Source organism: Vipera ursinii, assembly GCF_947247035.1.
Source record: "Vipera ursinii genome assembly, chromosome: 3".
NCBI lineage: Eukaryota > Metazoa > Chordata > Lepidosauria > Squamata > Viperidae > Vipera > Vipera ursinii.
In genome coordinates, this window is record NC_139516.1 from 119713802 (window position 1) to 119857980 (window position 144179).

Consider the following 144179-nt stretch of genomic DNA (forward strand, 5'->3'; position numbering starts at 1 on the left):
AGGAAGATCAAGGAAGCACTGGAAATAATAAAGCAGCAAATAACAGCTATAGCCAGGAAAATCAGTAGATACGAAGCTTGAATTGCAAATTATAGGCAGAATCTCCAATTTCAATCCAATCAGAAATGTTTCTACCAATCCATCAATGGAGAAACTGCAATGAATCAGTTAGTACCTGACAAAGAAGAAACAGTGCAGTTCTGGAAGCAGATATGGGATAACCCAAAGAAACACAACAAGGATGCAGCTTGGTTAAAAGAGGTGGATGCAAATAAAACAGAAGTTGAAATGAAAGAACTAGTAATAACAACAAAAATGGTAGAAAAAAGAGCAAGGAAGATCAAAAATTGGTCAGCACCAGGTGAAGATGAACTGCATGGGTTTGGGTTGAAACATCTAACTGTTATATACCCACTCATTGCCAAGCAGTTCAACAATATACTACAAGGAGGAGAAATTGAAAAATGGCTAACAACTGGGAAAACCTACCTAATACTGAAAAATCCAGCAAAAGGGGCAACACCAGGCAACTACAGGCCAATTACCTGCTTACCAACAACTTTCAAATTGCTAACTGGTGTGGTAATTGTTGCAGTACAACAGCATCTAGTTGAAAATAATCTCTTTCCACCCGAGCAGAAAGGAAACCGCCTCAATAGCAGAGGAACAAAAGATCAACTCCTAATAGACAAAATGATCTTGGAAAACTGCAAGAAAAGGAAGAACAACCTGAATGTGGCATGGATTGACTACAAAAAGGCATTTGATTCTCTACCACATGACTGGATAATCAAGTGCCTAGAAATAACAGGAGTCAGTAGAAACATCAGAAAATTTGTGCAAAGATCGATGGGACAATGGAAGACACAGTTGCAGGCCAATGGTGAAAGACTGGGAGAGGTTAATATCAAGAGAGGAATATTTCAAGGAGATTCATTATCACCACTACTACTGTTTCCTCTGTCAACAATACTGAATAACTCGGGACATGGCTATCAAACATCTGCCAGACTATCCCACCTCCTTTACGTGGATGATCTGAAGCTGTACGGAAAAACATCTTCTGAAATAGAATAGCTGCTGAACATTGTCCGTTTATATAGCCAAGATATTGCAATGGAGTTTGGCTTGGACAAATGTGCCACACTTACTCTCAAACAAGGAAAAATAGTGAAAACTGAAGGAATCAAGATGCCTCACAAAAATAACATTAAGAGTCTGGATGAGGAAGATTACTACAAATACTTGGGTATCCTTCAAGCTGACAACATCAAGCACACTGAAGTCAAGAAAAAGATTAGAGGTGAATACATCAAGAGAGTGAAGAAGATCTTAAAGTCCAAACTCAATGGAGGAAATACCATGAAGGCAATCAACACCTGGGCAATTCCAGTCATTAGATACACAGCTGGAATAGTGGACTGGACTCAAGCAGAACTAAAAGCAATGGATAGAAAGACCAGAAAAATAATGACAATGAATCACGTCCTTCATCCACACAGTGACATTGACAGCCTCTATCTACCAAGGCAAATAGGTGGATGTGGAATGTTGCAAGTACATCAGATGGCTGAAGAAGAAAAAATGGCTTTGGAAAAATATCTGAAGGACAATGATGAAGATGCACTGAAATTAGTATATCAGGAAGGCTTACTGAGTACTGGAGGGACCAAACTGGCCTACAAGAAAGACCAAATGAAGAACAGAATAGAGGCATGGGAAGAGAAAGCACTACATGGCCAGTACATTAAAAAAAATAGCTGGGAAAGCAGATAATAACAAGACCTGGCAATGGCTAAGAGCAGGAAAGTTGAAGAAAAAGACCGAGGGACTAATTCTGGCTGCACAAGACCAAGCCTTAAGGACAAATGCATACAAAGTCAAAATTGAGAAGACAGCAACAGACAGTAAGTGCCGCCTATGCAAAGAAGCTAAAGAAATGGTGGACCACCTGGTAAGCTGCTGCAAGAAGATCACACAGACTGACTACAAGCAGCAGCATGACAAAGTAGCAACAATGGTGCATTGGAAGATCTGCAAGAAATATCATTTGCCTGTAAGCAAGAACTGGTGGGATCATAAAATAGAGAAAGTCATAGAAAATGGTAAAGTTAAACTGCTCTGGGACTTCAGAATTCAAACAGACAAGCACCTGTAACATAACACCCCGGACTTAACAATTGTCGATAAGAAAGACAAAAAAGTCTGGACAGTGGACGTGGCAGTGCCTGGAGATAGCAGAATAGACGAGAAAGAACTGGAGAAGATAACAAAATACAAAGACCTACAAATAGAAATAGAAAGACTGTGGCAAAGGCAAGCAAGGGTAGTACCAATAGTAATAGGTGCCTTGGGTGCAATCCCAAAACAACTGGAGCACCACTTGAACACCATTGGCATTAACAAATTCGCCATTAGTCAATTGCAAAAAGCCAGCCTCACTGGGAACTGCTTCTATCCTGCAACAATATCTGAAATACCATCAAACATCCACATCTGCCTATCCCAGGTCCTTGATAAGGACTCGACAGGTAGACAAAAATGCCAAATCCAGTCTGAACATCTGGCTGACTGTGCGATGATCAATAATAATAAAATAATAATAATAATAATAATAATAATAATAATAATAATAATTAATAATAATAATAATAATAATAATAATAATAATAATAATAATAATAATAATAAGAAGAAGAAGAAGAAGAAGAAGAAGAAGAAGAAGAAGAAGAAGAAGTAGTAGTTGGAAGGGACCTTGGAGGTCTTCTAGTCCAACCCCTGCTCAGGCAGGAAACCCTATACAATTTCAGACAAATGGTTGTCCACTCTCTTCTTAAAAACCTCCAGTATACAAAACAAAGAAACCCTATTTTGATTTGAATCCTTGAGCAAAGCATCCAAAATATCTTTTGGTTAAAGCATGGACAATCTAACCATCCATTTCATGCACAAAGTATTTTGTAAATCCCTGAATTTATTACAATATTCAGCTTGTTTTTTTAATAAAAGTCATGTCAAAAGAGATAAAAATGACGAGATATGGCTCATAAACATGACAAAATATATTAACAAAACTGCACTGGAAAATAAGTTCAATATATTTATCTCCGCATTAAGAGAAGGCTACAAATACACAGGGAAAATTAGGACAAAAGCATATTTTAAAATTAGGTTACTTTTCTTTTGCAGTCTTCCAAGACTGCATTCATTTATTGCCCAGATAACTTAGTAGCTGCAAAGAGACACGCTTCGCGATGTTATACCAATATTGGGGGGCGACTAACTGAATATACGTTTTTGTATATGGGAACCATGAAGGAGCTGTTGTTTTGACAGAAAACAAAAAAACTTTTGTATTTTTATTGAAAACATTAAAATTGCCAACTGAACGATATAAGATAAATTTGCTGGTAAACAGGAGACAACCGAACTGCAACTTTCTGACCTAGCCGTCACCATAGTACGCATGACTCGACTCAGCAGGAACAAAGGACCGTTATGCTGTCCGTTAAAGCTGTTGCTTAATGCGCATGCGTAGCTGTTTTTGGAGTAGTTAAAATGGCGGCGCCGGTGGATCTTGAGTTGAAAAAGGTAAAGAAAATGAAAATGGGTCGGGAGTTGCCTGAAAGTAAGGGGGATTTGGAAGTCGAGTGCGATGCGTGATGATTTCCGAGAATATCAGCAAATTCTGCTTGGTGGGCTTATGTGATCCCTCTCCGCTTCCCAGATCTTCACGAATGGTCTCCACGAATTTTTCATATCTGTTTCCCCTCCCCCAGCAATATATATTTGGAAACATTTTATCTGTGAACCGAATTATGGCAACAATTTGTTTCTCATGTGATTCATTTTGTATTTAAACTAGTGTCGTTGCCTGCTGCTTTTATGAGAATGTTTTAAGAAGAATATTTTGGACGGAAATTATTTACATCTTTTGGCTATAAATTTCGATGTGTATCTAATTCTGAAAATAAAAGGAGGAAAGCATTTTTAATGATTCAATTCTGTTTCAAAGCTAGTCAGGTGACAGTCAAATTTAAATTAGGTTACTTTTTGATTTGTATCTGTATAGCAAACCTATAGCTGTAAACATTTTGGGGAGGTGTTGAGATATGTTTTGACATTCATATATTTAATCCTACAGAGATTGCATCAAAAATAAAATTAATAAAGTTTAAAATCTGTAGTATATGGAGTCAAACTAAGCTAACTTGTCCCAAAGTATAATTCTAACAGTTTCAATATCAAATCAGAACACATTGATGTTACTGGTGACCTAATGACTCTTTCATCCTGGATCTGTCACTCTTTTCTGTTTTTCTTTCCCTGCTGTTTTTTCCTAATTGTAATAATTTATAATATTTTATCACCTTTCTACAGGAAAAAAGGTGATTATACTTTTGATTTCATCTGTCATTTAGGCTGCATGGAAGATAAGCACATTAGTTAACTTTATTTGACTTACAAAACTTTTCATATCTCTTTACACTTTAAATTTTAATATATCACTCAATTTGAAACTTCAGGATCTGCTTTTTTATGTGGAAAAAATAAATTAAGCTATCATAAGGAAATAATCTCCACAGAATGATAAAGCTTACTGAGTCTACATATAGCTGGAGACTATAAAGCTGTTCATACATTGCACTAAGAAATAATATGGTTTTTGCTTGATATGAATGAATTAAGGAATTTGTAGAATGTAGAGCAAATGTACACTTACCTTGCAGAATTGTTTTTACAATTATATAATGCATGGTAAATATTTTTACCAGTAAACTGTGTCCTCAGAGCTGTGATGCAGGCCCCCTGTGGACAATTCTCATTTTTTCTCAACATTTTCTGAATTATTTAATTTGATTAAAAAAATGCTATACCAAATTACTTGTTTGATGTTTGGAACAGATTTGTGTCTTGCATGCATACTGGTTTTCACCCAGTGTTATTTCTTTTTTTCTTTAATATTTTTTTAAAGTTTTTTTTCCCCAACTCTCCCCCATACATATCAACAAATATACTGCAATACATACATACATGTAAATTTTGTTGTTGCTTGTCCATTTCTCCTTTCACTGTATCTACACTCCTCCTCTCTCTTCCCTCTTCTCTACCTTCTTTCTTCCTTCTCTTTCTTTCCTACTTCCCTCTTCTTCCTCTCTCCTTCACCACTCCCCTCCCATTTCTCCCCACTTATCCTCCTCTTTCCCTCCAACCTTCCTACTTCCTTCCCCCCTTTAATATTTTCTTTAATATTTTTGATGTTTGGTACATATTTTATATCTTTAATTTGTCTGATGTTTAAATATACAGTACATCCTGTTGGTAAGAGATTGCAGTAGGGGGAAATAGGAGTTCTGTTCTATTGCCATTTTAACCATGGTGTCAGCCACTACTCATTAGACTTTCTGAAGTTGTCCTGGCTTTTCTCTCTTAATAAATGGTTAGTTAGATATCTGCTAAAAAAATTAAAATGTGCATTACAGGTGGTCCTCGACTTACAACAGTTCAATTAGTGACTGTTCAAAGTTACAATGGCACTGAAAAAAGTGACTTATGACCATTTTTCACACCCAACCATTGCAGCATCCCTTTGGTCATGTGATCAAAATTCAGACTTTGGCAAGTGACTCATATTTATGACAGTTGCAGTGTCCCGAGGTCATGTGACCACCTTTTGCGATATATTCTGACAAGCAAAGTAAACGGGGAAGCCAGATTCACTTAACAACCGTGTTACTAACTTAACTGCAATGATTCACTTAACAACTGTGGTAAGCAAGGTTGTTAAAAGGGAAGAAAACTCACAACAGAAATGTTGGGCTCAATTGTGGTTGTAAGTCAAGGACAACCTAAATAAAAATCTCAGAGGTTTTTGTGAAGAGTGAAGACTGTTAACAGATTTTTTTTTAAAAAAAAATTACCTACATTTGTATTGTTCTCTATGTCAGGCATTTTCTGAACTTCAAGCTAAGGTCATTGAAACCCAACAAAAGGTGAAACTGGCAGATATACAAATAGATCAGCTGAATAGAACAAAAAAGCATGCACATCTTACAGACACAGAGATCATGACTTTAGCTGAAGAAACGAGAATGTATGAAGGCATAGGACGAATGTAAGTAATGGTTCTTGTTTGTCAGTTATCTTATTTACATTCAATTTTCTTATTTTCTCTTTTTTTCTGCAGCATTTATTTATACCAAATTTGTATGACGCAGCCATGTATATTGGAGTTGAGTTTAGCATATCATCTGTACAAAGACTAGAGTTTAAACAAAGATAATAATTTGTAGAATCATTTATCCTTGCTTTATTTAGTATAATCATGGTTTTGCATGTTGTATGAATCTAGCATGTTTGTGTCATGGTTAAACAGCTATTGGTCTGAATAGATAATGAGGTGGGATATCAGATTATCTTAAGTGCTTCAAGATTGTTTTAAGCAGAAATCATGGTTAGGCAAATAAAGTGGAGGGATTTGTTGTCTTTTTTCTTTTTTAATGTTATAAATCTTGATACATTGTGTTGTTTCATTACAGTGATGTTTATATGATATGGTTAAAATTTATTAACATTCTATTATTTAGATAGCTTAAAAGATTGGTTTTCTTGCCTCCCACATGTGATTACTTTGATCTTGATTGGTTACCATACACTTGTATTTTAAAAAAAGTAACAGCTGACCACTTGCAAAGGTGGTGCCAAGGTTCCGACTCAGAAACCCAATGAAGTAAGCATAGCTGAGACGATGCAATCTCTAATGCCAAACTTTATTGAGCACATAATTTTGGCACAGATGAAAGGAAAACCAGCTCTGGTTAATTGGTGCCAAAATCAATATATTAAAAGTATAGAATCTCCCTTCCCCCAAATAGTGCAGGTCACATTGTCCAATGAAGTAGACAATTATTATGAGAGAGGGTTTTAGTTCTCGGTAAACAGCTCTTGAGCGACCTTGGTTCTCACGGCATGGCAGTCTGATGTCTGAAGCCTGCATTCCATTCTTCCCTCCTGTCCCCCCCCCCCCCAATCTGCAGGCAAGCTAACAAGCAGTAATGGATGCTACAGCGTAGGTATTCTTCGCAGCTTGACAGGTGGAGTGAGTCTTTTAGAGGTGCAAAGTCTGCAAAGGTGGCTATAAATTAGGGACTTTTTTAGATAGTACCTGACGGCAATCAGCAGTACCTTCTGTAAGACACTTTCCCATGGTTAATGTTACATGTGCCTAATGCATGCAGCGTCTTTCTGATTTCTATCAGGAGGCATACCTATTAACTGCTAAGGCAAAGTTTGTTTGTTTTAACTTTGTTTCTAATAGTGATGGAAATTACTGTTTTGCTTTTATACACCTTCACATTACTTTTCCTCCAGTGTGTTAGCACTATCTGTCAGCAATATCCGTTGGATTCTACATAGGGCAAACCTTATGCAAAAGAATGGATGCAAATATGACATCCCTTGCAAAACTCAGCTTTAGCTTCCAGCCCTTGCCCATAGCTCCATGCCATGAAGTTGGCCTTCATGAATGCCAAAGAACAGTAGAATTATTTTGTTCTATGGATTTCTTATAATTGTCAAATCAGTGATAAATTCATTGAGCAAACCAAGCAGTTTAAATGTTTTCAGAATCATTTGCATTCATCTGCTTTCTGAAGTAACCAAATAAGTGACCTCTTTTCAAGAGCACAAGAAGCTGCCAGTGAGCGTACGAGATTTGCAAACTACAAAAGCAGTAATGCTTGTGATCCCTGTAGCCATCAGATATTTTAAACTGAATGTCTTACATTTGCTGCTTTGTGGTATGGAATTCTGTGCACATAAGGACCACTTCTACCCTGTAAGTAATTCAATCCAATTTTTTGAATTTTTGACACATTCCCTAATCCCAGGATCAGCTAGGAAAATGGCTGTCTCTCTCTTGAGGCTTGACTGAGACTTTGCCAACTTGCTATATACGTATGTTTGTTTATTAAATAAGCATAAATTAAAACTCAGCGAAGATAACTTGAATCACAAGTGAACTTAACCAGAATGTTTAGGTTACTGAAAGCACAGTCCCAAATATATAAATTTTCAAAAATATTTCTGGTTCGGTTTTCCTTCAAATAAACATTTTAAGTATTTTTTGCTCTGTAGTCACTTAGGAATTACAGAATCATAGAAATGGACTGGGCTCAAACTTAGTTCTGTGCAGGAATTTATAAATAAATACTCCTGCCTCTTCCTTTTTCCTTGCACAACAACCTGTATTGTGGATTGGGCTGAGAGGAAGTGACTGGCCCAAAGTCATCCAGCCAGCTTTCATGCTTAAAATGAGATTAGAACTCACAGTCTCTTGGTATCTAGCCTCAGACCTTAAACACTAGACCAGGGGTAGGCAGCCTTGGCTCTTTTATGACTTGTGGCTCAGGAATTCTGGGAGTTGAAGTCCACGAGTCATAAAAGAGCCAAGGTTACCTACCCCTGCACTAGACCAAACTAGTGGTCAAGTTTCGAAGCAGTGCTGGCGCAACAAATATTGCTTCTCAACTTGACAATGAACTTGGGGGGAGAGGAGAGGTTTGGAATGCAGACTTCAGATATTAAGAAGCCAGACTGTGAGACACAAGGACATTACATCAGGTGTCTGGCCAGACCTAGATAATGCTTTCTTTTAACAATATTTTTCTACTTGATTGGGCAATATGATCTGACCCAGAGGAAGGAGGGAGAATTCAAAACTTTTACTATATGGGTTTGGGAGGGGTCTTGCCAGAGCTGGCTTTGCTTTCATTAGTGCCAAAGTGATGTATTCAATAAAGGTTTTACATTAAGAGATTGGGAATGTCTCGAAGGTGTTTGCTTGGTTGGGTTCGTCATTCAGAACCTTGACACTAGTTCTATTAAAGCATCTCTGATTTGGCCTCTTCTCCCCAGGCAAGGGAAGTCTGCATTTCTGTAAGGAATTGGTTCTGTACCATTACCATTATGAAGTGTTGCCTAATATTCAAGTGGAATTTGTTTTCTTGTAATTCAAAACTATTGCTTTGTGTTTTGCTCTCTGGAATAATAGGGCAGGTAAGTCTTCCTCAATGTGATCTTTCCTCAGGTAGTAGAAGAATATTATCATAGACATTCCCTGTTATATTTTTAAAAAAACTACTCTGATTTTTTTTTTGTTATAAGATTTGGTTTCTAGTATTCTGTCATTCTGTTTATTTGCATCTGTTTGAATTTGTCTGAATCCCTTTTAACAGGTGGTGCTAAAACTAGATAGTACTTAATATAGGATCTGACTAGAGCAGAACAGAATGGAAATATTTACGTCCCTTACTTTGGGTAGTTTAATTTTATTGATGTGAGCCAATCCTGTATTTCATTTTTTTTTGCAGCCATGATTTATATTTCTCTTGTTCTTCCTTTGAGCTATCTTTCATTTTTTTAACCAAACCAAGTATTCCCCATTCTGTAATTGCAGATTTGGTTTATTTTATTTTTTAATATAGCATATGTTTATTAAATTTAATGTTATTTTCAGACAGAATCAAGTTTCTGTCTGCTAGATTAATTATTTCTTAACATTTGTTATATCCTGACTTTCAGGATAGCAATCTTTCTAAAGCAGCTTGCCAGTAATATAGTTTGTAAATAAATCTGCAATAAATATTATGCAAAGCCAAATAAATATTTCTAAAATCTTTTCTGTGAATAGCTGGTCCTAATAGCCTGTTGGTGTGTTAAAAGGTAAGGAAAGAATCCATTTGAGCAGACTTAATAGATGCTTGTCGCATATCACCCCTCTCTCTTCACAGCTAGTCTTTGCCAGGACTCTTACCTCTTGTTATTCTGTTGATAAGAAAGTCTTTTTTAAAAAATTATGTGTTTGGTTACCCTTTTCTTAAGTTTCCTTAAACATCAAGAATTGCTGCATGGTAACTTATTTATCCATTTCCTGCCTTTATTTTTTCATCAGTAACAGCTAATATATTTAATACTCCTTTATTCTCCTATTTTCCTCACACAACAGCAACCCTGTGAGGTGAGTTGGACTGATAATGACTGGCCCAAAGTTACCAAGCTGATTTTCCGGGCTAAAGTAGGATTAGAACTCACAATCTCCTGGTTTCTAGCCTGGTGCCTTAACCATTGTACTGAACTGACTCTCCTCCAAAGTGCCCACTATATGCCGACTGCCAGGAGTTCAATCCTCACCAGCTCAAGGTTACTCAGCCTTCCATCCTTCAGAGGTTGGTAAAATGAGGGTGCAGATTGTTAGGAGGGGCAATATGCTGACTCTGTAAACCGCTTAGAGCTGTAAAGCACTGTGAAGCGGTATATAAGTCTTTTTTTTTATTGAAAAGTTTTATCATACATTTTATCTTTAACAGTCCCCCCTACCCCTCCCCTATCCCTCCCTCCTTACCCCTCCCCCCTCCCCACCCCCCACCCCGACTTCCCAGAGCTAAGTACAAGGTATAAAAAACAAAACAAAAAAATCATAAACAACCACATGCTAATAACCGTAAACTCTAAAATCTATCGCTCTCTAGCTCATATAGGATAACTACAAACACTATTAATATAGAATATATATATATAAAAAAACAGAAAAAAAAAGGAAGACTTATTCAAATGCTACATGAAACTTCTTAATCCCATATTTGTTCTGGATATACTCAATCCATTTTCTCCACTCCATAATATAGCGTTCTTGCGGTATATAAGTCTAAGTGCTATTGCTATTTCCACTATATATAATTATTGTTCCATCATTGTTAATTGCTCCTTGTTCCATCATCTAAATGAGAAAATTTACAGCAAGCCAAGTCTGAAAGTTAGATACTAGGCTTGCAATATTTGTCTCCCAAAAGATGTCAGGATATTTCACTTGAACTGGATGTGTCTTTGAAAGATCTGCACTTTTCAAAATAACTTACCCCGTCCTGAATGAAGTTAGTCTTTGATGGACAATGAGCCTTGGTAATGGCTTTGTAACACTGCTAGCAGAATACTTTATACACAAGCTTATCTGGCCAGAGAGATCATATAGAATGCATTAGATTTCCACATAAGCATCTGAAACTCACTAGTGGGAACAACTTTTTGGCAGGTGAAAAAAGAACAGGTTGCTCTCTGTCTAACTGAAAGACAAATAGAAACACAGAAGTTGAGGTGGCCTAGATCTGAAAATGCACAAGACAGTTAAGATAAAATTTTATTTATTTAAAAGATTTGTGTAGTACCCATTTTATGTATCATAACTCTGGGCAGCTTACAATAGTAATAAAACAGTAACACATCTAAAAGCAACATAAACATTTTATTGTGTTTTCCAAAACACATATCCCTCATATCCAACAAGGACACATTATCCTAATTCTTCTGGGAAAATCCAGTACTTCAGGAGTTTTTGGAAGTACCAGACAAGTAGTAGTCTCTCAAATCTTGTGGAAGAATGTTACTTAGAAGGTGTGTTGGCTTGGCTTGTTAGATGGCAACATTTAAGAAAAAGGGCCTGGAGCATGCCCACTGTGTTGGACCTAGTAAAATATGTAGGTACCTTTATGAAAAGTCATTCTGGCCAATAACCTGGTCCTAGGCCATGTAAGATTTTAAAGATGATAACCAGCACCTTATATTGCACCTGTAAAAGAACTGGAAGCCAATGCACATGGCAAATCATGGGGAGCCCACAACTGTGCCACTCATTCTGGACCAATTATAATTTCTGGATAGTTTTCAAGAGCAGCCTCATGTAGAGCATATTGCAGTAATCCAACCAGGAAGTGACCAGGGCATGAGTGACTATGAACAAGGCCTCCCAGGCCAGGAACAACCACAATTGGTACACAAGATAAATCTATTCAAAGGCCCCTTGACACATCCAAATTTTGTGCCACTTCTGTCTGGGGCAAGAGTCAAAGATAATACTTCACCAGATTCATAGCACAGATGGGAACAATTCTTAAACATCCTTGTCATGACCTCTTCCTGAACAAATAGCCAAAACTAGCAAATAATTAGTTCAATTAGTACGGCTCATAGATAATACCAAGAATCCATTTCTCTAGCTCAGACTTGTCAAACTCGCAATGTCACGTGACGTCGCGCAACATATTGGGACAGTTTTGCCATTGCTGGCAATGGGGTGGGCGCGGCTTTCATGTGATGCGTCTAGCCCGCAGGCCGGCAGTTTGATACCTCTGCTCTAGGTGTTCAATTGAGGCTTTCTCCAAGTGCATAAGGTTGCTTCTACAATGCACATTTTGTGCACTTGGCAGTAACTTTGTAAAACTCAGCATCACCAGAATTCTAGAATTAGCTTCCCTTAACTGAACAATTAAATGAACCTTTAAAAAAAAGTTTAATTCTGAGCTTTAATTTTTTAACAATGTTTATTTCAGAAAACTCATATACTGTATTGCTGCATTCCAAAATTATTCTTCGTTATTTACAATAAGAATAAGAGTAACATACAAATTAAAAACTCTATTAAAAATCAAGAAATACAAACAGCAACTCCCACTTAATTACAAACTTCACTCACATTTCTCACACTCTTTTTGCAGCCTGTTCACATTCTGTAGGCCATAGGTATTTTCATTATTTGGATGAATTCAAATGAATTCTGTTCATTATCCACATATTCCAAGAGTGTACCAGAAACATCTGCAAGTATTCAGATAGGGCATTACACATTTTACACATTCATCATAGTACTCAAATTAAAATGCTGATGTCAGTCCACAAATAGTCCAAGTAGCAAAACTCGACTTTAGTGTATATGCTTATATCAGGCTACATAAGTCTTTCAAAAGAAATGAACTAACTGAATTAAAATGTACTGGCAAAAAGCCAAAATACTGGACTGTCTTCTGAGTAACAGATACTGCTTGCATACAACATAGACTAATTTATCATCTTCTACTTTGTATTTCTGGCTTTCCTTTTATGAAGCTGCAAATAGGTTTTGTTGAAAATATCCCTATTAAACTTAAATATTGGAAGATAGCAGACAAAATTATGTTACTATTAGATAGTGATTAGTGAATTGATGAAGAAATATCTGACAGGAGGATTTTAATGTACATAATTTCTCAGAATCTATTTCTGAAACTTGTATCAGATTCAGTTATAAACCTCATGTTACACTGGAAATGCTTTGTTCCTATGTAAGTATGTATCTAATTGCCCTGCATATTCTTTTTTTATGACGTTCAAAGAGTCTAATTGTACTAAACTTTTGCTGGAGATTGCTAATGCTGTGTGCTTTATTATGTGAACATCAGAAACATTTGTGCAGTTTAATTTCTCTATTTTTAAATTGAAAGACAAATCTTTATGCCTTAATATAATATATACCCCATTTCAAATTTGTGCTATAGGAATCTGGTACTTAAGCAATAGCTTTGCTGTACTCAGTGTTTCCTAAAATTTGACTTGATATAAAAAAAATCAATCTCTCTGTCTGTCCCTCACAATCACCCCCAAATATTGATTTGGAATGGAACTAAATATCTGACTAGAAAAACAGGAGAGCAACAACATAGCCAGTAAATGGTTTGTTATCGATGAGTTACAAAGGAGTAACAACAATTCTCCATGTTTACATTCAAAATGCCAATAAGATAGTCATTGTTTAGTGATCAGAACTGAGACTGGCAAAGACGTTGCTAAGTGAAACTGCAGGTTATGATTTTACTTCAGCTTTCCTTTGCTTTACAGACCTACAAAGATCATAGATGCAAAGAATGGGGTCATAAAGTTACTTTTCATGACTGTTGTAACTGAGAATGGTCATTATGGAAATGGAAATGGAGCCCCATTTCCATCTGTCCTGTTTGCCATCGTTCACTCCCTAGAGACTAAAATGGACAATGTGAAATTTGAGCGGGCCCCGAACAAGGAGTATATATCGGAGGTGGTGACCCTTTGAGAGCTGTATGCAACGAAATTTCATTTTGATGTATGCCGATTGGTGTACATTCAAAGTGACAATAAAGTTATCATCATCATCATAAATGAGGACTACCTATAAATGGAGGCTGGCATATTTTTCCTTAACAATAATTATGAATTTTTAGCTACACCTGAGTATTTTGAAGTTAACTGATGCCAATGTGAAAGAGATACTCAAAATCACAGCACTGAAAAGACCAATTACATCACTAATACAAACACCTTCTTGCATTAATCCAAATTAAAGCACCCATCAAAATTGTCCAGCCTCTAAATACCGTGGTACCTTAGTACTCAACTGCTTTGAAGCTCAACGCATTTGACACCAAAATGTTATCGTGGTACTCATTTGTTTGGTACTCAATGTACAAGTTAGAACTTGTTGGTGTCAGCTGCATTGTGACTTACTACATTATTCCTTATGAGAACACTTTGTTTGGTACTCCTCGTTTTTGGTACTCATCCCACCTCCTAGAATCAGTTAATAATGAATACCGAGATACCGGTGTATATTGAGTGACAGGAAGTATACTGAGTAATTTCTGGGTAATTGATATATTCAGATTGTTCTAACTTTCCATTAATGTCAGTAATTTACTAAGTTCAATGGACAGGTAGTCCTTAACAACAGATCATTTAGTGACCATTCGAAATTACAACGACACTGGAAAAAGTGACTTATCAACATTTTTCATACTTATGACCAATGCAGCATCCCTATAGTCACGTGATTAAAATTCAGATGCTTGGCAACTAGCACATATTTTTGACGGTTACAATGTCCTGGGACATGTGATTTGCGACCTTCTGACAAGCAAAGTCAATGGGAAAGCCAAATTCATTTAACAACTTACGTTATTGACTTAACAACTGCATTGATTTACTTAACTGTTGTAAAAGGTCATAGGACATAAAATGGCCGAAACTCACTTAATATTATGTCTTACTTAGCAACAGAAATGTTTGGCTCAATTGTGGTCATATGTCAAGGACTACCTGTACACGTTTATAGAAGTTTAATTATTATTAATAATAAATTGAAATCTGACTACTCAAGGCTTCTAGCCATTATTTCCTTAAATGTTGTGTAGGATGATAAAGAAATGCATCCTTGTGTGTGATGTCCTTAGAGGAATTGGAAGATGGTCTCATATCCTTCCTGTTTTATTTTTAAAATAATGATTTATGAACTTTTCTATCATTAATTAATAGCAAAGTTTAATAGTAAAATGTCTTTAAATTCCTGTCTGATTCTTTATTTATCAATGCCATTTTGTCTCAATTACTGTTTTAAAGCTATTCCACCATTTTTATAAAAGATTGCAGTACAACAGTGGTATAAATCTACCATCTAGTTAACCGTCTAGCTATGCAGAAATACTAATTTGGAAGCCATGTGGTTATTTTTGTTTTTTTAAGTCATGTAAATATTCTAGAGTTGTAAACAGCTCCCATTTCTCAAGCAGGCTGATTCAAATATTAGATATAGTAAGACAGATAGTATTATTAGGGTAAATAGTGCTGTTCTCTTTTTTGCTCTGTAAAAACTGTATCTCATCATCATTGCATCTTGCTAAGAATAAATTATAAATTCACTTGAAGAAGGCAAAGGATTGGATAAGTAAATAGCCACGCTAACGCAGATCACAAGAGGATTAACATTTATCAGAGAAAGTAAGTCTCCAAGAAGTAGATAATCAAAGAACCACAAAAACCTTTTGCTTCTCATCCAAGAAACTTCACTTGATAACAAGATCAAAGAGTAGTCACCTTGAACATAATGCAGTCATTATCAGAAATCAGCATAGATTTGTCATGAAGTATTGCCAGACCAACCTCATCTCATTTTTTAATTTATTTTCCTGCTAGATTTTGGGAATGCTGGATATATAAAATACCATGATTTCAATGCAGCGTTGACAATTACCCCTTAACTTTTTGATTAGCAAAATGATCAAATGTGAGCTGGATGATATGACAAACAAATTTAAGAGCTGGCTCCAAAGGTTAGTTGTTTCAGTTGAGAAGCCAATAATTTACTGAGTTTTAATAAAAATTCTATATCCAATGTATGAGAATGCAATTTCAATTTAGCAAACATATAGTTCCAAAGATGACCATGAATAAAGCAGCTTTGCTGTCCATTAAATTTAAATTCGTAGTGTCTATTTATACAGAAATAAAGCTTGTTTGATCTTCTTTATAAATGGTTCACATTAATACCATAAAAAGAACAAGATAAACTTGTACTAATTGGTAATATTAATACCATCAGATATTGTTCTAAGATTATTAATTGACTAAAATGTGAGGTTTGAAAAATAAGTCAAGAAAAATGTTTTTAAAAAGTATGTTCTAGTAATGAATTTAGTTTAAAACTATATTAAACTTCAGAACTGCAGTATTTTCGATGCACAGGAATTAAGATAGAAGGTATACATAGTGTCTCCCCAAAACTCCACAAGCTACACTAATTTTTAAGGCAGTCATTCTGGGAAGACCTCAAGAAACATCTGGCTTTGTGTAAACTAGAATAGATCATACAGTGGGAAGAGAAATATGTTTTTTTTTCAACAAAATATGTTTTCCCCCCGACAAAGAAATCTGTGCCCATTTTATATAATGGGCATTGATTCCCTAGTCCAGAGATCCCAACCTTTTGGGAACCAGGGACCGGTTTTTCCCATGGACCAGAGGGTGTGTGGTTTTGTGTGCTGCCTGCATCCTATGGATGAGGCTTTGTTTATTTGTGCGGACCGGTTGATGACATGCCGCAGCCCAGTACTGGTCCACAGACCGGGGTTGGGGACCCCACCCTAGTCCACCTTTTCTACCAATCATTACATAAGTCTTCCTTTTTTTTACTCTTGGCACTATCCATATCACCAAGATGGACAGTGATTTCAGCAGCAAGAATTTGTTTATAGATTTTGGAATGCTGGATTGTCCAATAAAACTATACAGGTAGTCCTCAACTTATGACCACAATTGAGCCCAACATTTCTGTTGCTAAGTGAGACATTTTTAAACGAGTTTTGTCCTATTTTACATCCTTTCTTACCGCAGCTGTTAAGAGAATCACTGTAATTCTTAAGTTAGTAACATGGTCGTTAAATGAATTTCACTTCCCTATTGACTTTAATTGTTAGAAGGTCGCAAAAGCTGATTGCATGGCCCGGGGACACTGCAACGGTCATAAATATGAATCTGAATTTTGATCACGTGACCAGGGGGATGCTACAATAGTTGCAAGTGTGAAAAACGGTCATAAGTCACTTTTTTCTGTTTCATTGTAACTCTGAACAGTCACTAAATGAACTATTGTAAGTTGAAGACTACCTGTAATGCACATTTTAATTTGTTTAGCAGATAGCCTCTTACAAAGTGAACCATGATGGCCAGGTTCTAAATCTTACTGATAAAATTTTCAAAGGTAATATCTAGTGATTCTAAAAGTTAAGATAAGGGTAAAATAAATAAATAAATAAATAAATAAATAAATAAAACATGAAGTCCGTGTTTCTCCCATTTTGTATTAATAGATCTGTTTCTACTTTTCTTTCTATTTTTATTTCTTTTTTTATTTTTTAAACAAATGGATATACTGCTAGGAATGATTAACATATACTGCCCGGAGAGGAAATTGATTGATTTGTACATTGCAAATTGCTCTTCTAAATGATTAAAAAAAACAACCAGAACCAAAAACATCCATTTACATGAGAATTGCTGCTTTATTTTTTTAAAAAAATAAAATCAGAAAGATAGCAATCACAGAAGCTTACAATAATTCTTAGTTGTAAAAATTGATAACTTTCCTCGGCATAATTGTTTTCAGAAAGTAAACGTTCATCCAGTTATCCCTGATATTGTTAATACATTGATACGATGAACTATGAAAACTGCAAAGTGGCTCAGCATTAATGTGTCCAGATATCAAACATCTCTTAGAAAATAGCCTGAGACTTCCAAGAAAAAAACAGTGCATATTACTTCATAAAGGGCCAAAAACTCTTGTAAATTGTTAAATTTTTAAAATCTCTGAATTCCCTTTCATAAGGAAAAATCATTTTCAATTTTTAAAATTTCTTTGAATTTTTAAATTCCTTATTACAATTTTAATCTTCATTTTTCCTTTTAAATATCATTTTTAATTTTAAATTCTTTCACTTAAATCTTTTTCAATTTTAAAATTCCTTTGTCGGCTGGGCGTGGCTGGGGTGGATGTGGCCACCTCAACGTTACTCATGTCGGGTGGCACCTGGGCGGGGCTGGAGGGGATCCATTGTCTCCAGCTGAGGAAGATGAGACCAGGGCAAGCGCTATACCCTTGTCCACCAGAGGTGCCTTGCTGTTCCCTCTCAGGCCATGCAGAGGTCCCCCAGTGATGCAGGATGACAACCTGTATTCAACAAATAGTCCTTAATGGTACTACATCTACATGGAGGGTAGGAGGACTCTTCAATATCTTCATAAATGACTTAGATGAGGGAATAGAAGGGGAACTCATCAAATTTGCAGATGACACTAAACTGGCAGGAATAGCCAACACCACAGAAGTCAAGCTCAGGATCCAAAGGGATGTTGACATCTTGAACAATGGGCCCTATCCAACAAAATAAAATCTAATGAGAAAAGCAAGGTTTTGCACTTAGGCAGGAAAAAAACAAAGATACAAATACAGATTAGGCAAAACCTGGCTCAAAAACAGTAACTGTAAGAGGGATCTTGGAATGCTAGTGGACGATCAATTGACTATGAGTCAGCAATGTGTGGCGGCAGCCAAAAAACTAAAATAATCCTTGGTTGTAGAAACAGGCACAGAATCAAAATCATATAAAGTATTAGTACCACTTAACGCTGGCTCTTCGGCTTTGAAATGGAGATGAGCACCGGCCCCTAGAGTCGGAAACGACTAGCACGCATGTGCGGGGGAACCTTTACCTTTACCTTTTATAAAGCCTTAATAAGACCACACCAGTAATACAGCATTCAGTTTTAGTCACCATATTCCAGTGTTGAGAGAAGAGCAACTAAGATGATTAAAGGCCTGGAGACTAAAACATGAGCAGTTGCAGGATTTGGGTTCGGCTAGTCTAGAAAAAAGAAGGACTGTGGGGGACATGTTAGTAATATTCCAGTATTTGAGAGGCTGCCATAAAGATGAGGGGGACAAGAAACAATGGATGGAAAATAAGGAGAGAAGTAACCTGGAATTAAGGAGAAACTTCCTAACAGTGAGGACAATTAACCAGTGGAACAGCTTGCCTTCAGATGTGAATGCTCCATTACTGGAGGTTTTTAAGAAGAGACTGGACAGTCACTAGTCTGAGATGGTATAGGTTCTCCTGCTTGAGCAGGGAGCTGGACTAGAAGACCGGGGGAAGTACCTGAGGATTAGAAAAGGGCTGATGTGGTTCCCATCTTCAAGAAAGGAAAAAAACCAGACCCAGGAAACTACAGACCAGTCAGTTTAACATTAATACTTGGGAAGATCCTAGAAAAGATAATCAGAAAACAAATTTGTGAACAACTAGAAGCAAAGTTATAACTGCTAGCCAGCACGGGTTTGTTAAAAATACATCATGCCAAACAAATCTTATTTCATTCTTCAACAAAGTGACTAAACTAATAGTCTAGTGAAATACTGTAGACCTACTATACTTCAGTAAGGCATTTGATGAGGAAGACTACAACCTACTCCTTGGTAAGCTAGAAAAAGGTGGAATAGACAACATCACCACCAGATGGATCTGTATCTGGCTGGCAAACCGTACTCAGCGAGTAGTCCTCAATGGCATTACATCCACATGAAGAGAAGTAAGCAGTGGGGTACCACAAGTTCCATCTTAAGCCCACTACTCTTCGATGTCTTCATCAATGGCTTAGATGAAGGAATAGAAGGGGAACTCATCAAATTTGCAGATGACACCAAACTGGCAGGAGTAGCCAACACCCCAGAAGACAAACTCAGGATCCAAAAAGATTTTGACAAACTTGAACAATGGGCCCTATCCAACAAAATGAGTTTCAATGTGGAGAAAAGCAAAGTTTTACATTTAGGTAGGAAAAATCAAAGGTACAAGTACAGATTGGGTGAGAGCTGGCTTAGAAACAGTAGTTGTGAGAGGGACTTTGGTGTCCTAGTGGACAATCACCTAACCATGAGCCAGCAGTGTGTGGCAGCAGCCAAAAAAGCCAATACATCCTGGGTTGTATAAACAGGTATAGAATCAAGATCACATGAGGTATTAGTACCGCTTTATAAAACCCTTGTAAGACCACACCTGGAATACTGCAGCCAATTTTGGTCACCATATCACAAAAAAGATGTTGAGAGTTTGGAAAGGATTCAGAGAAGAGCAGCTAAGATGATCAAAGGCCTGGAGACTAAAACATATGAATAACGGCTGCAGGACTTGGGTTTGGCTAGTCTAAAGAAAAGAAGAAATAGGGGAGACAAGATAGCAGTATTCTAATATTTGAGGGGCTGCTACAAAGAAGAGGTCACGTTATTCACCAGAGCACCAGAGGGCAGGATAAGAAAGAATGGTTGGAAACTGATCAGAGAGAGAGGCAACCTGGAATTAAGGAGAAACTTCCTGACAGTGAGGACAATTAACCAGTGGAACAGCTTGCCTCCAGAAATCGTGGGCGCTTCGTCACTGGAGATTTTAAAGAAGAGGCTAGACAGTCACTTGTCTGAGATGGTATAGGTTCTCCTGCTTGAGCGGTGGGCTGGACTAGAAGACCTCCAAGATTCCTTCCAGCTCTATTCTATTCACCTCCAAGTTCCTTTCCAGCTCTGCTCTACTCTGATATGATTCTGAGGTAGTAGGTGGCATGTTGAAATATTTGAAAAGAGCTGTATGGAAGGGCTTACTTCTCTCCACTTATATTATATGCAAATGAGACTTGGATATGTTAGGAGGGTCATAAAAATAATGAGTATAGTGAACATGAGTTACATAAGTTTGAGAAAATGAGGAGAGAGAGAATAATTAATTAATAATGAATACAAAAGCATAGATATCCCGAGGAGCTTACTGATTGCCTCAGATTGACAAAAGCAGCATTGCACTGTGGAGTCCTTGGGGCTATCTGAGCTTGGTTTGCGTGCAGATGTTTCATTACCCGACTAGGTAACATCTTCATTGCTTCAGAGTTTATATACTGCAGTTTGCACTGCCAGTGTTGTTTTCCCCTTGGTTGTTCCTTGAATAGGGTATTGTTCTCTGCTTGATTGATTGTTTGATGTTAATTACTGCTTATTTGGATGTTGGCTACTAAAGTGGATATGGTCTGGTCTTTTTGTTTCCTTCTTTTTTATTGTCTGTTTTAAATGGTATTGAAATGTGATTTATCTTAAGTATCTTGATAGCTGATGTGTCTTGAGTGCCAAGCTTCCAGGAATTCCCTGGCATTTTTGCATTGCACTGCAACCTTCACTGGTGAAAAAGGGCAAGGATTGTTTCCTAATGTGGTTTTCATTAGTCTCTCCTCCCCCTCCTCCCCCCACAGTTGCTCTGTCCATTTGTGGTTGCCACTGTATGAATGTGATTGACCAGCATAAAGGAAATACATTAGATCAGGGGTGTCAAGCTGCCAACCCGTGGGCTGGTTGTATAATACAAAGGCCGCACCCACCCAGCTCTGGCAATGCAAAAAAAGTCATGATATATCATTGAGGCGGTGAGTTTGACACCCGTGCATTAGATGGTTTGATCATGCAGAAAGAATGAGGAACAAATAAGAAAATAAATACCTGAAGGAACAAAGAATGTCTGAGATGAAAGGAAAGATGGAGAAAGTGATGACTGGGTGGAGCCGAGGGTAAAATCTTCAAAAAGAGAAATGTGAGAAGATTAAAAATCAAAGACCAGCAGGTGAACTGTTGTTTTAATGTAGGGAAAGCAAAGATGGCTTGTAAGGATAAAAGGATGAAACGTAGTCAGTTGAGCTGTGTTGGTATAAACGAAGTTTAGATCTGCTTTCTTTTTCTTACTATTTCTTTTGACTTACAAGTAGTCTTCAACTTACAGTTACAAAAGAAACCAATAAAGGACCCTGTACCCTGAACTACAAAAGGAACCGAAAAATCCAGTGTAAAGCAGTGCAGTCATTAAGTGAGGCCTCACATAGCCACATCAGATATTAGGACTTTTTTTGACATGGTCATTACATGAATCACCAAATTGTTAAGCAAGAAATCACACCGCTGTGACTTTGTCTACTATCTTCCCCATTGACTTTGTCAGAAGCTGGCTGAGAAGATAGCAAATGATGATCAAATGACTGCAGGACACGGCAACCGTTGTAAATGTGCAACTGTTGCTAAGCACCCATATCATGATCACATGGTCGTGGGAATGCTGCAACTGTTGTAAGTGTGAGGACCAATCGTAAGTCACTTTTTTCAGCACCATCATAACTGTGAATGGTTGCTAAACATGGCCGTAACTCGAGGACTACTTGTACTGTTTCTTACTTTTTTGTGTTTTGCGTAATATTGTTTTCCCTAAAAAGAAATAGTGATTGGTCTGTATGTATCTGTGGTGTATATATGTAATATGTATATTACGATGTTTTGATTATGATCCATGGTTCCCTGCCAGCTTAAAGCTTTATCTTGTATCCTTTGTCCTATTTAATGAGCAACAAGTAAACCCTTGGTATCATTCATAATTTATATTATTTATGTATGTAAAATCGAAGGGTAAAGAAGTCCCTTCTTCCATGCTAAAAGGCCAAATTTATTCATAGCCTGAAGAAATTTTAAAAGCTGAAACGAAATAAAGAAACAATTGAAGACAGAATAAAAAGAGTTGGAAGGGACCTTGGAGATCTTCTAGTCCAAAATCCTGGATCAGAAACCACCCAAATTAAAAGTTTTAGTTATAAATGTACATATGAAAAAAACATTTTAAAAATTATGATAAACGTGCTGCAGATTTGATACAGATATAGAACTGAGTATATTGAATATATTCGATATGAAATTATCTGTGTCCAGGATGTACTTCATAGAAATACAGTATGGTTTTTAAACATTCTTATTAAAACTGAGCAGACAATAGTTTTTTCCCTTTTTTAAAAAGAAATTAATATTCTGGATTTTGTTTAGATTCTGATATCGACAATGAATGTAAAGGTAATGATCTTTTCCAAATCTTTCTCCACATATAGTTAAAAACACAACATATTTAACAGGGGACTCATTTGCTGTAACATTGAAAAGGCATTTTTTTAGTGATTTTTTTTAATTTGTTTCTGAACTCTGGACTAAATGCTTTTTTTCATCATGGGGGCAACAGAAAAGTTCATTAATCTGGAATTTGCTGCAGATGTATTTTTAAATAACTGATATTTTTCATACTTTAATAAGAAAAATGGGACAACGTGGTTTCAAGTGAAGTTCTTGTATTGTGTTTTCAAAACCTCCTTTTTCTGTTTCCTTTATAAAGCTTTGATATTATTTTTGCTATATCCAATATTACTTTTGTTTTTACTAAATTTGTTTTTTCTTTTTCATTATTTATAGTTTTTCTTGTTTTCAGTTCTTTTTAAGTTTGTCTCAAATGAAATTTCTTTTCCCTTGACTTAAAGTTTTTTTTATATCCATGTTATCTTTAATTATTTCCTACCATGTAGAAGGCATTATGTCTTCTTTCAAAGGAAGACAAAATTTTACTAAATCAGGCAATTTAAAACATGTTTTTTTAAACATATTCTTTCAGATGAAAAAAACTTTTGGGAAGATGGGTAATCAAAAACATATCAGTTTAATGTCTGCTAGATGTGTTGTGAATTAAGTCTTCAAAATTTGTAGTGGAGAAAGTGATCCAGAAATATAATTTTAATTATGGTAGTTAAATTTCATATAACCACCTTGCATTTATTAGTTGTAGTAGCCTTGTTAAGGATCTTTTATATGTTGTACATACATGCTTTTCAGTATCTTTTTACTGAAAAGCAGTGAATTACTTAAATTTCAGATTGAAAATGTTGCTCAGGCTTTGAATTCGTACAGTACTATTAATAGCTCTTTAATTTTTTTTGTCCTGGAGACAGTCTTGACTCCTGAATGCTGTTTGGATAAGTCTGTGAAATTGTTTTTCATTGTTTTCTTCATGGAGCTGAGAGAGAGGATGAATAGCCCAAGTCACCCAGCTGACTTTGTGCCTAAGGCAAGATTAGAAGTCACTGTCACCTGGTTTGCAGCCTAGTGCCTTTAACCACTACACCATATTGGTTTTCAAGTCTTAAGTATTGATAGGTCTCATGAGGACAAACTTTTTTTCAGTTTGTTGCTGTAACTTGATGAAAACTATCTCGAATAGCTGGAAACCTTATGCAGTGAAACTCAGTAGCTTTACTGGTAGAGCAGTGGGCTAATGCCTCCTTAAGTAACACCAGCTGCCTGCAATTAGTGCAGGTTCTCATCCCACCAGGCTCAAGGTTGACTCAGCCTTCCATCCTTCCGAGGTAGGTAAAATGAGGACCCAGATTGTTGGGGGCAATTAAGCTGACTTTGTAATAATGCTGCTTGGGGTGTGTGTGAAAGCCCTAATAAGCAGGCATATACATAGAATGAAGGCTACTGCTAAGCTTGTAAGCCGCCCTGAGTCTTCGGAGAAGGGCGGGATATAAATGGAATTAAAATAAAAATAAATAATTAAAATCACTTCTGTTATTTTATGTGTTTTGCTGCAGGAGCCAATATACGCCACCCTGAACATTTTTGGTCATTTACAGGACTGGATCTGTGAATGTTTAATAAACTAGATTGTTTTGTTTTCTTCTCCCTTCATACTTTTGCAGGTTTATCCTTCATCCCAAAGAAGTAATTCACAACCAGCTCTTAGAAAAACAAAAAGTAGCGGAAGAAAAAATTAAGGAACTGGAGGTAAGTTTGAAATATCTAAAATGATTGTATGCATGTATATGCATGAATGTATGTATTTTGCATTTTTTATACTATATGGCTCATCTGTATAAAGTGCCTTTGCTGAGTGGAAATTTCAGTGTGGAATAGCTAGTAGTAATTCATGTCTTACAATTGTGTCTGAAAATTCCCTGTGAAGCCTGAGAGAAAACACAAAATATAAAAGAATAATTGGTTTGCTTTTAAAAAGAGAGAGGTTTGGTTTAGAGCAGAGGTCCTCAAATTTTTTAAACGGGTGGGCCCGGGCTGTTCATTGCCCCTCAGACTATTGGGGGAGGGGGCGGACTATAGTTTGAAAAAAAAATAATGATTATAGAAAAATGTAAAATCAAGTATTAAAATGAACAAAATGAAACAAGAAAAATGAATTGGTTAATCAATAAAGACTTATTAGAATTGGTTAATTATTTGAATGAGTTTTTAAGTGAAGAAAATATACATTTCCAATGAATCCACACTTTTGTTTGGGAATGCAACTGCTGGTTTTTCCACATAGTTGTTGAGTTGTGTGAAGATGGCAGAAGTTTTCCTCCCTCAGTTGTTTAATGAGTATGTCCCAATTTTACTTCAAATGCTTTCACATGTGAATGCATATCACAGATGAGCTTCCCCTTTCCTTGAAGTTGCACATTGAAACTGTTGAGTAGCTCTGTTACATCTGTCAGAAAGGCAAGGTGCCATTTCCACTCAGCATTTCTTGCAGACGTCTCATGACCCAAACTAGGTAACTTGTGATTCCTTGCCAGCCCATGGATCCGGCACCTGAGTCTGAGGACTCAGAGGAGGAGGAGGGGCCTAGAGTGACAACAGAGTCAAAGGGAGGCTCTGAGGAGCTCCAAGACTTACTGTCTGACAAGGAGCCTGGCCCCTCTACTAGTGCTCAGGCTGAGACACAGCTGTGCTGGGTATCTGAGGGGGACAGTTATGACTCACAGCTGGGTGATATCCAGGATGCTTGTAAATGCCGGCAAGCAGAGAGCAGGACAAAGGAATGTAATGGCGCAGCTCCAGAGGCAAAGGAGTAGGCATTAGGAAAGCCACACCTTGGCTGCATAATAAAAGGGAAGGTGTGGGAGGTGCTGGTTGCGGAAGGCAATTGTTTGGGCTAAGAATCAAGTTGTGATGAATTGTGTTTGTTTTTCCTCAAGTCTGTGAGTAATAAAAGGGGTTTGGGTTTTGTCCTGTGGTTTCTGCCTGCTTGATTTAAAGAGGGGTTTTCCCCTTGTGAACTTAACAAGGAGCTTGAGTAGGCTGGGACAGAACAGTAACATCAGCAATGCCAGAAGAGAGAGGGTTTGTGGAATGGAGGAGAAGAGGAGAGGGAGGGCGGTTGTGGAGTCCTTGCTGCTCTCTGAGCTTGGCTTTCTTGCAGACAGTGGCGTAGCGTGGGTTGTCAGCACCCGGGGCAAGGCAAGTAATTTGCGCCCCCTAACCCGTGGATTTTAGCACTCGAGTCTCTTCCACTAGCTCAGGAATTCTGGGAGTTGAAGTCCATGAGTCATAAAAGAGCCAAGGTTGCCTACCCTTGAGTTAGGTTCAAGGCAAAAAAGGGTCTCTGGAGAAGAGGGAAAATGCTAGTTTAAAACTGAAACAAGGCAACTTTAAGGTGCCTCAGCTGTGATTTAGGATGAGACAAAGAGAGGACATGGCGTTGAAAATGGTTAATGGGGCATGTTTGTTCCACTCTTAGTGGATGTCAAGATAAACCCCACGAGAGAATGACCTTACAACAGATGTGAATAGGCTTGGACTACGTTTGTAGATTGAGTGCATACATCACATGGAGCGATGATGGGCTTCATCAAGATTTATGATCCCACAATTGGCTAGTTTTCTCCATCTTGTCCTAAACCCTGGATACCAACCACGGTTTATGGCTTAGCATGTGGTGTGGGGTGACCCAACATGTTAGGCAACAAACAATGACTTCCAACTTACAATGCCTTCCAACTTACAATGCCTCAGCTTCCCAAGGTTATTCCAAAGCCGGAAAAGCCAACCAACCCACCCTGCAGCTTTGCCTGCTTAGGCTGAACCCCAGGAGTTCATACTTGCTGTGGCGCCTGACCTATTTTCTGCCCAGACGCTGCTTATCCAAGCCAAGCCGCCTCCTTTTCTTTGGCACCTCGCCCCAAAGATTCGCCGGACAGGCTGGAAACTCTCGCTGCTGGCGACGTGTGTCGGGGGGGGCGTCCCGATCGCCTCCTGCAGGGGGAACCGAGTGGCCACAGAGAGTCAATGCGGCAGGAGGAGAAGGAGGAGGAGGAGCAGCAAGCAGCCGCAGGTGCGGCGGCTGCAGTTGTTACCTTTACCTCAGGGAAAGGAGGAGACGGGGGCGGGAGCTGGGTCGGGGGGGCGGGCTTGCAGGTTGAGAGCCAAGCGGAGGAGAGCCGTGGCGGGAGAAAGAGAGGGAGGCGAGACGCCGCCAAGCCTCCCCACCCCCACCCGAGAAAGGAGGCGATCCGCAGCCGCGAGAGGACGGGATCCCGCTCTGGCTGGGCGCAGCGAATGCGGTTGCTTTCTACGCTCCGCCCACTCGCTTGCTCCTCCGACCCTCGGCGAAGCAGAATCATCCCCCTCCGGCGAGCTTAATGGGCGCCCCCCCAGATGTTGCGCCCGGTGCGGCCTGCACCCCCCACGCTACGCCACTGCTTGCAGACATTTCATGACCCAAACTAGGTAACATCAACAGTGCCAGAAGAGAATGGGGTTTGTGGAGTGGAGGAGAAGACAAGAAGAGGAGGAGGAGGGTGGTTGTTCCTTTGTCCTCTTTGAGCTTCGTGGCTTTCTTGTAGATGTCTCATGACCCAAACTAGGCAACATCATTACTTCACTTATTATCCCACTTTGGGTCCTGAAATGTCTACAAGAAAACCACCATACTCAGAGACACATCCCCCTCCCCCAGGACCCTTCACTTTAACCCTGAGCCAGAAATATTCTCCTTGATTGACATTCTCAAGGCAGAAAAACCTGCCTGGCATGACCTCATTCCTCTTTCCCATGGGGCACATCCCAATGCCCCCATCCTTCCTCCACCCTTTCCTGGACCCTAAAGGCCAATGAAGTTTCCCTCAATCACCAGCACCGGCACTCCCGGTTCCTCCAAGCTGCTCTACCACCTCTGGCTTTGCCTACTTCTCGGGGTTTCACCTGGACGCGGGAACCACCACCCCTGTTCATGGATCGGGATGCTCTTCCAAAGGCCAACGGCATCCTCCCTCCAAGTGGCTCCCCTGACCTTTCATCGTCTCAGCTCCACACAACCCCTCGCAACCCTGAAATAACCTTCCAGGAGCAAATTCTCCTCCTTTTTTTTGCTCACCCTGGCTGCCCCCCACAAATATCTCACCCTTTGCCCGCTCCCCTCAGATCCATAACCAGCGCCCCACTCCAGCAACCCCACTCCAACCACCAGTGGGGCTGGGTCACTCGATGATGGTGGGAGTGATATTGAGGGCCGGCAGCACCAGTTTCCTTTTTGGCTGGCATGGCGGTGGTGTCAGCAGTGGCAGAGGCTGGGGCTCAGGTTCCGTAGTGTCTAGCGAGGGACCCGCCTCAGAAGCAGCAGTGACATTGTCATCACCAGACATGGCTGCCTTAACCGAGGCCGAGGCTGCAAGCAAGGCCTAAACCTCTTAGCCTGGCCCTGAGGTAAAAACGCGAATAGGCGAGAGGAGGAGAGGAAGGGGGCATGGCCAAAGCAGGAGTGCGCCCTTGGGCGCGTGAGGGGGAAACTGGGGGAAAAAACATCTTCTCCCACCACCTTGCCATCCCGCCATTGGCTGGGGCTCTCACCATCATCCACCTACTCCTTGCGATTGGATGGCTTGCCCGGGAGGTTGAGGCGGGTTGGATAAAAAGACATAAAAAGGTCGGCTGCATATGGCCCGTGGGCCATAGTTTGAGGACCCCTGGTTTAGAGTGAGGCTGTATTTTGTTTGAATGCTTGCTTTATAACTTGGGAATATATTCAAGACCTGGTATCTGGAAATGTATAAATGATGGCTTTAGGCATGAGTATATTTTAACAACAATTATACCAGCTGCAATCTTATTTTGCTTTGTCATTTGTAACCTGATTGTATCCAGCTGGACTAATATAACATTCTCTAATTTTGAAGCTTTGCCTAGTCCTGTGCTTGCCTTGAGCTCAGAAGTGAAAGTTTCATTTTTTTACATTAAAAATTCTGAACCATTTGGATAACCTGTGTGCTAGTGTATTCTTTTTTTATTTTATTTTTTATAATTTATTAAGTTTATTATTTAAAACATTGGACACGGTACAAACGGACTGACATACCTTCTTGTCTACAATATTCATATATGTATATATCTGTGTGCTAGTGTATTCTGAATGCACTGAATTAAAATGCTAGAAGTCCACTGTTAAAAAAAATAAAAATGGTAATATGTATAAGTTACCAATCAAATCTTCATCTGACCAGTGGACTACAAACTTACCTTTTTTAAGCATAGGGGGCTGGAAAGAACTTGGAGCAAAACTAAGAGTGAAGACAATGCTTTTATTTTGAATTTATTTACCCTTTTTCACTACCGCTAAATATTTATTTAGATTTCTGTACCATCATACCAAACAACATTCATTCTGACACACATTTTCCCTCAGTGTTGTTAAAAAGGAAGCTATATGAACATTTTGCTTCCACGGCTGACTGTATTTTGATACTACAAATTTGAGGTGGCATCCATGCACTCTGGGCTTGTCACAAGTCCATTCGTCCCTTCTTTTTCATCCACGATGTTAGGAAACAGTAAGGTAGTTGTTTATGTGAATATTACCAACAAGCCCTTCCCCCTGAAAATATTTTAAAACTCCTAATAAACCATATGCGAGTAATTAATTTCATCCTGTTTTGGCACTCTTGTATCCTTGGGAGTAATTGAAGAAAATGTAGGAATTAAGTGGCATCATGTAGCCAGTTTTGGCTGATCTAAAAAATTAAGCAGTACAGGTAGTCCTCGAGTTACAAGTGTAATGGAGAACTGCCCATTCCACTCGTAACTCAAAAACCCGTAGAATGAATCTCATACTTCGAACGAGATCTCTCCCTTGATCTTTAAGACACATGTGGCTCGTTAAGTGCACATGAGGTATCTCAGGGTGGGGAAGGCCATGGAATTGAATAGGCCCCCAAGGCCTCCCAGACCCACTAAGATACCTCATGCTTCCCCCCTCCCTTCCTGCTGCGCCAGACTCACCTTGAAAAGATCCGATCGGGACTTCCGGTGGCTCCGCGGCGCCGGAGACAGCCTTCCCGGGCTGCCCGTGGCTCAGCTGTGTGATTTTTCGCCCGAAACAGCGCCGATCAGCTGTTCGGGCGAATTTGAAGCCCCCTCCTCGGGAGAAGAGGAGGGGGTGAGCCCCCAGGTAGGGGTCGAGTTCTCCGGGGCCGCCTGAGCTTGGAGCTTGGGCGGCTGAAGGATTGAACTCCCCCGTAGCCTGGGCTGCTCCCAGCTGGCTAGCGTCTCTGCTCCGGACTTCATGGAGCAGAGCCAGGCGTCTGCGACCATCCCTGCTTGAAGGAGAGACTATGAAAGGAAAAGAGCAGGCAGAGCAGTACAAGAGGGAAAGATGAAGAGATGAAGAGGATTATTTTATTTTACTCTCGAGCTTGATGGACTTTGCTTAAAATTTAAAGTGAAAGTGCGTCACAATTGTAAGTAAAAGATGGCGGCTAAACCTCCCCCTAGAACTTTTCGGAGTGCTGGAAATTCTCCGGTGCAACAACAATCATTACTGCAGGCGTTGCATTCTCCCGATGTATTGACATCGAAGGATCTTGAAAAACATACCCAGTTAATTTTGGAGTCAATGGGTGTTAAATTTGTACAGATGGAGGAGAAATTGGAGAAATTGGAGCAGAGAATGGAAGAAAGGATGGAACAGAAACTCAGAGAGATGAAGGTAGACATTTTGTCCTCAGTGCATAAAGTAGCTAAATGTGTGGAGGTGCTGGATGACAAAGTGGAAGATTTGACTCAAAAGAATGCTATATTAGAAGCAAAAGTATTGGAAATTGAAGATTTAAAAGACAAAATGGATAGCGAACTGAGTCTGGCTCAATTTTACCAGATGCAGTTTGCTGTTAGAATTAGAGGCCTAAAAGAGAATATTAAGGAAGATTTAAAGCAGCTGGTTCCTGAGGCTTTTGAGGTGGTATTGAACCATCCAGCATCTGAAATAAAACAAGGCATGGACAAAGTGTTTCGTGTGAACTCGTGGATTGCTAAACAGAGAAAGTTGCCTAGAGATGTGGTGGTTTATTTTGTAAAAAGGGAAATTAGAGATGAAGTTATACAAGCTGCCTATGATACTAAAGTTGTGATTGCTGGTCAAGAAGTTTTGGTTCTAAAAGAAATTCCTCCAAAGATTTTAAAGAGAAGGAAGGACTTTATATTTCTGGTGCAAGAGCTCAAGCAAAGAGATATAAGGTTTAGATGGGAGATCCCAGCTGGGTTGAGCTTCATGTATGATGGCAAAAGGTACTGTTTGGGTACTGTGAAGCAAGCGCATGATTTTTACAACAATGTCTTAAAAGCAACCCCATCAACACTTTTGGAAGCTGCAGAGGGATCTGGAGAAGGAGAACATCAAGAGGATGAAGATGGACAGATAGACGAGAATGGTACAGGAGGAGATCAAGCTGCAACTCTTTTGGATGATCCTAGAGAACAGAGGGTGACGCGTGCTGCCTTAAAACGCTCAAAAAAGATAAAAAAATAAGACCAGTAGAAATCTATGGAACTTCCACAATATACTTACAGTCAAGTGGTAATTGTGTTTTTAAGAGTTTTGGGATGATATGTATGGTAACAGAATCTTCAATTTGGAATTAATGGACAATTTACTACAGAGGAAGAGGAAGAAAGTTTTGTGGGTTAATGCGGGTTAATTTGTGTAAGAACTATCTATTATAGCCTATTTTGGCTAGAGAGGTTAATAGGGATAGGTGCTTGTGATGTGTAAATGAGAATATGTTTAGGTAATAGTGAATTGTGGAAGAACATAGATGGGAATGACGCTAGTTTTCTTTTATTTTAGTTCTTTATACATATCTAGTATTATTAAGGATTGGTTTACTCTATATAAGCTAGAGAGTGATGGATTTTAGAGTTTATAATTGTTAGTATATGATTGTTTATGATTGCTTTTTAGATATATACCTTGTATTTTGCTCTGGGAAGTCGGAGGGGGGGAGGAGGGGAAGTAGGGGGGGGAGGCAGGGGAGGGAGGAGGGAGAGGGGGAGGGGGGGAGATAGGGGGGAGGTAGGGAGGGGAGGAGGGAGGGGGAAGGGGGGTTTTCTAAAGGAAAACTGTATTTTAAAACTTTTCAATAAAAAAAAAATAAAAAAAAAAGAAAAGATCCGTCTCCTCTCTACTGCGGTTTCTGCCTTTGAGGGAGAGAAGAGTCAGTGGAAACGCCTGTAATATTCATCCTCTTTTGCAGAAAATGGGAGCCTGAACTCTTGCGGTCTTTGCTCCCACCCCCAACTTCTTTCCGCCACTTTCCGGAACAATTTTCACCAGGATGGAGACCTTGGGGAAACTGGAAGCTCCGTCTTGCATGCAAATGCATGCTTAGAAATGGAGCGCCTCGTTTTGTGGCTCTGTTTTTGCCGGAAAAAGCCATTTCTCGAGCCCCTTTCTGGCGAAAGCAAGCTCGCTCCGAAGGCTTGTTTTTGCAGGATTGCTCACAATAAGAGTGAGGCATGCTCACTGCAGAGGCTTATTTTTGCCAGGAAGGTGCTTGAGAAATGGCTTTTTCTGGTGAAAATGGAGCCACAGAGCAAGGCGCACTCGCTCTGGAGGCTTGTTTTTGCAGGATTGCTCTCAATAAGAGCGAGGCGCGCTTTCACTCTGTTTTTGCCAGGAAGAGGCTTGAGAAATGGCTTTTTCCTGGTGAAAACAAGCCTCTGGAGCGAGGCTTGCATTTCGCTCTGTGTCTGTTTTGATTGGGAAAAGCCATTTCTCAAGCCCCTTCCTAAAGAGCGAGATGCGCTCACTCTGGAGGCGTATTTTTGTCAGGAAGGGGCTTGAGAAATGGCCTTTTCCGGCGAAAACAAGCCTCCGAGCCCTGATGCTGGCGGAGTGAGGCAGTGGCAGCCAGAGCAGATCCTTCCCCGTCTCCCCTTGCTTCCCCAAAGCCTCCCTTCCTTTCCAGCTCCGTTCTCCATCACCACGTGTAGGGTAATAAAAGAAGACTGTGGGACTACCATAAAAAAAACAGACCTTCTAACTTTGCGAGATCTTTTTTTTCCCCACAAGAAGTTGGAAGGTCAAATTGATCTTTTTTTTTTTAAGTCCTGCAAACTTCTTTTGTTGCCCTGCACACGGAGAGTGGAGCTGGAAAGGAGGTTAGTGAAGGAATGTGGTTACCCTGGCGTGGGGATTAGGATTTGGCATTGTGGATGTCCTGGGGTGGGGTGGGGTGGGGGTTAGGATTTGGCATTGTGGATTGTTTGTGCTCTGGTGGGGCTATTCAAAATGCAGGGATTCCCTGCATTTTGAAGTACCTTCTGTGACTGCATGGAAAGGCGCGCTCTGTTTCTCAAGCACCCCATTCCAGGCAAACGGGGCTTGCAGTCTCTGCCAGATCTCTGTTGGGATAAAAAGTCTTTCAGTGCCTATAGAGCGCTTCCAAATACAGCGAGTCCCTGCATTTGGAAGCACTCCATAGGTGCTGAAACATTTTTTATCCCAATGGAGATCTGGCAGAGACTGTAAGCTCTGTATGCCTGGAATGGGGCGCTTGAGAAACGGAGCTTTCTGCCAGATCTCCATTGGGATAAAAAATGTTTCAGCACCTATGGAGCGCTTCCAAATGCAGGGACTAGCTGCGTTTGGAAGGTACAAGTACAGAAAGTGGAAAGGGGCACATAACTAAGTCAGAATATCAGCAAATAGCCCGTGCCTGCAAAGATGAAGTGAGGAAAGCTAAGGCTCCAAATGAACTAAGGCTTGCGACTAAAGTCAAAAATAACAAAAAAAGCTTCTCAACATGTAAGAAACAAGGAAAAAGTGAAGGGAATGATTGGTCCATTAGTGGGTAAAAGTGGCAAGAAAGTGACAAGCAACAGGGAGAAAGCAGAACTATTTAACTCTTTTTTTGCATCTGTATTTACATAAAGGGAAAAAACAGACCAACCGATCAAAAATAGTGCCATAAAAAAACAGAATAGAAACACAAGTTAAGATAGGCAAAAAAATGGTAAGTGAGCGCCTGTCCAGCCTAGACAAGTTGAAATCACCAGGACCAGACGGATTACACCCCAAGATTCTCAAGGAACTGGCAGATGTGATCTCAGAACCATTGAACTATATTTTTCAAAGATCCTGGAGCACTGGGGAACTACCAGAGGACTGGAAAAGAGTTAATGTAGTTCCCATCTTCAAAAAAGGGGAAGAAAAATGGGTCCAGGAAACTACAGACCTATCAGCCTGACCTCAATATCTGGGAAGATTCTGGAAAAGATAATCAAACAACGAATCAGTGAGCACCTAGAGGCAAACAAAGTCATTACTAAAAGCCAACATGGGTTTGTCAAAAACAGATCATGCCAGAAAAATCTTATTGCATTCTTTGACCAAGTGACAAAATTAGTGCATCAGAGGGATGCTGTGGTTATAATTTACTTGGACTTCAGTAAGGCATTTGATAAAGTAGATCACAATCTACTACTTGATAAGATAGAAAAATGTGGGTTAGACAGCATCACCACCAGATGGATTCGTAGCTGGCTGATTGGCCGTATTCAGCGTCTGGTCCTCAATGGAACTGCATCTACATGGAGGGAAGTGTGTAGTGGGGTGCCCCAGGGCTCTGTTGTGGGCCCAGGGCTCTTCAACATCTTCATCAACAATTTGGACGAGGGGATAGATGAGGAACTCATCTAATTTGCAGACGACACCAAGCTGCCAGGAATAGCCAATACTCCAGAAGATAGGCTTAAGATACAGGAGGATCTGAACAAAATGGAACACTGGGCGCTATCTAACAAAATGAAATTTAATGGTGAAAAAAGTAAGGTTCTACATTTAGGCAAGAAAAACCAAATGTACAGGTATAGTATAGGGGGTACCTTGCTCAGTAGTAGTAACTGTGAGAAGGATCTCGGAGTCCTAGTGGACAATCACGTAAATATGAGCCAGCAGTGTGCTGCATCTGCCAAAAAAGCCAACACAGTGCTAGGCTGCATTAACAGAGGGATAGAATCAAGATCACGTGAAGTACTAATACCACTTTACAATGCCTTGGTAAGGCCACACTTGGAATACTGCATCCAGTTTTGGTCACCACGATGTAAAAAAGAAGTTGAGACTAGAAAGAGTACAGAGAAGAGCAACAAAGATGATCAGGGGACTGGAGGCTAAAACGTATAAGGAACGGCTGCTGGAATTGGGTATGTCTGCACACCCAGGAATTTGTGCTGGTGAATCATTAATGCACAGAGAAGTGTGGCTGTGCCTGCCTTTTCTGTAATTGATAATAATCTCTCTGGTTTTTCCAATGTTTTAAACTAGGCTATTTTCCTTACATCCGTTTACCAAATCCTCAACCCCTTTGCAGTAAGCACCTTCATTGTCAACTTGAATAAAGCCCACTACTGTTGTATCTGCAAACTTCACAATATGGTTTGTGGCAGACCTAGCACAACAATCGTGGGTCAACAGGGTAAACAGCATCAGACTTAGGATGCAGCCCTGAGGAGAACCTGTGCTCAAGAAAATGGTGTTAGAAATATTTGTTCCACCTCGCACATACTGGGGCCTGTTAGTAAGAAAATCAAGAATCCAGCTGCACAAAGGAGTGTAAGTCTAAAGGGCCCAGTTTGTCTACTAGATGCTGGGGAATGATTGTGTTAAATGCTAAACTGAAGTCGACAAACAACAAATGCACGTGAGTATTTCTTTCCTCTAAATGCTCCAAGCTCAGATGGAGAACAGAAGAAATAGCATTCTCTGTAGAGCAGTTTGGTCAGTAAGCAAACTGAAGCGGGTCAAATGGTGGCAGTAGGCTAGACACAATAATGTCTTTTATCAGCTTCTCAAAGCATTTCATATTGATGGATATCAGTGCAATCGGACGGTAATCATTGAGGCCTGTAATTGTGAACTTTTTTGGCACTGGCAAAATGATGGCCATCTTAAAACATGATGGGACCACTGCCTGCTGCAATGAGAGATTGAAAATATCTCTAAGAACACAAGCCAGTTCATCTGCACATTCCCTAAGAACTTGCCCAGGGATATTAACTGGGCTAGCTGCCTTCCGAATGTTAACTTTCCACAGTGTTTTCCGGACAGAGGAGACATCAAAGCTAAGCACTTGCTTGTCAGGATGAGGCACAGCTTTCCTAGCAGGAGTGCCATTTGATGCCTCAAATCTTCCAAAAAATGTATTCAGCTTGTTTAGGAAGTCTGTGTCGTCCTTGCATCTTGATGGAGCCACTTTATAATCTGTAATGGCCTGGATTCCTTGGCACATGCATCTGGTGTTTGTTGGATCCTGAAAAAAGTTCTGAATTTTCTGGCAATGGGCTTGCTTTGCACCTTTAATAGCACTTTGAAAATTAGCTCTGGCTGTTCTAAGTGCCAGCATATTGCCGGATTTAAAATCCGCATTCCGTGCTTTCAGCATCTTGTGGACCTCATTAGTCATAATACGAAATGAAAATAAAAAATAGGGTATGTAGTACAGTGGAAGTACATCTTAGCGTTTTATTCGCAAAAACTGATTCAGATGTTCTTGCTTTTAACCTATTTCTTTTTGGAAGATTTTTATCCTTGTATTGTTTGCAGTGATGAAGGATTTTAAAACAGTTTAATGCACATATTCATAGAATTCCCCTATTCTGGGTAAAAACAACATCCTATTGCTGGATAGTTTTATTCCACCAGCATAACGTTGTACATGTGCATTGTTCTAATGTTCCCAGTGGTTAATGGAATTCTAAATCTTTTTATTTTTGTGGCTGCTATTATCTAGTTTTCTAACTCTTCACAATAAAAGAATGCCTATGAAGCCAGTAGTGCTGCTTAGATCCTTGTTCCCAATTTACTAATTTACAATTGTAAATTAAATTAAAATCTATGCATTATTACACTTTTCTCTGTTTTTAACTGGGGATTGTAGCAGTTGAACTCTAACCTATCTTGATACAGAATACCCGATGGTAGAGATTTGCTTTCGTATTGTAATCATGCTCTCAGAACCCATGGAGTGTATAATCGCTTATTCTAACTAATCTTTCCTTTTTCTCATCAACTGTTGCATAAAACAGAAAAATATTAGCAGATTATTATCTTAGCCCCACCCATACTTCTTGAACTGACTGAATAGTAGAACAGCTAAAGGTGACAAAGCTCTGAATCATAATTGATAATCATACCTCAACTTTCAGGTATGTGAATCATAAATTCCTGCATGATTCACACCTTGCTTTTTGATCTAGTTTACTCTGCTTGTAGTGATAAGAGGAAAAAACATATTTTAAGTCCTGAACAAGCAAAAACTATGTGGAAGAAGCTCAGATACTCACCTCCCTAATTTACATGAATAGTTCTATTGTTCCCTGCACATTTTCTCTTCTTTTATGTACAGTATTCTTTTTTTCAAGTAAAAATTCTCAATAAAAATTATTGTTAAACAACCTTTTTCCAGAGTTTAAAAAAGGGCACACTAAGCAAGTTAGTGTGCCATTCCAAATAGATTGGATCACTGGAGCATGTGAAGTATTAGCATTTATTATAGAGGTTATTCCGTTTGCCTTGCCTCTTAAAAAAAGGAGGCATGTATAATAATGGAAATATATTGTATGTTTTGCCTGAAAACCATTAGCTTAGTACATAGTAAATAAAATAGACTGAGCAGAAGATCCTCTGCTGGAACATATTAACATCTGAATTTCAAATATATATTCTAGTTTTATTTATCGTAATACTGTGATACTGTTGTTTGTGTTATGTCTCATCTTGACAACATTTCTTGTTTTATAGTCAGCATAGTATGGCTCTGAGAGCTAATTTCTGTCAGGATAAAAGAAAGCCAATGGGTTCAAACACTGAGAAGGTAAAGCCCAGCTATTCTGTTTGTATAATTTCAGTTCTGAAGCTTTGATTTAAAAATGGAAAAATATTTAGCCTTGCAGAAACCATGCTATAAGGCAAAACTGCATTGTGAGACATGAGTCTGAGGTCAAATCATATAGCCATTGTTTGGAGAAGAAGCTCCAATTTGAGGTCACAATAGCTATGGTTTCATTAATAGACTGGACACATAGTTACCTGTTGATAATCTGATATCTAATGATGTTTGTTTACTTCCATTCAAAATACTGTGACAATAAAATAACAAGAAATTGTATAAATTGCTTCTTCAGTGAGTTTGCTTAATGGGGCCAGAGCAGGTATGCAGATATGTTAAATAATCTTTCTTCAGTGTGATTTGTTGATGCAATTCAAGTCCATCATTATTTTACCAATCTTATAAAGAAAAGGTTTCACTATTATATTTGTTTTGTAAAAGATTGGGAGAAATTAAGAGTATGATAAATATAATGTAAAATGCAAGAAACACATCTGAATATTAGTGTTACTCTTTTAGGAACAACTGAGTAGTAGACCTTGTGTGCAAATTATCTCAGGACAAATCTGCACTGTTTAGTAAAATGGGCGCCCAGGCTAATTGCCATCCAGTTAGCAGATTTACAGTGGTTTTGGTGAAAACGTTGGTTCCAACTGCCCTGTCTTTAAATTTTCCCAGAACACGGAAATCCACTTAAAAGCCATCCCTGAAGATAACTGCCTTGACATAAATTAGCGAAGCCACTGGACAAATAAATAATTTGGTCATATCAGTCTATCTAAGATTACTTATTTATATGCCTTGTAATACAGACAACTTAGACAGAGTTTGGAGCATGAGGAAATGTGACTGGATTCTTCCCTGGTTTATTTTCATCTGATGTTTGTTAAATGTTCAGATCTTGGTTCATAGCCAGCCTTTCTCTGAAGAAGAACATGAAGCAATTGCAGCATATAAATAGCTTTAAAAGGAGAGAAATAGATATAAAGAAAGCTTAACATTACTGAGCATATTTGCTTATTTATTCCTTATTTATTAACATGTATAAATTTAGGTATGCAACAGCACACTTTGTATGCTCACTATTAACCTTGTAAGATAGTGCCATTTGAATTCAATTAAAAATAGCTTATGTAACCGATATTTATAGTTTTAATTTATGATGTGTAGATGTGTTGGATTTATTATTGTTGTAAATCTTTCGATTAAGTTTTGATTTTGAAGTAGATTATGCATTTTCTAAATACGTTAATTAAATTTCACAAGTCTTTGTTGTTAAAAAGTACTACTTTAAAAATGATTCTTTAGTTGCTCTGGGACCAAGGGGGCATTTAAAAATTCTAACGCTGACAGCAATTACAGCAACTCAGTTGAGACCACAGTAATCTCATGACTCCTATCTGATATCTCATTTTGGAACTCAAGTATTTTTCTCCTTCTTGAGGCCAAGGAGAGGCATTCAAATAAATGAGTATGCTAAGTCATAAGATGATCACTTTCCTGAAATGTTTCAGAGGAATGTAAAAAATGAGAAATGTTAACTTTAGAAATTTAGACATTGTAAGCAAGGTCTTTTTATTTGTTTATTTATTTTGAGGTAAAAGTCACAAGACATTACATCAGAGGATTTTATTCAAGGCATCTGTCTCATATCCAATTCTCCTTGCAGAAAGACATCTGTTTCCAACACTTCACATATAAATGAATCTGTTTGTGATTATATAAGTAGCTAATCCAGTAAGAGCATCCTTAGAGATGCTGTCATCTAACTATATAGGAAGCTTGTAGTCAGATCTGGCCCAGCTTGGTCCCTTAGGAAAGAAACTCTCTCAACTTCATTTGAAGCAAAAAGGCTACTTTTACTAAAAGCCAAGTGGTTACAGTGAGCAAAGCCAGACTTAACAGTTTGCATGCTAAGATTCCCTAGTTAAATTCCCCTTTTCCAGTCCACTCCCGTTATCTTGCCATTGTCCAGTCATATTTGAAGATGTTTTGGTAACTGTCCCTCCAAAGGTTGGATAGATGCAGAGGTGTTACATTCCATTCCCATGTCCTCAGCCTTGGGATGTCTCAGATGGCAGAAAGATTGCTTTCGATTTCCCCGTCTTCATTTCGGTCTGTCTCCTTGTCTCCCCACAGCTCCCTCCCCCCATGGCTTATGACAGACTGGCATCTAGCGAAGTATATGTGCTCTGGCTCCCAGAACTAAAATGCTTTGTAGTTCCAGATTCCAGACAGTTTAACTCAACAAAAATAATTTTAAAACAAATATTTATTGTCCAGGAACTTTAAGCAAAGACTTACATTTTGCAGTAAAGACATTCAGTTGTGGAAACATATTAATGTTCATATTTGTTCATTCTCAAAATGTAAAAAAGCAGTGGTTTGCTCCATCTCAGCTAAGCATTGCTGAGTATTGTTACGGATGCTATTCGAAGCGTGCATGATGGTTGATTAAAACAAAGGCTTTTACAACCTGGCACATAGCTAGGATGTCCTGCAATAAACTTTGAAGCTCTTCCCACTGACTAGATAAGATATAGGCCTAACTAACAACTAGACTACATTTCCCAGAAGCCATCTCTTAAGGAAACGGCATTTAACCTTTGAATGCTAAATGTTCTTACGTACAGTTCTCTTAAGGATACAGCATTAACCCTGAAAATGCTAATACTGCAACACAGTTCTTAATTCCTAAACTAGCTGTAATAATGGACCAGCTGACTATATACTGGTCCAGCACAATAGGTGTGAGCGAAGGATGGCAGCTCTGATACTTCTTTTGACAGTTTCATTCTGATGGACCTAATGGATCAAGCAATTAAAAGCAGCAGTTGGGAAGTTTGTTCTTTCAGACTTACAAGATTGTGTTGGCCCTCCTAGAGCTTCCCCTGCCAGACAGACCTATTGTTCAATCTGGAGTTTCTTCTAGATTCAGAATTCTTGTTCAAGGAACAGGTGGCAGTTGTGGCTTGGAGACCTTTGCACAGCTTCATCTAGTGCTCCAGTTGGGCCCATTCCTGGATCGGGAGGCTCTGCTCAGTCACTGATGTCCTAGTCATCTACATATTGGCCTATCTGTAATAAGCTCTACATGCAGCTGCTGTTGAAGAGTATCTGAAAACTTCAGCTGGTACGGAATGAAGCAGTATGGGCAATTTCCAGAAGAGCACATGAGCTGCATTGGCTGCCAGTCTGTTTCCAGGTCCAATTTAAGAGGAGTTTTTAACATTTAAAGCCCTTAATGGCACATGGGACTGGGTTCTTCTGAGGGACCATCTCTCCCCAATTACATCTGCCCATTCCATTAGATTGGGCAGAGAAAAGATACCAAGTCAGGTTAGTTCCATCTCTGTTAAATGTTCTAGCAGTTCCTCAAGACCTGATTATGTCACGTGGTCTGGGGGATGCCAGGGAACCAGAGACATTCTTGGATGACTCTTCTGTGGTTGATATATTTATTCTCTCCGTGTGGTTTGTATATTTAATTTTTTTTGTATTCTAATTTTTAATAATGTTTTTATATTTTTATAATGATTATTTTTACATATGGTTTTGTTCAATTGTTGTATGCTTCCCAGAGTTGCTTTTTGTGAGATGGGTGGCCATGTAAATTTGATTAATAAGTAAATAAATACAAAGGTGATATAATGGCAAAATTCCCAGTAACAAGGCTTATTTTATATTTAAACAGGTACCTGAGGTCCACTAGTCACCATCCTAACTAGTTTAGTATTTGGCATAATAAGCACATATCCAGGCAGTCCTTAAGTTAAAACTGGGTCCGGGACTGGGGTTTCTAAGTGACATGGTAGTAAAGTGGGATGTCATGCGATCACATCAAGTGGCAATCCAGGCAGTTCTGATTGCCTAATCCCAGGATATGCTGGGTCATTAAGAAAGGAGCAGAGGGACTCGGTAAGAAGTGCAGGAGTGAGGCAAAGATTTCGGGAGGGCCAGCATAGGCCATGCATGAGACGGAGGGGGTTCCCCCTGTGGTGCAAGCTTAGAAAGGCTGGGGGAATTTGGGTGCAGTGTGCATGTGATTGCAGGGAGATTGTGGTGTGCAAATGCAGGGAGGGTCATCTCCCTGTGTGTGAGGAACCATGGAAACGGCATGTGTGAGGCTTGTGCATGTGCAAGTGCAAGAAGGCCGTGGAAAGCGTGAATGTGTCTGTGCATGTGTGTGTGTCTTTATGTGTGCCTGTGATCACAGGGAGACCAAGGAAAGAGGGCATGGGGTGTGTGTGTGTGTGTGTGAGCACAGAGAAGCTGTGGAAAGAGTGCATGTATGTATCCAAATCAACCACCTAAGTGTTGGAGATGTAGTGAAGAGGCAACTTATTATCATATATGGTGGACATGTAAAAGTGTTAAAGCCTTTTGGATAAAAATATGGTGGATTTTTTAGAAAGTTTTTAAGAAAAAAATAAGATTTACTTCGCAGCTATTCTTATTGAGGATTATTTTGGATTGTACTGTTATAGAAACTAAATTAATGTTACACTTAATAACAGCAGCCAGATTGTTGGTGGCGCAACATTGGAAGAAAGAAGATTTACCTACAATAGAACAATGGATACTTAGAGTAATGGACGTAGCTGAAATGGCAAAAGTTTCAGCATATTTGAAAGAACAGTCACAAGAAAAATATATTTTGGAATGGAAAAGATGGATTGATTATATTCAAAACAAATATGGGACTAAAAAGTTTCAAATAGCATATGAATAATTCTTAACAATTATAGAAGTGTTATTATAATCGCTTTAGTTTTGTTATAAGGGAGTTAAAGGGTGGAAGGTTTGTTAACGTTGTAATAGATATTTAGCATATGTTTGCATAAGATTGCTATATGTAATACCCTGTATTCTGCTTTGGGAAGTCCGGTCGGGGGGAGGGAAGGGGGGAGGGTTGATGGGGAGGGGGGCGGTTTTATTATTAAAATTTTGTAAAACTTTTCAATAAAAAAAAGAAAGAGTGGGGGTTCATGTGTATTGCAATCACAGGGAAGCTGAGGGAAAAGGGCATGTAAATACAAGCTAGTTGCCTAGCACCTGAATGCAACATTGCAACACTCATAACATCCCTTCATCCCTTCAGTGGTATTAAACAATTGCTGAATGAATGATTGTAACTCAATGACTGCCTGGTAAGAGTCCTATTAAAAATTAGTTTTCAGAAATCTGACATTCTGAAGTCTGACTCATTGATACTTCCTGGGTGTGTGGAATTCCTGCAGAGTGACTTGTCTGAATTATTTCTTGTCCAAACTCAATTACTTATAGATTTTACTGTGTATTGAAATTAGATGTTCTTGTAGAAATGTACTGAAAGTGGCATGTTACCTGATTGAAGTTGTTAGCCACAAAACTAGCCATGTATTATGCCATGTCTACCCTGGATTCTTCTCTTAGCCAGTTTTATTGTATACTTTACATTAGTACTAAATTATGAGGATTTTTTCCCCCAAAGCCCCCTCTCCCACCAAAAAACCAGGAAAATAGCATTTTTGGCTATGTGCTGTGTACAGTGTTCCAGTTCCCAACACTGGAAGTTGGGAAAATTGATATGGGGAAAGGGGGAGGAAGGGTAACACAAAATATATTGTCAGTCTTTTAATTTGTCTAGTTTAATGAAGAGTCGGACTAGGGGCAACATGATAGCAGTGTTCCAATATCTCAGGGGCTGCCACAAAGAAGAGGGAGTCAAGCTATTCTCCAAAGGACCTGGGGGCAGGACAAGAAGTAACAAGATGGAAACTAATCAAGGAGAGAAGCAACCTAGAACTAAGGAGAAATTTCCTGACAGTTAGAACAATTAATCAGTGGAGCAAGCTGTGAATGCTTCAACACTGGAAGTTTTTAAGAAGAGACTGGACAGCCATTTGTCTGAAATGGTATAGGGTTTTCTGCCTGAGGGGGGGTTGGACTAGATGACCTCTAAGGTCCCTTCCAACTTTATTGTTGTTGTTATTTCCTAAACAAAATTTAGTGCAATCTTGCTGAAGAAAGAGTGTCTGTGCTTCTTGAATGTGTTCATTGATTTATATTCATTGCCTATTAACTTGCATAGAGTCATCATACACTATGGCCAGCTCAGTTTCTAGCTGAGATTATGTTCTCCCAAAAAGCTTATTTCATGAGGAATGATAACTGTGATCCTCTGACAAGAATAATGTCTCAGCACAATATTGTGCAGTATCTTTTAATAATGAATACTATTTCTTCATTCTTCTGTATTATAATGGTCATATTGAATTAATTCAAAATTGCCATGAGATTTATTTTTTGATTGAAGATTTCTAAAGACTTTTCATGCTTAGTTATGTGTATTCAGATGGAAATACTTGAAGCTAAAATTAGCAAATGTTACCTGCCTGATGATATGTCTAATATAGTCTTAATACAGGCAGTCCTCAACTTACAACCATAATTGAGCCCCAAATTTCTGTTGTAAAATGAGTTTTGCCCCATTTTACAACTTTTCTTGCCACAGTTGTTAAGTGAATCACTGCAGTTGGTAAGTTAGAATCACTGCAGTTGATAAGTTAGAAACCTGGTTGTTAAGTGAATCTGGCTTCTCCATTCATTTATCTTGTCAGAAGGTTGCAAAAAGTGATCACATGACCTTGGAACACAGCAAAGGTCATAAATATGAGCCAGTTGCCAAGCATCTGAATTTTGATCACCTGGTCGTGGGGATGCTGCAAAGGTTGCAACTATGAAAAATGGTCATAAGTCACATTTTTCAGTACCGCTGTAACTTTGAACGGTCACTATGTTGTAAGTCGAGGACTACCTATATTAAAGAGGAAATTGTGAAAGTGGCTTTATAGGTAAAGTCAGAATTCACAGCTGGAGACAGAATAGCTTCAAGAGGCAGTCAGTTCAAGATTATCATGGTATTCCAAATAAGAGAAGAAAGAGAAATGAAAGAAGAAGAAATATGGAGGGGTGAAGGGCTGCAAGATTGCTCTTAGGAAAAAGGGGATAGTCTCTCTCTCTCTCTCTCTCTCTCTCTCTCTCTCTCTCTCTCTCTCTCTCTCTCTCTCTCTCTCTCTCTCTCTCGTTTTCTCTTTCCCTCTCTCCTTCCCTTCCTCTCTCTTCCCCCCCCTCCTCTCTGAGTAGGATAGTTGTGATAGCACCTGAGTTTGGATGTGGTTCAGCAGTGCCCTCTAAAGGGTTTGGGAAGTGAGCCTCACACCGGGAAGTCTGAAAAAAGGTTGTGCAAAATAGTTTGAGTATGAAGTGCTTGAAGCAAGACATGATTTGAGCAAAATATACCTCTTCTATGTGGTGCTATTTTAGAATCTTCCACGTGGCTCTAGGTCAGTGATGGTGAACCTTTTAGAGACCAAGTGCCCAAACTGCAACCCAAAACCCACTTATGTATCGTCAAGTGCCGGGTGGGCGTGGCCCATTGGGTAGGTGTGGCCAATTGGGTGGGCATGGCTGCGGGACTGGGTGGGACTAAAAATTCAGTCAATTCCAACTTTGTGAGATCTTTTTTTTTCCCCGTGAGAAGTTGAAATTGATTGATAGAACCTTTTTTTTTTTTGCACACAGCGGCGGAGGCCTAAAGCGAAAAGGTTTTATAAAACCCAGCTGAAAGGCCAAGGACTGGGGCGATGATGCGCGTGTCCACAGAGAGGGCTCTGCATGCCACCTGTGGCATGCGTGCCATAAGTTCGCCACCACAGCTCTAGGTGAATGGAGTCCTAGCTTGCTTCTATGCATCAGTTATCCTTAGATATATTTTTTTCCTACTTGGGCTGCTAAGCAGCATTCACATCCCTGCTGTTCCTGACTTAGGCTTAGTGGATAAATACTGAGCTTTGGTGGAGTTTTGGAGCGAATCATAAGGCATTTTAGCAGTACGTAGCACATTCTGCATCTGATTACTTTTGAAGAAGGATAAGAGAGGGAGACTAGGATTGCTAAAGAACTGGCTTGGTTGGACTGACTTTATTTGGAATTTAATCTACAATATGAAAAAGAATAAGCACTTTGTCTGCCAAGTATAAGTAAAGCGAGGAGCAGCTAAGTACCCTTTTGATTTTTTTAAAAAAATTAAATCATAGCAAAAAGAGGAAAATGTTTGTACTCCATAACCAGGCTTCAAAATAATTTGCAAGCGTCACCTACTCCTTAGGATAGGCTGAAGTCTTTACAGCTTTCATTTCTTAAGATGAGAGAGCGAGCTTTTTCTTTTTCTCTTTTTCTTAATTGTTTCTGTTTTTATATTTCTTTATACATTTAATAAAGTTATAAAATATAATTATTTCTTGAGTATTTGGGGGTCATTATAAAATACTGTATATATTTTTCTTTACATATTGATGATATGTATATTTTAGATACTTCTGTGTCTGAAGAATAGTTTAGTCTTTAATGTGACTTTGTCAAATGCATGGAAAAACATTTTATTAAATATAATTTTTGACAATTCTCATTTACCAGTGTGGAAGGTTCAGGGCAGAGTTTGATTTGCAGTGCTTAAAAAGATTTTGCTAAGTGAATCTTAAAATGTTTTTTTTTCTGTGTCGTGGAAATAGTCTGTTTTCTTGCTGATTCCAATGCTTGCTGGCCTATCTCTCCCTATCTTATATGCTCTTGTTACTATTACCACTATTGCATTATTATTATTTTTTTGTCTTTCAGCAAAGAAAATCGTATTTGGAACGGAGTGTAAAAGAAGCTGAAGATAATATCCGGGAGATGCTCACGGCTAGAAGAGCACAATAAGCTCCTTGTGCTTGGACTGAATAGTTGAAAGCAGAGATTTCGAACCCCTACTGTTAAACATTCAGAGATGCGTAAGATACGAAAAACCTGGTTTATGTAACTGGCTGCATCATGTCAACCCACCTTGGTATTTTGATGCACTAATAAACTACTGAATTTGTATACCAGGACCGCTAAATCTGGCCTGAATTTGTTTCTTGAAAACAGAATAGAACAGAATTGAAAACAATTCTTCAGTGAGAGTGGAGCTCTAGATTAGTGTTTTGCTTTTCTTCAGAAAGACATGCAAAAACCAGTAAGATTTGGATTACTCAATCATATTTGTTCTGTTGGAAAAAAAGATTATGAGACAGGTAAAGCAGTACATTTCTTGCTTTCATTTTGCTGCTTTCAGGGACTGAAAAGCTTGTAAAAAATGATGGAAAAATACAGGAAAAAATGCAAAGAATTAGGAAAATCCTCTGAACAGATACTGTTTTCTAAGACAGCTAGGTTTTGAGATGGCAATGGTTGGGGCATGGATGATTTTTACAATCTAAGCAATTAGGAACGGTCAGAAAGGTTCAAAGCTGGCAGAGAACAGGTAAGCGTGGCTTTTCAGTAAGGGAATATTTGTGTTTAAATCTCCCTATAGCTTTCTGCCAGATGTAAGTATCCAATGCTATTATATTGATAGCAGTCTTAAAAATAAATGTAATAGCATTATAAGGTTGCTGCCATCTTGTGGCTGAGAGTTTTGTCGCTCATTTCTGTGACTAGATTCATAGATCATGCTAAGTCAGAGATAGGCAATCTGTAAATGTTCCAGCTGTTCCTGAATTATGTAATTCCTGGCATCCCTGATCATAATGTAATCCCATTGTCCTGGGAGTTGCATGCTTTGGCAACAGCTGGGGTCCCACAGCTTATGATGTATGAGCCTGGTCATCTCATATTTTCTGTAAGCTCAGAATAGTGCTTTTGGGTTAGGGTTAGGGTTACATAATAACGTAAGTACAAAACTAATTTCAAAGTAACAGTGTGAGAAAAAAAGTGATTTAGGGTTCTTGATTGGTTCTTTTGGTTATTTTTCTGCAGAATTTGGAATATCTTCTACAGTATAAACTTCTGCTATAAAGGATGGTGTACAACCGGTCAATATGTAGTTCTGCTACCTGCTGTGAGATGCATTTTATTTTTAATATAGTTGTGAGATGTTTGGTTATTCTGGCTATACTGCCTAAATATGTACTGTGTATGTGCATGAATATTGAGCATATTTAGGCAATCCAAGCAAGGGTTTAGAGGACTAGATGAAAACAAAAGCAGTTAAGCTTTTATGCTGCTTTCCTTTCCACTAGTATATGGAAAAAGGAAAGCATAAAGCTTTTTAATTTTGGGCAAGCCAGTTTGTTACATCTGCATGTGGAAAAATGTGACTACATTTTCCCTTTATTATGCTAAACATATCAATTAAAGAAAACTGTGAAGTATATGCGTTATGTGGGTGAACAGAGCAAGGCATACCCATGTTGTTTTGTCCTTATGTAAAAATCTGTTGAAATTATCTCAGTGGGAGGTCACTAAACTTGAGAGATTGTTAGCAGACTCTTGCTGTCTAAGGATGGTTGCTAAGATGAAGCTGTGCAATGACTCACTTAGCTACATCTGCTACTTGCCAGAGGTATTTAGGCTCTAAGAGGACCCCCAGTTTGAACATCATCTGCAGCATGGGGATACCTTCCTGTTCAGAGCCAAACATGACAGGTCCCCAGCTTCGAGAGCTCCCAGAATCCGTAAGTCATTCCCCTTCCAGGCTCTTGCAGCCTCCAGACACTGGAAAAGTATATTGACTGCACCACTTGGCCAGCCAGAGGTAGAGATGTTAAGTTCATTCTCTTATTTATCTGAAACACACACACACACACACAAACAAACACACGAGACATATAAATATAACCCTCAACAAACTGGATCATCTTGCAGTGGAATATTATCTATATACTTAACAAAACTCTCATGTCTTTTCAATTGGGTAAAAGTTATAGGGCAACAATTTTTTAATCGGGTAGTTGAAATGGACTTACAAGTGGGAGAGGGAGTTAGGGAGGGCACAGGGGGCAGGGAAGGCACAGTGTGGGTCAGGGAGGCTGTGAGAGGCCAAACGCAGGTTAAGAAAGGCAGGAGTGAAGCACAGCAAGGGTCGGGGAGGGCATGTGACAGTGTGCAGGAATGAGAGGCCCTGTATGGGTTGGGAAGGATGAGATGAACCATATGGATTGGAAGGATGTGAGAGTTGTGCCAGTCAGGGAGGTTGCATGGGACGCATGTGGGTCAGGAAGTCTGCGCAGGAGTGAGGTGCGGGTTGGCGGGGTTAGGGTTAGAACTGCAGTGCGAATTGTGTCTGTGCAAAAGGTGTAATGTGTGAGAGTTGGGGAGGGTGTCTGTGCAAAAGGTGTAATGTGTGAGAGTCGGGGAGGGTGTGCAAGGGTCCACTAGTGGTAGGTAAGTAAGTATCTTTGAAAGGATGACCCACCAAGTCATGGATTTCCTAGTTATCTCTCTCTCTCTCTCTCTCTCTCTCCTCTCTCTCTCTCTCTCTCTCTGTGTGTGTGTGTCTGTGTGTCTGTGTGTGTCTGTCTGTCTATCTATCTATCTATCTATCTTTGATCTATATAATCTGCCTTTTCCCCTCAAAACCAATAACAACATTTCAAGTCCATGATCAGAAATTGTGACTGCACCATTTTTTGTCAGTTAAGTTAACCTTACATCAAGATACTAAGAGGCTTTGTAATCCTGAACATGAACTATGTGGACAAATAGGAAAGTATGTCCCTGCTTGCTTAAAATTAATGTAATGAATTACAAATGATATACAGAATACAGAATAATAGAGTTGGAGGGGACCTTAGAGGTCTTCTAATCCAACTGTAGTGGTACTTATTTATGTACTTTCATTTGCGTGCTTTTGAACTGCTGGGCTGCTGGCATTCCGCCTGACAAGCCCAATGTCTTAAGTACTAAACCACCTTGCCACCTTCCTCCCCTCTATGACAGCCCCTCAAATAATGGAAGACTGCTATCATGTCACCCCTAGTCCTCTTGGTTGGACTAGAAATTCTAAGTTCCTGCAACCATTCATTGTATGGTTTGGCCTCTAGTCCCCAAATTATCTTTGTTGCTCTTCTTTGCACTCTTTCTGGAGTCTCAACATCTTTTTTTTATTGTGGTGACCAAAATTGGACACACTACTCCAAGTGTGGTCTTAACCAGTGCAGTATAAAGTGATACTAACACTCCATGTGATCTTGATACTATCCCTCTGTTGATGCAGCCTAGGACTGAATTGGCTTTTTACGCAGCTGCAGCACACTGCTGGCTCATACTTAAGTGGTTGTCCACCAGGACATCTAAATCCCTCTCACAGTTACTGTTGTTGAGCCAGTTACCACCTATTCTATACCTGTGCATTTGGTTTTTCTTGCCTAAGTGTAAAACTTGACTTTTCTTTCCACTGAATCGGATTTTGTTAGATAGGGCCCAGTGTTCAAGTCTATCACGATCCTTTTCATCATGAATCTGTCTTGGTGTCATCTGCAAATTTAATGGTTCCACTTCTATCTCCTCATCTAAATAGTTTGGGAAGATGTACAACAGTACTGGGCCAAAGACAGAAGCCTGGAGCACTGCATGCCACCCTCCTTATAGATGTAGTTCCATTGAGGGCTACACATTAAGTGCAATTGGTCAGGCAATTACAGATCCATCTGGTGGTGATGCTGTCCAATTCATATTTTTCTATCTTAAGAGAAGTAGGTTGTGATCTACTTTGTGAACTGCCTTTCTGAATGAAAGCCAAGTGTACTATGTCCACAGCATTTTGCTGCCCCACTAATTTACTCACTTTGTCAAAGAATGCAATAAGGTTGGTCTGGCATGATCTGTTTTTGACCAACCCATGTTGGCTTGTTTCTGGGTATTCGCAGATCTGTTACTTGATTATCTTTTCCAGGTTCTTCCAAGGCTGATTGGTCTGTAGTTTCCTGGTTCCATTTTTTTTCTTTTTTGAAGATTGGAACCACATCATCTCTTTTCCAGTCCTCTGGTAATCCAGGATTTTTGCAAGTAGTAAGAATTGTCCAGCACAGCTGAACCCTCCTCTACCTTTTGGATGATATAGTTGTCTGCTAGGTTCATCACGAACCTGTTTGATCTTCCATTTGGTGCAGTTTGTCTCACAGTTGATGTCAGGGTAGTTACACCCCCATTACTACCATAGTGTGCTTCCTGTACACCTGAGCTAGCTGATTAGCAAAATGTTTGTCTATTTCCTGTGGTTGGTGGGTTGGTTTGTAGTACAGGTAGTCCTTGACGTTCGACCATCATTGACCCCATTTCTGTTGTTAAGCATAAGTGAGTTTGACCCCATTTTATCACCTTTCTTGCCACAGTTGTTAAGTGAATTATTGCAGTTTTTAGTAAAAAGGCTGTTAAGTGAATCTGGCTTCCCCATTGACTTTGCTTATTAGAAGGTTGCACAAGGTGGTCACATGAACCGGGGACACTGCAACTGTCATGAATATGAACCAGTGGCCAAGCGTCTCAATTTTGTTCACATGACCACAGGGATACTGCTAAGGTGGTGAGTTGAAAAACAGTCATAAATCACTTTTTCCATTGACATTGTAACTTTGAACGGTCAATTACCTGTATACACCTATGGCAATGTCATTCCTTTTTCTTTTATGTTAAGCCACATGCATTCAGGGAGGTTTTCATCCCCCCCCCTTTTTTTTTTGCATTACTATAGCGATGTAGTTATTTCTTATATGTAAATGTAACTTCATCTTCTCTTGATTATTAGGTCTGCATTTTTTAACAATTTAAATTTCTCTAGCCGTATGTTCCTAGCATAGGTTTCATCTCCACCAAATTTCGATAATGGCAATGTCATATTTGCCCTCATGTATTAGGGACGCGGTGGCTCAGTGGCTTAGGATGCTGAGCTTGTCGATCAGAAGGTCGGCAGTTTGGCGGGTCAAATCCCGAGTGCCGCGTAACAGAGTGAGCACCTGATACTCATCCCAGCTTCTGCCAACCTAGCAGTCTGAAAGCACGTAAAAATGCAAGTAGAAAAATAGGGACCACTAGGCTGGGAAGGTAACAGCGTCCATGCGCCTTTGGTGTCTAGTCATGCCGGCCACATGACCACGAAGATGTCCTCGGACAAGCGCTGGCTCTTCGGCTTTGAAACGGAGATGAGCACCAGCCCCTAGAGTTGGAAACGACTAGCACGCATGTGCGAGGGAACTTTTACCTTTTACCTTTTATTAGGACTTAAAGTTCAGCCTGTTTGTTTCTCATACTTTGAGCATTAGTGTATATAGTCATCTGAGTCCTTTCAGACTGACCTTGTGTTTACTTCCTACATCTCCTGTTTTGTATCTGAATTCCCCTTCTTTCTTACCACTTGGTTGATTGAAGAATAGAAAACATTTGAACTAAGTTTGGCTCCCATCGTGTTGCAGATATACCAGGAATCTTTTATAAAGAGGCCTTACTAGCTTAATATTCTAAAGTTTATATAGTATAACAACTATTTTAAAAGTTACTGAGAAGCCTTGAATTATGTGAGCTATTGTTCAATTTCTTGGTTAAATACTGATGCCAAGATTTTACAATTATTATTTGTTTCAGAAAGTATTATCTGCAATAAGTCACGCCACATAGTTTAGTTTTATGAAATGTCAAGTCTTTAACAACATGGGAATTGAGATTTATTATCATTGCCTCCTGAGAAAAATGAAACCATTGTTTTGACATCACTAGATGCAAAAAAATATTTGACATATTACAAATCAAGTTTCCTGGTAATGGGAAAATTAGGTTTCCATTAGCACGTATTTCTTGGCTACATTATTGGATAAAAATTGCTCTTGAAATCTCTCTGCTTAAGTGATTACAAATCACTTTCTATATAGTAATCAATATGCAATAGGGCACATGCCAGGGATTTCATTTAATATTTAATTTAGTATTGGAACCTTAGGTGTATCTTGAATGAAAATGTGATTTCATGTACAGTATGAAACAGAATATAACTTCTTGTATAGAGATGACATTTAGAGTTTTTTTCAATGTTTTAATTTTTTTTACAATTTTATAGAAATTCTACAGTATTATGTCATATAATCTAGGTATATAATAATTTGGGGTAATTTTAATCCAATGAATAACAAGATTCCTATTGATTACAAAAAGGGCTTTTTATTCTTTTCATTTAAATATCTACAGATAATTTAGTTTACACCAATGGCTTCCGGTTTGTGTTCTTGGCGCTGGTGGATGTGCACGGAGAGTTCTCCTCCCCACCGCCCGATTTTCCTCTGTTGGGAGATCCTGAAAAGGGTCAAAAGTTGCCCTGGAGGGGCAACGACCATGAGGAGGCCCTCTGATTGATTGTGGAGAGGCAGCAGCCCCTTCATTTGATCCGGAGCAGCTCCTCTGGACCGACAAAGAAAAGATCGGCCAACAACATGGCCGACCATCAAGCCATACCATCCGAAAGCCAAAAGCACTAACAAGCACGACAAAAGCAATGCAGAGGAACTGGGTGAGACCCTATCTTTCATTTTTTCCACAACTACCTTCCTGTGGGAGCTTTTTGAAAATCTCCCCCCCTCCGTTGGAACAGTGGCATCTGCCTAATTGGGGATTTAAAGTTCTGAAAGGAAAAGAAAAATGCAACTAAATTAAACAACTAAAAATTGGACTTGCACTTTTTGGATATTTGAGGTCCCAAAAAGTTTTTATGCCTATGGGGACCTAATACCCTATTTGTTTGTTAAGCTGGAAGATTTTATATGCTACTAAGGACATCTTGTGGTGAAGCCTGGTATAGCAAAGAAATTTACTTTTACTGTGATACCTAACTACAGTCTAGCTGTCCTTGACATTATCTAAAAGATAAGAATTTGAAACAGCTGGTGAAGAAAACAACTCCCAGGAATAGTGGAGGTGGACATTTACTGACTTCTATTAAAAATAACCTCCACTAAAGATCTATCTCTAAACACCTTAGAAATGGAGGAATACTGTCCACAATTTAACTATAAACTCATACTTGAAAAAATCATTGCATTTACTGAGCTCACAAAATCCAGACTCAAAAGACAAAGGTGCCAGCCTTAATTTACAAAATGAAGTCGTGATTTCAACCAATGAATCTACAATCCAAAAAGCAACAGAAGAGGAAGAAATTAATACTAAGACAGAGGATTCTAAAGAACAAGTACAACCTATTGAGAACTTCGATAGCCAAACCTTGATCTCAACTACAGAACTGCAATTCAAAAAACAACACAAACTGAAGAAAACAACACCAAGATGGAGGGTTCTAATGACTTACAACTACAACGTATTGAAAATCTAGAGAACCATACAACTACAACACTAGACATGACCTCTCACCCAAGCCAGATGAAACCAGAAGAAGACGACCAGACTGAAGAAGACCAGACTGAACTGATGACAAACACTGATTCAAACACAGAGATTTGAATTATTAGAGCAACAATTTAATGACTACAAAAGGGGGCAGTTCCTTTGAAAAATTGACAACTGGATGGTCTCCCTTGATTCAAATAATATGTGTAGGAAGGAGGGGAGATACAGTTGAGGATTTAAAGGCACTGCTATGGAAGCCTGTTTGGCACAAAAAGAAAGCCAGAGTAGTTTTGTTTTTTCTTTCTTTTATCTATAATGGAAGAGCCTAAAATTTTACTTAATGGGTCAAGGGGAGACTTTAAAAGATATTATTTGATTTAATATTTAGGATTTAGAGTTCTAAGGGAAATTAAAATTATCTATTAGAATATAGTTCTGATGGAAGTTGGATTGTGCTAATAAAGGATATTTTATTAGTAAGTGATGATAATAAAGTGATATTTTATTAGGATGATAAACAGAATATAATTGTGAAATATATTTGTGAAATAAAATAATGTAATTATGCAATATGTATATCTTAGATATGACAATTATTATGTAATGAAACGGGAAATTTGGGCTACCCGAAACTTAAATATTATGGATCTTAAAGGCTAAATTGGAGCACTGTAATTGAAAATGGGTAAAATCTTAAAAACAGGACATGATAACTATTACTAAAAATATATTGATAAATACCTTAACTGAATTTGTTATAACTATTAATGTATTAACTTGATTGTGATATAGTAACTATGGGAAACAGAGAGGGAATTTTTAGATTATTTAACCTGAGATAGGCACAAATGATTTTGTTACTGGACTATTGTTTACCCAATCACCACGTTGCTTTTCTAAACACTTTGATATTTTGATGTAAAATTGGAAAATTAATAAAACTTGTTTTTTTTTAAAAAAAATTATTATAGTACACAAATAAAACATAGTAAGAGATGGATGAAAGTATCCCTGAATTTGTGGGGAATAAATGAGGTAAAACAAGTAATATGCATGTTGAGAGTAAAAGCTGTTGATTCCCTGTAAATATTTCTTTAAAAAGTTTAGTTTTCATATTCAGTTATGGGCTTAGTTTCAAAGTTCTTACTGAAAGCTTGGATATCCTGGCATTTTCTTGATGCTAACTGTAACATATTATAATTTTTCATAAGCTGGTAGGACTTTTTTCAGTTTTACTGGAAAAACTGACACTTTGAAATAATTTTTATTGTAAATATGGAGGAAAAAACTTAGAGGGGAATCATGGGCTAAATGAATTTGAATTTACAAAAGCTAGCTGAATTGCTATATAATCAAAAATTGATTAATACTTTAGCCCTGAAGTTTTCACAGCCTTTAGAATTTTTAAATGTATTGGAAGTTTCTACATGTATTAAAAATGACAAACATATATTTGAATAAATTGCAGGGAATTTGTATTGGAAAAATTATATCTTATAACATTGGTGGTTTTAGGTTTCAAAAAAGGTGTATTTCTGATAATTTAAAAATCAAGTTAGTTCAGCAAATACTTATTTGTAGGTTTCTTGGACTCCCCAGTAAATTTTTAAGAATTGTTGACCATCATTTTTATATTCATGATGTATTAAATTGAAGGAATGTTATTACACATGTTTTAGAGACATATTTTGCTATTTGATTAGATACTGTCATGGTAAACCTGCTCTTTGCATGGACATTAAGGTTAAGAATGTTAATGAGTTATTAAATTCAAGTTTGGAATTTGTCTATGAAGTTTTTGATATATTGAGCTTGGAGTGTTGAAGGGAAAAAGTGATTTTGTACTTTTGGAAGAAGGCTTTTGAATATGTGTCAAAACTGATTTGCACTTTCACCTATATTCCGTTTTGCTTGCAGCTTCACAAAGAAAAAGGAGGTGTGATGGAATGCAAAGATGGGAGCAGTTGCATCTGAGCATCATCTGTTCCCATGAGAGTGCTCCAACCCAAGGACACATTGAGCAGGTGGACTAGTGTGGTTTGCTAGTTCCCATAACAAAATGCACAGAAGTGATTGGTGGACATAATGAAGGGTGGTCCATAGGGAAAGGGAATTAGCTATACTAGCTTTTGCCCAGGAAACCCACAGCTGGTTTCGCTTAATCTGTGCCAATATGGCTTATTCAGTAAAGTTTATACTCTTGGTAAAATAATGTCACAGGAGTTTCTTTTTCTGGATACACCAACTGGACAGTTGACATTAAACCAGTTAAGTAGCCGCCTACCTGGACCCCACCAGAAGGTTGGCAGCCTCGAGATATCGGCAACCAACAAAGGAACGGAAGGGGGGGGGGGCAAAGCCAAGGGAAGTCTCCTCTTGAGAGACCCCAGCAACAGCCCAAGCTGAAGCTGGGATGCAAGCAGCCAGCACACACTCCAAACAGAGGGCTGAGAAGCTGAAGCAGCAGCCCACTCTCAAAGGGGAGAGAGCAACGGAAGGAGCTTATCCAGGCCCTACGGGCTACTGGGGAAGGCAGCGGAAGCAGAGGATCAACTGATCCCCTTGGGGTCACAGTGACTTGGAGGATCAAATGGAAGGCTAGGCAAACAGCTGAGTGGTATGACCCAGCCAAGTGGAAGTTCCCAACCACAATTTGCAGTCCATCAATGGAGCAGCTGAGGGAGCAGTTCAGTGGGCTGGAGATCCAGGGAGCCACCTCACTGAGGGTCACGATCACACGAGTTGGGACAGGGGTCATGAAACAGTTGCCCACCCACCTTCCTCCCATCCTGCAGCCAATAGTGCCAACCTCACCAGGTGAGTAATACCTCCAGTCGCTGCCCCAGTGAGGAAGCAGGCACCAACAGACGCAACCCCAGCAGCAGCTGGGGTCTCCGCTCAGGTACCCTTGGCAACAGTGGACTTGCTGCCTGGATACATCGGTGAGAGTGAACCAACCACCACCTCCCCTAGCAATCTGGTTCGATGGGCGACCCAGCAATGTGGTCTACTTCATGACCCAGGTGTGGAACTACATGGAGCACCATAGGGCAATGTATCTGGATGAGCGTGCCTGGGTCAATGCCATTACATCCAACCTGGAAGGGAATGCAGTGGGATGGCTGGTGTCTCTCCACAAGGGGGCTCTTGTTTTCATGCAGGCATTGTGGGACAGATTCAAGGACCCCACAGTACCCCAGAGTGCAGAGACCTGCATCTACTCCCTACGGCAGGCAAACGGCCAATGGCAGAGTACATCCAAGATTTATGTAGCCTGGCAGCTCACCTAAGAAACTGGACTGAGCGCATGCTGGTCAGGCACATTTGCAGGAGGGCCTGAACAAGGAGCTGTATCACAACTGCTTCCCCGGGGAGTGCGCCCCTGACCTTCGAGCATAGTACTAGTTAGCCACAAATGTGGAGCTCAACCTTATGGAGTATTGGGAGCATGTTGTGCATGAGAACTGGCCTCCCAAATCCCCAAGAGGTGTCCAGTGCCCCAGGGAGGAAGAGGGGGAGCGTCCCCTGCCAGGGGAGAGAAGTCCCACAGGCCCAGGAGCATGTTTCCGATGCAGGAAGCAAGGCCACCAAGCGGCCAACTGCCTCACATCACAGCTGGCATCTGCATCACAAGCCCCAGTCCAACCAAAGCCGAAAAACCATCTGCGAAGCCAAAGGAGAAAATGTGGGCAGCTCAACAAGACGTGGAGGGAAGGCAACTCCGACCCACAAGCCTGGCTTGATCTTTTATTAAAGTGGCAGTGAGGGGGAAGCCAACCTAATGGCATCATCCCTATGACCTGGGTGGAGATTTTGGTGCCCTCCTCAGGAATAAGGCTTTGCTGGACTCGGTGCCTAGAGGCTTAGAGGGTTCCCTTATTTGGTGGGGGGGGGGGGCATCAGCAACTTGCCTAACAGCCAGTGAGGTTCAGGGCTGAGACCCACATAGAGGCTATCTGTTTTATTGTGGCTCCTGGAATGACCAAGACCATGGTCCTAGGACTAGCCTGGTTGAAGAAATGGAATCTGTCAGTAGATTTGGACAGCAACAAGTGGGTGAATGAGGAGGAACGCGGCTAGCCAGAAGCCAGACACGAGCTGGCAAATTAGGAAAATGAAAGCAGAATAAGCAAATACACTAAAGGAAAGTGAAGTGTTAGAGCCACTCGTTCCTTTTGAATACCATGACCTAGCAGAGGCATTCAGTGAGAAGGAATCAGATGTACACCCGCCCCACCGATTATGCTATTGAGATCTTCCCAGAGGCTAAATTACTAAAGCTAAAGATGTATTCCATGACACTGAGGGAGATGGAGGAACTTTGGGGGTTTATAGACAAGAACTTGGCCAGCCAGCAAAGTCAAGGATGGCTGCCCCTGTACTGTTCAAAGAGAAGAAAGACGTGTCTATCAGATTATGCATAGATTACAGATGATTAAATTGCATCTGCATGGCGAATATGTATCCCCTCCCCCTGAGGGACATGCTGGGCTACCTAACCAAGGGGAAGATCTTTACTAAGCTGGACTTGAGGGGAGCCTATTGCCGAGTGAGGATTAAAAAGGGGAATGAGTAGAAAATTGCATTTGACTGCCCTCTGGGTTGCTACCAATTTTGAGTGATGCCAGTCCGGCTGCAAGGGGCACCAGCAGTATTTCATGCAGTTAATAAACAAGGTCCTGCATGAACACCTGTACAAAGGGGTGCTTGTGTACCTGGATGACATTCTAATTTATACCAAGACCATGGAAGAGCATGTGAGGCTAGTGAGGGTAGTACTTGAGAAGTTGTGCAAAGCTCAGCTGTATACAAAGCTGTCTAAATGTGACTTTCATAAGACCAGCCTACAGCCTTGGCCTTTAAGACATATGATTTTGATTCTGGAGGTAATACAGACCCATCAACCTCAAGAGTAATTATTATTCTTCATGAATTTGACTATCCTAATAAAAGCAATGACTATCACTTCCTTGACAGAAGTTAGTCCAATAATGTTATCTTTTTCCACTTTTCTTGCAAGTATACTTGTGAGACAACCTAGGCTGAGAGAGATTAACTGGCCAAAAATCACCCAGTGAACTACTTTGGCTGAAGGTAGACTTAGAACTGGATCTCCCTCTTTATAATCTAATAGTTTAACCATCGCACCCCACTGATTCTTCTCATATTTAGATAATAATGGATGACACAAAAAGAATAGTCTTTTATCCTATCTTTGAGAGCCAGTATGCAAATACCTGGCATTTTGTGTGTTCTAAATATTTTCAGGAAAAAAACTGATCAGTACCATACCAATTTCTGGATCACATTTTATTGGACAAAGTTTATTAAAACAGAAAATAAGCAAGTAAAGAAAACAAAAAATGCCTTAAATTATTGCATATTACTCCATTTCTAAGTATGTGTAAATTATGAATACATAATTTATAGTAAAAGCATTCTGATGAACAGAATATAGTACATTATGCAAGGAACAATCATAAGAAGAGGGGAGTGGGATTCTCCACTCAAATCAAAAAGGATGTATTCAGCTTCATGCATCCAACTCTGGCAAGCATGTTATCCTCGGACAAAGCATCTCATTTATTACAGTACTAAAAAGCTGCTGAAAAGAAGAGACGAAGAGGAGCAGAAGGAGGAGGAAGAGACTGCATAGCACTCCAAGAGAGAGGTATTAAAAGGCTTTGCTTCTCAGGGATCTCAGGTCAGCATGTCCCAAAGGCAGCAGCAGCACAATGCAGTCCAACATGCTGTCAGGCAGGTACTTTCACCAGAGGTATCTCTTTGCCGTTCTTCCACAACGTACACTGAGAAAAGAAAATACACATCATCAAAGCATGAGGAACCATGTCTTAATTCCAATCTTTTATGCAAATGCAGGGAACTGAATAATAGCTTAGGCCTCATGTGCTCAACTGTTGCTACACTACATTCTGAGTAGCACCTTCTGGCTCAGGATAGCCAACTAGTACAGAGGTCCGCACTCTTTTGGGCACCAGGGACTGGTTACGTAGAGAGAGGTTTTTCTGCAGACCGGAGGGTGTGTGGTTTTGTGTGCTGCCTGCATCCCATGGATGGGGCTTGTGCTTGTTTGTGTGGACCAGTTGCTGGCATGCCATGGACCGGTACTGGTCCATGGACCCCTGGACTAGTACACTTACATTCATTGTAAGCTTGACACAAGTACTTTTGACTAAAAAGTCCTGGAAGTGAGGATACACATCCAAAGAACTGTAGACTCATCATTTCCATAGCCCCAGATACATATTGTGATTCCTTACCAGCCAGTGGATCTGGCAGCTGGGTCTGAGGAATTAGATGAGGAGGAGGGGCCTGGAGTGACATTAGAGTCAGAGGAAGGCTCTGAGGAGCTCCAAGACTTAAAGTTGGATGAGGAGCCAGGCCCCTCTACTCACGCTCAGGCTGAGACACAGCTGTGCTGGGAGTCTGAGTTGGACAGTGATGAAGAACAGTTGGGACAAATCCAGGATGCACGAAAGCGCAGGCAAGAGAAGTGAGTAGGACAGAGGAATGCAGTGGGGTGGCTCCAAAGGCAAAGGAGAAGGCATTAGGAAGCCACGCCTTGGCTGAATTATAAAAGGGAAAGTGTGGGAGGTGCTGGTTGCCAAAGGCAACCGTTGTGTTGAAGATCGAGTTTCTGTGGACTGGGTTTGCTTGCCTTGGACATTGACTCAGGTCTGTGAGAATAAAAGGGGTTGTTTTTTTCTTGCGGTTCCTGCCTGTTTCTTGGAAGAGGTTTTCTCCTTGTGAGCATAACAAGGACTCACGTAGGCTGGGACAGAACAAAACATATCTGCCATTGTATAGATCTTCTTGTCCCTGCCATTTTAAATGGCTCTTTAAAGCTAAATTTTGTGCGCAAAATGTAAACTACAATTATCTATTTGAAGTACTGTAACCTATTTTTCAAAGAGGAAAAATATCCAAATGGCTTTTGGATTACCATGACAGCAACAAAAACAGGATGGGAGCTTTGAACAGAAGCAATGCACAACAGGAACACAAATTTTTATAGTACATTATTTAAGGACAAGGAAAGATATTTAATTCAGAAATTTAATAGAGGAAAATAATGAGAACATAAATGAAAATAAAAGACACTTTAAAGAGGATCAAAGAAATCACTAAAAAAATTTCAGATAAGCTAGGAAAACTCAAAAGTTATCATTAATAGAAAATGGAAGACTGCATCCAAGCACTTTACAAATGGGTCTGCAAATGAAACTCTGGTAAATAACACAATTCAAAAGAATCTACTAGAAATTGAGATATCGGAACCAATAATCCAACTGTTGGATAAAAAAGCACTAAACAGGTCAGTCTTAATTACTTCCTGCAACATTTTGAACAACACAGTTGCCACTGTGGTTGTATTTTGTCCAAGGAAATATTTCCAAGTTTCAATTGTGCAATATTGGAGAAGGTATTTCTTTAAAGGATTTTCCTACTAGAATGCACCCAGTGTAAGATGACACTCTGTATCTGTAGTCTCTTTTGGCCTTCAAGGAAATAAAAATAGCTTTAAAGTTTGACCTCCAACTAGTTCCACAATTAGAGACAACCCTATTTGGAAACAAGGAAGCATTCCAGATTGGAGAAAAATGCTGCAGCATTTTGGTCCTTATAGAGTAAGAAAGAAGGGGGAAATGGTATTCAGGAGATGAAAACATGTAGGCATGATATTAAGGACAGCTTAGGCAACAGTGAGTAAACAATAATTACTAACAAAAGGAGGACATTCTTAAGCCTTTACTATAAGCTTTACTAAGCTAATGGTCAGTGGACTGACTGACATTTCAGATGACCTCTCCTCCTGGCTGAAGGCGGAGGACTAATATGGAAATTCCAGTTTTTCTTCTCGTAACATTTTTAAAAATGTTTTTGCCTTTTACGTTATTTGTAACTTAATATTTAGGCAACTTACTTTTTAAATGGCATCCAGGAAAAGGGAAACATATCTGATTTGTTTAGTAAATGCTAAAGTTAATTGTAATTTGAAAAGATTTCAAGATACGAAAATTTATTACACTCAAAATATTAAAAGTCCAAACTAACTGGGAGACCCATTGCTGGATTTCTGGTTCTGCTTCGTGACAAATGAAAGTGACCCATCAGTCACCCTGCAGACTGCAGAGGGCTGCATGGGAAACCCATACGGTTCAAGTACGCAAGAGAGTTCATTGTGGAGGAAGCAGCGGGAAGAGGGAGATTAGCCCCAACCCACTCTTTTCCCAGCCTACAAGATGGTATCCACATTCTCAAGTTGTTATTTATCTCATGCTGTGGGAAAAGAAGGGAACGGAAGCATTTATAAACAGCTCTTTGAAAACAAATTGGAAATGTTGAGAGATCAGCAGCAAGGTAATCGAATCCTGAATAAAATACACATTTTTTTTATTTCCTATTTAGAGCTCTTCATCCAAAATGTCTCAAGGGGGCCAGGTGAGCAAGAGTGCTTTAGGCAAATTTTGCCAAACGAATGAAAGCTTTGTGCTGCAGCTTTCATAATATGTAGCACTCCTTGATTGATTGATTTAATGGAGAATGAATGGGACGTAGCTTTGTGCTGCAGCTTTCATAATATGCAGCATTTCTCTCTCTCTCTCTCTCTTTTATGGATAATGAATGGGACGTATTCCCCAAACAAAATTACCTGCGGATTATATCACTCCACAAAATATTTATAGATGCAACAGCACAGTTTACACAAACAGATACCTGAACCTGCTGTCAGCTGGTTTATACATTCCAAAACAAAAACAATCCACTACCCCCTTCCAGAGGCAGTCTCTTGAACGAGCTAGTTTCTGAACGCCTTTTTGCAAAATAAAATGACATTTCATGCCAAAAATCATCACAGCGAGACCTGCACTTCACACACTCCAATGCAATCTGACTATATTCTGACAGAGACGCCAATAGGAAAAGAAAATGGTAGAGCACGAACAGTACAAATGAACCATAATTTCAGGAAATGGTAGTCAGAGAATTAGTCAAACATAGCAAAATTTAATTAGAAAAGTATCTTGTAATGTTTGGTCAATTTTGCACTCATAAACAGAGGCTATTAGCAATCAAGCAATGAGACCAATGTGAAAAATATGTATTACACTATTTCTGATAATATTAAATCAATACAAAATACAATATTGAATAATAAAATGGAAGACCTCCGACTTGTATCTTCCCAGAGTTTCTATTCCTCTTTGCAACAGTGCCATACTCACAAGTTGCCAAAGAGCATTTTTTCTTACTAGTCATGAAATCAGAAAATTGAGAGTTTCCTTAAACACCTGGAAAACCTGGAATTTGTGGTTATCAGGCTGCAATGGATGCCTCTATAGAATAAGGCACAACTAAAAAAGCTGGATCAGGGTGTTTCTACCATTTGTTTCCCACACGAGCAAGGTATTGCATCACATGAAGCATTCTTACACCTAATGTTGAGAATGTCCGCAGGGAGAATGTTAAAATGTATAAAGATGAAGTGTAAATTGTTTCAGATATTGTGCTGCTTAGGGATTTGTAGTTGAGGCCCATCCTACACAGCCTGGTAGAGTTGGTACGCTGCATGTCCCATTGATTAAATAATGCCATCTGATGAGTTCCAGAAAGAAGACCACCTTTGTGATAGCACCTTCCCTCTGGAGCAGGGGTGTCAAACTCAATTTCATTGAGGGCCGCATCAGCACTGCGGTTGCCCTCAGGGGGGTGGGTGGGTGTGGCCTGGGGGGCGTGGCCTACTGGGTGGGCGTGGCTAAAGTGCGTATGGCCTACTGGGTGGGCATGGCCAGCTCTACATCATTCGCATCAAGGGTGCCTATGGGGGCCTGGGCAGGAGTGGGACAGATCTGAGGGTCTCTGGCAGAAGGAGGGTCTCTGGGCCAGGGCCAAGGCAGTGAGGGCCATTCCCTCACTGTTTCCAGGATGGCTTCGCGGGCCACATGAAACCACTTTGCGGGCCGGATCCAGTCCCCGGGCCTTGTGTTTGACATGTCTGCTCTGGAGTGACAATCTCCCAAAAGATTCATATGGTTGCCATCCTGACTTTGTTTAAAAAGTCTTTAGAACCTGGCTCTTCTCTCAAGCCTTGACTCAAGAGGAAGTGGCAGAACTCTTGTGGGGATAATTGGTTTGGGAGACCTTTTTTACAATTTCCCCACATACCTGCTTCTTGTACTGCGTATATTTTACTTTTTGAAATGTATATACTGTGTGCTGCCCAAGTCACGAGGGAGCTGGGAAATCTGGAAACCAGCTACCCTACTTGCAAAGATTGTGCCTTGAGCTTTCTGAGCCTCCGGCATCCGTTAAATCTCTGCTTGAGCATCTCTCCTACTTGTGCCATGTGCACAGCCCATCCCCACCAACATTTTGGGAGACAGCTCAGTCTGCAGCATTTTTCGTTCTACCTTCAGTTTCCGTGATTCACAAAAAGGCATCTACTCGTATTATTTTATTTTTAATTCCATTTCTATCCCGCCCTTCTCCGAAGACTCAGGGCGGCTTACAAGCTTAGCAGTAGCCTTCATTCTATGTATATGCCTGCTTATTAGGGCCCCAAGCGGCATTATTACAAAGTCAGCTTAATTGCCCCCAACAATCTGGGTCCTTATTTTACCTACCTCGGAAGGATGGAAGGCTGAGTCAACCTTGAGCCTGGTGGGATGCGAACCTGCACTAATTGCAGGCAGCTGGTGTTACTTAAGGAGGCATTAGCCCACTGCTCCACCAAGGCTCTTCTATTAGAAGATCATGCTTGTCTGTGATAAGAAATTTGGCTTTAATTGAAAGTTACATATCACCCATAGTCGAGTTTCAAATCTGAGACCCATCTCTAAGCAAAATATTGTGTCTGGAATGGAATATGTCATTTGGGGCAGGTAGGAAGGTGTCCAAGCGGCATGTTGCATTCTGAAAACAGCAATGCAGAAACTCTCTCAGATAGAGATGACTTACTCTCCTAAATCTAATTCCACTCCATAGAGAAGTTATGCTAGGGCCTTAGACACAAAAAGCTTCATAGCAAATGGAACTTATTGATCTCCCTTTCCATAGAAGAGAAAATAGTTGCAGTGCATTCTGGACTATATAAACCATGCCCTTTTCAATTTTCAGAGGAATGGAAAAAAATCATCCCTGCCTAGATAGTTAAATCAGCTTCTGCTCATTTATGACTCAGGTCACGTTTCTCTGTTTGCAAATACCGTGATCTTAATTCTCTTGCAATTGAATAGCAGCTGTTGCTCTGTACAGAAGGATAATGAGTGAGGTCTTTTAGCTCCATCAGTGAGTGGATCCCTCTATCATCCGCATGTAGTAACGTTGCCATGTGCTGCCTCCAGCAGTCAGTGGATGAAATTCTGTTTCTGTTACAGAGAGGGAAAAGCTGCCTGCTGCTGACAGACAGACAGCCTTGGCTGAACATACAAAAATAAAAGAGATCCCAGCTGAGATTCTTTTACAAGCTCTTTCCTATTCTGCTTGATTGAATGTATTCCAGATAAAATTGTTAAGAGAAATAGGTCATTTATTGCAGAAATAATTTACATTTTTAAATATTCCATTTATCAGAGCCTTAGCAGCTTTTAGCAAAAAAAGAATATCAAATTTTAACAGTGCAGTAGGAGTCTTAAGTATATATTCAGGAGACCCATTCAGCTCAAAAGTGTAATCCCTTGTTGTAGGTACTTAAAATCTATTATATGGGACCATATTCTGCATTTGTCATGGTAGTTGGGACCCCATGAATGGAAAGATGAGCTTGACTTTTCCGCGTCTCTCTTTACAGAAGCAACTCAGTAAAGCTTCTCTGACAGCTAAGCGAAAAGGGATCAATTCCTTCCTTTTTCCAGCATTTTTGCTTATTTGTTCCTGGATACTGCTTATGACCGAATTGCTGGGTGGGAATTTAATTGTTGCAGGAGCACCTGAATTTAAAAAAGTATGAGATTCTATAATCTCTTTTTACTTCTTCCACTCTGAAAGGAGACGAGCTATGTCCCACTTGGAAGTCTTAGATTATTATTTTACTTTTAAGTTTTTGATATACCTACAGATACCTATAACACATATGGCTTTCGTTTGCTGTTTTCTCTTTTTAACTTTTAAAAACTTTTCCTGTAACTTTCCTATTTTTTACAGTTTTCCAAAAGCGTGTATTAGCCAATTTTTAATCCAACATGACTACAAATTTTATGGAAAATAAGAGATTGTACATCAGAGGTCACCAACCTTTTTGGTTTGGCGGCCGGGAAAGGGAGGCAGGCACCATTATGCACGTGCATGCACACACAAATGGGCCACACACAAGTGTACAAACAGGCCACACACGAGTGCATATGCACATGCAAACAGGGCTGCACAAGCGCGAGTGCTGCAAATGGGGTGGCAGTAGCACCAGCGGGATTGCTCAGGGCGACACTAGTGCTGGCGTGACGCTTGGGGGTGGGGCAGTGCTAGGATGCTCGGGCAGTACTAGCATAAGTGTGCGGGGTGAGTGCATGCACACTGGCCATCCCTTCTGGTGGCCAAGAGGCCACGGCCCGGTAGAGGGCCGCGGCCCACAGGTTGGGGACCCCTATTGTAGATGACTCCAAGAGAAGCCAGATATTTACATTAGGTAACATAAAATTTGAAGATGAATTTTTATACAAGAGCAGTATCTCCTATCTAGGGGATAGTTTTACCAAGTACTATGTAGTCAGTGGAAATTCAAAATCTGCTACAATTGTAGCAATTTCTATTACCAAGTGCTCCATATTTGTGGTCAGCAAGAAATACAGTAGTTAAATCCTACAAGAAAGGATTTTTTTAGTATTAAGGGCTGCTGTAATACATATTTTACATTTCTCAAATATTATGGATCATTATACATTTTGAATCTAGACTGTTACTTTTTAAAAATTAAATTATCTTTTTTATAAGACCCAAGCACTCAATTTCATGGGGGTGGTGGAATGATTATAACTTCCAAGGATGGGTTGTAAGACACTTTTTCTGAGGCTGCTGTAACTTTGAATTACTGTTAAAAGAAACCATTGTAAATTGAGGACTACTTTTATGTTAATCAATTCTTCAAAGCCCTGAACAGGAGCCACCCTTTTTGTCTTTCCAATGCTGAATAGTAAGTGTCAAAACAAGGGAACCAGAATGACACCCTGACCTGATCAGAGAAGTTTCTTTACTGCTATTTACCTATCTACAAGAATCTCATCAGACTAACTGAACTCTCTTTAGAACAACCAAATAAACACTTCAGGAATTTGGAGGAGGGGGGTCAGGTCTGGGTCACTTCATGCGAAGCAAGATGGGGAGCCATAGAGAAAGAAACTCCTTTAAGTCCTTCTCCTTTAAACATTCTGGAGCAAATCTAGTCTTCCACCTTTGCCCTTACTAATATAGAGACTGTAATGTAGATACTGGTCCTCCTACACTTATAGAGAGTAATGCAGTAATTATACAGCAATGTTTCACAGCTCTCTCTGTTTGTGACAGCCGAAGTTAAAAAACAGGCTGCACTTCCTGTTATGATGTTGCTCATATTTCTGTACAGGTTGTCCTCAACTTACAACTATAATTGAGCCCAAAATCTCTGTTGCTAAATGAGACATATGCTAAGTGAATTTTGGCCAATTTTACAATCTTTCTTGCCACAAAAGGGGTTGGGAGTGGGAGGCACTGTTTTGCAGTGGTTCTCCTATCTCCTGGGCCGTTCACAATGGTTGACGGGAGGGCAGAGGTCTGCCCTGAGTCCCTCAGGGGTCGGTTCTCTCTCCCCTCCTGTTCAACATCTATATGAAGCCGCTGGGCGAGATCATTCGTGGTTTCGGGGTGGGGTATCATCAGTACGCTGATGATACCCAACTTTTTCTTTCTACCCCGAACCAACCCAGTGATGCCCTCGCCTGATGTCCCGTTGCCAGGTCTGGATGGAGAGAAACAGGCTTCGTCTCAATCCTGCCAAGACTGAGTGGCTGTGCATACCGGCATCTCGGACTAACCAGTCTATTCCACCTTTAGTGATGGGGGGTGAGGTGTTACCCCCCGTCGATAGGGCTCGCAACTTGGGCATCCTCCTGGACTCACGGCTCAGTTTTGAAGACCATATAGGAGCCGTGACCAGGGGGGCCTTTGCCCAGGTTCGCCTGGTGTGCCAGTTGCAGCCCTACCTGGACCGAGATGCCCTGCGCACAGTCACTCATGCACTCGTGACCTCCTGATTGGACTACTGCAACGCTCTCTACATGGGGCTGCCCTTGGGGACCACCCGGAGGCTTCAGCTGGTGCAGAATGCAGCCGTGCGGGTTGTGATGGGGGTTTCCCGATACTCCCATGTAACACCTCTGCTCCACAAACTGCATTGGCTTCCGGTTGCCCTCCGGGTGAGATTCAAGGTGCTGGTGATGACCTATAAAGCCCTAAATGGCTTGGGTCCGGGATATCTGAAGGAGCACCTGCTGCCGGCATCAAGCTCCCTTCATCCTGTGCGCTCCCACAGGGAGGGTCTTCTCAGGGTACCGCCGGTAAAAGAATACCCAGGGGGAGGGCCTTCTCTGTGGGTGCGCCGGCCCTCTGGAATCAGCTGCCTGTAGAGCTTAGGACTGCCCCTGACCTTCGCTCATTCCGCCGGGACCTGAAGACCTGGCTCTTTGAGCTCTCTGGCCTGGTCTGAGCATATTAATTGGGATTTTAACTGTTTTTTTAACTCGGGTTTTATTGCAAGGTTTATATAATTCTTTTAATTGATTTTAAGTTTTGTAACTGTTGTATCTGTTTTTTAAATAACCTTGTGAACCGCCCTGAGTCCTACGGGAGAAGGGCGGTATATAAATTAAATAAATAAATAAATAAATAAATAAATAAATAAATAAATAAATAAATAAATAAATAAATAACAATCATTAAGTGAATCACTGCAGCTAAGTTAGTAACCCAGTTGGTAAGTGAATCTGGCTTCCCCATTGACTTTGCTTATCAGAAGGTCGCAAAAGGGGATCATGTGGTATGAACCAATTGCCAAGCATCTGAACTTTGATCATATAGTCATGGGGATGCTGCAAAACTGGGGATGCTGCATTTTTTTTATAACTCTGAAAAATGTTTGTAAGTCACTTTTTTCAATGCTGTTGTAATTCTGAACAATCGCTAAAGGAATGGTTGTATCTCGAGGGCTGCTTGCATTATTATTTTTCCATATTTTTCTCCTTTTTTCCCTCCAGAACATTTGTTGCTGTTAATAGTAAAAGAAAGCCTTCACACACATTTCTGAAATAATCATTACTCAATAGATCTATTTTTAGAAGCCGTGTTCTTTACAATGATAGAGGCTGGTTAAAGTGAGAAAGATGTGTAGGTCAGACTTCATATCACCAGGACCACATGGATTTACACCCTAAGGTTCTGAAGGAACTGGCAGACGTGATCTCAGAACCATTGAACCATATCTTTCAAAGATTCTGGAGCACTGGGGAACTACCAGAGGACTGGAAATGAGCTGATGTGGTTCAGCTCGACATGGAGGAAAACTTGCAGTGGGCTACTTTGTAAACTATTTAAATGAAGGAATACATGGGGAACTCATCAAATTTGCAAATGACACCAAGCTGTGGGAAATAGCCTTAGAAAATAGGCTTAAGATCAAGGAATTGACCAACTTCAACACTGGGCCCAACAAAATGCAACTCGGTGATGAGAAAACCAAAGTCTTACAGTTGGGCAAGAAAAACTATATGCACAGATATAGAATAAAATCAGATCAGCAGCAGTAACTGAGAGGGATCTAGATGTCCTGATGCATAACTAGTTAAGTATGAGCTAGCAGTTTGTTGCAGCTGCCTAAAAAACCACTGCAGTTGTAGGTGGCATCAACAGAGAATCAAGGTCATGTGAAATACTAGTACCATTTTACACTGCACTGGTAAGACTACACTTGGAATACTGTGTCCAGTTTCGGTTACAATAAAAAAAAACATTTGAGACCCTAGAAAGTTTAGAGAAAAGCAATAAAGATGATTGGGGGACTGGAGTCTAAACCTTATAATGAACAGTTGTGGGAACTGGGTATGCTTAGTTTAATGAAAAGAAGGACTAATGGTGACATGATAGCAGTATTCTAATATAGGAGGGGTTGTCACAGAGAAGAGGGGCTCTAAAGCACTTGAGAGCAGGACCAGACACAACAGTGGAAGCTTAACAGAGAGATCAAACCTAGAGTTAAGGAACAATTTCTAATCAGTGATAACAGTCAGAGGAATGGCTTGCGGCTGGATGTTGCGGGTGTTCCATCACTGGAGGTTTTTAAGAGATTTGTTCAGAACAGTACAGTGACTTGTGACCATTTCTCACACTTATAACCTTTGCATCCCCATGATCACGTGATCCAAAATCAGATGCTGAGCAAGCGGTTCATACCATTGCTGTGTCCCAAGGTCATCTGATCAGCTTTTGTGACCTTCTGACAACCAAAGACAATGGGCAAAGCCAGTCTCACTTAACAGTCAAAGTTACTAACTTATCAAGTGCAGTGATTCACTTCCCAACTGAGGCAAAAAAAGGTTGTAAAATTAACAAATGTCCTACTTAACCACAAAAATTTTGGCTCAGTTATGGTTATAAGTCAAGGACTGCCTGATTTCCTTTTAGCCACTTGTTTATGAACTATCAAATGCAAAGCAGCCACGTTTTATGTCGTCACTCAGTATCTTGACTATATGCCAAACAGCCATCGCTAATCTCTCTCTCAAGCAGAAAGAAATGATGTTCGTGAATTTAAATTTGAACAAGGAGCAGTAGCTAACGGGGGGGGGGGGGGAATCGAAACTGAATTTCACCTTACAGCTTGGCTATTAAAAGTAATGCATGTTCTTTTCTTACGATAACAGCGAGAACAAGGATACTGTGAAGAATGGGAAGGGCTCTTTTCTGAAAACATTAGCCAATCGGAATTCTCTTATCCTGATTTTTGACAGTGGTAGGAACATCACTTAAGAAAAACCGAGCCTCCCTTCAGCTGATTCCAGAGATAGCACCACCAACTTTCTGTAACTGAACTAGACTAAAATGGACATTTTGTATCAAACTCTTCTGGTCCCAATAAAAATGAAGGCCAAAGTCTCCTCTGCCCCACCCAGTTTTGCCGTATCTGCATTGATTTTGAAATCTTAAACGCACAGGCACACATATAAAACCCTTTGACTGAAAACGAACTACCAGCCTCCTCAGCAACTTGTTATCTAATCGGCTGTAGGTCAGAGTTAATCTTAATTTTTTTTATCTGTAGGCTTTGACGTTTTATGACAAGTACCACTTTACTCGATGCAAACAGTTTGCGTGGTTTTATTTTAAAATGGGGCGCCTTGCCTTTGGTTCTATCATGAGTGCGTGTGTTTGGTTTCCACCTATACAGATTATTAGTTACTGATTAAGCACAGAAGAAACAAGGATTGTTAATAACTCCTCTGAAGGGTGGCCTGTAAAAGAAAGGATCACCTAACTTAACATTGGTAGCAAAACAATGTTTTTAAAACAAAATCAGCTGTACAACAGTAAACAGAAAATGGCCATTAATGAGAATTTATTATTCATTTTAAATTATTATCTAAGCATAGGATTAGCTTGAATGTGTTTTTGTCAAGCTGCATTAAGAATGAAGGCAGAACCTTTTCAGAGGTAGTCCCTCAGGCCGGACAAGACCAAAAAAAAAAAGGTATGCAACATGGAGGGAAGTATTCCTTAGGTATCAGACATTTTGGGGAAACAAAAAACTTGTTAAGACACATTCAGAACAAGGAGCTAAAGGGGGAAGACGAGAGGAAAAGAGGCAGAGAGCATGAAGCTATCTACAAGTTAATTTGGTAAAACAAAATCCACAAGTAAACGGTCAGATAAGACTTACAGTAATCAAGTTCGCAATAATCAAGATGTCTACTTTGTTTATTCCTGATCACCACCCATTAAGAAACTTCAGCCTACTGGTATACCGACTAGTCTTGAGCCTTGGTGGAGCAGTGGGCTAATGCCTCCTTAAGTAACACCAGCTGCCTGCAATTAGTGCAGGTTCGCATCCCACCAGGCTCAAGGTTGACTCAGCCTTCCATCCTTCCGAGGTAGGTAAAATGAGGACCCAGATTGTTGGGGGCAATTAAGCTGACTTTGTAATAATGCCGCTTGGGGTGTGTGTGAAAGCCCTAATAAGCAGGCATATACATAGAATGAAGGCTATTGCTAAGCACATTGTGCTCTAGATTGTAAGCCGCCCTGAGTCTTCGGAGAAGGGCGGGATATAAATGGGATTAAAATAAATAAAAAATAAATAAATAAATAGTCTTGGTAACCCTCCTCTATGGCTTTATGAATATTTTCATATCTACTGATGCCCAGAATTCTCTTTAATTCCTGTGCAAGAATTGTGCAATCTGTAATCCAATCACTACCTTAACAATTGACTTAATGTCAGGCAGTTTCAACAAATAAAATAGGAAAAAACACTTAAATAAAGATTAGTATTAGAGTGGCTATATGCTTCATTCCTGGAATTCATTCTCCTACTAAGAATGCCATCTGAACTGTCAGAACATCAGGTGTTCATCTGTCTGCACGTGGAAAGGAAAATGTAATCTCATCAGCTACTACAGAGCCTTAGCTCAGAGTCATAACTTCCAATTTCTCAACGGATGGAGATTAAGGATTCTACTTGGGATATCAACATACGTATGAAGCAGCTCTCTAGGAAAACGAAACTCATGTTTTATGGGCAGCATACAAAACAGGTCTACATACCACGCAAGAAAAAGTCACACAATATTTTCTCACAATAAGAAACTGCATTCTTCTCCTTTCTCCTCGGTTTATTATTGTAGTAGTTTCACACTAATTCACTTCCAATTCCAATTTGTAGCAAATACATGCAGTAAAAAATTCCTTGATTACATTATATTTGAAAAAAATAACCTGTTTATATAAGAAGTGTATTATCTGGTTAAGGACCGCAGTACTCCTAATAATAATAAAAGTATATGCAGATCAAACTATGTCATTGCTTCTTATCATATAGCAAATTGCAATTATTTTTCCTTGAAGCTGCCTAATCAATATCACCTACTCTATACAATTCCCTGGTAGACTCCTGTTCAGATACTGATAAGGTCCAACCCTGCTTGACTTTGGAGTCCAGTGGATCAAGCCTAACCACTATCAGAGAAGAAATAAGAGTAAATGTAACAGATAAAGCAAAGGTAACAGACAGAAATACTTTCTTCTTTTCAAAGAATTGCCAAGTTGGATAAAAGTTTAGCAATAACAAGAAACACCCTTTGAACGCCATGTTCTCATTAACATGCTTTCACTATTAGATCTGTAATGAATCATGCAATCTGTACAATTTGTATTACCTGTATTTTTAGGTCCATCTGCATAGACTGGCCCTGGAGGTGGAGCATTCTGCCATCCGTATGGTGGGTAACCATTGTAGCCTGGTTGACCAGCTGGATATGGGCCTGTAGGACCTGGCTGATAGGCAGGATATGGACCAGGGCCTGATGGCTGTTGAGTATATGGTGGGTAAGGGGCAGTTGGGCCTGGGCCAGGATATGGTGGAGGATTTTCGTAATTCATGTAGGATACTTATGTGTTCCCTAAAAAATACAGAAACAGATTTTATTTTCAATTGTTTTCTTTAAACAAGGAACATAACTTTGAAATGTCTCATAAGCAACTTGCTTAATTCTATATTTCATTTACAGCTAGGGAGCCACAGACTAATCTTCAACAGAATTATTCTTTCTAAATCTCAAAGTACCTTTTTCCCTTTACAAAGAAATGATCACACCTATCATCAAGCAGAGCCCCAGCAGATGCAACGGACTTCTTAGAGCAAGGGGAAGCAATAGGCAGTTCTCTGGCACTCCGTTTTCAGCCCTTGAGAACCTCAGAATGGGTGGGTTGAAATGTTCAGACCTGATTTACTGAGAGGAACTGAAAGTTGGTAGTTAAGAGGCAAAATAGACAGTACTGGATGGTGGAGTTCTAAACTATCTATTGTATCTCTTTAAACTTCTGAATACTCTCCTCCAAAACACTGGGTCAATTTTTACTACTGAGGGAGAATTAATTATGAAAATGCTGAAGGCAACCATTTTGTCCCTTAGTGACGCTTGATGTCATAAAACCAGGGCTTTTTTCCTCATAGAACGCTCAGAACGGAGTTCCGGCGCCTTTTTTGGATGGAACCTTGTAGGGTAGGCAAGGCGGGTTGTATGACATGTGTGAGTTCTGGCACCTTTTCCTTTTACAAAAAAAGCACTGCATAAAACAATATTTGCAGGCGAATATTCCCCAGGCAAAGCACAAAGTGTGGTTGTTAGAGCAAAAAACATTTATGCTTCCCTTCAAGGGAAGCTTGAAAGTAACTGCATTTAACCTAGTAAGCCCTAAATGTCTTATTGCTGCTGGTAAGCAATAATAGTAAATGTGAGCTTTTGTTTACACACTTTACATTATTATCTCAAGAGGAAGAAACCTGAGTCATTCCCAAGGTACAGCATTTATTCCTCTGCTTATTAAAAAAAAAACACCACCTTGGTTAGATATTCATTAATAGGAGGCAATTTTCCATGTACTGTTGATGTTGCTAGAGCAGCTTTGTTTTTCCACAGCTTCTCCAATTGACTCAAAATCCTAGAAGCAGCTGCCATACCCAAGAAGTTTAGTAAACGGTAGCACAGAAAAATTTTCATTAAGTGCTTCTCAAGGGAAAAGTAGTTCATCCATACAACAGCAACAATAGAGAAACAGCCATATTTTAGAAGCCACAACTCTGGCAGGCCAATGAAGAAGACTGACTGGTGATATATTAAACAATAAAAAGTTGAAATAAAAAGATGAAATGTCTTATTAGGGGGGAAAAAACCAAAATTTTACCCAGTTCAAGCACTGTTTACCCATTACATAACACTGAATAAGAGAAATGAGCATAGGAGTCCCAAATGAAGACTTAAATCGAATTCTATAATTCTGTCAACTTGATAAGATTTATGGTGCAGTTTTCACCATTACAGCAGTTGTTTGACCAATGGTGACCTAACAAGTCAGACTACATTTGAATTACATCTACTGAGCTATGCATGAAATTGTTTCCGGTGATAATTATTTACTTATGGGCCCTAATTGTACTGTATGTTGAAATTGAAACCTTTGGGTGTTTGAAGGATAAATATAAAAGTGAATACAAGATTTGAGTATTTGAAACTCCAAAAACATGTTTTTCATGAATCTGTCTTAGTTCATGGATTGTCATAAGGAGAATAAAACAATTCAAAAGTGATTTGAACTCATCTAGGGTGGATAGGAGTTTTCTTTCCATTTTCTTATCTATTTTAACTTGTATTCCTAATCTGTCTTTTATGGTTCTGCTTTTGGTAGGTTGGGCTATTTTTTTCCTTTTTCATGAAGACAAATGCAAAGAATGAATTAAGCAGCTCTCCTGTCCGCCCCCCCCCCGCCTGTCACTTCCTTCCCAACCTCTCCCATTAGTGGACTGATCATTTCCTTGACTTTTTTCTTGTTTTTTTACACGTTGAAAGAAACTTTTTAAATTACTTTTGACATTTGTTGCAAAACTTACGTCGTTCTGAGACTTAAGTTTTCCTGACTTCATCTTTGCAGACACAACTGCACTGAAAAAGGTGGCTTAGGACACTTATGACCATTGCAGCATCCCCATGGTCATGTGAACAAAATTTGGACACTTGACAAACCGGCATGTATTTGTAACAATTGCTCTGTCCTGGAGTCATGTGATCACTATTTGCAACCTTCCCAGCTGGCTTCTGAGAAGCAAAGTTAATGGCAGAAGCCAGATTCACTTAAGAACCACAGGATTCACTTAACAACTGCAGCAAAAAAGGTGGTAAAATGGGACACGACTCACTTAACAAGTGTCTGACTTAGGAACAGAAATTCTGGTTCCACTGTGGTCGTAAATTGAGGACTAACTATATTTTAACCTTGTTCAGCTAAATCCACTTTATATTCCTTCCCTTTTCTTTTAATAATCTTTGATCTTTAATCCCTTCAAATGTCCTCGAATTTCAACTTCTCAAAAAATCCTTCAGAACTTTATCAGATCTCTTTTCTTAATCCAAGATAAGAAAGTTATCTAATTCACTCTTTTGGTTTGCCACTTGCATATCCCTTTTCATTATTAAGGCATCAGTTGATTTAATTTTTATATCCAGTGTAAAATCTTCCATATCACTATTTCAACCTATCATTTTCAAATCCACTTTTCAATCAGTCCTATTCCTGTCTAGCAAAATCTGTTCCTGTTCCACAATATATCTTAAAAGTCATTTATCTATAATGGCATACACTTTTAAGATTAACTTCTGAATGCATTGCTTACAAATATTCTCAGAAATGTTCAGCATAATGTGTTTTGCTCCATCCTGTGTTAGTAGTCAAATTTAAAATTTATCTTTAAGTTAGCAATATCCTTAAACTTCTCTTTAAAACTTTTGTTAAGGATTAATGGAAACTAATCCAGTGCATCCTCTAAAACTTGTCAATTGAAAGGATCTCACTAGTTGAAAAATAACTGGCAATTTCCAAAAGTGATTAAGAAATGACATTCAGCAGAACTTTGCAGCTGTAAACTTGATAGAATCCCTTCCTTGATTTCCAGCTACCTCATGAATCCATTGTGGAAAGCTCAGTTCCTGCAGCTGTCCATAATGCAAGAGGGCAATCTCATAATCTCTCCTTTATCCATAGAGGTCTGTCTGGTCACCAATCTTGCCATAAATGAGGTTTCTGCTCCCTCAGAGACACCTAGTTCGCCATGAGTCCTCACCAGAAGTCTTTTCTCCATGTACCTACTATGTGTTTGGGTCAGAAAAAGTCCTTGCAGAACTTATGGTCCTTCCTCCATGGACTCCTCAGCATTTTCTGTTGCATATGAAAGCCAAAGGATACTCTGCTTCATAATTATTTAATTATTCCTGTCCTGCTATTCTTCTAAGGCAGGGGTGTTAAACTGCCGGCTCAGAGGCCGGACGCGTCAAGAGGAAACCGCACTCACCCCATTGCCGGCAATGGGGAAAAAGCTCCGATACATCACGTCGGTGACATCACGAGTTTGACATGTCTGTTCTAAGAAGTGCCAGGTAGCTCACATGGAATCATTTAATCCTCACAACAGAAACCTAATGATGAAGGTTGTACTAGGAGAAACAGATGATTCCAGTAGTTCAAATTGTCTCACCCCCTCATTTCCTAACCAGTGAGCTATTATTTCAACTGTGATGTAGCTTGGCCATGCATTTGATGAACCAGTTTCCTAAGACCAATGGTTTATAGCAAATTTACAGTAAGCAAAGTCTGTCTTTTTAGACTCCAATATTATCCCATCAAAGAGACATAAATATTGTAATAGGTTTGGGCTCAATAGGCTCATACACATTCGTATATCATAACAGATCTTTTAGCTGCCCCCAATATTTATCATAAATGAAGGGTGGCAATGTTTGTGTCTTCACATTCTCCAAAACCAAACGTTCCCCATAAGAAGTTGTCCACAGTGACCCTCAAACACGAAAAGATACTAGTATCTTTAGAATAAAGTCAGGAATCACAAAGCCACACAATATTGCTTTCATAAATGACTATGCCATTCCAGAAAATCATGAGGACCGAGGAGGGAAAGTCAAATATCTCTGCCTCTTAAGTCTTTTTTTTACTTTTATGAACAATGACTTTACTTTTTCTTTGCTATCTTTTATATATTCTTGCATTTTATACTATTTTATCTGTTGTTCAAGTGATGACTTTTATTCAGTCTTATAGTAATTAAATTTAACTTTACATGTTATTCAGTTATTTTAATCTGATCATTTATCAAATTGAAAACATACTTTGGTAATAAATGTGAAGCACTTGAAATGAATACAGGTAGCACAGGAATGAGGAAGATAAAAAAGAAACCCAATGGTTGTGACAGACCATAAATGCAACATTTCTACTGAACTACAGCAGTAAAACAGTAGAACAGTTTCCTGTAAAGCTGCAACTAAATTAGGGAACTGGATCCAGCATATGACCCACACAGTAACAGCAATTAATACACACAGAGACTGTAATTAACAAATGAGCATCTTGACCAAAAATCAATTTGGATAATTTGTTTTCGAAACAATATAGTGCAGGGGTGTCAAACTCAATTTCATTGAGGGCCGCATCAGCATTGCAGTTGCCCTCAGGGGGCCGGGTGGGTATGGCCAGGGTGGGTGTGGCCTACTGGGTGGGCGTGGCTAGAGTGCGTATGGCCTACTGGGTGGGCATCGTTCGCATCAAGGGTGCCTATGAGGGCCTGGGCAGAAGTGGGACAGATCTGAGGGTCTCTGGCAGAAGGAGGGTCTCTGGGCCAGAGCCAAGGCAGTGGGGGCCGTTCCCTCACTGTTTCCAGGATGGCTTCGCGGGCCACATAAAACCACTTCGCGGGCCGGATCTGGCCCCCGGGCCTTGTGTTTGACATGTCTGATATAGTGGAAAGGTAGACAGATATTCATCTCAATCTTAAAGAAAATCAGGAAAGACATTCAAAAGGAGTTTGGGAAGTGGTCTTGCCCAAAAATTCAGTCCCAAGTACCGGAAAGCCTCAGAAAAGAAAAAGCAAACAGCGTAATTTTACTTCTTACTCAAAGGGGAGAAAAATAAAGAGTCACAAGATGAGGAATGGAGACAGAAAAAATTACATAAAGAGATAAAATCACAAGTACTGAGTTGCATTCTGCAGGTCAGTCTTCTCCAAGGCCGTTATTAAGGAAAGGCTGCGTGGTAATACAAGCTTGCCAATGAAATGAGATCAGCATTAGCAAGGGCATTATGGTAAATTTTACCCATACGTTGACATTTTCAATAAACTATAAAACAATAACAATAAAATTATATATCCCACGCTTGTTCCAGACATCCAATACTAATATGGATGTCTGAAAACAGTTTTATCCCTCTTAAAGAACTTTTTGCACTTTTTTTTTAACCCCCCCCATCCTCCCCTTGGATTTTTATCTTCAAGGCCACCCTGTAAAATAATTGAAGCCAAAGAGGGCTTGATTGGGCCCTAGCCAGACTGCACTTTACAGTACTACATTAAGAACAGAATACACAGCCCTAGTTATTTAGCCTCCTCCTCCCGTCCTTCTCAAAGAACAACAGTTGCCCCGCCCCAGCCACCACCAACGAACTGTTATTGCCCATCCTTCTGCTAGTTAAGATTCAACTTTTGCCCAGAGGCCTCTTCCTCCTGGCCCCCAAACAAAGAGGCTTTGGTCAAGTCACAAGGAGCCAGCTCAGCAGCAGCCTTGTTAGTTAATGTCGCTCTTCCCAGAAATGCTGGAAGGGCAGAACCGCACTTTTGACATTTATTTATTTTATTTTATTTTATTGCATTTATATATATTTATATATATTTGAGGGTTAACAGCCACATCATCCTGCTGCTGCTGCTAAGGCCAGGAGGGCTGGGGCATCCCCTTTTCAGAGGTTACACACACACACACACACACACACACACACACGAAGTACGGTGCGGGCACAGCAAACCTGTTGGCCTTTCTCCTCCTCCTCCTCCACGATTTCCTCGGCCCCGCGATGTGACTTACTAGCAGACCACAACCTCGCTCGCCTCTCTTAAGCCTCCCTTCCGGGGGGAAAAAGGACCCGAGTGGGGTGAAGAAGCAGAAAGGCAGCCTCCCCCACTCCCTCCTTCCTCCGACAGACCACCAGCACAGCAGCAGCCGCAAAGAGCTGGAGCCGTCGAGTGGCCTTCACACTCCGGATAAGGGACCGAAGCTGGCTTACCCGATCCCCGGCGTCTAAAAAAGCCGACTAGGCTCGACGGGCACGTACCCACAAACCCTGAGCTTGCCAGGGGTCTTCTCCAGCGGCGATGCCGAAGCTCCGTCCCAAACCCTCGCGTCGTCCCCAGCAGCAGCAGCAGCAGCAGCAGCAGGATCGGGATCAAGATCAGGATCAGGATCAGGATCAGCCGCGCCTACCTGCTTCACTCCGGCTCGCCTCCGCCGTCCACCCTTCCCGCGATCTCTCGGCTCGCTCCTTCTTCCTTCCTTCCCACCCGGTTTCAACAGCACAACCGCAAAGTGCGCACGGCCGTGACGTCACTCCAGGAGCTCCAGTCACCGGGCGGCCAGCGAGGGTGGGCGCTGCCGCTGGGCCACCGCAACCAGCCCTGCAAGCATGCGCGGACCCGCGGCTGCACCCGGGACGCGCGTTACGGCTCTCGCCTTCTTTCCATCCGCGTTTCCGGTTGGGGGGGTGGGTGGATGTTAAGGTCCCTTTATGGAAGGGCCCTCCATCTTTCTACGCCTAATCTCCCATCTTTTGGGTCCCGCGGCGAAAGAAGGGACGGGAGTGGGGGTAGGCAGCTCACGCATGCAGGCATCGCCCCCCCCCCGCCCCTCTCTCCCAGTTCTTTTAGCTCAGCGTTTCCCAACCTTAGGAACTTGAAGATGCGTGGACTTCAACTCCCAGAATTCCCCAGCCAGCATAGCTGGCTGGGGAATTCTGGGAGTTGAAGTCCACGCATCTTCAAGTTCCTAAGGTTGGGAAACGCTGTTTTAGCTGTCTGGCTGCGTTCTCGGCAACGCGCTTCTTTCTTGTACTGATCGCATTTATAGCCTGCTGCGTTCACAAGCGGAATTTATTTATTTATTTTTATTTTTATTTTTATTCCATTTATATCCCGCCTTTCTCCGAAGACTCAGGGCGGCTTACAAGCTTAGCAGTAGCCTTCGTTCTATGTATATGCCTGCTTGTTAGGGCTTTCACACACACACCCCAAGCGGCATTATTACAAAGTCAGCTTAATTGCCCCCAACAATCTGGGTCCTCATTTTACCTACCTGGGAAGAATCTCGGCTGTTCGCTAAATGATAAAAGAGCAAATATTTTTTTTTAAAAAAAAATATCTTAACTAACCCAGGGAGAGTCTGGCATCAACCCACAAACTTCCTCCGGGGAAAAAAATCTTTTTCAGTAGCTTTCGGCAGGCGGTTAGAATTGGGGTGACATACCAATAACAGTGCTGGCTAGTTTGCCGTCGAACTCCAAAACCGCTTTGATCTATGCCTAAGATGGCAGTTAGGGATCTGGGAATTTTTTTTTTTGGGGGGGGGGGAAGGGTAATAAAATACTATATATACCCGCATCCATTTCCTAACGTAAGCTCAAAAACCCAGCGCAGGAAGGAAAATTGCCGCGCTATGAACTGAAAGGTTATTACCGTTAACTAGATGACAGACTTTCTGTCAAACCCTTGATAAGGAGCAGTCCGTGAGGTGCTGTGAATGCTATAAAAATATTGAATTTTGCACTGTTTTTTTTTTACTGGTTTCAGCTGAGGAAAGAGCAGAGACTGGACAACCGTTTGTCTGAAATGTATTGGGTTTCCTGCCTGAGCAGAGGGTTGGACTTGAAGATCTCCAAGGTCCCTTTCAACTCATCATCATCATCACCATCGTCGTCGTTGTTGTTGTTTTATTATTATTATTATTAGCCACAAGATGTCAGCTTGTCTCGTAATTCCACAGTAGTGGTCCAGTGACCCCTGGTGGTTCGTGAAGATAAAGGATTTGGGCCCAGTGGTGTCCAAGCCTTGTTAGCAGTCCTGGCAGAGGTCTTTCGAAAGAATGGAATGGAATTGGGAGTTGGAATAGAACAAGAATAGGTTACTTTATTGGCCAAGTGTGATTAAACACACAAGGAATTTGGCTCTGGTGCAGAAGCTTTAGAAGATAATGTCCACAGAACATAAAAACGTGGGAATGCTTGATTAGAATCTGGCCAAGAAAAGCTGCCATAGAGTTAATGTTCATATTCAGTTGTGGATTAAATTCTCAAAACATTTTTTTAAAATATCACTAAATTTTGGGTGAAAGCAACTGGCTTAATAGGAACGATTGCCTTGTTGGATGCACCAACATGTAAGCAGTTTGCCTGTGGTGATGACTATTATCAATTTAATATTTTCTTTGCTCTCTGATTCTCTTAGTCCTAATATCCATCATTTTGGAAACAATCTCTAGTTGTTTCATATGGTTTTTAATTGACAGCTGTTGACAGAGAATGCCAATTTTCACTGAGGGTTACACATGCAGTCCTTATGCATTGAGAAAATTCACATATATTATCAATTTTTCAGTATATAGGGCCATTTGCAATTACGTAAACAATGCAATATATAGTATTTTAACCTGCAAAACTGCACAATAATACAACAAAGCTGAGGCTCTGTTACTAAGACTGAAAGCAACATATTATTTCTCAGCCTTCCCCATTATTGTGCCTTTATAAAATCTTCAGTAATGAGGAAAGGACCAAGATATAACAGCTAAGTTTTATAACTGTAGCTGAATAAAAGGCTGAACTGCTAAGTAAAATACTGGTATGAAATATAGACTTGTGTTGGCTTTTGGATTTAAAAGAAATTGTTGTCTTTTGTCCTAAAAACTTACTCTTCTTATAAAAAATAGAGCTGCATGATTGTTTGATCAATTCAATGTTGACAAATTTTTCATCTGCATGCTTCATTAGAAATCTAGTAGTATGACAGTTTTAAGCCAAACATTTAGCTCTGCTGTTATTTTTCTTAATATTATAGATGATATTTTTCTGCAATATTAACAAATTCCAGTTTAAGAAATTGCTTACATAAAACTGAAAAAATATGGCTGTTACAGTACAATTTAAAATTGCCAAATAAAATATTAATTTTGTTTTTAAAACACCCTTTTAATATTTTCTAATACATTGTTGCCCCTGTATGAGAAGATTAACTGGGGAAGAAAGAGGAGAAAATGATGCTAAAAAACCAAGGGATAAAATAAATTCCAAGTATTCCTTTTTGTTTCTTCTAGGCATTTCTTTGAAGAACATTACGATGACATACCAATTGTGCTACTATTTGATGTTTACCTGAATACACTTAAGATATCAAAGATTACAATGGCCAGAAGTATTTTATGAGTGTTAAATATCTTGAAACAATTAGATATTGGAGAATTCCTATGGTACTATTAAGTGCCAATAGAGGGCACTTTTGACCATGCTGTGGAATAAAGTTTCTACCTATGCAAGTTCCAGAAAAATGGTCCCCAAATTCTCAAGCTTGACTCTTTGTTGGCACTACTGAATATAGGGAAACTGTGTAAATGGGAATTCACTTGCAAAATTTAAACTATTATTTTAAAATTCTCCCCCCCCCTCCACCCCAAAATGGCCATACTGCATTGAGTTCTCTCACTTTTTAACTCCTAGTGTATTGGACAACTTCCAGCATTTCCAATAGCAATGGAACATTTCTGGGGATGCCTAGAGTTTTAATCAAACCTATCCAGGCAGTAGGTTTGGGATTGCTGCCATAGCTGAGAAGGAAGTTGTTGTTGTTAGTTGCGAAGTCGTGTCCGACCCATCATGACCCCATGGATAACGTTCCTCCAGGCCTTCCTTTTCCTCTACCATCTTCTGGAGTCCACTTAAGCTCACGCCTACTGCTTCAGTGACTCCATCCAGCCACCTCATTCTCTGTCGTCCCCTTCTTCTCTTGCCCTCAATCTTTCCCAGCATTAGGCTCTTCTCCAGTGAGTCCTTCCTTCTCATCAGGTGGCCAAAGTATTTGAGTTTCAACTTCAGGATCTGGCCTTCTAAAGAGCAGTCAGGGTTGATCTCCTCTAGGACTGACCGGTTTGATCGCCTTGCGGTCCAAGGGACTTGCAGGAGTCTTCTCCAGCACCATAGTTCAAAGGCCTCAATTCTTTGGTGGAAGGAAGTTGAGAGGTACATAAATGAAAACATTGTTGATGTTTTGTTGATGTTTCTGATACTCTAATAATCTGCATAGGCAGAAAATTAATTCTTGAGTTTGATTTATCTCTTGTGGCAAATGTGGCATCTTCCACATCTGCCAATATATTTACTTCACACAGAGAAGTACTGAGGTTTGTCTTAACAATGTCAACCTGAATTGTAGAGGATGCCTAAGATACAAAGTATTCTGAAATGTTACAGTTGAAATTAAAATAAATTTAAAAGAATGTTTTGCTGAGCAGAGGATATCAAGCAGCCACCCAACAAATCTGTCTACGGACCATATGGATATGAGAGCTGAATAGTTAGGCGGACATGTATTGGAAATTTGTTTAATTACCAAAGAAGTATAGCAGAAAAGTTAAGCTAGGATAGTAATGACAGATGATGGGAGAAAGCAAAAATTTTCTACTGTGCTTTAGCTTTCTCCCATGTCATATAAGCACAAAGATGGAATGGCACCCCAAGTAAGATATTAAATCTCCAGATCAGGCCATTTGTATCTGAGTGTCCTGAAGAAACCTGTGGACATTAGCTCAAAGCCCCTTTCTGTATCTTTGCTAAATCATAGAGGATTGATATAGAGCATGAGGATTGAAGAAAGGCTCCAGGACAACAAAGATTTTGTTTCCTGAATGCTTTTGGGTATATCTTACAGATTTTTGGCTGCTAATCATGAAAATAACCTGTAACTTAATCCATCATGTACCATTGTACTGTATAGAAATCTTCCTTTTTTGCAGTGTACACTCTTCAGTACCTCTTGGCTGTGAAAGAAACATGGAAACATGGAAGTGTTATTGAAGCAAATCTAGCTATAGCAAGTACAACTGGAATATCTATGAAGATCTAAAAGTAGTGGCTCTGCTGCTTGGCATGTAGCTCAGATATAGCAAGTACCGTTGTTACAAATGCGAATGGGACAGATGTGCAAGAGAGTCGCATTACATTAAAAAGAAATGGCCACTCTGAAAGAATTTGGTTCCAGGACAGAAAACATGATGCATGAACCATTTGTTGACCCAACAAAGATATTTGTGCTTCTACTTCACATAAAAATGAAAAAAATATGAAAGTGATAAACAAGGAAGGTGAATGATTTTGTTACTTGAGACCGATGTTTCGAAGAATAACTGATGCCATAAGTAAAGGAGACATTTTTGTTGGTCCACTGATCAGATACATCTTCAATGACAAAGTGTTCAAAGATCTGTTAGTGAGGCCAGAGGAGATCACCTGGAAAGCATTCGGGGATGTTGCTGAGAATTTTCTTGGCAATTGCAGAACACCAAACTACATTCAGCTGGTTGATATAAAAATCAAAGGTATAAGTATAGGATAGGGGATATCGTATTAGACAGCAGCAGCAGTGAAAACAATATGTGTGTCTTGATGGATCACAAGCTGAACACGAACCAATAGTGTGATACAGTTTTAATCCATCCACCTTATCCTTCCATCTACCTCCCTCATTCTTGTCAAACACAATATTTTTTTCTAGTGAATAATCCGTTCACATCACATACCCAAAAATCTGGTGATAATCACCTAAAGAAAGCAGTCATTATTTATTTGTTTCACAATATGTTGATGGATTGCTTCTTTTGCAGTCACAGTACTTAATAACCATTGTTAGGTGTATAATTTGAAGATATTGTTTTTCTCCTTCCTAAATGTCAGTGTTTATCTTCTTTCTCTTTCTAATGTCTACCTTTCAGCTTATTGTACAAACACAATTATGATCTATTATGATCAACTATTCTGATATTTGTTGTCATTAAAATATCCTTTTCCTTCCAGATTTGGCTAACATTGTTCTGCTTTCATCCCAATAATTGGCATCTCCTTTACTGCTCCAGCCCACTATTTGTCTTTATTCTTGAATTTCAGGAAACAGAACAATGTATCACCTTCACTTTTGGCCCATCAGTAGGGAGTTCAAGGAGCATTCTGGTTGGTATTACATTTGTTTTCTTAAACAGAAACTCAGATTGTTTAGTTTCTAGTTTTATTTTCATAATAGGTCAAGCCATTTCAGAGGCATCTTACTAACTGCCAAGTGAATATGGGTGTATATAAGAACCCCAAGGTGAAATTTCTTCTGAACAAGAGACTGTTCTCAGATACTCCATCTTGCAGGCTTCCTCTTGAGGTCACCTGGGCTACCAAATCCCCTACTGTAACAAGGTTTGATTTTAGAATGCCAATATCTGCTTATTAGCTCATGATATTGTTATTGTATTGATACTGATCTTTCTGTGCAGGTGTTAAAGTAATGTTTTCCCTCCTTATTCAAGCATAAACACATACATGTATGCAATAATAATAATAATAATAATAATAATAATAATAATAATAATAATAATAATAATAATAATAATAATAATAATAATAAGTTGGAAGGGACCTTGGAGGTCATCTAGTCCAACCCCCTGCTCAGGCAGGAAACCCTATACCATTTCAGGCAAATGGCTGTCCAGTGTCTTCTTAAAAACCTCCAGTGTTGGAGCATTCACCACTTCTGGAGGCAGGTTGTTCCACTGGTTAGTTGTTCTAACTGTCAGGAAGTTTCTCCTTAGTTCTAGGTTGCTTCTCTCCTTGACTAGTTTCCATCCGTTGCTTCTTGCCCTGCTTTCAGGTGCTTTGGAGAATAGCTTGACTCCCTCTTCTTTGTGGTGGCCCCTGAGTTATTGGAACACTGCTATCATGTCCCTCCTCGTCCTTCTCTTTATTAAACTACACATACCCAATTCCAGCAGCCGTTCCCTATATGTTTTAGCCTCCAGTCCCCCAATCATCTTTGTTGCTCTTCTCTGTACCCTTTCTAGAGTCTCGACATCTTTTTTACATCGTGGTGACCAAAACTGGATGCAGTATTCCAGGTGTGGCCTTACCAAAGCATTGTAAAGTGGTATTAGTACTTCACTTGATCTTGATTCTATCCCTCTGTTAATTTTCCATCTGAAGTATTTTTTAGGATAGTTCACGTTGAAGTGGTTAAAAAGATTGCAACAAACGTTAAAACAGTAAAAACTAAAATGCATAAAACAGCAGTATGAAAATAATCTCATGGGAAGATGATTAGAAGAAACCAAGTGGGCACTGTGGCATATACGGAATGCCACAATGGGGAAGTCTTTCATGCAATTGCCAGCAGCTTTCTCTCAATGAAAGTGCCCAGTGTTTGTCTTGAGAGCAGTGGCAGGCTCACAACAGGTGCCTTTGTGGGGCTGGTCATTCTAAACTCTGTTTTTCAAAAAGAGAGCATGGAAACGAATATGGAGAAAACAGAGTGAAAGCTTTTAATTCAGAAAAAGGGATGATTTGAAGGCGTGATAAGCTTACAAAATATTGAGTGATGGAGAGAAAGCAGACAAATGTGCCCTCTTCCCTTATTGTCATATTAAATTTCAGGTTTATTCAAGTGATCAGTAATTAACTGAATGATAATATTTTTATGTATTTGTTTATCAAAATAAGTCTAATTTTATTAAATTTAAATTGATATAGCCACTCGTTTCCATATCACTGGCAGCAGTCCTTTAACTGTGGAAATGAAATATGATCAAATTCTTGCCCTGAAATGTAAGGATATATATTCTCAGCCACTGGTTCTATTCAGCTGGATTATTAAACTTTTTGAAAACTCTTCAAAGACAGTGCATCAACAAGATATTACTATGCTCCAATGTGGAGTTTACCAATCTAACTAATCATAGCCAAACTGCAGTTATTTTATTGGAAGCCTTGGCTGGTGCATGATTCTTAGAAGATGGCAGAAGATGGCATCCACTATGGAAGACACTTGGGCTTCCAATGACTGCTAGAACCTCATAATTTACTTTGAGGGAAGGCAGCCTTTTTAAACCTGAATATTTAATATGGCTGGGATGGCATGTCAGGGGCTAATGTTTAGAATAAAATTTAACATTTAAATTGAATTGAGTTAAATTAAATACTGTGTGTGTGTGTGTGTGTGTGTGTGTGTGTGTGTGTGAATTTTTTTTTTATTGCTAACAATTAAATAAGATTTGTCCCGTGTTTGGGGCCTAGCAAGGTATTCTAAAATACTTAACAGACACTTAACATACACACACACACACACACTAGAAATCATGCTTTATAAGAAACTTATAAGAGACTGTAGAGGTCACACTCTAGAGCAGACATTTCAAACTTGCGAAATCACATGACGTCGCGCAACGTATCAGGACAGTTTTGTCATTGCCGGCAATGGGGAGGGCACGGCTTTTGACACCCCTGCTCTAGAGCAGGGGTGTCAAACTCAATTTCATTGAGGGCCGCATCAGCATTGCGGTTGCCCTCAGGGGGCCGGGTGGGTGTGGCCTGGGTAGGTGTGGCCTACTCTGTGGCCGTGGCTAGAGTGCGTATGGCCTACTGGGTGGGCATGGCCAGCTCTACATCGGTCGCATCAAGGGTGCCTATGGGGGCCTGGGCAGGAGTGGGACAGATCTGAGGGTCTCTGGCAGAAGGAGGGTCTCTGGGCCAGGGCCAGGATGGCTTCACGGGCCGCATGAAACCACTTCGCGGGCCGGATCTGGCCCCCGGGCCTTGTGTTTGACATGTCTGCTCTAGAGGCTCAGAATGAACAAAAACTTATCTTTGCATCAGTCTTCACACAAAAAGAAACTATAGCTCAGCTTACCAAAAACATAGCCGTAAAAGACAGACTAGAAACAAAAATTGACGTATGACCATTTTTCACACTTATGACTGCTGCAGCATCCCCATGGTTATGTGATTTACATTCAGATGCTTGACAACTAGTTCATATTTATGATGGTTGCAGTGTCCCGAGGTCATGTGCAACCTTTTGCAACCTTCTGCAACTTCCTGGCAAGCGAAGTCAATGGGAAAGCCAGATTCACTTAACAACCATGTTACTAATTTAACAACTGCAGTTGGGCCAAAACTCATGAGTAACTGTGAGCAAAGGTGAAGAAACGATGGACCTATTTAAGGAATTGGTTCTAAGAGAAACAATCAAGCCTCTCATTTATCTGAGTCTTGGGACAGAACCTTCTCCTATGTCATTCCTTCCCTACCTTCTTAGGAGCTTTGTGTGTCCAGCAATGTCTTTAGAAAAAAACTATAAAGTTGTGTATTTTTGCAAGACTTTTTCATGTTGATTAATTTTACTTTTGATTTTAAATTAATTGTGAACTTCTAATATTTTAATTATTGTTTGTTATTATAAGCATAATCTGAAGAGAACAACAAAGTCTTCTTCAAGTTGATTTACGGTAATTCTGGGTGATTTTATGGATATGTCCAAGTATGTCTCAAAAGTGTTGTTTTTTTTGAAAGGCAAGAGGACTGTTTTTTCCTTGAGGAAGAAAAACAAAACATTTTATTTCTCATCAAGAAACTTTCTTAGTTGTGATGGCAGGGGGAGGGGAAGGAGGGAAGGAAGGATAGGTACTAATAGCACTTTTGAGAGAACTATGACCTGGGTGACTAAGAATGTCCAAGTAGTTTTTCATTTTCTTTCTCTTCAACAGATTTTTTCCTACTGTCCAAAAGCAAAGTAAAAAGAGTCCAGTCCATCATCACTCATTTTATAACATTACATATTTGGTTCAACATGAGAATAAAGTTTCAAAAAACTTTCAAGGGTTTAATTATTTGTTAGATTTATATCCTGATGTTTTTCCAGCTGCTCCAAGCAGATGTAGTATTTGTAGTATTCCCAAAATCAGTTTGAAATGTGATTGTGGTTGAAGCACGTGGTAACAAGTTCCTGTTTGTATATGAAATAGTAACAATATGTATCATGTAAACCAGAGGTCCCCAGTGGTTTTGTGTACTGCCTGCATCCCGCGGATGGGGCTTTGCTTGTTTGTGTGGACCGTTTGCTGGCATGCTGCAGCCCAGTACTGGTCCACAGACCGGGGGTTGGGGACTCCTGATGTAAACTACAAAAGGGGGAGAGGCAAAACAAACATTTTTGCATTATCTTTTGCTGGCAGAAAACAGATGAAGAAATTACAAAAAGCTAGATGGGAGAATTGTCTATCATGGGATACTTCACTTATATGTGAACTTCACTGAGTAATCTTGGTTTTACATATATACTGTACATATTTATCAGTTTGTATGCTGCTTTTAAGTTTCATTATATTGTTTCTCTTCATAATTTTAAAGTTGCCATATATTCTTGTTAAGATAGACAAGAATATATATATATATATATATATATATATATATATATATATATATATATATATATATATATATATATATATATATATATATATATATATATACACACACACACACACACACACACACACATATACATACATGCATACAATGGCCTTATGTTTTTTTCCCAATTTTGGTCACTTTCTTAATAACGTTCTACTTTGTTTTTTTGTTCTTATACCTTTATATTCTCTCTCAGTTTTCTGAAGAGACCTAACAGACTTTTTCAGTAGCATATAATCTAAATTAAAAGGACTATTTTTTTTTTTGAGAGAGAGAAAATAAGCATAAAAATGATTAACTTTATATGCCTAATCCTGGTGGCAATGTTGGTCCATGTTAAAGAAGAAATATGGAGGGGGGGGAATAAAACAATTTCAAACATGTTAGACAAGTTCCTGGTCACTGAACTCAATATACATATACCTGCAAAAAGAAAAGAGAGACCAGTTGGCAAAGAAGTCAATTAGTCTACATTTGCAAATATAGTATGCTCATTTCTATAGAGTGAAATGTAATAAACAGAGTCTTCATCAATCCAGGTTTCTGCCTCAAATGGGTATCCTTCTGCTTTGTAATACTGCAGCTTCAAAAAACAAAACAACTTAAAGGAAAGCATATTTTCAGGGCTCCAGTATCTCATGCAGATCTGGCATTAAAAATTTAGAATCTACATGTTCTGCAAAGATTTGTCTGTCTCCTAGCATCCATTTGCTGAAATAGCAGCCTATAAATAAATTCAAAGCATATAGGTCCAAGTCATAATATAACCATTCAGAACAGGAAAAAATACAGTAATTGCAACTGCATATACCAGGTTTCATATACTTGTCTCTGGTCCAATATGTCATTCTACACAGATATATAATTTCATTAAAATGCAAAAGATCTACTTGAGAATTAAAGCTGAATGGTATAAATTAAATTCTGTACTCAGAATTTCAATTCTGTTAATATAAAATAGCAAAAATGGCACTGAATAGATATACAATAATAAGAGAACCTCTTCAACATAATATCTCCCATATTCTGTATTGTGAAGTGGCATAATGGAAGAAACACAAACATAAGCAAATGTCAGAATAAAATTAATGGTTTTCATGATGCCAAATAAATTCATGTATGCTTTTATTGAGTATTCTAGGGATCAACACTTGACGGCAATGTACTGCTTGCCATTGCACCTGCCTTTAGTACAACACTGGATGCCAGCTTTACAAGAGATTACAAAGAAAGATAGAATTGCTGTCTTTTATTGGCATGCCTCTGATCAGGCCCAATACTATTCAACATTTTCATAAACAATTTAGGTTAGGAGATAAGAAGGGGAACATCAAATTTGGAAATGACAACAATCTGGGAATAATTTTAGAAGTTAGGCACAAGATCAAAAAGGATTTTGACAGATTTGAATACTAAGCCCTATCCAACAAAATGCAATTCAATGTAAAGAGAAAAAAACCCAAATGCATAGGTATAGAATAGGTGACACCTAGCTCAACAGCAGTAACTGAGAGGGATTTAAGAGTCCTAGTGGACAACCACTTAAGTATGAGCCAGCAGTGTGCTGCAGCTGCGTAAAAAGCCAATTCAGTACTAGGCTGCATCAACAGAGGAATAGTCTCAAGCTCACATGAAGTGTTAAGTACCACTTTATACTACACTGTTAAGATCACACTGGGAATATTGCATCCAGTTTGAGTTACCATGATACAAAAATATATGTTGAGACTCTAGAAAGAGTGCAGAGAAGAACGACAAAGATGATTAGGGGACTGGAGGATAAAACAGGATGAACGATTGCAGGAATTGGGTGTGTCTAGTTTAAAGAAGAGAAGGACTAGGAGTGATTTGATAGCAGTCTTCCAATATTTGAAGGGTTGTCATAGAGAGAAGTGTGTTGTCTCATTGTCCAAAGCATCTGAGGGCAGGACAAGAAGTAACAGCTGGAAACTTATCGAAGAGACATCCAACTAAGAACTAGAAATTAGAAATTTCCTGATGGTAAGAACAATTAACGGCGGAATGGCTTTGTCCAGAATGTTATAGGGTCTCCTGCTCAAGCAGAGGGTTGGACTAGAAGATCTCCAAAGTCCCTTCCAACTCTGTCATACTGTTCCTGTTGCCATTCCTTGCTGGAATTCAATAGCAACTAGCAAATACCAAAATCCTACCAGACACAAAAGACCCTCTCAAAACAGTAAACATTCTCCCATTTTTGTTTTGTTTCGTTTTCTTAAGATATGCACCCTTTTAAATGAGGGGAAAAACTTGTCTTCCTACATTATTGTACTCTTAGTAAACCTACATTACATTCCTATTTGGGGTGGGGAACTAGCCTTCCTTTCACCTTTTATTATTAAGAACTAGCCTTTTTCTACAGTATAGTCAAGTAAAGTGAGTTAAAGCCCAAATTAGCAGAATAACAATAGCAACTACATATTCTGCTTTGACCGTTTGGAGGACTGTATAATTTCAATTACTTGCACTGTTTCTTAAATACAGCTATTATTTGAAATAACATATTGTGTACTTTTAGATGACCACCCACCCCTTGTGAGCCAGGAGAATTTTTTCTGTTTTTACACAGTTTATGCCCTTTCTGGCGTTTTTACTTTTACTGACTGCCATAGATTTTTCTATGGAATTCAAGCCCTCTACTAGAATTGAACTTGTGGGGCACTGCACTTTAGATAAGTATATGCAGTGAATTAGGATTAGGAGCTACCCAGGGCCCAAAGCTTAGTAGCATTGAGGGAAGGAATATAAAGAGTCTGTTTTCAGAATGATACATACAATCCACCTTCCTTTTCTTAAGCTCCCAACCCAAAGAGGTAGGGATCCTATATTATATAATGCCCTCTTGTATGAGCTTTACTAGAAAATCAGAGAATACCAAAGACTCCACTAAAAATAAAATGCAAAGATAACTTCTGATTAAAATCCAAGTCCAAATGAAAATTCAGAGATCATCTTTGATTGATATGTTAACTTAATATTAACAGCTGCTTTCACAATAACATATTCTCAAGTTTAGTATATGGTCTCAGCATAGGAATCTCAGAATCTAAGAAAGTCTGAGGAACACTCAGAGGGGGGTTACGTAATATCAAAAAACAAAGCAGGTGTTTTAAAAATATTTGAAATTAGGTTGCTTTATGTACTATTCAGTTAAATTTAAAACTATATTGTTGTTGTTGTTGTTAGCTGCGAAGTCGTGTCCGACTCATCGCGACCCTATGGACAACATTCCTCCAGGCCTTCCTGTCTTCCACCATCTTCTGGAGTCCATTTAAGCTCACTATATTACAAAACCATAAATTGTCCTTCAGTTGCTATCTGATGATCCAGCAAGAAGTACAGAAGTATTTCTTTTCAGTTACAGGCTTCAGCATGTCATAAATTACATTAATCAGAAGGTCTAAAATTTAAAAAAAAACAGTCAAAAGCCTTATCCTTAAAAATACAATTAACAATATGTCAGAAATGTAGTGTAGAAAAAATATTTTTTTAATTAGAAGTGACATAATACACAGGTCTCCAAAATTGTGTTAATGGATAATATTAAGAACATATACTACTCTGGATTTATTTATTTATTTATTTATTTATTGTTGGTTTTTTTCTTAAGAAGAGAAGAAAAGGGAATCATTTTAATTTAGGAATGTATGTGCTAATTCATGATGCAAACAAGTTCAAGAACATTAAAAACAGTTTAAATATTAATAAACAACCATGGAAGATTATAATAATAAGAGAAGCTTTTTTGGGGGGTTTCCGGTGACATTGCTGCAAGATGGGCACTGGGGAATGAATCTCCTTTCCCCAAGCCTGATTTCTACCATCTGGGGAGTCCAATAGGACCAAAATTCTCCCCATAGAGGCGACTGGCCAAAGGGTGAAACTTTGCAGATCGCGGGCCAGCAGTAGCTGGCCCGCTTGATCCAAAGGAAACCTCAGGACCGGCAGGAAGAAAGACTGACCGCACTCATGCAATCTGCCAGAAGCAGCTGATCGTTGGAGACAACGAATTTTAAAGCAGAAGGCAAAACAGCTGATCTGGGTGAGACTACTTTCCTTATCTCTCTACAAGTGGAAATACAGGTTCTGGGAAACAACATTCAAAAGCAAATCCCCAAGCTCCAGGGAGCAGGGATTTTTTCTTTACCCTTCACTCCTGAACTATAAGCAGCAGTTTAAGCTTTGGGGAAATTAAAACTGACATAACAATACTGTGAAGATGACTGAGGCATAAAAGAAGGATAACTTGGAAAACTTTTGGTTTTATAAATCTTTTTTGTTTATTTCGTGTTTGGAAACCATCGGGTTTTTAACTTCTTAAACTTTTTCAAAGTATGGTAAGAATCGACATCTAATGACATCTAGTGGCAAAACTGAGAACTACATGCAGTTTTGCTTTTTTGCTTTTTGTCTTTATTTTACTGAGTTGCTCTGATTGGAGTAAAACTTGGCTGTATGCCCAGACATTGCTTATAGTTTAAACATTTTGGTGTCCTTGGAATTTAAAGTCCTGAAGATTGTGGCTAGAAAAGAAAAACTCTTTTTGGATAGCCCTGTCTTACAGGATGGATTACAATTATAAACAAAAACTGTGTTTGAAGTCATCGGACTTCCCTGGATTACAAATACAGCTTGATCTGGAATATTTACAAGCTGTTTTGAAAGAGTGAATAACAAGAAATCCCTCCAAACAGAATACTTTGGATTACAAATTTGGGTATTTTCTTTTCTTTCTTTTCTTTTTTCTTTTTTCCTCTTTTGTTCTTTTTTTACTATTTACTATTTTTATTGTTTACCTCTCCTATTTGTTAGGAGCCTATTGGATTATAAATTTTGACTTACTTGGAAGGTTTCAACATATGATTTAAAGATAAAGATGAGTGCTCCTGACTTATCTAAAGTTGGAAAAAAAGGATCTTCTGCTCCCTCTTCGGCTTCTGCAAGTCCAGTCTATCAGAGATCAATTGATACAATGCTTCAACAAAAAAGGCTAATACCTTCCAAAAGGACACTCAAGCAACCTTACAAGCAATTCAAGAGGCAATCGCTACTCACATGGTGGCCACATCAAGAAACCTTGAGGAGTTGAAAAGTGATTTTGATAAAATGAATCAAAAAATTAACAATATGGATTCTCAATTTGAAAATTTTAAACAGATGATCACAGATAATCAACAAAGAATTCAAAAAATAGAAGATAAATCAACTGAGGTTGACCAGAAACTAGAAGTTTTAAAAGATGAAAATCAGAATTTGATCCAAATAAATAAAGAACTAGAAGACTCAATATCTGGGATGGAGATGGAAAGAGCCTCATACTTTTTTAAGATTTCAAAATATAATGGAAGATAAGGAAGAGGATCTCCTAGGCTTGATAACCGAATTATTGGCAGACACATAATTTGCTGGAAAACAGCAAATGAAAGGAGAATTAGACCAGATCTATTGAGTCAACTCAAACTATGCTAGAAGAAACAAAATCCCCAGGGAAGTACATGTTAGATTTCTTAAAAGACCTGCAAGAGATGAGATTTTGAGAAGAGTAAGAGATGAACCTTTGAAATACAAAGAAAAAGAAATTGTAGTCCTCAAACAAATTCCTAGGAGAATAAGAGAATCCCAAAGAGAATACCAGTTTCTAACTAGGAAATTAATTGAAAAAGGAGTGAATTTCAGATGGCTGATTCCAGAAGGGATTTTAATTTATTGGGATACGAAAAGATATAGACTGGACATGCCACTTAAAGCAATGGAATTGTGCTGCCACCACGTGGCTGTTTTAGGAAATTATACATTATGCTAATTTGGTCAGCCAAACCCCTCCTACCCTATGACATATTTCCTCCTTCTCCTGATCATGTGCCTTACACCCCGCCCCTTTCTGGGATGGACTTCCTCCTTCTTCCTCCTTCTTCCTCCTTCTTCTCCCTGGGGACTCTCCTCCTCCATAACCGGCAGACACACATGCTCCTCCATGACCAGCAGACACCCGTGCAGACACTGAGTCGTTACTGTCTTTTGACCTTGAAATATCATCCATACATCATCTGTCTACACCTTGTCTGCTGTAAACTCATCTGCATGCAAATAAAGGTATTCCTGGATGATCAAGGTATTTCATGAGTTCTGCTATCTGGAAAGAATTGTTAATAGTGATAACACCTGCTTATATAGACCAGCACAGGGGTCTTAACAAAGGGATCAATCACAATACAGCAGTTTGATCCAGAATAGTCAAAAGACAGTTTGAACTCCTTGCCTGCCTGTAATAGAAAAGGAGATGATTTAATTTGCCATTCTTCAGCTGATTCTGCAAGAGACAGAGTCATGTTTCTAGGATTTGTGCTTCTGTGAACTGTTGTCTCTTCCTGTCTTCCTGAGGAAACCAGCCAAAAGGCCTGCTAAAATCTTACTGCCTTTTTTGCCATCGAATTTCTAGCCAGCGTCTTAAAGTAATTTGGGGAGACTTTGAAATGCAAATGAATTTCTGCTCAGATCTACTTTGAATGTTTACAAATGTTCCTAATTGCAAAGAGAGACTGTTTGTTTGTAATCTCCAAGCTTTTGTGAAATCAAATGCAGGATCAAAATTTCCCTGTCTGTCTTCTCCAAATTGCCTTTCACCCATTTTTTTCTGGGAAGATCAGAGATATCTTGTGTTGCAAACCCAATTTGTGTTCAGAGCTGAATTTTACTCAAAAGGGGAGAAAAGTTTGTCAGTTTGCTAAACTCCCTTTGTTTAAAAGACCCTGAGAGCAGCCATAAAAGGGCCATAAAACAATTAGTTACCTTGGTAACTAAGACCCTGGTTTACTGCTGAGTGAAAGAGGCCCCTACCCTTGGAATGCAGGAAGTAAATAGCAAGCTTGGATTTATGTTAAAGCAGGCAGCGACCTCTGGTGGCCAAACTGAAACACTTATACTTTCTGCAAATTTAAACTGCATGTGAAGCCTGTATAGACAGAGAAAGATATTGATTCACACTTATAACAAGCCATGAAAGCTAACAGTCCTAAAATATATGTTTTGAATCTCCAGAAGGGAGATTATTGAGCAAGCCTACAGTTAAGTTACCTGCAACTGAAGGCCTAAAGCAAAGCAATCCTACCCAGTCCCGCTAGCTCTAAACAAAGGAACAAGGAGCAAATTAACAAAAAACGACCTCTAGTGGTCAAAGGGTGAACTTCATTGAAGTACCCACTTACGCAAGCAGCACCCCGGTGGCTGCTCTGCAAATAAAAGGCTTGTTCCCAGGCACGTGTAGAGTGCCCCCTAGAGGTCAAGGGGTGAACTTCGCTGAAGTACTCACTCACGCAAGCAGCACCCAGGTGGCTGTGTAAAGCTGAAAACTGTTTGTACATTGAATCTTGTTATAAACCCTATCTAAGATACAGTTTGTCTGCTTAAAGAGACAGTACCTATTTTTTGCAAAACTTGAAAAATGTCTAGAGAAGACTCAGAACACTCTTTTAGCGTTGAATCAACACAGATGCAGCGTGGTTCCGACCACATAGATATTCAGGGAGCTGAGTGTGCTGATTCTGCTGTAAAATCCAAGCGTACAGTAAGACCAACCCAGAACTGCAAAGGCCTGCACCTCTTCAACACCACAACACAAGTGCACCATCTTCTGTACTTCCTATGAACAACGCTGTCCTGACTCACCACACAGAGACCCCAAGCCTGCAAAAGCCTGTACCTCTTCAACGCCACAACACAGGTGCGCCAACACTTCAAACTGCATCACCTACTGCCAATGACAACGTAACTTCCAGCAATGAACAACGGTTGAATCGACAGCCAGCACAAGCCTAAGGGACTACACCACAGCTAGACGCTCTTTCAACAGCATTCTATCCTGGCATACCTCTCCCTTATTCACCAGAGAACTTTCACGCCCAAGGGGTACCACAAGTTTCTTTGGCATCAAGGAGTGAGAGATCAGACAACTTGGAATATGCTACAGGTGCTGTGCTTCATATGACCATTTTGCTAAAGATTGCAAACAGAATGCAATAGCGACAAGCACGTTACAGCTATGCATCTTACTCCACTTCTAGGCAATCCACAGCAACCACCTGCATCGAACCCTGCTTCAAATTATGATGGGGAGCAGCATGGCGGGGAGCAACAAAGTCATGCTCCAGTCACAAATGTCTCATCTTCACCCCAATCTCCAACTTAGAGACCTTGTTCTGTTCAAGGACCAAAAAGCTCAAGAATTGAAAGGCACCAAAAACTTTCATCAGACCCATCACAGAACTTGTCTTGCCTTTGCCCCTTGAAGACTGAACTCGTCGCCTTACCTGGTTGGATTCTGACTCCAAGAAGAAAAGTGATTTGAACCTTAATCTAGAATATTTTAGTCTTGTAATGGCAGTTCTTATTATTGCAATATGTATGCATGTTTATTTCTTATATCTCTCAGGTGTTTTATGACAACAAGCAATTCACAAACGTGTATTTGCATTTGAATAACTACCATATGATTTTCTATAGTGGTATTATGAAATACCAGATGGGGAGTGTGCTGCCACCACATGGCTGTTTTGGGAAATTATACATTATGCTAATTTTGGTCAGCCAAACCCCTCCTACCCTATGACATATTTCCTCCTTCTCCTGATTATGTGCCTTACACCCCGCCCCTTTCTGGGATGGACTTCCTCCTTCTTCCTCCTTCTTCTCCCTGGGGATTCTCCTCCTCCATAACCGGCAGACACACGTGCTCCTCCATGACCAGCAGACACCCGTGCAGACACTGAGTCGTTACTGTCTTTTGACCTTGAAATATCGTCCATACATCATCTGTCTACACCTTGTCTGCTGTAATCTCATCTGCATGCAAATAAAGGTATTCCTGGATGATCAAGGTATTTCATGAGTTTTGCTATCTGGAAAGAATTGTTAATAGTGATAACACCTGCTTATATAGACCAGCACAGGGGGCTTAACAAAGGGATCAATCACAATACAGCAGTTTGATCCAGAATAGGAATTTTTTTGGCAACCATAGAGCATTTTTGGAAAGAGGTGACCCTGAATCCTCTACAAAGAGAGAAACAAAGAAACAGGAAGAAATGGCAGTAGAAGGAGCAATCAAACCAGACAGGAGGAAGAAATTAAAAATACATCTGCAGAAGAAGGAGCAAGACCAAGAGATCAGAGACAGATAAGATTGACTAGAAAATTAAGACCTAGATATAATTGAAAGAGATGGAGGAGAGTGGGATTTTGTCAATGAATATAAATGGACTAAATTCTCCTTCAAAAAGGAAAAAAATCTTTACACGATTACAAAAATTAAAATGGATATAATTTTTCTTCAAGAAACACACATTGTAAGTTGTTAGAACAACCTAAAATTGGTAAACTTCACTTTGCATTAGCATTTCAAAAGAAAAGAGGAATAGCTTCATACATTAAAGAAACAATGAACCCCAAACAAATTTACGTGGATGAAGAGGGGAGAATATTAATGGTGGAAATAATGATGGATCAAAAACAGATACTGATGGTAGCAATATATGCACCAAATGATAAACAAGAACAATTTTACCAAAAACTATATAAAAAATATTAGATTTTAAACTATCAAAATCTTTGTATAATGGGACACTTTAATGCAATAACATGAAACTTTGGACTACAAAAGCGCCAAACAAGAGAGAAAAGGAGGAAATATATTACCTAAAGCATTTTTTTAAATGACAGAAAAATCCTGTATCCAAGATATATAGAGAGAAAAAATCCAAAGAAATTACAATATAAATTTTACTCAAATAGACATAAATCATGGTCTAGAATTGATATGATATAGACATCTTTGGAACTTAATACAATGATACAAGAAATTGAGATAGAAACTAATGTTTGGGCAGATCATAACCCAATAAAGAGGAACTAAGAAAAAATTAAGATGGTCCTTGAATAAATCTATATTGAAAGAAAAAGAATTTATACAACTAGCAACAAAGGAAATTGATTTTTTTCTTCAAAATAAACAAGAAAGAAGAAACATTGCTTCAAAATGTTCAAGGTTTTGGTTACGATCTTTAAGTCCTTACATGGCATGGGTCCGGGATACCTCAGGGACCACCTGCTGCCGGCATCAACTCCCCTCCGCCCTGTGCGTTCCCACAGAGAGGGCCTCCTCAGGGTGCCGCCAGTCAGGGAATGCCGACTGGTGGCCCCCAGGGGGAGGGCCTTCTCTGTGGGCGCTCCGGCATTATGGAACCAACTGCCGGTGGAGCTCCGGATGGCATCAGACCTCCGAACTTTCCGTCGTGGCCTGAAGACCCATCTATTTGAAATAGCTGGTCTGGCCTGACGGGGGATTATGGGTTTTAATCGTTGTTTTAGATTTGTATTACTGTTTTTAACTGGGCATGGGTTTAATCTTTTTTAATTTTTGTATTGTCTTTTTTATATATTCCCTGTGAACCGCCCTGAGTCCCTACCAAGGAGAAGGGCGGTATATAAATTAAATAAAACTATAAAACTATAAACTATAAAATGTGTGGGATGCGGCTAAAGTATATTTCAGAGGGTTGGCTATAACTTATATCGCTAAAAAGAATAAAGAAAAGAAACAACAACAGTTAAAGTTGAAGAAAGAATTCAGAAAGTTAGAATCAGAATTACAAAAGAATCCACAAAAGAAAATATTTAAGAAACAAATGGAGATAATAAAACATAAATTAAATTTAGCCAAGATAGAAATAATGGCTCAACAGATTAAAAGGGCTAAACAGAACTTTGAAAATGCCAACAAGCCGGGGAGATGGTTAGCATATAGACTGAAAAAAGAAAAAGAGAAAAAAATTGATAAACAAGCTGCAAGATCCAAAAGGTGAATTACAGTTTCAAAATGATACAATTAAAAAAAATATTAAAGATTATTACTAGATACTTTACAAGGCAGAGGAAATTCCAAAACAAAAAATACAGCAGTACTTAAAAAAGCAGACTTACCAAAAATTCCAGAGAATATTCACAACATATTAAGTGGAAAAATATTAATGATGGAGATTATAGAGGCTATAAAAAGGCAAAAAAAGGATAAGACTTGTGGCCCAGATGGATTACCTGCAGAGTTTTATAAATCACTACAAGATGTATTAAGTCTGATCCTGAAAGAACTGTGTAATGAAATTATCCTGAAGGCTAAAATACCAAATACATGGACTGAAGCCAATATTACTTTAATACCCAAACAAGATTCTGATTTAACGCAATAAAAATTATAGACCAATATCACTATTAAATGTAGATTACAAAATCTTTGCCTCAATAATGGCAGAAAGACTAAAGAAATTTTTGATCAAATTTATACTTAGAGACCAAAATGGTTTCATACCTAAAAGACAGATAAAAAATAATTTAGGGATGATTCTTGATGTGTTAGAGTACTATGAAATTCATTCAGGGAAAAAGATGGCTTTAATATTCCTTGATGTACAGAAAGCCGTAAACTGGCAATTTATGTTCCAGCAATTTGCAGAAATGGACTTTGGAAAAAACTTTATAAATGTAATCAAAACAATTTATTGTAAACAAACAGCTGAAATAATTGTAAATGGAGATCTTACAGAAAACTTCAATATTAAAAAGGCCACAAGACAGGGATGCCCACTATCTTCATTACTATTTATACTAACATTGGAAGTACTGAATAGAAATATTAGACAAGATATAGAAATTAAAGGACTGGAGATAAAAGATGAAAAATATAAACTACAAGCATTTGCAGATAATTTGGTTTTTATATTGGAAGATCCATTTCAAACAAGCACCAAGCTTCTGGAGAAAATAGAAAAATTTGGAGAAGTGGCAGGGTTGACAATAAACAGAGAAAAGACTAAAGTGCTAACAAAGAATCTAACAAAAACAAAAAATCAACTAACAAAAAAACCAAATCTTCAAATAGTTAAAAAAGTTAAATATTTGGGAATTTATCTAACAGCAAGATGTGTAACAATAAAAGAAGATAACTATGTAAGACTGCTAAAACAAATAAAATTGGATTTGGAAAAGTGGAAAATCTTTCAACTTTCATTGTTGGGGAGAATAGCAACAGTGAAAATGAATATCTTACCAGAGACTTCCTGTTTGGCAGCTGTCGGGACAAGTTGGAAAAGCTGGTGCTTGGCTTTCCAGCTTGGTTTTTCTTCATCTAGCAACCCTTAAAGGATCGGAAGGTTGCCCTGGAGGGGCAATGAAGGAGGAGAGATACTTCAGGAGCTCAGATTAGGGGGCACCCGATCGGAGCGAACTGTAGGACCCTCTGGAAAAGCGAAGGAAAAGGCTGTTAAAATCTTTCAGCCATAGCCATCTCCGGCAGGAAGCAGGAGCATAAATCAGCTGAATTTCAACTGCGTGCTGAAGCTGGGTGAGCAAGATTTTCTCTTTTCTTCTCTTTGAGGATTATAAATGTTGAGCCCTGGAAAGTAAAGACCCCCAGAAGATTTAAGAGCAGTGAGGAAATATAAAAGGGGGAAAAGACTCTTTGTTAAAAATATTGGACATTGATAAATAAGCCAAGGAGGACATCTCTGTGGGCGTGCCGACCCTCTGGAATGAGTTTCCTCTGGAGCTGCGGATGGCCCCCGACCTTCGGTCCTTTTGCCGTGACCTGAAGACATGGATGTTTCAACAATCGGGCCTGGACTGACTATGGTTTTAAATTTGGTTTTATGGGGTTAAATTACTATGTATTGAACATATCTACTGTTTAATTCTTTTTTAAATTTTGTATTTTCATGTTCTTTTTTAGTTTTTATTGTTGTGAGCCGCCCTGAGTCGTTAGGGAGAAGGGCAGCATATAAATATAATAAATCAAATCAAATCAAATCTAGTGGTGAAAGTAGAACGAAATTTCTGATATACTGTTGTTGACTGAAGTTAACCTTGAAGGAAAACATCTGCAGACGATAAGACTGCTTTGTTGTGAGATTGAAATTCAAAGCTACTTCTATTGAATTTGGCTAAATTTAAACAGACTTTTTTTGGCTATAGACTGTAAGCTGTAAAATGACTTCATCGAATATTACTAGACTTATGAAGAAAACTTCTGCACCCTCAGTAGGACAATCTAGTCCTACAACACAGGGATCTATTGAAGCAAAGTTGCAAAGGGAAAAGATAAATACTGCTCAAAGTTAAACAGACTTCATTAAAATTTCTTCAAGATCTTATGTTAAAGAATCAAGAGACTTTGGAGAGGAATCATTTAGAGATGCAAGAGAATCATAAAAGCTCACAAACCAAACTGGAGAAGTTAAATGAAGAGATTTTGGATATAAAGGGAAAATTTGAAACTCAAAATCAAATAATAAAAAAAATCAACAAGATACACAAAATTGAAGAAAAAACGGATGAGAATGATAAAAAAGATAGAAATGTTACTACAAGAAAATGAGAAATTAGAGAACGCAATTAAGACTTTAGAGATGGAAAAAGTGGAATTTTATTTAAGATTTCAAAATATTCCTGAAGATAGAGAGGAAAGTATAGAGGAGGTGATTATTGACATCTTGGATGAGACTCTGAAGGCAGATAGAGGAGAAATTCAACTCGAATTAGATGACACATTTTGTTTTAATTCATGCTATGCAAGAAGAAATAAGCTGCCAAGAGAAATACATGTACGGTTTACAAAGAAGACAACAAGAGATGAAATACTACGGAAAGTTAGAGATGAACCAATACAATATAAAAATAAAGAAATTGTGGTCTTAAAACAGATACCTAAGAGAGTTAGAGATTCACGAAGACAGTACCATTTTTTGACTACGAAACTGATTGCCAATAGCATAAACTTTAGATGGTTGATGCCAGAAGGTATCTTAATAAACTGGAACAATACAAGGTATAGACTGGACTCAACTTGGAAAGCAGAAGATTTTGAAGTGAAGAATAGGTCAATTTTAGATGAAGGAGTAAAAAGAGGTCAAGGGGAGAGTAAGGAGCAGAAACAAACAGAAGAGAGGACTCAAGGAGCAACTGCACAAACAAAAGAACAGAAAGAGGAAGATGACCAAAAGGGTGAGGATGAAGGACTTGCCAGAGAACAAAGGACTACTAGATCTACTAGACCGAAATATAAATAAATGGAAATGGATAAAGAAAATGGAATCTTCTCAGTAAACATAAATGGACTAAATTCTCCAATTAAAAGAAATAAGATTTTAGGAAATTACGGAAATTGAATTTGGATATAATTTGTTTGCAAGAAACACATATAAAAGTACAGCATCATAAACTATTGGAATATCCAAAAATTGGAAAACTCATCAGCACAACAGAAAAAAGCGGAGTAGCTTTATATATTAAAGAGACAATAGATTCAAAAATGGTATATTCAGATGAAGAAGGAAGAATTTTAATGGTAGAAATTTATCTGCATCAAAAGCAAATATTATTAGTGGCAATTTATGCACCGAATAATCATCAAGAAAATTTTTACAAAAACTTACATAGAAAGATAATAGAAATGGAGTATCAAAATGTTTGCTTACTAGGGGATTTCAATGCAATAACAGATGGAAAAATTGATTATAAAAGTAACAAAACAGGGAAAAATGGTAGAGGAAGATTACCTAAGACATTCTTTGATATGGTGGAGGAAATTGGAATTCAAGATGTTTGGAGGGAAGTAAATCCACAAAAATTGCAATATACTTTTTACTCAAATAGCCAGAAATCTGGGTCAAGAATTGATATGATTTGGATGACTGCCGATATGAGAATGAATGTTCAGGATATTGAAATAGAAATAGGTATATGGGCAGATCATAATCCCTTGAAAATGATGTGGAAAGGAATACAAAAAAGGCTAAGATGGACTTTAAATCGTTCCATATTAAAGGAAAAAAGAATTTATAGAGTTAACAAAAAAAGAAATGGAATTCTTCTTCAAAGAAAATAAAAAAGAAGAGACTACGATACAAAATCTATGGGATACAGCTAAAGCGTATTTCAGAAGTATAGCTTTATCGTATATGGTAAGGAAAAATAAATAGAGAAAACAGCAATATGTATTATTAAAAGAAGAATTTGGAAAGTTAGAATCAGAACTGCAAAGAAATCCACAAAATAGACTTTAAAAAGAGATATGGATATAATAAAACATAAATTAAATCTGTTAGATTCAGAAAAAGTGGCAGAACACATAAAAAGAGCGAAGCAATTTTTTTTTAAAATGCCAATAAACTGGGAAGATGGTTAGCTTGTAAACTCAAAAAACAGAAAGAAAAAGATATATAATTTACTTCATGGGAAAGGTTATTTACAATATAAAAATGAAGAAATAAAAAAGATAAAGATTTTTATAAGGAATTGTATGATAAAGAGGAGACTTCAAGAGAGAAAACTGTAAAATACTTGGAAGAAAGTAATCTTCCAAAGATTTCAGAGACATTTAAAAATACGTTAGACGAAGGAGTTACAATGATGGAAATAACAGAGGCCATAAAGAGACAAAAAATGGGAAAACTCCTGGTCCAGATGGACTTCTGGCAGAGTTATATAAGAACTTACAAGAGATATTAAGTGAACCGTTGAAAGATGTTTGTAATGGACTTTTATTAGAAGCTAAAATGCCGATGACGTGGATTGAAGCAAATATTATCTTAATACCAAAAGATGATTTGGATTTGACCCGGATTAAGAATTATAGACCAATTTCATTGCTCAATGTGGATTACAAAATTTTTACTTCAATAATGGCGGAGAGATTGAAAAAATATTTGGTTGAATTTATACACCTGGATCAAAATGGCTTTTTACCAAAGAGACAAATTAAAAATAATTTAAGAGTGATAATAGATGTATTGGAATACTATGAGCTACATCCAGGGAAACAAATGGCATTAATATTTTTAGATGCTCAAAAGGCATTTGATAATCTTTCATGGCAATTTATGATTCATCAATTACAAACAATGGACTTTGGACAGAACTTTATAAATATGGTAAAAACAATATACAATAAAGAAACAGCCAAAGTGATTGTGAATGGAGATTGTACTGAGAGCTTTGAAATAAGGAAAGGCACAAGGCAAGGATGCCCTCTATCCCCTCTGTTATTCATTTTCACTTTGGAAGTTTTAAATCAAAATATAAGACAAGATACAGAAATTAGAGGGTTGGGGATAAAGGGTGAAACATATAAATTACAAGCATTTGCTGATGATTTAGTATTTATTTTGAAAGATCCCTTGGAGATGATTCCAAAATTGTGGGGGAAACTAGAACAATATGATGAAATAGGGGGACTAAAAATTAATAAAGAAAAAAACTAATAGTTAAGAGTCTTACGGTTAAGCAAGAAAGCTGAATGTCAGAAGTGACAGAGGTACAGATAGTGAAAAAGGTAAAATATTTGGGTATATATTTATCAGCTAAGTGCTCAACATTAAAAGAAGATAACTACACAAGGTTATTGAAACAAATAAAGCTAGACCTGGAAAAGTGGAAGAACTTAAAACTGTCATTATTAGGAAGAATAGCTACAGTTAAAATGAATATATTGCCTAAGATTTTATTTCTTTTTCAGACAATTCCGATAAAACTTGGAGAAGTTTTTTTTTAAGAGTTGAATTCATTAGTTTTGATGAAAACCTTGCAAGATACTAAGGAAAATGGAGGCTTTGGCCTACCTGAGTGGGCTTTGTATTATCAAGCATCTGTATTAACATGGGTGAAAGAATGGATAATGCTTAGGAATAAAAGGTTGTTATATTTGGAGGGACATGACCTATAGCTGGGGTGGCACGCTTTTTTGTGGTATGGGAAAAAAATCCATGGATATTTTCAAAATCACTGTATTAGAAAAGCTTTGATAACACTATGGGAAAAAATTAAAATGAAAATATATGTAAAAATTCCAGGGTGGTTATCAACAATTGAAGCTTTTTCACATACAAATTTGTTAGATTTTGAAAAAACTTGGACATATAGAAATATTTTAAATATTGACGGGACATTAAAATCGAAACAAGAGCTGGAACATCAGGGCATCAACATGTCATGATGGGTACACTTACAAATACAAAATAGATATGAAAAAGGTATGAAATTGTATGGATTTTATAAAGAACAAAATGTATTTGATAAGATATTAACTTCTGATGAGAAATTAATTAAGAAAATTTATAATTTTTTGTTAACTTTAGAGATGGAAAGTGAACAAATTAAAGGGACAATGATAAGGTGGGCGGAAAACTTTGGTTATAATACAGAATTAGAAAAATGGCAAAAATTGTGGGAGAGAAATCATAAATTGACAATGTCAACTGCGTATAAAGAAAATTTGTATAAAATGTTTTATAGATGGCACTTACCTCCAGCTAGACTAGCAAAAATGTTTAAAAATGTATCAGGTAAATGTTGGAAATGAAAACATAACTTAGGTACATATTATCATATCTGGTGGACATGTCACAAAGTAAAGGCCTATTGGGAAAAAATACATGCTTGGCTAGAAAAAATATTAGGAGAACATGTAGTATTTAATGCTGATTTTTTTTTATTAGGTATAGTACCAGAAAAGATTAATAAGCAAAATTTATACTTGGTTTTACATATTGTAACTGCAGCAAGAATAAGCTATGCGCAATGTTGGAAAAATGAACAAATACCTTCAGAAGAAGAGGTAATAAAAAAGATACTGGAATGCGCAGAGATGGACAGACTAACTATGAGGCTGAAAGATAAAGAAGAATATTACCAAAGCTGGAATTTATTCTACAAATGGTTAGAAGAGAGAACCAAAGAATAGGACTTGATTATGTATTTATGTTATATGAATCCAGATCGCACGCTGTTTGAAAAACTAACATATATATGTAGAGGTTAAAAAAAAACTTATTAAAAAAAAGAAAAGAAAATGAATATCTTACCAAAAATACTCTTTTTGTTTCAAACGATTCCTGTAACGCTGGGTAAAGCCTTTTTTGACGGTTGGAGAAAATGACTAAAAAACAAATTGACTTTAAACCAGAATTATTTTTGTTAGGAATAATAGGAGCTAATTATGAGAAAGATTGAAATTATTTAATACTACACGTACTAATGGCAGCAAGAATTGTATTTGCCCAACGTTGGAAAAATGAAAACTTACCAGCTGAAGAAGTACTAATTAAGAAAATTCTAGAGTGTGCCGAAATGGATAGATTGACTTTAAAGATAAAAGAGAAAGAAGACTCAGTGTACTTTAAAGCATGGGATAATTTCTATCAATGGCTAGAAAAACGAGTTAGAGAGAAAGGAATGTGATATGTAATTTTGAATTTATATTAGCAAGAAGAAGGCTATTGAGTGATTAATTTATTGTTTATGATAATTATGTAATTTTGAATATATATTTTGCAAGAAGGCTATTGAGTGATTAATTAATATATTGTTTATGATAATTAACTATTATCTCTTATTGTTTGTTAAATACATGAACCCAGACATTATGCTGTTTGCTATAAAAACTAATAAAATCTATACAAAAAAAGAGAAGCTTTTTGGATCAGAGTATACCTATCTAATCAACATCCTGTTTCATAAGTAGCAATCAATTATAAGCCCACAATGAACTTTTTAAATTATTGTTCTTTACTAATTGGCATTAAGATTTGTTGTCTCATATCTTAGAGACTGCATTTAGGAAGTCCTCAATGTATGACTACAATTGAGCACAAAATTTCTGTTGCTAAATGAGACATTTGTGAAATAAGTTTTGCCCTATTTTACGATCTTTCTTGCCACAGTTGTTAAGTGAAATCACTGCAGTTGTTAAGTTAGTGACATGATTATTAAGTGAACCTGGCTTCCCCATTAACTTTGGTTGTCAGAGTTTGCACAAGATGATCACATGACTCTGGGACACTGCAACTGTCATAAACATGAGTCAATTGCCATGCGGCTGAATTGATCATGTGACCATGGGGATGCCGCAACAGTCGTAAGTGTGAAAAACAGTCATACATTTCAGTAGTTACAACTTTGGTCATTAAATGAATAAGTTGAGGACTACCTGTATTGCAATGACAACCGGTAACCTGTGAGAACCTTAATGCCCTATGTTTTTCTACAGATAAATAGAAATTCTGTTTCAGGAGTACGTCCATGAAATAATAAGGATGTTACTAAATTATACTTGCCTTAGTGATGATCAATTTTACAGATTTATTACTTCAACTGAGCTGCTTAAAAATTCAGCATCTGCTATGCGGTTCTAGAAATTATGACAATTAATGAGACCATCACACATGTCCTTGTACATTCCTCCTATCATCAATGTGGTCAAGAAATTTTCATTTTCCCTTTAGTCGTGTGTGTTGAGGTGTAATGAAAGTTTTCTTCTTGATTTTCTTTCAGATAAAGAACTGTACAATGTAGAGTTTGTCTTGCATCATCTAAAATTCACAAACACATAGTTAAGGATACCAGACATGGGGAACCTTACAGAATATTTTTTTTAATTTTTTCTAAACATTTTTTCTATCACTTTTTGTGGCTTTCGGAGGCTTCCATTAATCTTACATTTTAGTATTAATAGTAAGAATTTTTATGTATATATATTTACTGTTAATTTTATAGCATTGTATTAGCAATTTAGTTTTTAGTAATCTTTTATCAGTTATACATTTCAGTGAAATTAATGAAATGAATTTTCCTTTTGTATATTTTATGATGCTCTATGAACAAAATTAAATTAGTGTCCATTGTGCTGATGAGAGATTAGCTAATAGAATTGTAGTAATTACATACCTACATCTAATATTAAATTCTAATACTAAGAAGAAGATGTCTTATGTCAATTGAGATAACAGAACACCCAAATCCTCTCTTTGGCCTACATTGTATACTTTATACATTTCAGAAGAATTGTATTCCATAACAGTAGGAATATGGGTAAAATCAAACTACTGTTACTGGAAATCTAATATACAGTCACATCTCCAGCGAGAGGCATTATAGTCACTGGCTTCTAGAAATAATATTACAATAACAATAATACATTGTCAATAAATGTTTAAAGAGTTGAAGAGAGTAAAGACGACAAGCAATCTTTATTATGCTAGCCTACAACCTGCCTAGGTTATAGGTTTTATCATGGCATGTTTGGATGTTTTTCAGTTTTGCTTCACAAATATTGTTCTTTTCAAAAACAAAGACTGCTTCAATAACAATCAATGGACCAAACATACAACAACAAATTTTCAGCATAATCATACTGCATATGATTGACTCTTATCACTCATTTTCAGTGAAGTATTCATGTTCTTTTGTTGTAGAAACACCAGCAGGGTGTCTTAAGCACTTTAAACTATTAAAAAAAATTATAATGGCACAAGATTATAAATTAGATAAAGGCTAAGTCATGTAGTAATATCAATATCTGGGTATACTATAGAGTTTAAGTGAAATTGTCTAATGCATATAAAACCTGTTCATTTTATGATGTCATGAAATATAATTATACATTTTGTTCAGTAACTGAATGCAGCACAATAGGAGGATAAAATGTAATTCAAAAATTAAAGTCTGACATTTCAAATGAAGCCTAAGTGTACACAGAAATACAGTGACCATTTAGAGAAGAAGTAACTGATAACATCATAACTCAAAGATACAAAACTTCTTTGACTGAAGGAATGAAACAGATTTTTGACTGATATCCTGAGGCTTGCTTTCCAAAAGCTTGTAAGCCGCCCTGAGTCTTTGGAGAAGGGCGGGATATAAATGTAATAAAAAATAAAAAATAATAAAAAATAAAAGTAGTGGGCATAGGTCTACAAATTGAGGTTTTAAGAGTCCTAAAGGAGTGCAGTTCAGCAGTGCATTAAGCCTTTGCAAACATTAAGGCACTTCATTTTGTCCCTTAATTTCACCAAAACAAAAAGAAAATGTGGAACTCTAAGGGCTGAAAACAGGATGTTAATTTGCTACTTTTGTGTTCCCTTGCTCTAATCAATTACAGCTGATATCAATAACACTTTTCTTATTTTGTCAACATTTAAACTTTTGCAGTACTGGCCACTTATTGTACACTTTTAATATTTCAATTTTTATCTCAACTCACTATTTATATTTAGACCACGTTATACAGTCCACAACCTTCATGTATTATATACCAACTTATTCTACAGTATAGAATCCTTTTCTCATCAATCAGTTGATCTGTTAACCTAAAGTACACCTGATACAATGTAAGATGGATTTGAATTCTGTTCTCATATATTACATATGTGTTAAAGTAAGGTAAAAGAAAATCCAAAATTCTTACCATTAGCTATGAGGATAGAGCCAATTGACATTCATTATGTTTTCATATGTCCACTCAAGATAGCAATAGCAATAACACTTAGACTGATATACCACTTCATGGTGCTTTACAAAAGCCCTCTCTAAGCGGTTTACAAAGTCAGCATATTGCTCCCCCTCCCAACAATCTGGATCCTTATTTTACAGACCTCGGAAGGATGGAAGGTTGAGTCAACCTTGAGCCGGTTAGGACCAAAGGAATTGTACTCCTTCTGGCAGTGTGAGCAGAGTCAGCCTGCAAGACTGCATTCTAATCACTGCACCACGGCTCATATAGATAGCATAAGATTTGGTTTTAGTTTCATAAAATCTATTAATCCATAATTTTTAGTTCATCACTGAATGAGATATCCACCTCTTGCTCCTAACTGGAACTACATACTGAACCAAGGCATAATTATCAGAACTTGGGAAATTCTGTATAGAAATGCAATGTTTCTACTTCCACCTACTCAGGACTGCTCTTCCAAGCAAAGTTAATACATGTGGTGAAAAGTTAGGCTACAGAGTATTTCTAATTTTGTCTACATTTTATTGCCGAATACAACTTACTTACGCAAAAACCAAAAACACACACATCTACTCTTTGCTTTTGTACATTCAAAGATGAATTATATTTGTTAATCCTTTTAAGGAAACTTCAAAGGCCCAATCTTATAGGACCAAGGGAACGAACAACAGCTTTACTGTTGAGATCTATTTTAACATTTGGGATCTTGTCTCTGGTATAGCATAGTATCATAACAAAATATCATAAATTGCTTAGGCAGGATCACCACAAAACTGCCCACGTGTTACTGCATTATGGGCCACAGAACCAGTTAGTTGGATGTACTGAACAGCTGTCACAACTTGACATTTGGATATCCAGCAGATTTGTTCAAGTATAGAAGAAAAACCGACAAAAAACAGACTGGTTTTTGAGGCTATATGTTCTCTAATACAAAGTGAAGCAAGGAAGACTTTTGCCTTCCTCAGAATTTTAATTAAATGAATATATTGTAACTGATTATTTCACACAATTTTTAAATACCTATACCCTGACAAAAACCAGATATCATCATTGTTTGTCATTTAAAAATCACCAGAAAGATCCATCTTAAATCAAATAATTTATTAAGTAATTACATGTAAACACTTTATATTGACTAGCAAATACATTGCTTAAGTATTCCCCTTCCCACAAAGGAAAATATCCTGTTTAAAAACAGATTAACTAATGGTATACATTCACTGTACAGTGAATGTATGTACAATTGACACTTTGATTTTCCTCATTTCTTATTCATTTAAAGTGCAAAAAGATATACATTTGATCAGCATTGCAAGACAGTGTCAATAGTAACTTTGGTCTATCAAGTGAAAAACTAGACAAAATTCCAATCTTTACCCTACTATTTTTCTTAGGAAAAAAATAGAGAAAACAGACCTTGCAAGACAATCTTAAAAAAATAAATAAATTCCTTTTCACATTTAACTGAAAATATTTTCAACAAGAGAAATACTATTTTGAACAATGAAACAAGCATGTTTACAATTTATAATTAGTAGTTACACATAAACAGTGGCACAAGTACATACATCACAGAATGTCTGAACATTTCCCATTAGGGCAAAATACAACAGTTATGAGATGATATCCAGGCTTTTCTGCAACTGAAGAATAGTAACTATTTACATAAAAATGCTTAATTCAACATTCCAGTGTTCTAATGTGTGCACTCGTACAGTATATGGTTATTTAATAATTTCAGAAATTACATAAAAATATATCCAATGGAGCTTGGCACATCTAATAAGTATTAACTAGCAAAAATATGCAGACAAGAGAAAGATTGTTCTGATCTTTACAGAAAATTGACATGTGCAAAACATTCTATAGATTTTATCTTCAAATCCAGAAAGGAAAGGAAAGGTATTTAGGATTACTTTGCCCTATCAAATCTTTCCATTCAAATACAATGATGTGCACCATTGTGAGAAAAAGGAAAACACTCTTATTTTAAATTTTAACAGTACCCCTACATTCTGATAATAAAAAGTCATCCATCAGTCATTATTTCTCAAGGGACAATAACATTCTGAACTTCCTGGATTATTTGTGCAGGTACTCATCTTGAGAAGAAAAGATTTTCAGAACAAGCACTGATTTCCAGAGTAGTTCCCATTATTCTTCTTACCTAGAAAACAGTTTGGAAATGTTTAAACTGTGCACAAGGTGCTAAAGCCATGGGACAAATCCTACATTTGGGCCAAGTTCATTCTAAGTTAAGAATTCAAAAGAGGAGAAAATTGAGAAGATCTCAGGCCCAAATAATTTTAAAACTTAATTCAAAATGATTTACGGTACTTTTAAACTATTATTCCATTTTTATTCTGTCAAATTTGGAAGTTTCTTTCAGCTTTTGCTATCTTTCTGATGGCATCTATTCAAAAATATTTATAAACCCTGCTGTTTCATTGGTCAGATTTGCACATAGAGGAGTAAAAAACTTTCATATGGCAAAATAAACCATGTTAACTATCAGCAGTTTTTGAGTACATGCAACACAATCACTTTTGCTTCCTCCTTCTGATTGTGAGAATGAGAAAAAAAATAGGAACTGGAATTTATTAATAGATTCCCATGACTATGATTAAATATTTCTAACAACTAAGGATTAGAAGCCATCTTTAAGGGGCTAAGATTGATTTATGGTTCACCTGCAATGAAAACAATGTACACTTGGTAAATCCTGGCTTGTTTTAACACTTTAAAGTAATAAGAGCAAATTAGCTAGAAAAAGCTTTGCTTGAGTGCTGCTGTATATTGTCCTAGCCTATCAGATCAGTATTTGAAACTTTAGCCTGACATTGTGAACTTGATCATTGTGTCATATACAATTTCAAATTATCTTATTATCTTTACTGATTTATATTAGTAAAGATATAAATCCACAAAGATTTAACAATATTGGGTTTAGAATTCCATCTGTATGTATCTATATATCTCTGTATCTCTATAGAAATATTTAGTATTATGAGAAAAGTTTGTGCACAGAATTATCTGTATCTTTCTAATTAAGAAACCTAAATACTGACAGAAATATAGCATGGAAAAATGAAGTACCATTGAATAAAATGTAATTGGCATCTGTGCAAACAATTTGATTAAATATTGACAAAATCACAAAATGACAATAGTGACAGTAAAAAAACACCAGAGCTGATATACCTAATTAATTATCTAACTATTTTCTTTCAATTTGAAACCATGAGAGGAATTATTTATATAGGTAAGGCTCATAATATAGTATTTTTGGAACTTTATGAATTGTACTGTAATTTATGTATTGAGGAGGAGACATGTTTGACTTTTAAATAACTTATTTCAGATGAAATATATACATTTGAATTCCAGAGTAGAAAGAAGAGTTCTCTTCAAGTCTTCTGAATGATTTGAAGATGGACCAGTGTCAATTGCTCAGATTAAAGTTGTGGCCAATAATATTGCACAATCATAATCACAAAAAGAAAGCTGCAAAAGGGGAGGAAAATTAGTTTTCAGTTGGGACAAGAAATTGTAAAAATTCAAGAATGAAAAGGATTTTGTTAAAAGAGGAAGAACTGTTCATATAAACAAATATGATAAATGCTACATAACTCCATAGGTCATTCCAACATTCATACAGCATGACAGCCCACACAGTCCCACCCATTTAGTATAATGCTTGAAATCACAAAAATGCAGAGGAACACAGAATCCTAAACCCAATCGCCAATATGTGAGATTCCCAATACATCCATTGGACTGCAGGCATTCATATGTCAGAAGCAGATGACAAGAAGCACATGAGGGTACAGTTAATTTTATCAACACTCCACGTATATGGAGACTATCTTGATTTGTAAATTAAAAAGTATGGCTTGATACTGATACATGGTTCTTTAAAAACAAGAGTTAATGGAAAGAAGGGTTCTGGCAGGTAATTTCAGTCAAATACCATAATTATGTATCAGTAACATTTCAAATGTTCAAAAAATATTGCAATATATTCAATATGTTGAATTCAATAAATTCAATGTCATCCTGTATTGGGTACTCTCACTGTAGAATTGGCAACCATTTTATTGAAATCCAATCCCACTTTTATTTAAATGATTCTGTAGAAATCTATTTCAAAATTCACTTAAAGCACAATTCTACTTTAAATGCAGTGCTTCATTATTACATGTGAACACTTTTTGGAATTACATAATGTTTAAAATATAGTCAATGCCCATCTAAGAATTTTGCTAAATGAGTGACTAATTCACTCTGCAATTTTATACATTAAAATAAAAAAAAACATTTAAATTGAATGTTCTTCAGGTCTTCAGTATAATTATTACCTGTGTATAAAACTTTCTAAGATGAAAAAATAGCCTAAGTGCCCAAAAGTCCAGTCTGCAAGTCTAACAAAATTCACTTTAAAAAAAAAATAAAAATGGTGGCAAGCAGGAAAACAAAAAGAATACTCCATACTTTCCATAACCTGAAAAACAATAGAGTTTGTAAATAAGTGGGGAAGGACAGAAACAGGAAATGAAGACTGACCTTATAAACAAAGATATGTTTAGGGCTTCTGGTTTCAGGAATAAACCGATATTTACTGGTAAAAGTCTGCCAAAAAACAAAAATAGAAACACAAGATTACTGGTAAATATTGGTTTATATGGAAAAAAATATCAGTGTATTCCCCAGTTTCTACAGACTATTGCATTTTAACTATTTTGTGCATCATTTTTTAAAACTGAGAGAGAATGTGTGTGTGAGACAGAATATGGTGTATGAGGAATCTCAACAAGTATAATGCCTGGGTCTCTTACTGTCCCAAACCAGAAGCCTTATGCTACTGAAAAGCAAGCAAGCAAACTTTATTCAACATTATAAACACTTTCCTTTCCAAAATATTTTCACAAGTGAGCAATATTTAAAATATTTTCTTTCTATGCTAAATTCAAAGATCAAATTAGAATTCTGAAAATACATTTCATGTGAAAGACGAAAGTCCATATATTAGAGCTGATATACAGATTTTCCTTAATGTACAAAATAAGTTAGTTCATTTAAAATAATCATGTCAGACCAAAACTTTTATTTGAGACATTAGATTTCCTATCACACAACATTTTGTCCATATTTGATTAGTCTTAATAAGAGTACTGCATGGCTGTGTATTCAGGGAAATTTATGAAGAATGATTTTTAAGTAATATATTCTTATTTATTTTGATACACTGTTCTTTATTTTCAGATTAGATAGCTAATCCACAGTAGAATTCCCCCACTACTAAATTGGACATGATTTTAATACCTAAGAAAAGTACTTAATATTCAAATATTTAAAATAGACTGAATATACTTAACACATGGCACAATACATTTCCAAAAACAGATAACCAAATAAGATTTCTAGATCAGATTAGTTTTTGAAAATGTAAGGTTAATATTCTTAACTGTAATACAGACTTATTACCTACCAAGGGAATGAAACAGCAAAGTGATTACAAGCATTTTAATTATATAAAAAATAAAATAAGATTAAATCAATAGCCCTAAGTAATAAATGCAATCTAAAATTTAATTTTTTTAAAAAATTTAAACACTAAAATCCAATCCCTCAGTCCAGGCCGGCCTGTTCAAACAACCAAGTCTTCAGGTTGCGGCGAAACGAGCGAAGGTCGGGAGCCATCCGGAGCTCAACCGGAAACTGATTCCAGAGGGCAGGTGCGTCCACAGAGAATGCTCTCCCCCTGGGGGCCACCAGTCGACATTCCTTGACCGATGGCACCCTGAGGAGGCCCTCTCTGTGGGAGCGCACAGGGCGATGGGAAGTTAACGCCGGCAAGAGGTGCTCCCGTAAATAACCCGGACCTATGCCATTTAGGGCTTTATAGGTCATCACCAGCACCTTGAATCTCACTCGGAAGACAACTGGAAGCCAATGCAGCTCGTGGAGCAGAGGTGTTACATGGGAGTATCGGAAAAACCCCATCACAACTCGCGCGGCTGCATTCTGCACCAGCTGGAGCCCCCGAGTGGTATTCAAGGGCAGCCCCATGTAGAGAGTGTTGCAGTAGTCTATCCGAGAGGTCATGAGCGCATGAGTGACTGTGCGCAAGGCGTCCCGGTCCAAATAGGGCCGCAACTGGCACACCAGGCGAACCTGGGCAAAAGCCCCCCTGGTCACAGCTCCTATATGATCTTCAAAATTGAGCTGTGAATCAAGGAGGACGCCCAAGTTGCGAGCCCTATCTATGGGGGTAACACCTCACCCCCTATAGATAAAGATGGAATAGAATGGACAACCTGAGACGCCGGTACGCACAGCCACTCAGTGTTGTCGGGATTTAGACGAAGCCTGTTCCTCCCCATCCAGACCCTCACCGCCTCCAGGCAACGGGACATCACGGAGAGGGCATCACTGAGTTGATCTGGGGTGGAATAAAAAGCTGGGTATCATCAGCGTACTGATGATACCCCACCCCAAAACCACGAATGATCTCGCCCAGTGGCTTCATATAGATGTTGAACAGGAGAGGCGAGAGGACCGACCCCTGAGGGACTCCACAAACGAGAGGCCTCGAGGCCGACCTCTGTCCCCCTGTCAACACCGACTGCAAATGACCCAGAAGGTAGGAGGAGAACCACTGTAAAACAGTGCCACCCACTCCCAACCCCCTGAGGCGCCGCAGTAAGATACCATGGTCGATGGTATCAAAAGCCGCTGAGAGGTCTAATAGGACTAGGACAGAGGAGCAACCCCTGTCCCGAGCCCGCCAGAGATCATTCATCAGTGCAACCAATGCCGTCTCCATGCTGTACCCGGGCCTAAAGCCTGATTGGTAGGGGTCCAGATAATCTGCTTCCTCCAGGAACAGAGGAAGCTGATGAGCCACCACACTCTCAACAACGTTCACTAAAAAGCGAAGGTTGGAGACCGGACGATAGTTATTTAAAATAGCCGGGTCCAGGGCAGGCTTCTTGAGGAGGGGCCTCACCACCGCCTCCTTCAAGGCGGCGGGGAAGCTGCCCTCTCTCAAAGAAGCAGTTATTACTGCCTGGAGCCAGCCTCGTGTCCCCTCCCGCGCTGCATAAACCAGCCAGGAGGGGCACAGGTCCAGTAAACAAGTGGTGGAACTCAGCCTCCCCATGATCCTGTCTACTTCTTCTGGAGTCACAGGATCGAATTCTTCCCAAATAATATTCCCAAGACTGCTCGATTCCCCGTCATCAGACTCTGCCCAGTTGGAGTCCAATCCGGCCTGAATTATGCCATTATCTTCACTTTTATTGGAAATAGAAAACTAAGGATCCAATTTTCATATCTTATTTCATATTTATATTTATCTTTTAATTAAACATTGCAGATTTGCAAAAAAAAAACCCTACATTTCTGGCAATTGAAAAACTCTTCCTTTTTGTATATTATTTTACCTGCCTTTTCTTAGCACAGTGAAACCTTGGCTCTTTTATGACTCGTGGACTTCAACTCCCAGAATTCCGGAGTCAGCATGGTTCGTTCAGGACTTCTGGGACTTGAAGTCCACGAGTCATAAAAGAGCCAACGTTGTCTACCCCTGCTCTAGGTCTAGGAGCACAATAAAGAATAGGCTTGATTCTGAATTAATGTATGTCCTTGTAGGTAGTTGGTAACTTACCAACAGATTAGTAGTTGTCTGGCTACCACGAAAAAGTAAAAAGTTCTACTTGGAAACGTTATTGTAAAGAAGGAAAACCTGCTCATTGCCCCATTGATATTAACTTAGACAGATGCTCTATTATGGTATAGTGGCACAATGTGATTAAAAATGTTTTTCTTAACATTTTCTCATACCTGGGTGCAATCAAGATAGATGGTCCATTTAGGGCGAAATTTTTATTATTAATAGCTAGCTTTAGGAGATGCAAGTGGATTTCATTCCACTTCCAATGACACACCCTTTTAGTTTTTCCTTTGTAGCAAAAGTCTAAAGAATGATCAAGATTTACAAACCATGAGGCTGAGTTCGTTCTTAAAGTTGTTGGGTTCTTTTTAAAATCCAGAAATTTAATTGAGATTGGGCAAACATATTTATCTATTCAGAAAGTGGAATCCTCTTCAAGCATACCTTTAACTTTCTTCTTCAATCTAGGAATTTGTACTCCTGGTAGACCTTCAGGTAATAAATATTCATTTAACTATTCTTAAGATAAAATGTACAGTACAATGCCTTTAGCTATAATTCTATGATGGCAGCAATGAGGTCCCTTATTGTGCAATGATGTGAGGAAGGGGAGACAGCAACAGTGTAGTTTATTGACTATTGAAAAGTTGTTGCTTGTGGATTCAGTTATGGTAGAAAAAAGGGTAACACTTTCCACAATTGTCCAAGAAATGGAATAAGCCATGGTGGATCCAGCTTTGGTAAATAATGGGAAAAAATAGGAAGGAGACAAGATTGGAATTACTCATCCCTCTTCCAAGCCCATCTTCAGATTAAATTATGTTATAATTATATATATATATATATATATATATATATATATATATATATATATATATATATATATATATATATATATATATATATATATATTTATCTTATATTTAATAATCTATTTGTCAAAATAACAAAAAACAACATGTATTAAAAAAACAGTCCACGCAAAAAGGTGAAAATGAGAAAAATACAGACAAAAATGGGGCAGATCTGATTTGTAAAATGTGGGGGTTTTGCCCTAAAGACAGTTTTGCACCTCCACAAGATGAAATAAATACATTGAAAACATTTGTAAAACAGACACTGATTCAGAAAAAAAGTGGAGAATATTATTATACCCAAATCATACTGCAGCACATATTTTAAATACTGAATTCAAGAGAGTATGTTGCTCCTGTTAGCATTTCAGTTGTGCATGGGTATACAATCAATACATAGCACATGATTTCTGAAAAGCACTTTCAAATATTGGAAAATATAGACTATATCCATGAATAGCACAGGAGTGCAACCTGCAAGCTTGTACCATGAGAACTGGACAGCACATATACTGATTCCTCTTGCTTTTCACTTGTCTTGAGCTCTTCCATCTTCCGCATCAACTGAAAAAACCTTGAAGGAGGTTTGGAATATACCCATTCAACCAAGAAATAAATATATTAAATATGTGATTTGTTCATATAATCTTCCGGTCCTAGAAGACCATGAAGCACAAATGAAATGTGAAAATGAGAAACACTGGATCAAAATAGAATCATATTAAAAATTTAAATATTTTATACAGTTATTTGGGGGAAAGGGAAATGGATCAGAAGAGGAACCATATGGTAAGATTTTCAAAATCTGTTTCAAATACTGTGTGCATTTTTTTTTCAACAAAGTTGTCTCAGCTTTCTTTTGCCAACATAATAGCTTTGCTAAATGCAATTAGTAAATGGTAACCTATGACTTTTCTTAAGAATGTGTCATCCTTCATTGTTGCAGTATTATTCACATGATGATTTCCCCATCACCATGCAATCATTTTTTTCATATTTAACATAGTTTGCCAGTTCACTACGTTTTCTGGAGATTACAGTTAAGAGAGAGAGAGAGAGAGAGAGAGAGAGAGAGAGAGAGAGAGAGAGAGAGAGAGAGAGAGAGAGAGAATTAAGCGTTTACCTTTCTAAGAATGCAAGGAAAAAGAAGACAATAGATATAAAAGAAGGGACATGTAGCTCAAAGAAAGGTGGAGAAGAAGTCTCTGTAAATGTACTTATTTAGTTAGTTATCCAATACACCTTCCTACTCCTATTTTCTTCACAACAACAACCCTGTGAGGTGAATTGGTCTGAGAGAGAGTGACTAGCCCAAGATCACTGCTGACTTACGGAGAGGGGAGGAATAGCAAAAAAATGAAATTATTTGGAGTATCTGTAGAGCAGGGGTGTCAAACTCAATTTCATTAAGGGCCGCATCAGCATTGCGGTTGCCCTCAGGGGGCCGGGTGGGTGTGGCCTGGGTGGGCGTGGCTAAAGTGCGTATGGCCTACTGGGTGAGCATGGCCAGCTCTACATCGTTCGCATCAAGGGTGCCTATGGGGGCCTGGGCAGGAGTGGGACAGATCTGAGGGTCTCTGGCAGGAGGAGGGTCTCTGGGCCAGGGCCAAGGCAGTGGGGGCCGTTCCCTCACTGTTTCCAGGATGGCTTCGCGGGCCACATGAAACCACTTCACGGGCCGGATCTGGCCCCCGGGCCTTGTGTTTGACACGTCTGCTGTAGAGAAAAAAACCCTAATCTGACAGCAGGTTACCAAACAGTCACCATTCATAAATAGCTATTCCCTGAAATAGCTGGAAAGCTTTCATTTGTTCCCAGATTATGGATAGCAAGAAAAAGGGTGAGGAAGAATATGTTAACATTATCACCTCTCATGTTTTAAATGTGTGCTGCCAGTTACTGGAATAGTATAGTGTTGTGTTTATTGAAGATAAGCTAATAAACATGAACAGTTTTATTAATGCCAATTACCTGTTGTTAGAGATAGTGATAAGAACAGAGATAGACAACCTATACCAGGGGTAGGCAACCTTGGCTCTTTTATGATTCGTGGACTTCAACTCCCAGAATTCCTGAGCCAGCTCTGCTCAGGAATTCTGGGAGTTGAAGTCCACATGTCATAAAAGAGCCAAGGTTGCCTACCCCTGACCTATACCATTCTGATGTTGATAAAACTATTGTATAGCCAAAGCTAAAGAATTTGAAAACAGTAGTATAGCAATATCTGGAATGCCTCATGTATTTTATATTATATATTAATTATAACATTTTATATATATATATTATATATGTTATATATGTTATATATGTTATATATATAGAGCGAGAGAGACCTTGTGGCTTAGAGGCAAATAACACTGCCTCATATGCAATCAGCCCTGGTTCGAATCTCAGATGGGTATAGCTGGCTGATGACGACTAACAAGTCAGAAATGCATCTCAGTTTCCCTTTAATTCTTTGTTAGTAATTTACACACACACACACACACACACACACACACACACACACACACACATATATATATATATGTTATATATATACCGTGTGTGTATATATATATATATATATATATATATATATATATATATATATATATATATATATATATATATAACATATATATATATTGCTTGTTAACTATTTAGATTAACTTGCTAGGCCCCAAACATGGGACAAATCTTTATTTCCTGTTTCAGCCTAACCGAAGGCCATCGACAGGGCAGTAGTCACAACAGTGACAGCTCATATTTGTGTAAATTTGTTTATATATATATATATATATATATATATATATATATATATATATATATATATATATATATATATATATATATATATATATATATATATATATATCACATACATAATACAAAATTCTAATATATCATATCTATAAGTAATTGAACTAGATCTGGTTCATTTGGCAACTATGTGCCTCTTTTAATTGAAAAGCCAAAACATCCCAGTGCTGCTGAAAGTTAATCTGAAAACTATTTATTATACTTACTTTTAAACTGTGTACTTAGTTTCTAAAAATGAAGCCTACACTTACCCTTAAGAAGTGATGAAAATTTATTTTCAGATACTCTTACTAAACATGAATTAAGTAGAATCTTATTATAGTGCTGTAAATCATTAATTTGTGCAATTAAGTTCAGTTTAAATCAAAGCTATCCTCCTAGGTTTATACAATGCTGTATGTGAAAACAATATTCATAACAGAGTAACAGAGTTGGCAGGGACCTTGGAGTCTGCAATAGAGGTTGCAAATGTAATAAGGAGCATATTGTTTCTCAGTTGTTCTGGCATTATGGAAGAGCTTTCCTTTGGATTTAAGACTTGCACCTTTTTAATGTTCTACAAACTACAAGATTTAGATAAAGGACATGCTAAGGCATGTAGGGTGATTATTTGTCATCATTTTTAAAGTTTAGCTTATCAGCTCAATTTTATTTTTATCTCATATTTTGGTTGTTTCTATTGTTCTATATTGTTTACAGGTTGGTCTTAGAACATAAATAAACAACATTTACAATTGCTATGGCAATAGCAATAGCACTTAGACTTATATACCGCTTCATAGTGCTTCACAGCCCTCTCTAAATGGTTTACAGAGTCAGCATATTTCCCCCAACAATCTGGGTCCTCATTTTACCGATCGTGGAAGGCTGAGTCAACCTTGAGCCAGTCAGAATCAAACTCCTGGCAGTCAGCATAATTAGCTGCAATACTGCATTCTAACCATTGCGCCACCACGGCTCTGATGATGCTTACCATGGATGTCTGCACCAATTATATGTTTTTGTTGGATTTCTGTATCCAGCAGCATACAAACTGAAATAAATAATGTTGTTTCCAGGAATAAAAATTATACGGTTATTTCAGCAACTCAGTTGACTATGATAAATGGTGATGATTCTACCATTATACTGCTAAGCTTGTAAGCCGCCCTGAGTCTTCGGAGAAGGGCGGGATATAAATGGAATTAAAAAAAAATAAAAAAAAATAAAAATTATACCAATTTTATACATTGAGCATAAACATCAGAATTAGCACTGCCTCAAACAGTTTTCTTCAAGATCAAATTCTGACATGAAAAAGGAAGAAACAGACAAATGTTCTTAGCCCAATATGCTGTTAACTTTTTTCTTTTTAATTCTAAAAATAATGTGGCCATCACACAGTCACTTGAGACTGAGGCAACAGTACTTGTTCAATTCTAAAATTCCATCATTTTATAGGAGAAAAAAGTAGCAATATTGAAGGTATGCAGGTATGGGAAAGCTCAGTTACATTTGTATCTGTACAAACGCGTGGTTTTATTGTCCTTTGTTCACTGTCCTGTAATGATTGACCTAAGTACTTTCTGTTTGCCTTTGATGAGCTTTTTCGTTGTTTTCTAAGAATAAATTGTCTCTTTAATTGCTTTTTCCTAAATTATTTTGAGCTGGGACAGCTGAATGGGGAAGCAGAGAGGAAAATACAGAAATTGTAATACATAAATTATATAATGATTTCCTTGCTTTTTCTGACAAATTAGCAAAAAAATAATAATCCAACATTTTAGATAAGGAACAGATTTAATCAAGAATGGCCTGGCCACTTCTGGTGGCGGCGCGGCGCCGGAGACAGCCTTCCCGGGCTGCCCGCGGCTCAGCTGAGTTATTTTCACCTGAAACAGCGCCGATCAGCTGTTCGGGTGAATTTGAAGCCCCCTCCTCGGGAGAAGAGGAGGGGGTGAGGCCCCAGGTAGGGGTCGAGTTCTCCGGGGCCGCCTGAGCTTGTAGCTTGGGCGGCTGAAGGATCGAACTCCCCCGTAGCCTGGGTTGCTCCCAGCTGGTCAGCGTCTCTGCTCCGGACTTCATGGAGCAGAGCCAGGCGTTTGCGACCACCCCTGCCTGAAGGAAGGATTATGGAATAAAAGGAGCAGGCAGAGCGGTACAAGAGGAAAAGATGAAGAGGATTATTATATTCTACTCTCTAGCTTGATGGACTTTTTAAACTTAAAGTGAAAGTGCGTCACAAGTGAAAGTAAAAGATGGCGGCTAAACCTCCCTCAAAAACTCTTCGGAGTGCTGGAACTTCTCCGGTGCAACAATCATCATTGCAGGCGTTGCATCTTCCTGATGTATTGACATCGAAGGATTTACAAGATGCTCTTGAAAAACATGCCCAGGTAATTCTGGAATCAATGGGTGATAAATTTGCACAGATGGAGGAGAAATTGGAGAAATTGGAGGAGAGAATGGTAGAGAGGATGGAACAGAAGTTCAGTGTGATGAAGGCAGACATTTTGTCCTCAGTGTATAAAGTGGCTGAATGTGTGGAAGATCTGGAGGAAAAAGTGGAAGATTTGACTCAAAAGAATGCCATATTAGAAGCAAAAGTAGTGGAGAATGAAGATTTAAGAGACAAAATGGATAGAGAATTGAGTCTTGCTCAATATTACCAGATGCAGTTTGCTGTTAGAATCAGAGGCTTAAAAGAGAATATTAAGGAAAATCTAAAGCAGCTGATTTCTGAGGCTCTGGAAGTGGTATTGAATCAGCCAGCATCTGAAATAAAGGGAGGCATGGATAAAGTGTTTCGTGTGAATTCATGGATTGCTAGACAGAGAAAGCTGCCTAGAGATGTGGTGGTTTACTTTACTAAGAGGGAAATTAGAGATGAAGTTATACAAGCTGCTTATGATTCTAAAGTGGTGATTCTAGGGGGGGAGGGAGGAGGGAGGGGGAGGGGGTTTTTTAAAGAAAAATTGTATGTTAAAACTTTTCAATAAAAAAAAAAAGAATGGCCTACAGCACTGGAAATCTACACACATTTATAGATTAACAGGAGAGGTGCAGAAGAAAAGTAACAGTACCATTAATATCCAGTATATGTAACTGAAAATAGATTATTATTATTATTATTATTATTATTATTATTATTATTATTATTGTTGTTGTTGTTGTTGTTGTTGTTGTTGTTGTTGTTGTTATCATTATCATTATAAAAATCTTCCAAATACAGCATTTAACTGGTCCTTATAATAATGGATGACAGGTATTCTTTGAATTAAAGGAAAGAAGTAAACTAAGGGATATGACTTAACCTGAAACTAAACTAGTGTTCTTTCTGTTTCAAATATTCAAGAAAATTCAAGAAACAAATAACTTTTTTAATGGGATAAGAGTATCTTAATTAAGGGTGGCAGATATTCCAGTGTCTTCAAAGTGGTCTTCAGGATGATGCCAATAAAAGTGCTTAAAATAGTAAATAATAGCATGTTAATAACTCAAAAGTCACGTCTAAAACATGTAATACAGATTAAGTATACAGTCATAATGGGTCCTCTTCAAAAAAAAAATCTCTTAAGATATTCCTGATGTACTTTCAATATATAATTTAACACAGAAAAGCTGAGCAAAAATTAAGAAAATGATTATCAATGATTTTGCCTTTTCCCCGGTTTGATGAAATTCTGAGTTTCTGTTTCCCAATGTTAGTATCATTTTCAAGGTATTATTTCAAATAATTCTATACCATTTGTCAATCATTATCTTTTAATATGGCCTTGTTTAAGGATATACAGGTAGTCCTCGACTTACAATATTTAATATGGTGACCACTCAAAAGTTACAACGGCATTGAAAATAGGGACTGATGACCATTTTTCAGACTTATGACCATTACAGCATTGCCATGGTCACGTGATTTTACATTCATATGATTGACAGCTGGTTCATATTTATGACGGTTGCAGTGTCCCGAGGTCATGTGACCATCCTTTGCCAACCTCTGAAAGCAAAGTCAATGGAGATGCCAGGTTCACTTAACAACCATGTTACTAACTGAGCAGCGATTCACTTAACAAATGTGGCAAGAGAAGTCGTAAAATGGGACAAAACTCACTTAACAAATGTCTCACTTACCAATATAAATTCTGGGCTCATTGTGGTCATTAGTCGAGTACTACCTGTACAGATTTGCAGATGAAGTGGGAAAGTGCTTTGGAGGGAAAGTAGGCATGTACACTGTGCCTACTGGCACTTTCTTAAAGCTACACCTTTTCCTGCACTGCCTCCTTAACTGAAACATGTACTCTTCTGAGATTGGATGGCCCCTGTTGAAGCTTGGAAAAGCCTTGGCTTCTTTAAGGAGGCACCAGCAGACACAAGTAGTCCTCAACTTACAACAGTTCATTTAGTGACCATTTGAAATTACAACGGCACTGAAAAAAGTGATTTATAACCATTTTTTTTAGAGTAATGATCATTGCAGCATCCCCCTGGTCACATGATTTACATTTGTAGGCATGACAGCTGGTTCATATTTATGACGGTTGTAGTGTCCCAGGGTCATGTGACCACCTTTTGCAACCTCCTGATCAGCAAAGTCAATGGGAAAGCCAGATCCACTTAACAACCATGTTCCTCGTTTAACAACTGCAGTGATTCACTTAACAAACATGGCAAGAAAAGTCATAAAATGGGCCAAAACTCATGGGTAACTGTGAGAAAAGATGAAGAAATAGCTGCAAAAGACAGACTAGAAATAAAAATTGACTCATGACCATTTTTCACACTTATGACTGCTGCAGCATTCCCATGGTCACGTGATTGGCATTCAGATGCTTGACTAGTTCATATTTATGATGGTTGCAGTGTCTCGGGGTCATGTGACCGTCTTTTGTGAACTTCCGACAAGTAAAGTCAATGAAGAAATCAGATTCACTTAACAACCATGTTATTATTTTAACAACTGCAGTGATTCACTTAACAAATGTGGCAAGAAACATTGTAACATAGGGCAAAACTCACTTAACAAATTTCTCACTTAGCAACATAAATTTTGGGCTCAATTGTGATCATAAATCAAGGACTAGCTATACAAGGAGTGCATCAACACCTATGTCAAGGGACTTTTTCTTTTTGATTCCAACTAGCCAGACATCATATGTTATATGCAGATCAGATCACTACAGCTTGTTCAAAAAAATCATGTCTAAGAATTCTGACTTAATGTAGTGTAAATTCAATGAATTACAATACAATGTCATAGGTAAAATAGCATAATTGCAAATTAATAAACAGTTACAAACTTTTGTTCTTATCTACTTCCTAAGAATAGTATTTTCTTTTCTGTACCCTTATGAACCAAACTGTGATTTTTATGTATTTAGAAATATATTTGATGGTCACACTGTAGGGAAAAAGTGGTCTCTCTAAACAACAATCCATTCCATTATAACAACTGGGAGTGCTGGTTAAGAATACAAACTATTGTACATCATTTTCCTATAAAAACATGCAGGCAAAAATCGTAAGGCAAAGGTATTAATGCAGATATACCCCTTCATGGATTACTGCCTTGTCGTGGCGAAGTGGCTTGCGTAATTCAATGAAGCTATGAGCTATGCCGTGCAGGGCCACCCAAGACGGACAGGTCATAGCAGAGAGTTCTGACAAAACGTGATCCACTGGAGAAGGAAATGGCAACCCACTCCAGTATCTTTGCCATGAAAACCCTATGGACAGTTCCAAAAGGCAAAACGATATGACACTGGAAGATGAGCCCCTCAGGTCGGAAGGCGTCCAATATGCTACTGGGGAAGAGCAGAGGGCTAGTACTAGTAGCGCCAGAAAGAATGAAGCGACTGGACCAAAGCCGAAAGGACGCTCAGCTGTGGATGTGTCTGGTGGTGAAAGGAAAGTCCGATGCGGTAAAGATTTTTTCTCCATAGGAACCTGGAATGTAAGATCCATGAATCAAGGAAAGCTGGACGTGGTCAAACAAGAGATGACAAGACTAAACATCGACATCTTAGGTATCAGCAAACTAAAATGGACAGGAATGGGTGAATTTAATTCAGATGACCATCAGGTATACTACTGCGGGCAAGAATGCCTCAGAAGAAATGGAGTAGCCTTCATAGTCAATAAAAGAGTAGGAAAAGCAATACTGGGATACAATCCTCAAAATGACAGAATGACCTCAGTTCGAATCCAAGGCAAAACATTAAATATCACAGTAGTCCAAGTCTATGCCCCAACCACCGGTGCTGAAGAGGATGAAATTAACCGGTTCTATGAAGCCCTACAGCACCTTATAGAACTAACACCAAAAAATGATGTTCTTATCATCATGGGGGATTGGAATGCTAAAGTAGGAAGCCAAAAGATAACCGGAATAACAGGCAAGTTTGGCCTTGGAGTACAAAATGAAGCAGGGCACAGGCTGACAGAATTTTGTCAAGAGAATACGATGGTCATAGCAAACACTCTTTTCCAACAACCCAAGAGATGGCTTTACACATGGACATCACCAGATGGTCAACACAGAAATCAGATTGACTATATGCTCTGCAGCCAAATATGGAGAAGCTCTATACAGTCAGTAAAAACAAGACCAGGAGCTGACTGTGGCTCAGACCATGAGCTTCTTGTTGCAAAGTTTAGGCTTAAATTAAAAAAAAGTAGGGAAAAGCGCTAGGCCAGTCAGGTATGAATTAAATCATATCCCTGTTCAATATACAGTAGAGGTGACAAATAGATTTAAGGAATTAGATCTGATAGACAGAGTGCCTGAAGAACTATGGACAGAGGTTCGCAACATTGTACAACAGGTAGCAACCAAAACCATCCCAAAGAAAAAGAAATGCAAGAAAGCAAAATGGCTGTCTGAGGAAGATTTGCAAATAGCTGAGGAAAGGAGGGAAGCGAAAGGCAAGGGAGAAAAAGAAAGATATGCCCAATTAAATGCAGAATTCCAAAGAATAGCTAGAAGAGATAAGAATGCCTTCTTAAATGAACAATGCAAAGAAATAGAAGAAAACAATAGAATAGGGAGGACCAGAGATCTTTTCAGGAAAATTGGAGAGATGAAAGGAACATTTCATGCAAAAATGGGCATGATAAAGGACCAAAATGGCAGGGACCTAACAGAGGCAGAAGAGATTAAGAAGAGGTGGCAAAATTACACAGAAGAACTATACAAGAATGAGCTTAACATCCCTGATAATCACAATGAGGTGGTCACTGACCTCGAGCCAGACATCCTAGAATGTGAAGTGAAGTGGGCCTTAGAAAAGTTGAGCAACAACAAAGCTAGTGGAGGTGACAGTATTCCAGCTGAGCTATTCAAAATCTTAAAAGACGATGCAGTAAAAGTGCTACACTCAATTTGCCAGCAAATTTGGAAAACTCAACAGTGGCCACAGGATTGGAAAAGATCAGTTTACATTCCAATTCCAAAGAAAGGCAGTGCCAAAGAATGTTCAAACTATCGCACCATTGCACTCATTTCTCACGCTAGTAAAGTTATGCTTAAAATCCTACAAGCTAGACTCCAGCAGTATGTGGATCGAGAACTACCAGAAGTACAGGCAGGATTTCGAAGAGGCAGAGGAACTAGAGATCAAATTGCTAACATACGCTGGATCATGGAGAAAGCTAGAGAGTTCCAGAAAAACATCTACTTCTGCTTCATTGACTATGCTAAAGCCTTTGATTGTGTGGATCATAACAAACTGTGGCAAGTCCTTAAAGAGATGGGCGTACCAGACCATCTTATTTGTCTCTTGAGAAACCTATATGCGGGCCAAGAAGCAACAGTGAGAACTGAACACGGAACCACTGATTGGTTCAAAATTGGGAAAGGAGTCCGGCAAGGCTGTATACTGTCGCCTTGCCTATTTAACTTATATGCAGAGCACATCATGAGAAAGGCAGGGCTAGATGAATCAAAAGTTGGAATTAAGATTGCTGGAAGAAACATCAACAACCTAAGATATGCAGATGATACCACTCTAATGGCAGAAAGTGAAGAGGAACTAAAGAGCCTCTTGTTGCGAGTGAAGAAGGAGAGTGCAAAAGTTGGGTTGAAACTAAACATTAAGAAAACCAAGATCATGGCATCTGGCCCTCTCAATTCCTAGAAAATAGATGGGGAAGAAATGGAGGTAGTGACAGATTTTATTTTCCTGGGCTCCAAGATCACTGCAGATGGGGACTGTAGCCAAGAAATTAAAAGACGCTTGCTCCTGGGGAGGAAAGCCATGGCAAATCTAGACAGCACACTAAAAAGCAGAGACATCACCCTGTCAACAAAAGTGCGTATAGTCAAGGCTATGGTCTTTCCAGTTGCAATGTATGGCAGTGAAAGCTGGACCATAAGAAAGGCTGAGCGCCAAAGAATTGAGGCCTTTGAACTATGGTGCTGGAGAAGACTCCTGCGAGTCCTTTGGACTGCAAGGCGATCAAACCGGTCAGTCCTAGAGGAGATCAACCCTGACTGCTCTTTAGAAGGCCAGATCCTGAAGCTAAAACTCAAATACTTTGGCCACCTAATGAGAAGGAAGGACTCACTGGAGAAGAGCCTAATGCTGGGAAAGATTGAGGGCAATAGAAGAAGGGGACGACAGAGAATGAGGTGGCTGGATGGAGTCACTGAAGCAGTAGGCGTGAGCTTAAATGGACTCCAGAAGATGGTAGAGGACAGGAAGGCCAGGAGGAAGGTTGTCCATAGGGTCGCGATGGGTCAGACATGACTTCGCAACTTACAACAAACAGATATATCACAGTTGTTGAGAAGTCATAGGGAACTACCATTTCCACCTATGGCAAGGGGGTTAAAAAGTCAAAAAGTTCAAAAGTTATGACAGTACTATATAAAAGAGCTGGGGCTTTGATGATACTGCCATGGCTGTCATTTTGATTTTTGATATTTCACCATGGATAGGACTGACAGGTGTCCCATATTTCCTTTACTGTAGCAAATAAATCCATAGGAATGAAGGTATGATAAAACGATATAAACTGGCAACTGCATTAAAATACAGTGCACTAGGCCTTGATCGGTAAAAAAAAACATGGCAGACTTGACAAAAAAACAAACAAACAATGGCTACATTGAAATAGAAATTTGACTATTTGTGAGATAGGCCTATAAGTGGTAAGAAACAACCTTTGTTATTCTGCATAATTTGTTTATAGAATCCTACACCTTGTTATTTGAATGTGCCAAACAGTATCTATTTTAAGAGCAAATGGACGCGTTGTATTTCTATTATAAAAACAAGAGAGAGAAGATGATAAAAATGTATGTCACATACCAAAATAATATTGATTGTTCTGGGAACCACAAAAATGGAACGAGACATGCATTACTTAATAAAAGTTTTGATCACATAATTCCTAATACTCAGATACCGTGAGGCTTTTTATCCTCTTTCTTTACTCATTTCTACTAAATATTGCATATATAATCTGATTTTATGTAATTGTTGTTTTGTGTCTACCAAGTAAAACCACTGAGCCACAACTTTTTTTCCTAAGCAACAAGGATATATCTTGATTGGCAAATGAAAACTAACATAGGACCAATTCCTCCAGAAAATAAAGAACACTTTGAAGTAGAGTATTATACTTTTGACAGCCAGTAATACAGTACTTTTATCTTAAAAAGTAAATTTCACAGAACAACCAAGCTTTATTTAATGAAAATATATAGACATTTACAAGGTTCTTGACAGGCAGTAGACAATTTAGTTTATATTGGACCAAAATTCTATAACTTTAAACTCATTAATCCTTCTATTAAGCATGGGACTTGCAAAATGAACAAGACTTTAAAATATAAGTAGTTTGATTTTTAATGGAGCTTGGAATTAAAATAATCTCAGAGGATTCACTTGTTTCAGAATGGGATTAACATGCATTCGTTTTCCAAACATTCAATAAGAGCTAAATATCATTTTTTTTTAACATAGATTGTAGCTTCCATTCAATCTAAGGGCAGATCCAATATATGAGCTACGGTCAATGGTAAAACTACCAGAGTGGTCATATGACTGTATCAAATGACCAATCAAATGGAAACTAGCAATGTTAGGTAGAAATCTTCTGCCAAGGTCAGGGTTATGATGCACTTTTACAAAAGTCATGATCCACTGTGTTTTCATTTAGAAGATCAGAAAAAGGATTGAGAAGGGAAATATACTTAGAACTCAGTCCCATTACTTCATTTTTATAAGGTCATATAAAAATAAAATATACTCAGTAAATTCTTTATTTTTATCAGAACAAAGTAGAATTTTAAGATAGGAATTCCAGAAAAGTGGACCGAATTTTAGTAAACAGCAGATGAGTTGTTCTGCAAAGCCCTCTGCAGTGATTTTCAGTTTTTAGGAAACAGGTTGCTCTGAACCACACAAGGTAAAATATATGCCTTCTAGAACACAAGTGCTAGAAGGGTACTTTTTCTAAGTTTTAAGATCTTAGAATTTAATTTTTTAAATCCCTTGAGGTGCTTCATGGTCTCATCTGAATTGCCAATATTCTTTCTTCCCTGGGGAAAAAGTTAGTTGTCAATTTTGTTTTGATTTTTCACTATTTAAAGAATACTGTATAGATAATTAGAGGTAACATTATTTTAATTTTTCCTCCAAGACTATGTACAACTAGGGCAAGTTTCATTCAATTTCTCAAAATATACACAGAGGATTAACCTTATTTATAACTTAAAACACATAAACAGCTATGACATGGAAATTCCGTCTTTACAGATTTTGAAATACTTCTCTAGCTTTATCTGAAAAACTTCTCTAGCTCTTCTTAAAATTGGAAAAGTTGGTTTAGAGGCAAAAAAAAATATACTGTTTGCAGCACTTTTAAAGAATCTTGTAATATGGAAATACACGGATCCAAGTAAGGCAGAGACATGATTCATGCATTGTACTATGTTACAATGTGATTTGTTTGATTTCTGCTTATTGTATTGGAGTTCGGTCTTATGGTATCTTCAGTGCATCGTGATTAAACAATTTGCACTTTTAACAAGTTGTGTGGACTCAGATTATGCATGACCATTAGGAGCACAAGACTTTTATTGCTCAAACAGGAGCTTTCTACGCTGCACAGTATGCTTCTTTTCAAACTGAATTAAGTTTCATAAATAAATTTAATTTGGCATTTAATTTGGGGGTTGGCATTGAAAGGAAGGAAAAGGTAGTGATCTAACTGAACATACTGAAGACCAGAACAGCTATATATATATTTTTATCTCTAGCAGAATTCTTTGAGATGTAAGAGTGCATGAACTAAACAAAAACAAAAGGGAAAGATCTTGCTAGCCTTTAAGTGCATCAGTGCCAGAATTCTGATGCTCAGCTTTCAAAAATTTAAACAATTCAGATTGTGGCCTAACTCTTACATCATGCTAAGCAATTATATCTCATAACAATATACTGAAGAAGCACATTTATAAAAGAAAGACATTGAAATAAGGTGGAAGTTCTGGTAGATTAGCAGTCTCTCTTTCACCTGAAACAACTTGAACACTGTTACTTCAGTTATTAAGAATATTAGTATTTTGCAAAAATATATTGTTCAGTGACTTAATAAAGCAAGCATTTTTACTATTAAATATGCAATACTAAGTAAAAATAACAGAGGAAGAATATTTAGTGAATATAGTCCTGCCTAAGATCACATACAACTGGCTGTATTTATCTACCTAAGAAATTGTAAAATGTTTCTGTGTTTTAATAGAAAGCAATGTAATTGAAAATATGCAGCTCAGGGTAGAATTATGAAGTTCTTGGTGCTCTCTGAGATTGGTTGTTTGCTTGTAGATGTGCCATGACCCAACTAGGTAACTAGGTAACATGATGTTACAGCAAGCAAGCACCAAGAACGCCACAGAATAATGCAGTATTATGCATAGAATATGCTGAGCAGCCTTTTATGACTTGGGACCATACATGGAAAGTGGAGCTGAGAACTGCAGAGGATAGGGCAGAGCAACTGTATTAAACTTGTAGGCGGGACCAAATATTTTGGCATTTCTTTGTTCCTCTTTCATGGGTATTGATTTTCTCTTAAGCCTATATTAAGGCTTACTTTACTTTTCTTTTTGAAATTTCCATCTCCCAGTGTTAAGAAACTATACCACCAATAAGTTTAGTGTTAATTTGCCCACTCAATTAAAGAAAAGCCTGAGATTCTTATTGCCGGGAAAGCATGAGGGAACTAAATAGAAGATTCATCTTTATAGAAAGCTTATGTTAATCAGATAGTCCTCAGCTTACAACCACAATGAAGCCCAAAATTTATGTTGCTAAGCGAGACATTTGTTAAGTGAGTTTTACCCCATTTTACGATCTTTCTCGCCACAGATGTTAAGTGATCACTGCAGTTGTTAAGTTAGTAAAGCTGTTTAATGAATCTGGGTTTCCCATTGACTTTGCTTGTCAGAAGTTCGCAGAAGGTGATCGCATGATCTTGAGACACTGCAACCGTCATAAATATGAGTCAGTTGCCAACTGTCTGAATTTTGATCATGGGGATGCTGAAACGGTCGTAAGTGTTAAAAATGGTCATAAGTAATTTTCAGTGATGTTGTAACTTTGAATGGTCTCTAAATGAACTCTTGTAAGTCGAGGAGTACCTATATGTGCGTTATCTATATATATGTGCATTTTTCTTTAACTTATTGGTCTCCAGGTGTGTTGTTCCTACAACTTCCAAAATTTCTGGGAATTTTTGATTTTATAAATCTATGAATCTAACACATATTGGAGAAGGTTATTATACAGAGTGTAAACACTGGTACTAGAAAGTACAATGCCCAGAAGGAAGATGGGTAGAAGTAGGATTCTACTGTAAATTTATAAAACAAAAAATGTCAGAAATCAAACATGACTGAGATTATATTTTAAACTTGAAATGTCAATGTCCCAAAGGTGCTTTTCCAAAAGGCAAGTGGACTTTCTTGATTTCCCCCCCCCCTTGATAATGTTTTGCTTCTCATCCAAGAAGCTTCTTCAGTTCTAACTGACTGGTGGGGAATGGAAGGATTTATATTCTTTTATATTCTCTGCAGTCAACTGGTTATTAGCACTCTGCAAGTCTGTTGTTAGATAATAATAATAATAATAATAATAATAATAATAATAATAATAATAATAATAATAATAATAATAATATAAAGTTGGAAGGGACCTTGGAGGTCATCTAGTCCAACCCCCTGCTCAGGCAGGAAACCCTATACCATTTCAGGCAAATGGCTGTCTAGTCTCTTCTTAAAAATGTCCAGTGGTGGAGCATTCACCACCTCTGGAGGCAGGTTGTGAAGCAGTTCTCGGAAAGTTGTTGAGGCCACTTGGCGGTTTATCTTTATCAGTATTTTCAAGGGAGGGGAATCAAGAAAGTCCAATTGTCTTTTGGAAAAACACCTTTAGGACAACCATGACCTGATTGATTAAGAATCTCCATAGAAATTTGAAATGTCAATATAATTATTCTAATTCACTGTAACTGACTTTTTGACAATTAATAGTGCATTATGGGATCATCAGTTATTCTTATATAATTTTACTACCACTTCCCTTTTTTTAGTTTACTTCTAGATAGCTGACCAAGACACCAAATCAAATTAATCCTGATTTCTGAGCCATAGTACGGCACTAAAACACAACCATCACTGATTCCAAACATAGAGGAACTTTTGGTTAAAAGAAATCCTGAATGTGATGAAAAAACTGGTTTGTCAGGGATGAAGCAGGGCACGTTGTAGTTTCCATATTCTTAAAGCCATATTTAGATGACTGAATCACATCCCTATTAGTGAAAGTAAACTGGGCATATGAAAACCTAATTTGTGAAGTTAATGTTTATCCTTAACCTTGCTAACGTAATTATCCCACCCAGGAATTTTTTAGAAAAAAAATATGGCACTAGAAAGTAAAAAGATATATACAAAATAAAAATTATTTTATAAGGTTAATAAAATTGATAAAAATATTACATTTTATTGGAAAATAGTTATAAAATATAATCACCCCTTGCAGGAAGATTATATGTTTCAAAAGTATTATCTACCAGTTCAAAATTGATTGGTTACTATTGGTCAGCATGAAAAGTCACACACTGGTAGTTTTGTATGTACGTGTTAGTGCACAAATCCCATCAAATTAGCTGACTACAATATATACAATAATTTGCACAGCTTCATGTGCAGTAATGTGCACAGCTCTGGCTGATCAAAGCAGTGTTACAATGTTATAAAAAGTAAAAAATGTTGTTCTTTTGAAATGATGTTTCTGGTTTACTATAGGCACACATAAATTTTCTTCATTGCTGGAAACGACAGCTCTTGTCTGCACAATAGACAGATCTACATTTTACAAAATACTGAGTGGGTGGTTCTGCTTCATAGTACTTCTCAAAGAAAGCTACATAGAATCAGTTGCAGTCCCTGAAATGCTACTTTAAAAAGTGACACTGTCAAGTATTTTTAGGTTAAATGTTTACATTTTTGTAAGTTTTCCATTATCTACATGCAAAGGTTGCCTTCACCCTTTACTCTTGATGGATTAATAAATGTTGCATTTCCTATTTTTGCCCTTCTCTGCTACTTTTTTCTAACACTCAGAGAATTTGTGCTGTACAGTGAATATTATTTCTTAATTACTTTAGCTCCCCCTCTGGCTGAAAATTGCATTTTACAGCATACAATAATAAAGAGGCATGAATCAACAGTGTCTAATTTTAACTCATTTATTTAATTTCTCAGACAGAGCAACTTAAAAAAAACAAGTGGAATTAAAATGAACACAATTGCCATGCTGTGATAGTCTGAAAGGGAGATCATATTTTAAAAGTTACTTGACAGTGTCCCTTTCATTTAAAAATAAAACAAAAACAGACTTAAGTTTATATTGCAGTGGATTTCAAGTTTTCTTGCATTTCATATAAAATCTCATTATGACTGTGGATCTTTCCTACAAGACACTGAAAACATATTCAGGAAAAATAAGGCATGTTTTCCAAAAGCTGGATGCTTGGCACATTTGAACATACTGTTTTAAAAATACCAAATATGATCAAATATACCATTATTTTTATTCATCTGGCCTTTAAACAAAATTCTCCCACTATTGCTTATTTTAATTGTGAGTTATTGTACCTTTATCAAGTACTGAGCACCTCAACTGGAAAAACATGAAATCAAATCAAGGTAATTTATGGTTCAAATAACATCATATTGAACAGGTCCTAAAAGTATCTAGTGCAGGGGTAGGCAACCTTGGCTCTTTTATGACTCGTGGACTTCAACTCCCAGAATTCCTGAGCCAGCTGTGCTGGCTCGAATTCTGGGAGTTGAAGTCCGCGAGTCATAAAAGAGCCAAGGTTGCCTACCTCTGATCTAGTGTGCCTATGGGAGAAAAAGATTATCTTAGACTGGGGACACCAAATTCTGCTGGAACTGGACTAAAAGGAGAATTATACAATTCACATGTCATCTTGTTCCAACATATAAAGAACTGAATTCTCAGATACACAGGCCAGGAAAAGTTTTTGAACTTTGAGTCTCACGAAAGAGATATAAACAAAACATATATTTGTTGACTAAAATAGCTTCAACATTGCCTGGAATCAGACAACAGGTTTAGAGGATCAATGGTGGCAGGTAAGGACTAACTGCCTATACTATATACCTTCATTCTAGTTTTGCCTTTGATAAACACACATTTGCTATGTTATATAAATCTGGTCACAGGCAACAGTGGGGCAAAATAAATGTACATTCACACCCTGAGAAGCAAAGTACTCACTTAAAATCTCTTTACAAATGTACTAGCTATGTCCACTCTAAAACCGAATTGAGTATTTTGCTGTTATACAAGTTTGATTTAATTCAAATGGAACAAGACTGTCCCTCTCCCCATATAAAACAAGTTATTGCTAAAAACAACGCTTCTGCCAATCTATAGAATTAAAATCTTAGACACTGTAGGGAATAGTGGAACTTGCAAACAAAATAGCAAAAATTAAAAGATTAAGCTTTTCAACTACCTACAGCATGGAAAATGCAGTCCTTTCTATATCACAGTTCAAATACAGTATGAAACCGCCTACAAATTAAAACAAAGCAAATCTGACACTCAAAGTTTTACATGCGGCCGAAAAGTATCACATTGTGCACCATGGAAGCTTACTTTTTCCTTATGGAAAAGTGCATCTTAGAAAACAATTGTAATAAATTCCAGTGATTCTAAAAATAAATCCTAACCACTATATTATTGCACATTTGGTGCTATACGGACACCATTAGCAAATGTATTTAACTAGAAACAGAGGATACAACTGAAACAGACTTGTCTTAATAACTTATAATATATCTCTAAAGAAGGGGATTACTTTTAACCAAAAATACATTTCTTTTGAACCATCGTCTTACCTAGACTCAATCTCTTACAATCAATGAAAACCAAAACACAGTTCTGTTCCTACAGGTGGAATCTGCTACATAAAGTAGTTAAATCCACACTGATAAATTTGTCTAAGTAGTTTAGAAAATGAATACACTCAGAAAATCAAGAATCAATAAGATTCTTGATCAATAAGATTCAATCAATAAGATTCCTACAGAATTCCAACTATTTTTTCTACTGTTTTAAGGCATCATTTATTGTTTTCACTTTGCAATGATGATAGTCATGCAGCAGTTTAATGTTAAAAATATATTAATATTTTACTATACAGCAGCAAGTAGTTAGTCAACTAAAAGCACAAACATTTAAAAGAAAAAAAATTGTAAAAGTATATTACTACAAATAATTGCAAGTTGGAGAACACTTCCAGATAGGTTAGTATTCTCACAGACTGTTTTTATACTTTACAGCTTTAATATATATCACACAAAGTACATAATTATAACTGAAGATTTGCACACTTGGGGGAGGAGTCAATACTACATGAATAAAGTATGTAGCCAGTAATAACTAGCACCACAGCTACATGAAAATTTCTTTACAACACACCAACTTGGCTTTTACTTTTAAAGGAAACTCAAATCCATGGCTCAGTAGGATTACACCATAATCATGTTGAACTGATGTCTACGACAGGCCTACACAAGTTAGTTAGCACTAGCATAAGCTGGAGTTTTGACTGAGACTCTGAACAAATTAAAAGAATAGTGCTAGTGGCCACACAAAAAAACCCTTACCACCTGTTGTTGAAAAAAAGGCATACTGAAAATCACTGCATGTTAAAGTACTTTAAGTACACTTCATAAAAATATATATATTATGAACAATACAATTACATCTCATATACACAACAATGACAAGATACCTACTTAGTTGTAAACCAAACAGGTGCAGAAAAATATGGGAGATCATTTCTCTCTCTTTTTACTATTTGAATAACTTTGGTTCAAACCATAAAAATCACAAGTTAGCAAATTTCATTTAAATGCCTTTTTAATATTTTTCTTTATGTTCACAGAAGTTTCACTGACCATTTTATATGCTTAAGGTCCAGATGCAATGCATATTGTATAAAAGAGAGCACTTATTGTTACCTTGCATGAATTAAACCTACGTACCTTTTAACTCTACAGACTTCTGCATAACATTTAGACAAAGCTCAGACACACAGCATGCCTAGCCCTCATATATATATATACACATCTCTAATCACAGGTATATAGGGTGTCAAATATACTATAATAACCTCCATGAAAGGTTTTGAAATTTGGTAACAAAATGAGAAGAAAAACTAAAAATATTATTTTACGTGTTCTAAAATATCTCTTTTTTGTGCTAAAGTCAAATGTTAGCTCAACATGAAAAGGACATTTTCTCTCTTTTTAATATAATTCAGCAATATTTTAATCTTGACCATTTTTGCAAACACTTTTTTTTTAATAATAATAGCTTAAACGTGTACAAAAGTTCTTGGTTAATTAGGGAAATAAACACTCAGTTCTTTATATTTTTTTAATCAAGTAGGAAACACAGTTCATCTTATATAATGTTATTACTTTTTTTGTAATTTTTTTTTGTTTGTTTGTTTTTAGCAGCTGCTTACTGTTTTATACGATGAGCAAGAGTGGAAGGAACAATCCAGCGATGGGGTGGAGAGAAAGAAGTTGCTTGCTCGGCTGTCAGTTCTGGTGGTGGATGGGTAGATGGTGCTCCCCATGGAGTTATAACAGGTATATTTAACAGGTATGCGTTATTTTCGGCTTGTGGATGTTGGTTTTCTCTCTCTTTCTCTCCCTTACAGTATAAAGTCTTTCTCTGTGTGTTGTTGTCATTATTACCAGTGTCTCTGTGCAGCAGGGCAGGGAGGAGGCAGCCAAGTGGGAAGGAGGGATGTGGAGAGGAGGGAGGAAAGATAGATGGAGATCAATCCTCCTCTGGCTCCTCCGCCTGCAGCAAGGCTCCGGGCGGGCCAGTGGGGATAGCGGGGCTGCTGCCGATTTCGGTCTCTGGCTGCTGCTCTGTTCCGCCGGAGGAGGAGGAGGATGCGGCGGCGGCGGCGGCCCGCTTATCTCTCTGCTTCTCCTGGATCTTCTTCATCTCGTCCGAGTACTTGCAGAAAGTGTGTCCGAATTTGGCCCACACCTTGTAAGGGACGGTGATGGAGTTGCGGTAGGTGGGCTTGACCTCGCTGACCCGCATGAAAACGCCGTACTTGTTGGAGCCCACGTCGAAAAAGAACCGCTTGTTATCCACCGTCAAGGAGGTGCCCTCGGGCAGCTCGGCCGGCTCCTCCTCCACGCCGTAGTCGTCGATGAGCTTGGCCAAGGCGTCGCGGAACTCGATCAGCCCTTGGGCTGGCAAGGCGATGGTCTGGCCCTGTGTGGAGCCGAGGCCTGGACCGCGGTTGACCGTCTGGCGGATGCGCAGGAACCGCCCGCGCTGGTTCTCCTTCAAATCCATGTAATACTTGCGGTTCTCGCGCACCAGGAATTCGCTTTTCAGGGCCCGCCGGGGCTCGTCCGCGGCCTGCGCCAGCTCCGGCGGTTGGCTGGGCCCCAGCTGCGCGTAGTGCTCGATGAAGTCGCCCAGATAGTCGCGGAACTCCACCGCCACCGACATCGAGAGCGTCAGCCGGCTCTTGCTGCCTCCGGCGCCCACCTCCGCGATCTTCAGGAAGCGGCCCTTGGCGTTCTGCTTGACGTCCAAGTAGAAGCGCTTGTTCTGGATGTCCACCCGCTTGGAGGCCAGCTCCTGCGTCTCGTGCTGGAGGCCCACCCCGCCGCCGCCGCTACTGCCGGGCCCGCCGCCGCCGCCAGGGCCCGAGCCCGGCGCCCCGCCGCCGCCGCCGCCGCCGCCCTGCTCGCTGCCGCTGTCTCTATCCGCCATGATGCCTTCGGGCTACCCGACGCCCGCCTGCCTGCCTGCCTGCGCCCCCCCCGGCCGCCGCCGCCGCCTCCGCCGCCGCCCGTCGCCGCTACTGCTCCTGCCGCCGCCGCCGCCGCCGCTCCAGCCCCCTCCGCAGCCACCACCACCAGCAGCAGCAGCAGCAGCCGGCCGCTCTCGCGAGATCTGTGGAGGAGACAGAAAGAGAGAGAGCGGCTAACATGGCAGAGAGGGAAGCGCGCGACTGGGCAGAGGAACGGGGAGAGGAGGAGGAGGAGGAGGAGGAGGAGAGCGCGAGGTCCAGGAGAGGAGCCCGCGGGATCGGAGACGGCAGCGCCTCGCTGGGTTTGACTGGGCGAGGGCAGGGAGGCGCTCGCTCCTTGGCACTCAGGCCCCACCCACCCGTCCTCCGCCCGGCTATCGCGCCTTCTTCCCTTCGGGCTGCCGCCGCCGCCGCCGCCGCCGCCCGTTAGCAGTCGGCCGGGCTCCGCACCCGCCCTCGCGCTGCGCCAGGCCAGCCTCGCCAGGGACACAGACTCCGCCCGGCCCCAGCTCGCGCGCGCTTGGATTCCCCCCTCCCTCCCTCTCTCCTCACGCGCACCCCGACTGAGGCCGCCGCCGCCGCCGCCGCCGCCGCCGCCTCTCCCTCAGGGAAACTCGGAGGGGGGGGGGGGACGACCGTCTGCGACCAAACGCGGAGACGCGGCCGCCTCGCCAGAATAACTCTCTTTCCTCCCCTTTCAGAAGTCGGCGTGTGCCTCAGGTCTGTCAGCGGACGCAGACAAGACGGAGCATAAAGCACCCCCCTCCGTCCTCCTCATTCCCGCCTCTTGGCCCATGAAGCGGAGCCTTCCGTCGCCGGCCGTCCCCAAGGAGGAATTGCACCCGCGCCTTCCGCGCCTGTCTTCGGGAGGCGAAGTGTTCAAGCCGAGAGAGAGCCGGGAGGAGTCCCCCCCCCCGCAAGAGACAACCTGCGATTCCCCACTATCTCTTCCTTGAGGCCAACTTAATCCTCTGAAAGCATAAATCAATGTCGCTCTCCTCCGATCTGTCGGGATCGTTCCTACCGTACGCTAGCACCTTCGTTTTGAAATTCGCACCGGCCTCCCCAGCTGAAAACCCCGCCTGACTTCGAGGGCTTTTTACTGGCCCGCTCTTAGGGTGCTTTCCAGGGTTTTCACAATAGAGCAGCCTTTACCTTCGGGATTACATTGTCATACAAAAATTTAGAAAACGTTCCCCTCCTCCGTGATTTGGTACGGCGGCCGACCCCCTCAAACTCTAAAACCTTCCCTACGTGCCTTACCTTTCAAAATGGGGAAAGATGCTGTGCTTACCTTGAGATCTTTCCGTATGGTTTCTGCCAGACTATGGCCCTGTTGTGAACCCTTTTTGCCTGCCTCGACTGATTCCAGAGAATGCATAAGTTTGGAGGGATTTCTTTTTAAGGAAGGTCATTTTGTGTGCAAATCATGCTCTCCTCCCAGCAGAGGGTCCAAGCAGTTTACAGAACGGAATAGCCTTTCCAGATTAAATCAAAGATCCATTCTCTCCTGCTACTTTTCTCAAAGTGGTCTACGTGCTCTCCTTGCCAAATTTGAACAGTAAAGGGTGTTGAGTTAGATGGGTGTTGAGCCTAGCCTAACCCTTTCTCTACTGCCCTTGCAAATGACCAATCTTCAGTTACAGTAAAGTCTTGCTTTAAAATTTCTAAATTAAATATTCTTCTCTTCAAGCTAAATTCTGAAACTTAGCTTTTCTTGATAGGTAATCTTACCTTACTTCTTCATCTTTGCTAAAATTCGGGGCTAAAGGGAACACAGCCTCTTTATAAAACAAGATAGGAATAAAGAAACATTAAA

At 38.7% G+C, this 144179-nt stretch overlaps 3 protein-coding genes and 1 long non-coding RNA gene across 6 annotated transcripts; 1 reads left to right on the forward strand and 3 right to left on the reverse strand.

Moving 5' to 3' along the window:
* Positions 1–3472: 3472 nt before the first annotated feature.
* PFDN1 (prefoldin subunit 1) lies at positions 3473–46940 on the forward strand. Its single transcript, XM_083358357.1, has 4 exons — positions 3473–3591; positions 5949–6115; positions 24760–24844; positions 46654–46940. Exons 1-4 carry the CDS (start codon positions 3559–3561, stop codon positions 46735–46737), a joined length of 369 nt encoding a protein of 122 aa, XP_083214483.1. The 5' UTR covers positions 3473–3558; the 3' UTR covers positions 46738–46940.
* Positions 46941–52859: 5919 nt separating this feature from the next.
* Positions 52860–56096, reverse strand: LOC310637107. Its single transcript, XR_014491866.1, has 2 exons — positions 54078–56096; positions 52860–54017 (listed from the first exon to the last, which is right to left on the reverse strand). It is a non-coding gene; the product is annotated as an uncharacterized lncRNA (long non-coding RNA).
* Positions 56097–59466: 3370 nt separating this feature from the next.
* CYSTM1 (cysteine rich transmembrane module containing 1) lies at positions 59467–80479 on the reverse strand. Of its 2 annotated transcripts, none has more exons than XM_083358360.1 (3): positions 80241–80479; positions 73578–73820; positions 59467–59972 (listed from the first exon to the last, which is right to left on the reverse strand). In XM_083358360.1, the coding sequence occupies exons 2-3, from the start codon at positions 73798–73800 to the stop codon at positions 59866–59868; spliced, it is 330 nt and encodes a 109-aa protein (XP_083214486.1). In that variant the 5' UTR covers positions 73801–73820; positions 80241–80479; the 3' UTR covers positions 59467–59865. The 2 variants fall into 2 exon arrangements, with proteins under 2 accessions (XP_083214486.1, XP_083214485.1); XM_083358359.1 differs by having other exon boundaries at positions 80092–80457.
* Positions 80480–112732: 32253 nt separating this feature from the next.
* Positions 112733–142335, reverse strand: PURA (purine rich element binding protein A). Of its 2 annotated transcripts, XM_083358342.1 has the most exons (4): positions 141038–142335; positions 116210–116275; positions 115021–115150; positions 112733–113813 (listed from the first exon to the last, which is right to left on the reverse strand). In XM_083358342.1, exon 1 carries the CDS (start codon positions 142318–142320, stop codon positions 141358–141360), a length of 963 nt encoding a protein of 320 aa, XP_083214468.1. In that variant the 5' UTR covers positions 142321–142335; the 3' UTR covers positions 112733–113813; positions 115021–115150; positions 116210–116275; positions 141038–141357. The 2 variants fall into 2 exon arrangements, with proteins under 2 accessions (XP_083214468.1, XP_083214467.1); XM_083358341.1 differs by having other exon boundaries at positions 112733–115150.
* Positions 142336–144179: the final 1844 nt, after the last annotated feature.

What these genes read in the sequence shown, in the direction of transcription:
- CYSTM1 (XM_083358360.1), bottom strand. Translation starts at nt 73,800, where the DNA reads ATGAATTACGAAAATCCTCCACCATATCCTGGCCCAGGCCCAACTGCC. An exon ending in AGATGGACCTAAAAATACAG is followed by an intron (nt 59,973 to 73,577) that starts GTAATACAAATT and finishes TTCTTTTCTCAG; the next exon opens with TGTACGTTGTGGAAGAACGG.
- PFDN1 (XM_083358357.1), top strand. Translation starts at nt 3,559, where the DNA reads ATGGCGGCGCCGGTGGATCTTGAGTTGAAAAAG. An exon ending in TGGATCTTGAGTTGAAAAAG is followed by an intron (nt 3,592 to 5,948) that starts GTAAAGAAAATG and finishes TCTCTATGTCAG; the next exon opens with GCATTTTCTGAACTTCAAGC. An exon ending in TATGAAGGCATAGGACGAAT is followed by an intron (nt 6,116 to 24,759) that starts GTAAGTAATGGT and finishes ATACTTTTGCAG; the next exon opens with GTTTATCCTTCATCCCAAAG.
- PURA (XM_083358342.1), bottom strand. Translation starts at nt 142,320, where the DNA reads ATGGCGGATAGAGACAGCGGCAGCGAGCAGGGCGGCGGCGGCGGCGGC.